This window comes from Xiphias gladius, chromosome 8 (assembly GCF_016859285.1).
Source record: "Xiphias gladius isolate SHS-SW01 ecotype Sanya breed wild chromosome 8, ASM1685928v1, whole genome shotgun sequence".
NCBI classification, from domain to species: domain Eukaryota; kingdom Metazoa; phylum Chordata; class Actinopteri; order Istiophoriformes; family Xiphiidae; genus Xiphias; species Xiphias gladius.
The window spans coordinates 9,152,196-9,296,374 of NC_053407.1; the positions used below are offsets into that span (position 1 = coordinate 9,152,196).

Sequence of the window (144,179 nt, forward strand, 5' to 3'; positions counted from 1 at the left end):
ACCCAGCTCAGTGCTCACTGTGACCACAGCAAATGGTGTGTGCCCCGGAATCACTGGGACATCCCTGAAAAGCCAGTTTCAGGCGAAGGGAGGATATGGAGGTACACACAGGGTGACTAGCAGACACACTAATGAGGTCATTCTCTTCTTTCACACATATTACATAGAGTAGTCTTAATGAATTCCTCCAAACATCACCAAGTCTGTCAGTGGAACCACATCATGCAAAGTGCTGACTGCATGAAGAAATAAGCTTTAAGACGTGTAAGAAGAGAAGAGACAACATGTATAGCTCCATACAGTGTCGGTGGTGAACCATATCCCAAACCACCATCAAGGCCACAAAGTGCAAACGCTGCATTTACTGTATGTCACAGCGAGCCTGTGATTCGGAGAGCGGAAATCATTTGATCATCTGATTATTATGGATCCACAGTTCCTTTCAACAGATCACTTGAAGCGTGTGATATGTGACTCTTCGCCTGTTCACCGATAGGCTCGAATAATCAAAGAGAGGGGCTGGATATAGACATGAGTCACAGACAAGAATGGGAAGGTTGGCTGGTTCTGCTTATGAATGGTCACTTCAGTTTTACGGTATGTACAGAGCGTTTGAGTTATCAACCTCTGAGATTTATTTCATCACCCTAGTACAATGGAAGTGAACTGACATCTTTCTAAAGAAAAAAATAGTCCCCAAGAAAACTGTTGACAGAGTTTTCTGTAGATTTTCCAGAGAAATGGGGACATTGTTTATGCATATAGATGCTGTTGAATTTGTTCATAATCATTTCATATTTTTCATGGATGGAGGCTGAAATATCACAGAAAGCAAAACAAAAACAAAAACAATCTGCATTACTATAAGCTAAGGAAGCCAAGAGTGGCCATGGTTTCAGTGATTTTTTTTCTCACCCGTGATATTTAATAATCACATTAAATATTTAAAAATCTCTGCATTGCAAAGATATTCCATCTCTTAAATTATCTTGCAAAAACAAAAGGTCCACGCTTTCTTGATCTTCATGCCATAGTAATTGAAGTAGGAATATACTATACATACTGTATATATATAGACTTAGATGTAGTTTGAGAACTTTTTTTTGTTCAAAATATGTTGCTATTATGTTGTTGCTCTGTTGTCTATGAAGGATACAGCTGGCCTTCGTCCCAGAGGACATTAATCTTAAATTGTGTTTGCCTGAAGTGGACAGGTTTTTTGTGATGTTTCTCTGACGGTAATATTGATACATATCATTTGATGTAGATGTGGTTAGAGATATAGGAGACAAAACCGTCTTCTTTTCTTACAATTACTCATTCCCTGTGTTTGTGGTTCACTTCTCCTGTTGTTCCCGTCAGATGCCAGTTATTTCTGCCTCGGGCTGAAGTAGACAGCTCATCATGGTGAGTGACAAACGCTGGGGCAGAGCCTTGGCCATCTGAGGGGGAGGAGGGCAAGTCTAAATATACTATATCTCCTTCCTCAAAGTGAAAAGTTGCGAATCACACATTGAGGGGAACTCCACTAGCACACAAACATGGCCTTTAGCCAGCTTGTTTATCATTTATATAATATCCGCAAAAAAATAACAGCCGAGAAAAATGAAAAGAGAAAGTCTGCAGATTAAACAAAAGTAGCAACACATATTAATTTGCATTTTCATCTTTGAAATGGCTGCATGATGGTAATTAGTGTATTCAAGAGTGTTGCAAACCACATAAACGCAAAGAACAAGAACACAGATGTAAAGCCACAAAAGTTACAAATGAGGCAATTACAGTGGTCTGTAGGTTTTACTCTGAGATACTGTATACTTTATGTGTTTGGAAGAAGGTTTGTGAATAAGAATGAAGTGATTACAAATTATGGAAAGTGGATGAAAAATTCAGAAAGCTGGGGAAAGTAGATCACTCATTAAACTCTCTTTACTTTCTTTTTCATTCTTTCTTTCTAAACCCATTGCGTTACAGTATTTCTCTCGTGAACCAGCTAGCTCGCCTGCAGCGTTCCCTCGTTCGGACTCTCACATGACAATTACAGAACAGAACAGTTGGCCTTTTTGGCCTCCCAGAACAGCTCTGCCCATCCATATGCTGAAGCACCGCACAACATCTCTGTACCATTCAACAGTGAACAATGATTGTAGGTTAATTGTAATTTAATATGCCCCCTTCTTATTGTGTGAGAACTATAATTTCAGACAATGAGAGCAAGAGGGGAGTGAGCGAAGGTGGTTAAAGAGAGAAGGGAAAACCTAGAAAGCCAGAGAGAAAAAAAAGCCAGAGATGGAGTGTTTGATGCGACGACAAATAATAGATGAAAATAAAGAGAGAAGAGAAAAACTGATAAAAGGATTGAGTGTGATCTCACCACTGCTGGGCACCTAAGGAATTCAAGTGGATTCAAGTCATGTTTCATCACTCTCTCCTTTTTTCACATATACGCACACACACAGACACACACGCATGCATACACACTTTCTTAGGTCAAACAGTTCTCTGGCTAGCTTTGAACATTGTTTCCTCTGTGGCTTCCAGTGCCTGGGGTCAAGGGGCCACACTTCAAACAGATGAAATTATCGTCACCTGGCTTGTACAGGCTACCATGATGCATAAAAATACACAAGCACATGAAAACACATGTAAAATCTTATCCTTGAACATGGCCAGGCGAGTTGTTTCCCCCTTTTTCCAGCCTTTGTGCTAAGCTAAGCTAACCAGCTACTGGTGGTAGCTACCAAAAGTGGTATTAATCTAATTCTCAGCAAGAAAGTGAATAAGCGTATTTCCCAAAATGTTGAAATATTCTTTTAATTTCGATTTAAATGATGTTTCTACTTAATATGGAAGTCAGGATTTTATGTGGCTTTGTATTTTTATCACAAGTCAAATCACCACTTGTGAATATCTTTTAAAGCGCATTGAATTGTGCTGTACAGTAGCTAAGGAACAGATCTGAGGAATAACCCGCTGGCTCAGGCAGATTCTGTATATAGGCAACACTGGGATCAAATGTTTCCGCTCTCCAGTTTCCTGTCATGGTTTTCTCTCTGCTCCATTAATATGAATCAATTCGGAAACAGGGCTATAGATGCAAGGTATGTTACATTATTGATGGCCCGTTCATGAAGGACCCCATAACATACAGTTCACTCAAACAGGAGCTCACAGGGCTGTGCTGTATACTTTGCAATGATGGTTAATTGTTGTCCAAATTTCTGTGGAAGTAGCAGTTGATCCGACTGATAACTGAGTTTGTGAGAGGCTGTCAGGCCCACATAGAAAGAGCAAAAATGATAAAGTGAAATCTAGCTTCATGTTTTTTCCCACTTCTCTGCTTGTTTCTTCTCGCTTCTCTTACTATTCTGCTTGTGGCTAACATGACTCCCCCTGCTCACTCCACTCCTCACGCTGTGTTCTAGGGTGGGAATTAATTAGTGCTGTGGTTTGAGCTCGGAATGAGAGCGAGGATGGAGAGGGAGCTAGGGACGCAGAGAGGGTTTTGTTGAGTATGTACGCATGTGGATGCATGTGTGTGTTTGTGTGTGTCCTTTTACTGGCAAACACGCACACCTCCACTTATTCGACTCCGGAGGCCAGGTCTGTGTGTTTGCCAAGGAAAATCTGAAACCTACCCCGGGTCAAACACTCACCGACACGATCACTCACACCTTTAATGAATCTTAAATAGTTACTCTGTTAATCTGCTCTTCTTTCTTTGCATTTATTATAGAGAAATGGTTCCACATTTTGGGAAACAAGCTTATCTTGTTGAAAGTTAGATTAGAAGTATAGTACCACTCTCACATCTCACGTCTCTCCACTAGCTTCTGTAACTCAATGCAATCTCTCATTCAGCATTTCTTTTATCGGTCTTTATGCAAAATTGAAGCATGTTCCTGGGGTCTACTCGCCATATTCACAAATGAGCATCCACTACAGTACGTGCTATTATAAGTCGAACCTTTACTCTTAACAAAGTTAAACAACAATCACTTTGTTAAAACAGAAAAAGCTTCCGCACCCATGAAAATTTACAAGCGCGGGTATTTCCGTCATCATGACTCGGTTTCGTCCATATCCATGAAAATCACCAAAGCTCTTTTTAAACCGATTTTCCCAGCCGTGTCTGAACTAAGCGCAACCCATCAGCTCGCTCATGGACCTTTAGCCTGCAAAGGTCTAGGACTTATGGGAGCTGGTATTTGTTACAAGCCACAAAAAACAGAGCTACTAAAAAAAAAAAAAAAATTAATCAAAAAACTATCATCCTCATTAAACATATGAAGTGAACCACATGACATACTGTTGAGAATGCTCTGTCTCAAGGCTGGGTTTTTAATTATTATTGTTGTTAATGTCAGTGGGGTTTCGAAAGAGCTTTTCTCCCTTCTGGAACAGAAGTTCTGGTTTCACTGGGCTCTCTATAAGAAGCTGGAGACAGTAGCTTGTTAGCTAGGATTAGCATAAAGCTTCTGTAAAACGCTGAATTGGACAGAGCCAGGCTAGCTGTGTCTCCCATCTCCAGTCTTTATGCTAAGCTAAACTAACCAGCTGCTGTTTCCAGCTACAGATGTACCATAGTACAGCAGAATCAGACATAAACTGTGATGTTCTTATGACATTTTCTTTTCTCACAGTCTTCTCTAAAGGTATTTTGTCTTCAGTACTTCACCACTTACTGCTACTTTACACACACTGGCTAGCCGGGCCATGTCCCTTGAAAGCACCTTCAGTCCGATAATCATACGCAACACTGAGTCACCCTGCCATGCCTCAGACTGGTTATAATTAGATTTGAAAATAATGAGTGTAACTGAGTATCACCACCTTTATGATGTTGATGATGGTAATAGTGATGCTGGTGTTGTTGGTGTTTCTGATGACTCACTCACTTATTTTGTCTTTGTTGTGTCTTTAGATGATGCAGGCGTCTAACACTATCAAATGAAAACACACAACTAGTGTTAGAGACAGGTTGTTTAGTAACAATAAAATACCTGGTTTCATTTTACTGCATGTCGTTCGAGCAAATGAAAGAGAAAAGGGCAGCAGTGGAGGCACAGACTGATGAGGCCGTCTGAAATAATGACAGTCATTGTTGTCACAGTGAGCCAGATTGCAGGCCAGCTAATCCATTTCAGTTATGACTGAAGCATCAAATGAGTGACAGCTAACCAAAGTGTATGATCAGGCTCACTCTAACCAGCCTAGGGCATATGCTCAGTTGTAGGCCACTGTGCAGTGATGGAGGGATTCAATAAGCCGCAACTGTCTGTGTCCTCACCTCCAATTAGCACATTCCCAACGCCTTCACTCCCTCTCTGTTTCTCCCTCTGTCATAGAGACTGATTGCCTGCGTGCCTCTGGAAGTGGAAGCACAGATACGTTCCCTCACCCTCCAAAAACCCCCAGGGCAGTCAGGGTAAAAAAAAAAAAAAAAAACGACCACTCGACACGCATTATAACATGTTGACATGTTTAGAGGGGACGCTCTGATTAACAACGAGGGCAGCTGACTCTCACACACCAGGCTGCTCAGATTAAACAGGGAAAAGTGCAAACACACACCACTGGCAAGACAAGGCAGCACGAAGCACAGCCACTGGCCAACATGCTCGCACATTAGCATAATGCAACATCTACAGAAAGAGGAATGTTTAAACATGAACATTTCACACCATATGTCCAAAGGAAAAAAAAAAAAAAAGAAAAGAAAAGAAAAGAATAAAATTTCAAACAAATGAGTAAGAAACTATTGCTTACCTTACATGAACTTATACAAGAGTCAGAGATTCAACTACGTTGAGACAGGACAGAAGGGCCAATGCAATTCAGCAACACAATCTATTTTGACTAATAAAACACAAATCTAGTATTGTCCTTGTCCATTGTACTGTGGTACTCTCCCTAGAAGTGGGCGCCCAGCTAAGATGACTCCATGGGCACAACTCAAAATGCTCAGTGAGGTAAAAAAGAACCCCAGGGTAACAGCTTAAGGTTTAAAGGAACCATTGGAGCTGGTTAACATCTCTGTTCATGAGTCTAACATATGCAAATCATAGGGCATGGTGTCCATCGCAGGGCACCACGGTGCCCCATGCATGCCACATGTGCTAAATACAAAAGATTCGACATGTAGGTGTTGAGGATGTGGAGTTTGAGGGAGCTGACAGCTGATGAACAAAAGTAATCTAACGCATTACTTTTGCTGCTGAGTAATTAGTGAAGTTATGTCATTACTTTTTCAATGAGTAATGTGTAATGAGTAACTGATTTCAGTTTTCAAATAACTTGCCCATCACTAATTGTAAAATATGCCACACACTGACAATAAAGTTGCAGAGAGGAGCAGTCACCACAAGGCAAGTAATACTAGCATTAGCAGCTAATGCTACTTCCAGCCATGTGCTCTTTTATTTACAGGTACAAGCAACATTACTGAAAATGCCAAATTCAGACACTGACCCAGGAACGGAGGTAAACAAAACCTACAGTAGTCAGCAGCATTTTAGTGAATAATCCTTCCTACTCAGGATCTGGCCAAAAAATTATCCACTGGATTGCTGCCGAAGCTCACTGTTGTTTGTGGAAAAACCAAAGAAATGAATTGAGTCTTATCGAATCAGCCTTAAGTCATTTCATTGTTACAGATTCATCTCCATCATTTTTTCAACAGATCGTGGACTGTGTATCGCAGTAGGTTTCAAATCCTCTGAGAGGGAGAGATGCACTCGCCTAAAAGACACATTACACATATATACCTAAACACACACTGACAGAGAAAATCGCATGCATAGGAATGTGAAGTTAAGAGCCACAATGTGCTGCCCTGCAGAGTTGTGAAATCAACTAAATCCCTCAAGAGAATCAATACCTATTCAGTTAACTTAATGCTGATGTATAGGTGGCTACAGCTGATCAGCTGGCTAGACTAAGTTCTTTTTTTCCCCGCCTGTGATATTATCACTCTATCAAGAGCTCAGTTTTGATCCTAGGGCACAATAATCTGTATTCTATTACCTGAAATGAGAAAGAGAGGGGGAGAAGCATACCTGAGTGAGAACTTGAGAGTGTAATAAGAGTCAGCACGGATCGTGTTTCTGATTGTCCAGCTAGTGTTTCCTTTTTCTTCTTACAGAAAGGAAACTTCCAGGATCAAATCAGAGGACCTTTGACCAAACCTTCTATTTAGGTACACCTCATCTGAGAACATGGATAGAAAGTCCCACCCAAAAGTAACCTGGATTAAAGGCACTGACAAAAACTTCACTAGTCTCAGATATTTTAGGTGTGGGGTTTTAGAGTTTGAATGGTTTGAGTGCTGCTCTACAGAAATCACATTTATACCACCTTTCTGAATACATAAATGGACTTTCAAACTCCTTTCATGTGATTTGTTATGATGTAAACTGCCTGGAATTTAGCAGTAACACTGTATGTAATGCTGATTTCAGATCTGATGAAAAGGTCAAGAGGTTTTTCTCAGCTTTGTCTTCTTTAGCTGAGAAATCTCTCCAGAATAAGATCATTTATCTCACTTGACAAAGTACAAACATTTCTCTATTTTTTTATATCTCCTATTTTGGGTGATTGCAGTTCTCTTTATTCCTGCCTTTACTCAGCTCCACACTTCTTTAGACTCATATAAAATGCAGCAGCAAAGCTTTCAGCCAGTAGCTGAGACACAAATTGAGTCTTGAGTGTTTTTCCAGTGGTTGCTTGATAGTTTTGGAACAGTCTTCTTAGAAATACCTGGCTTCTGAGAGGGAAAGAGATGGGAAAGGAGGCTATTGATGGGTTGCTTATTTTATTTCCATTTCTTTCTTTAACTGGATTGAAATAAGCCCGTCTGCTCCCCTGTGCAGTTCAGTTACAGATATCAGCTGACGTTTGAAACTGATTCCTTCCATAGAGAATCTAATTTTAATCACTTTAAGTAAATAAGTGATGTGGGCTATGTCCAGAAGAAGAGGGACATAAGGATGTAAAGTTACATCACGAAATAGATACGACTGAGCAAGGATGAAAAGAAGAAATTCAAATTAATGGCAGAGATAGACGCAGTGAGAAGGCTGAGACCACAGTCAGCTTTGCCCACCTGGTAGCCTGCTGCACAGGATTCCCTTTCATGCTGAAGGGATTTTGAAGTCAGTAGGGAGCCTTGTTGATAAGCTGTGAACCTGATTTGAATATGAATTATTTTACCCTGAGCAGCATATACAGCGCTGGCTCATTTGAACTGGACTGGCCCAATGGTAGGTGTGCAGTTCTGAATATTTGTACATTAATAGTACCCATTTGGGTTCTGTAAATCAGCCATCACTCATCAGTTAGGTAACGATTATTTATCAAAATGCTGCTATCATAGCTCCTGCACCCAGGCCAGTTTTATCCAGTTTAACCACGGCAATAACTGACTGACTCTCCAGAATAAAATGCCAATATTGGTTGATTCTGCAAACCGAGGATTTCATGCAATGCCAACATTTGTTATTCCAGCAGTACTTGCATGTGGAGCTGTCGGCTACTAAAGACAGCACAGTCGGGCAGAGATGGCATTTTAAACAATATTCAGCCAATATTGTTTATAGCTCCAGACACTATGTAATTTTTTTGCTTGCCCAAGCCAACGGAGTAGCTAGCTAACTTTTATAGCTAACAGTAGCAAATGTTAGCATGTGTTGATTACATTATTCTATGGCTTCATTAAGCACTGACTGGAAAATACAACATTATGTAACAATAACAGTATGCAGGCAACAGTTAAGAGAACAAGTATGGAAGTATTAGCAAACAAATATACTGATATATAATTATCATTGCTGTTTTATTGGTGCTGACAAATGTCTATAATACCCATCCCAATGGTCGCGATAACATTCATGACTCTATGATTTCCCGGATTTAAGACTTTGTTATTGAAAGGACTGTGTTCAACATTTTTAACATTTGCAAAGTCAACCCAAAATGAAACAAAACGGGGGAATAAAAAGCCCTTTGGAATCGATTTCCAGCTAGTGTGCACAACAGCTGAAAATATTATGTAGATTTTGGAGCTATACACAATATTTCGGGCTTTATTTGTCAAGCTGAATGCCACAATGTCTTTATTTTCAGATGGTTAGACTATCTTTGCTGTGCTTTCTCCGGCTGCCAGTAGCACCTTGCATTTTAGTGCTGAAATAACAAATATAAAAAATTGGTATTGAACAAAATCCTGAGTTTGCAGAATCATCCAATTGCATTTCCATCTCATTGTTCAAGAATTTTCTTTTAGAGAATGGAATAGCACAAAAATGTAGTTACACTCAGGTTTATATTCAGATTCCTTGATCAAACTGAGCTCTGTATTTTGAAATAAATATGTTATTGCTGTGTTTAAATATCAAACTTGAGGCAATGTCGGTCAGTCAGTTGGTCCCTCTCCTGGTCGGTCAACCACTTTGCCCCAGACTGACTCAGACTCTACAACTATTGGATGGATTGCCGGGAATTTTGTACAAAGATGCATGGTCTCCGGAAGATGAATCCTACTGACATTGGTATTCCTCTGATTTTTCCAGTACCACCACCAGCAGGTGAAAGTTTTCACCTATCCTGTGAAAAATCTCAACAGCTGCAAGAAGCATTGGCACAAAATTTTCTACAGACATTCATGATTCTCAGACAATGTATCCTGATGACTTTGATAACAATTGAGGTCAAAATTTTAATTCATCCAATACTGACAACATTCTCGTCAGCCTCAGCTGTATTTTGTGTTCTGTGCTAATTAGCAATGGTACCATGATAATAGCCTATGCTAAACTAAGAAGATGAACATGGTTACAGCATTATACCTGTTAAACATCAACATGTTAGAATTGTCATTGTGAGTGTGTTAGCAGGCCGATGTATAACTTTAACTCAAAGCACTTATGTGCAAAAGTACAGCCTTTGTCTTGTTTCTATTGTCCATGACTTTTCTTTTAAAGCAATGTAAAGATAGCTACAGTAAGTTGGCTGTGGGACATATTGCATGATGCATTGTTTTCACTGTGCTGGAAAAACTGTGTATAATATTATTCAAGTTTATATTATATAAACCATGCCCATAACATAAAGCATGAAAAAGACAGTGGCATTTAAGTTTTCAAGGAAGTACGTTTCGTATATTGTAATGCGTTCAGTTACATTCAATGATGCTCAGGAGCATACAGTCTTGCTGTATGTCCTTCAGAAATGGCCAGGACAGGCTTGCTTTAAATATGGTGGGAAATTACTACAGGCCTCTGTCTAAATTCTGGTAAATTCAACCTTCAAACAAGCATTACAGAGTTTGATTTCCTAGTAATTTCCTCCATAGATATTTGACAGAAAGCTGCCATTTAGTTAAAATTTTGACCAAAGAGCTACCACTTAAAAACAGAAGCTAAAAATAAAAACAAGTCAAGACTACAAGACTGTGTAACATATATGTATACACAATGTTTTTGATATGAGGTAATTAATTGTAGTTCATTTATTCAACATATACATCCAGAGTTACATGCAGAGCAACAAAGATGACCCCTTCCGGTGTCACTTAGTTGACAGGAAAGCCATCTCTGGATACAACTATCATGAGGGAGAAAAATGCAAAAAAGGTATATGGTAGGATTATTGGGGTCAAATGTTAATGTCAGTAGCAGGAATGTTAAAGGTATAAAAGCTATAAAATTATCATTTTGGAAATTTTGACACAGTTAACTAAGATGGTGAACATGGTAACATTAAACTTGCCAAACCTGTTACATGCTAGCCTTATCATTAAGAGCATGTTAGCATGCTGGTGTTAGCATTTAGCTCGACTAGCATGGCTGTAGTCAGGTGATGTTTGGAGCAGCAATCATCCACTGTAAACAGCATTGTAACATTGTTAATATGTCTGTTTATCCATTTCTGGAAAGCCCATTAAACCCAGACCTGCCAGTTACACTGTGTCCTCGAGCTATTTGTCAAGGTCACCGGGGCTAATCTGTGTTAAAAGGTGTGTATGTGTCACTGCTGCTATGAATCCTCATTTGTCCAACCTCATATATATATATGAGTATGCATGTTTTTGCTTTTGCAGTTTTTGCCTGGGAGCATAGAGACTAGTCTCATGTAAAACAAGGGATTTGTTTATGCCTTCAGATTTTTGGTCTGCGATGACAGTTTCAGGCAAAGCAGAGCAGCATGTGGATGTTTAATTCATATGGAAAGAAAACAACAATATTATCTTAGGATCATATGAACCGTGTTGTCACTGACACTAATTGAAAGAGACCTGATGTAGATGCTCTCTTCCTCTATCAACGTGGTGTTTCCTCAGTGGTGTGCGGTGACTTTTACAAATAGGCAAACAGAGCGGAAGACTGTTGAAGTAATTTTCTAATGTACAAGTACAGTTTCCACACACATCTGTGAATGTGTATAATAACGCGTGCAATATCGTAACTGATCTCAGAACGATGGAAGCTGAGTCAAGGGCAGCTCGACAAGCACACTTGTGGCTATAGCTAGTCCCCCATCAAAGATCCCAGGATTATCCACAATGCGCATACGCGACTGACCAAAACATTCTGCTCCCCCCTCTGCTTGACAAGCCCCAGCCTTTGTCAACGGGACGCGTCCAAGCCTACAAAAATGACAGAAATGATAGATGCAACGGCTGGTAGTTAACCTAGCTTCCAGAGACTATAGCCTACTACAGCCACAAGAGGACAGTAAATTACAAGATGAATGCAAAGGCAATATCAGATTCGTTACGGGACAGAGTTCGGACTTGTAGGGAGAGATATCGCTTCCACTTTGGTATTGTTCTAATGTCTGTCTTTAGCTTTAACTGGTCAAGCACTGCTTGCCCTGTTTCTCCTGACAGCATGCCACTTTGCTACATCAACCTGTCCTTTCCTTTTAATTCTACTCCTGTATTACCTTGTCTTCTCATCATGTCTTTTCCTTCCCTCTAAAAGATGCCCCCCCCCCCATTGTCAACCTTTCCCTCTCTTTTTCCCATCAAATGGCTTCCCTCATTCTCTTTACCCCCTCCTTTCCATTATCCTGATTCTGTCCCTTTTCGGCTCTTACTCTCACTTTTCTCTCGGCCCCCTCTCCTGTTTTTTTATTTCATCCTGGGCGCTGAGTGTTAATCTGTCTGTTCATATATCTAATGAGAGAGCAATTAATCTGATCAAGACTTGCTAGCACAGAGATCAAACAAATTTCAGAAAGGGGGGGTGTTTGTAAAATCAAAGAGAGAAGAGAGACTGGGAAATCAGAGGAGAGGCAGAAAAGGGAGACACTTTTTTGAGCTTGGAGGGTTGAAATGTTGGACAGGACCATTGGGCGGGACCTTCTGGTGGCCGTCGGTGTGAAAGTTTGTGTTAAAACAGTTTTTAAATAGCTGCGTGACTCATTGCTCCACTCCTGCATGCACATCAGACCACTGCTCATCAGACCCCAGCAAACCGGCTGCTGCGATCTCATCTCAGCCCTCTCTTGCCTGCGAGGGATTAAACTCTTAATCCGCCAGACTGAAGCCTGCCATTAGTACCAACAGGGCTGCAGCTATCTTTTTGTTTTCTGCTGCACGTGTGCATGTGTGTGCTGTGTATTGCACTGTGGTGTGTGTGAGATGGATGGTGAGCAGCTGTAAGTATGTGTTTGTGTGTGTGTGTGTGTGTGTGTGTGTGTGTGTGTGTGTGTGTGTGTGTGTGTGTGTGTGTGTGTGTGTGTGTGTGTGTGTGTGTGTGTGTGTGTGTGTGTGTGTGTGTGTGTGTGTGTGTGTGTGTGAAAGAGAGATTAATAAAAACAATGAAGCAGGGAAACACAGAAGGGACTGAAGGTGGTGCAACACATAAACAAGTTAGCTGGTTTAATGTTGGAGGACTCGGGTGTTCCCCAACTACCACCTGTGCCAAATCCACACCTATCTGTGGGTGTGTGAGTGTTTATTTCTGTCTGTGTGTTAACTGCGTACGTGTGTGGTGAAACATAAGAAAACGACAGACAGCATTAAACAGGCATATTGCATTACTGTCACACAGAGGCAGATTGAAGGGCACCTGAAACGTTGTCTCCTTTGTGAAAAAAAACTGACTGAGAACTAATAGCACAGTGTGTGTGATCGGTCTCATGTTGCATACGCTAATCAGCCCTGGGCATATGCTGCACTATAGGTTAATGAATAGTGATGGAGGGATTCAATAAGCTGAACACCCCAGAGCGCACACACACACACACACATACAGACCCCCTCCTCCCTACCTCTTCAGTTTCCATCTCTACCCTCACTAATGTGTTGTCTGCTCCGTTAGCAGCCATAAGGGCCTGGACAAAGTGTTTGCTTGTTTTAGCAGTTCCCTCAGGCGCATGCAACCTAATGAGCTGCCTTTGAAGGACAAAGTGAGTGTGTGTCAGACCGGCAACACAGAAAAATCTGCGCGTAAAATGTTTGTTTTTTTTCCTGAACTTTCACCTATTGCAAATTTGGTGCCAGCTTTGCAGAGGCTGGCATGATACTGCGTGTGTTGACCTGGAACAGTTGGGGTTTTCAAAATCAGCACTGAACACTGAGGTATATTTACTTACTACACAGCCAGACGTTTGGCCAGCTGTTCAGTGTCACTTTGATATATCACTGCCCTTCCTACTTGGAACAGAGATCTTCTCTTGTATGTGGCTTACAATATTTAGTTTGTTTTTATATCTGTGTCATGGCAAAATGACACAGAAATAAAAACAATTCCACATGGGATTACAAAACATTTAACATAACATGCATCTTCCAGTAATACATATACAAAAACAATGACCTGTAATGAACTGTACACTGAGAAGAATTGCCACAGGCCTAAAGCTGATCCTGTTAAAGAGCAGTTTTTTTCTCCCAGCCCCAAGTAACCGGCTACTTTAAATGTTTCACATAGGAACAGCCAACTCAGTCCTTGTGTATCATCCGTATTCATAAAATAGATTTCTGTTTGTGTCTTTGTGTCACATTCAAAAAAAATCCAGACTGGCATATCACTTAGTTTCAACATTAAGTGGTAAAATCCCAGATCATAGATACAATAAGTGATACTATTCTACTTAATTCTGTTTTCGTTAATGTCATGATTTCAGTATTTTTCCCTCTCTGTTCCTTGGCATTGATGTCAGTGCGTATTATGACAGTGTTATGGTATCAGACCCAAATTGCATGAGTTGCTGTTTCACTGCAGATTTCCAGCCAACCTTTAGTGAAGGTGATTTGGGAGGGAACCACGCCCCCTGTTGCGCGCGAAGCGATCAGGGCAGGAAGCATTGTTGAGAGCATCTCCTCGGTGTCCTTGAATTTCCTATTATCTTTAGGCTAAAGGGGAGATCTCGAGAGGACTCCAAGAGCCGCTCTCCCTCAATAGAGTTTTGTTAAAATGCCTCAGGAGCTTCCATACTCCCGGTCACTATTGCGCCTGTCGTCACCTTTACGCAAACTTGAACTTGGGTACCCGGAGCAACCACGGCTCCCCCCCCACCCCCCGCTCCTCCTCCTCCTCCTCCTCCTGCAGCACCACTAACCGAGCTGTAACGGGACACTTCCAACACACCGAACCTTTCACCCGCTTCCATCCCTGCTATGCTTGAGACTGTCGTAACGCCTTCCGCCGGCTTGGATGATGCGGATGCCGGAGAAGTACCCTGGTTATCATAATTTAAATGTGGCGGCCGGGGATGGTCGGTGACACCCTGATTTGGTGTTGAATGATCGTTATGACTGCGAGGCAACAGAGGGGTACCACACCGAGCAGGTTTGGACGTCTGGAGATGAGTGCGGGGCGCAGGAGGGTAAGCTGCACTTCATAAGTTACACTGATGTTTGCGTGCGTTGTGTTTGCAGCCTCACATTAATCTGAAGTTGTAATGCGCTGTCACAATACCTGAAATGAGAATCGCTTTTATTATTCACTTCGCCAAGACTGCGAGGTACAGTAGGGTATGAAAAATTGCCACAGACTGTGTGAGTGTTTGATTTAGAAGTAGGTGTATCCAGATTTTGAGAGTAAAATAGCTGCCAGTTTTAAAATAATTGTAAGGAGAGGGATGTAAAATGCCCTTAAAACAACATTGGACTTTGATTACGTCCCCACTATTTGTTTTCCTGCAAAATGATCTCAACACATTATCGTTATGAGATCTTAATTAGACGCCCATTTCAACCCAGTTTAATTAAATGTCTAAGTCTGATAAAATTGTTCGTCGGCGCCCTGAGTGTGTGCGCGCTTTTGCAAGTTGGAGAGAGAGAGAGAGAGAGAGAGTTGTCCTATGGTGCATTAAAGCAACTCGATCTATATTAGATGTGGGTCTCTCCACCAGCTCCTGGCAAATGCAGCCACTGTTGACATGCCCATGAATATTATATAAGCTCACTGACTGAGTGCTGGATACAGTATGAGCCCGTCAATGGAAAAGCCACAGAAAAAACTTTGTATCCATATAACAAAAACTAATTTAAAACGTATTGATTTATTGAGTTTTTTAAGTTGTTAAGTTTGATTTAGTTCAATAATACTTTGTATGTTTTTAAAATAAATTTATCCTGCAAAAATGTAAACCTTCACATGTAATTAAACAAGCTGAGTTTACTTCCCACTTCCTCTGATATCCTTCCTCAGCTGTCTGTCATCTGTGACCAGTGGAGAGCCAGGAGGTGCAGTAAAGCCTGATAATACCAGTGTGCTGCTGAAAACGCTTCCTTCAATTAACTTTCCACAGAGAAAAACCAGCCACATCCATAGGGAATTAAGATCGATTAATAAATGGTTTATCATGCTCTCCTCCTCCTGTGAGGTGGAAATGAAACACCAGCATCATGACAGAAGTGATTTATTGGCTCCTCCAGTACAGGATCCTATCCTCCTGGATCTTAATTAGTGATGCATGTTGGTGCGCTCCAGTACTTCAAACTGTCTGTGCTGTCCAGTCACACATTCAATAAGCCCGAAGTTACTGTAGATAAATACAGAGCAGAATAGTGTGAGGACTGTTGATAATATTCTTCTTGCTCTTGTTTGTGTAACTCCCACAAACTCACAGGCCTGTATTGGTCTTACAGGACAGTACGGTGGGCTCAGCATCAAGGTTGTGAGTCAGGGCTAGTCAAAGTGACAGATGAGTGTTGTATTTGCGCAGAGGGGAACGTGTACCGCCATGTTTGTTTAGAAACGGCCAGAAACTTGTGGAATTGCCCCTAAATTGCTGTGGCATGTGTAGAAAAGCTATTATAGCTTTATATTCGCAACAAAAGCTGGCAGGGGGAAATTGCAGGGCAGCCACCCAAACATAAGCCAGCTTTATTGGTAGGAGCTGGACACGACAAGCTACAGGACAGCGTGTCTCAAAGGATGATGCCAGCTGTTTCAAACCAGGCCTTACTCTTTCAGCATTTGCTGCCACACCATTCAATTACAAAACATTCTCACCTACCACCTGTACAGAATAATCTTTATCTGTAAAGATGTATGCTGATCTGTCACTGGTAAAATCTAGATATAAAAACGTAGAATTTTCCCATGTTGTCAGAATTCAACAATTGGCGTTTAATGAAAAATGGGAACCATAGTCTCCTTATAAAACCCATCACAAAGACACCACTAAAACCATTATATAAATGCTGAGATATTTTAAGTTCTGTCAGCATGTTGTGCAACTCACTGACTCAAACTCTGATGTTTGGTCTGTAATAATAAAATGAAAAGCAGTAAAATGTATGTGAAAAAGGTAGAATTATGCAATTATTTATAGTAAGTACATAACGATAAACATTTTTCAGTTTAGATATTTTTGACTAGCAAGAAAGGCACAGGTATATTTAATGGCATTGACAATGGCAAACTGGAATGCAGCCTTTATTAAGGATTTTAATTACACTTGTGCTATTACAGATGTCAGAAAAGTGGACATGGTCTTTTTGATGTCCACCTTCACTTTTTGCTAGCTGCTGATCTTCATGCATGGTGTATGAAGACTGGTAGGAAAAGACAGATGAAATGTAAATGACAAATCAGGTGATAATAGGACCCAGTTCGAAATTAACCACAACTATTTAAGGCTTTGATACACAGAAAACCATTCTGGGCAACTGTAACAACTAACAGTACCAATAAGTTTCAGAGCAATCATATTGCCAAGAAAAACAATTGGACCCTGTGTTTCAGTGTCTGTTGCTAGGATTGCTGACCATTTTCAACAGCCAATAACTCACAATTCACAAACTCACAAAGTATCAATAACACCACAAAACCTGAATGTTCTTTTCTACCGGTGTTCCTTAAATTGTCTAAGACCTTTGCCGAGTAAACCAGCCACTCTGTCGTTAATGGAATTTGATTTGACTGTAAATTCCTCTGCTATCAGTTGAAGTCCTGTACTAAGGACAGTGACTTTCCTTTCATAGCAGCAGAGCTGATGTGTCTGTCTATCTTTTTTCTCACTGAAAGGAAGTTAAAGGTGAGGGTGGAGCCTACTGCACTGCAGTCTCATTGAAGTGTGCTCTCTCTGTCGCTTCTTCAGCCTATTCTGTCTTCACACCATCTGTCTTTTACTTATTCTTTACCCATTCTTGCTCAATCTCCTCAATCTCAGTCCATCCTAGTTCCATTGTGACATTTCTCTCTCTCTCTTTCTCTTTCTCTCTCTCTCTCTGTCTCTCTTTCACTCTCTTTCTGTCTCTCTTTCTCTTTCTCTCTCTGTGTCCATCTCAGTGTCTGCATGATGCCACCATGTCTCTAAGCCCTCCCTAATCCTGCCGCAGCAACACAGAGGAACCCGCTTAGTCCCGGGACGCATCAGTGCTACACATTTGACTCCTTGACTCACCCAGATCATCCTCTGTAGGATTGATCAGTCACTGATCAATCCTAACCCAAACTCTCTATTTGGGCTTTTTCCAGACTCTCACTTCAGACCAGGATTACCCGCTGATCTGATGCCGAATCCTGATACACCAGTTGAATCTAGTGTGAACCTCTGACGGCAATGTCAAAACCCACTCACATTCAGATGTGACAAAAAGGTTTCCTGGCTCTCTTCATTCCTCTCCTTTCTGGGTTTTTGCTCTGTTGGTTGGAAGCCAAAGCCATTGCTCATCTGTCGCTGAGAAAAAACTCCTTGGGTTGAGGGCTGTGAGAGCAAAGAGACTGTTTTTCTCATGGGCAAGTTGTAACGTAAGTCATTGGAGGCTGCAATACAGAAAGGGCTACTGTTTCCTGAGACTGAAAAGTTCAGCGCTGTACACTCTTCCTGTCCTCATCACCTGCTCTAAGTTGCCCAGTCCGGAGCAGCTCGCTTTCCAGATGCTGCCATGCCCATCATCAGCAACGCCAACCATGACTTCAGCAATCTGTCCGTCAGTGATGACAGCAGTCTTGACCGCATCTTCACCGAGATCCCTGAGACTGAGACCATCAAGGTAATGAATAAAGGATATTAAAGTAAAATAAAAGGACAAAGGAATAAAAAAATTATATCAAATCACTGATAAAGTTCTGGAAAATGAATTGTACTCACAAATGTCTCAAATGCAGCTGCTCATGCATTGAAGCTTTTCATTTTCAACTCTCCAGGGTGTGTACTACCAGAGGGCTCAGTTCATCCGTCGGCCAGAAGACCTGGTGTCCATCGACCATGGCCTACTGGCAGTGATCAACGTTGGGGGGAACCGCTACACCTTCCCCTGGAGCACTCTGGAGCAATTCCCCCTCACCCGACTTGGCCGCCTCTGTGGCTGCCGGTCACCTGAGGACATAGCCAGTGTCTGTGATGACTACGACGAAGCTCGCAAGGAGTTCTTCTTCGACCGCTCACCGTCCGCGTTCAGGGTTATCCTCAACTTCCTGGCTGCAGGGAAACTGCGCCTCCTGCGGGAGATGTGCGTCCTCTCCCTCCATGATGAACTGACGTACTGGGGTGTGGAGATGGCATACATGGAGCGCTGTTGCAAGAGGAAGATGTACACGCGTATCGAGGAGGTGCACGAGCAGGAGCGGCGCGAGGAGGAGCGCAGGCAGAGAAACGCCATGCAGCATGTGACGGTGGAGGAAACAAGGTATCGTAAGGTAATGAACTGGCTGAGAGATATGGTGGAGAATCCGCACTCTGGCTTACCGGGGAAGATCTTCGCCTGCATGTCGGTGATCATGGTTGCAGTGACTGTCGTCAGCTTGTGTATCAGCACCATGCCAGACCTCAGAGAGGAAGAGGACAGGGTGAGTGAGCCAGAGTGTGCACACAGTTCTACCCAGCTCGAAGACACATTGATCGTCTAGTAACAGATCTGTTCATAACCTAATATGACAAACTGGATGCTCATTTAGGCATTATCTCCAACTCTAAACTTTGTTTAAATTTATCACCTGTGTCTGTCTACAGTACATCGGAGTTTATGAGTGAGAGAAAAACGAAATGTGCATTCTCTTGTTTTATTCATCTCACATTGAGGCATTGTAATGCTGCAAAAAACTCGAGCTTCAAAATTCTCAAATATAAAAACTCCCTATCGTCACACCCTTTAAAAAATCCCTATGGGATGCTTTTGTGTGTGTGTGATGGCCATGCATGTCCTGTGATCTGTGCCTACCATTGCAGTGTTGGATAATGAAGCCCAAGCTGCTCACTGAGGCCTGTCCAGTATCTGTCAGTAAACACTGGGGAATAATGAAATGGGCTTCCTGTATCTCATACAAAAGACACATGCACGCATGCAAATGTGCACATCAGTAGACACACTTACGGCTGCAGAAATTTGCACATGTAAAAACACACAGATTCGTGCACTGGCAACCACATTCCCACACACACTCTCACATGGTGACATGGGCATACAATAGTACTTAACTCATCCACTGTAACAATATGGCTCTCTGAATTTCGCACACATTTACTCTTGTTTCCTCTGTTGCCTTCTAACTAAAACTTTACTGCAGCATTTCCACTGCTCAGTTATGAATGTTTTTCTGTGACTGAAATTAAATTACATATACATTTTTTCCTGCAGGCAAAGATTTTATCCTTCTCCATGTTTTCAACAAATTTCTCTTTTCTTTTCATCCCATCAGGAAAGGTTTCCCCAAAGTAAGCTTAGATAAGAATTGATATGTATAGGTAGGTCCTGTGTGTGTGCAGAGACTGGCTGCTGCAGGAAAACTCTACGCACCTGTTCAACAGATGCTCCTTGAGAAGTCATCAGCAGCAGCCCCTGTATTGATTTTGATATGAGTAGTCAAGGGATTGAGTGCAGGAGGGTGTGATACTGGAGAATTTAGGGAGGCTGAAGAGATGATATCGAGAGCCCTACCAGGAGGAGTCCAGTAGTCAATGACAGTCATAGGAACACAGATGACAGAGATTGAGTACAGGGTGGGACATCCCAGGGTCTGATTCAGTGTGTGCTTGTAAACCTGCATTTTAAGTGGACCTTTATATAACAGGACACATCATGTAAGAGTACGCCTAGAGGAAAAAAAGCATAGTTGGATTAGACACTGTTGTAGATTTATTTTCTGTACACTGACAGAATTGACAAGGATCACAACAAAAGAATCAGATATACAGCAGGACTGACAAGCAATCAGATATTTAGGCAGCAGAAGCCGACCGTGTACAAGTGTTGCTCAATGTAAAGAGATTGTTTTTCCTGATGTTTAGTATCACTGTTGCATTTCTGATGACAACAGGAAATTGAGCTCTCCTTATTGTAATTCTCTCAGGTAAACACAGTAACAGAGACAGAGACAGCCAAACTCCATGGGAAAAATCAAGCCCATGTCCTCAGGAGTGTACACGTCAGGTAGCCAGGTCACTTCCCCAAACACAACTCTTACACACACACACACACACACACACACACACACACACACACACACACACACACACACAGAGGCCCTTATGACTCTGTATTAATTCGTGGCTCAAGAGTGTTTCAGAAAAAACGCATAGTTTTGTGAAACTTTATGTGTTTGTATGTGTAATGTTTCATCTGACATCTTTACTGCCTTGTGAGGACATTATGGGTTGTAAGGACATTTAGGAGTGTGTGTGTGTGTTCGTCCAAGCCTTTGTTTGCATATTTATGCTCATTCTTGGAAAGAGGATGGCAGCTCTCTGCAAAAGTAAACAAATCCATCTGCTGATTCCATGTTTTTCTCACTGCATGCTCCTGAGTTTCACTATTCTCCCATGTTTGTCCACTGAACTCCACCCTCGGTGTCCGGTCAGCCTGCCCAGGAAGGTGCAGCAGGACTCATGTCATCTTTGATTCACATGGCCCTGCTGTTCGTGCCTGTCTCTGGTCTGCTCCGCTTTGGAGTGTGCCAAAATTCCCTCATCCACTCAACATTCATCCTGCTTTTCTAGCTCCCTCTGTTTGGGTCAGGAGTTTGAGAGGACAGATAAAGTAAGTGGAAGATGGAGGAAGAAGAGGGCAAATAGAAGGGTAGGTCTATCAGAGCGACAGAATGAATTAAAAAAGGATGGGAGTGAAATTGGATGAAAAGAAATGCAAGAGATAAACACTGCTTAATTTTCCCCACCTCCTGCTCCCCTTTGTCTACCTCTATGTAATGTGTTTCTGGTTGTCCTCAGCTGATCCCTTCTATCAAACAATATAGCACTATGAGCTAAATCATTTGGGGATGGCCTTTATCTTACGGCTCAGTTTCATGTCCATCTCTTGCTGTGGGTGTGTATCTATCCACTGTATAAGCACTCTGCTCTCTATGTAAAAACTCTCCATATAATTCCGGCGCCACAATTATTCCTTCAGGTTGTGTACAGCATTCTGACAGGACACACAGACTCCGCTTATGCATTTTAAAAGTTCAGATAGTTCAGGTAGATGAGTGACATATTGATACAAAAAAAGAGAGTCACAACGGTGATGGATTTTTAGACCTAGCTGATAGAAACATTAAACTGTCAGTGGAATTTGTAGGGCTGAAAATTTTCAAGTTAAAGTCAAAGTAGTCTTTCATCATTATGGACAGCATAAATATCTCAAAGTAAAAAAGTCATCATGTGACCATTACATTTATCCACCACACTGTTTCTAATGTGAAATGTTGGCCTAAAAGTTGAGTTTCAGAAGTCAAAGCTTTTTTTAATAAAGATTTGGCTTGGTTCCATACCTCTGAATCTCCGCCTACAGCCCAGATTTGTTCAGTGAATCGAACAGTTCAGATGTCGTTTTCGCTAACAGCTGTTTTCCCAAGCTGGAGAAACAGATGACCGAAGCTTTGTAAATGGGATTAAGAAATTCAGACGTCCACTTCCCACATAACTAGCTAGTTAGGTACTTGGCTATATTTGTGATAAACAGTCACAGGAAAATAGCACCACCTATGTATGAGATTGAAGTTGTAAGTCCAAATACAGAAATAACAGTAAAAATTATAAAAAATAACAACTAAGCAACAATTAAAAAGTAATTTACTGTAGAAAGTATCTTAGCATGGCATCAGTAACCAAAAGGAGTTGAAAAAAAAGATGTGTGCAAGTATCTGCTGCTAGGATGAGAATGACCTTGCGTTCACTAATCTATAACTAAACCAAACTATTCCCTTTTTGGTCATGGTCCTTAGCTTACTCCTCCTGTGGTGGAATGCATGTATGTTTTCTTTCCTTTTTTCATCAAGATAACATTATAAGACATGGCAATGCCAGACTATTTCCATTTTATTCGAAGAAGCTTGCTCAGGTGGCCTCCATATTCATTAGTTCATCAGATGAATTTCTACTGTGACCACTGTCCCAACCCTGCAGTGGCTCCAGTAATTTCCCTGAATCAAATTTCCCTGCAGGACAGCAACAGTGTTTAGATTAGAAAGAAGAATTCGTATGCAGCTTTTAACTCTCTCTGGAGCAGGTCTCAGCAAACATTGATAAACCTGCTTGAGTTTACGTCTTGTTGCCGTTCAAATGTCAAATATCCACCAAAGATACTGACTTTCCTTCCACATAGTTCTGAGTAGAACTTTGCAGCAAAGCAGCAACTTTCTCTGAATTGATTTTCATTCATTTACCAAATATACATCCAAGTGTTTTACTCTCAGCGAGTGTTGCTCGGATTCATGTCTTTTAATATTCTTGTCTGGTGACGGAGTATTTTCAGACAGCCTCATCAGATTTGCTCTCCTTTTCCTAACTCAGTCGTATTCTGGCCTGGGGAGTAATTGAAGCGGCCGTTTTATGTCCTTAATGCCATAAATTGGAGTTGGATTTGCTGTTCAATAATTACTTCCCAGGTCATCAATCACAAGTAACAGGAGAGAGGGGAGCAGAGAAAGTGACAGAGAGGGAGTGAGAGAGACAGCAGAATAGAAGACTGCAATGACTTAAGCTTCAGACTGTGAGTTTTGACACGTTTTTCTGTTTGACTGTCCACTTATTCTCAAGCAGCTCCTACTTGTCAATAATCTCATTGACCTGCAGAACCTGTCTGGGCAAGTGAATATAGAGGGTGTGTGTGATTTCTCGTTCTATTAAGAGAAAAAAAAAAGAGACATAGAGACATAGACAGAGCCAGAAGGAGATGATGTGTCTTGTGACTTCTTTACATATTAGAGGGAGGAAATATGGGAGTGTGGGTTGAGGTGAAGGACTAGAAGATAACAAGAAAACAGAGAAAGAGAGGAGGATGTAAACCTAAACCAGCCATGAAGCCTCCTTTCTCTCCTTCCTCTTTATCTATATTTCCTCACAGATATATACATGTAATTTATATATGTATACACACACACACACACACACACACACACACACACACACACAGACACACACACACACACACACACACACACACACACACACACACAGACACGCAGTGGGGTCCAAAAGAAGGTCCCATTCAAGTGAATGGGAAAGTGGTACCCTCAGGGCTGTAGTCAACCAAAGAAAGTCTTGGTCGACTGAAATCATACCTATTCTTCAACCAATCGTTTGGTCACAGGGGGAAAAAAATCTGCACGTTATCTCTAGATTAATTCAATCACCCACAGTGCGCTGAGTGCACTATACCTGGTAGCTTAATGAGCCTAAATGAATTATAAATAAACATAAAAAGCTAGTATTTGCAATATATTAATCAATTTAACCTAATTATCTTATACGGAAATGACTCACACTCAGACTCAGCCAACAAGCGTGCACCTGCCCATATTCATATGACTTCCAAAAAAAGAACTATATCGACGTTTGATCCCAGCACACCAATTACTTCTTTGACATTGTATCAATTACTTTGGAGCCAACTATGACTAAATGATCAGTAAATGCTCATTAAATAACGTTAAATAATTTAGACCTAGCAGTCTCGATTAGGTTGGGCAAGTTCAAAGTTGTGAAAACAGGGTTGTTTTCAAATCACAACAAGAAAATCTCACTTTATTTTTTCTATCTTTAATCTCTCTCGTGGGTTTATATGCGTATATGTGTGTGGGTGCACGAGCGTTTGTGTGTGTGTGTGTGTGTGTGTGTGTGTGTGTGTGTGTGTGTGTGTGTGTGTGTGTGTGTGTGTGTGTACATATATATGTATGTATGTATATATTCTGATTTGAATAAATGAATAAATGCAAAATGTTCTTTCTTACTCAAGAGAACAAAAGTTGGTCCAAATCTGTGATCTTCACAAGCTGCAAAAACTGCGATAACAATCTTTGTTGTGGTCACAAAATCATCTTCTCATGATCACTGGAAACAAGGGTTTTTTTATGTCTGTATCATGTCCAGCTCTACTGAGAATAATTTGGAAAAGATCAAAGTGTTGGCTGTGATATAATCTCAGAAGAATTCCTGGTTATAGGTCTTGCTTCTGAAATATGCAGAATTAGATTATGTGAATCAACAAAGCCACTTGCCAAAATTATTGTCTCTGAGAGGGAGTTGCGATGTGGTATCCAAAATGTTTGACTGTCCGGACTTGGAAGCATGAATGATTTTCCCCTTCCGCTAAAGCAGCACAACCAACAGCATGATCTGTAAAAAAAATAAAATAAAAAAATAATAATATAATTGAAGGCCTTCGCAGCATATAATTTTGTTTAAGATAATTCACTACAACACCTGAGATGTGAAACACCTACTGTAACAGGAGATCTAAAGCAATAACAGTGTGTCTTTAAATGACTAAGTTTGTGTGTGTGAACTCCTTTGCTTTCTATACACTGAGCCAGTTCGACTGAGTCGTCCAAGCCTTGACGATAAAGCAACATCATCAATCATGAGCCTCGTTTGAGTGTGTAACAACAGGGACACAAAATTAAAAATGCATTCTTCATGTACCTCATTTTATCTTCCCCTTCTTCATAATTTCAGCCTCCATTAAATGAACATGAAGGGAGCATAAATAGGTGTTGGTGTCTACAAACCTTTTTTTTAGCTCAGCAGGGTGAGACTGAGGCTGGCAGTCAGTCAGGGTGATTATAAGTCAAGGAAAGTAAATAAGAGTTTAAGCAGGCTGGTGACTGGAGAGAGAGAGAATAAGGGAGAGGAAGGAGGAAGCAGAAAAAAAAATAGATGCAGAGACGAAAAGAGGGGTGGTAAACCCAGTGGGGTATTTATAATGTCTCACAACACACACACTCAAATACAGAGTCAGAGGACGTCACAGTAGCTATAGATAACCTTCTTAGAACTGAAATAATGCGGAATAGGTCATTCAGGATGATAAAGAAAAATAGAAAAGCTGTGTGTGTGCACGCATGTGTGTGTGTGTGTGTGTGTGTGTGTGTGTGTGTGTGTGTGTGTGTGTGTGTGTGTGTGTGGGCGCCCACAACTTTAAAATTCTGCTCATGTCTTGCTATAGCAAGTTTCCATTTACAACTGGATAGCAGAAATAATGTGTTTCTCAATCTTAGACACCCTCAAACCACAAGAGGATCTGTAAATATTTGATTGAACTACTGTATATGCTAATTACCAGACTCTGGTAAAGTATTGACAATGCATGTGTGTGAATGTACATGCACTAATAATTACCATGCATAAGTCTTTCCTATGTGTTTATGTCTGCCGGCACGTATGTGCTGTTTTTGACCATATCAGTGAAGAGCAGATTCCATGCCTATTACGGCCTATCTGTTTATGAGCTGTATTCCGTCTGTCTAATGTGCTGCATGACTGCCAAGTGGGATTATGGGAGAGCACAACAAAGTATGAGATGTTTATCCTGTCCATACCAGGACAGGATTGCATAGCATAGTCAAGTAAAGCACAATGCAGAGGAGTAGTGTTTGTTAGATCTGAATGTGTTAGCCTTGGAGATGTTTAGGGCTGTTAGTTGGAGACAATGGGTGGGGGGGCTTTGGTAGTTTTTGACATTTCTAAGCTGTAAATCGACCTTGCTTATATTGCATTGGCCATTTGTAATTGTTTTAAAAATGACTTTATGGTTATTTAACAGTTGAATGGCATAGTGAAATTAACATCAAGCAGCCGTTATAGTTCTGCAGTACTGCAAAAGAAGAACAATAAGATGGGGGACTTCCTCCCAAATAAGATGTACCAGAGCAAAACAAATGGTGTGTGTGTCAAAAAGAGCAGTCATAAATTTCAACAACTATCAAAGTAGTACATACCAGTGGGAAATTTAAGAAAGGTTGTTTATACCTTTGTAAATATAACCTGGTTTCCTTATTCACCAGATGATGCCAAACCCCCGAATGCACCATAAAACAGTTGACTGATGTGCACTGGTCTGTAGGAAAGGATACATCATTTATGTCCTCCAAATTTTGGGCAAAAGAAGGCTCCATTTCTTGGTGTCTTTGGGGGAGCCTTTGGATGGGGACAAGCTTGTTGACACATTGCAGTGTACAATATTTGGTCTTGAAATGCAGACATTAAAAAAGGGATTTAGTTGGGACACATAGAAAACAATCCAAGTTCAGTATACAGTGTCTCTGGACACTGCTTGCTTCTTAAGGGCAGATGGGCTGATAAAAAAAAAGAATGTTAAAAATCAGTCTGAGGGTGAACTATTTTCCCATTTATTTTGTCTCGTTTTGCCCAAATACAAGAGCACAGTAAACACATTCAAACATTTTAAACCCAGTTTAATGCCTCAGTGATCACATTTCATATACCCTTAGTGTTATTCAGGTTTAAGGTGACTTCCCCTAACAAAGAGGTATCTCTTCTTGTAAACACTAATCTGATTGAGACAGCAAAAAGAAAAGAAAGGAAATAACAGACAACCCACCCACAGCTCAGTGATATGACACATTATCACAATTCAACAGGGCTATAGTAAACAAAGAAAATCTTGGTAGACTGAAATGGTACCTACTCTTCAACCAAATGTTTCGTCGCAGGGAAAAAACTATCTGCATGTTATCCATAGATTAATTTAATCTGCCACAGTGCACTGTGCACTCTACCTGGTAGCCTTATTAGCGTAAATGTTATATAAATAAACATTAAAAGCTAGTTTTTGCAGCATATTAATTCATTTTAACCTTATTTTTTAATATTGAAATTATAAAAACACTAGGAGCCAACAAGCGTGCAGCCAAACAACAACTTCTTTGACATAGTTTCAATTAGTTTGGAGCCGACACTGAGTAAACATTCATAAATGGTAAAACAAGCAACGCAGTAAATAATGGATTAATCCTGGGAGGCTATTGATGTAGTGCTTTTCTCCTTATGAAAGTAACAATGGGGATTGTCCAACCGATGAGAATTTGGTCGGACAAGAGCGTATCGACCAACCAGTCGACCGGGAGACAGCGGCCCTACATTTCAGCTGCTGGCTATAGGTAGTTGGACTCAAAATGCAGACACAAACAAAGCAGGTATGAGTAGATTGTTGACTTGGCAGAATGCGTTTGAACCAGAAACTTACTGCACAAAAACAGTTCTCTATATACATTATATGCTTAGACACTAATTGGTGATAAGAAGCAACTGTGAAGGGAGTATTTGGGAGAGGAGAGCACACTGAGGACACCTGCTGGACAGGTGAGGAATGACAGAGGCAGGGAAACATCAACGAAAGAGAAAAAACTGAGGGCAGGGTAGGGTGGAGAGTAAAAACAGCTTTGGCCATGACACATACAACACACAAAATACACACAATGCAAACACAAAGCAAACACACCACCAGCTCTACTCCTGAGGTTACATGCACAGCAGTTTCCCTCTCTGGTTACTGCAGCACATCAGAATCCTATTCTCCTGGCAACTGTCACAAAATCAAATTCATGCCCCTCACACTGCTGCTCCGTCCAGTTACAACTGAAGTCAAACACACCCTTTGCACTGTGCCTTTTCATTCCTACACACAGCTAGCAGCAAACCTTGCTCAACCCGCAGCAGATGTGTGTGTTTTATTCTTTTTTTATTATTTTAATTCCTGATGTGCTTATTAAGGCAAGAAATTGATGAGGCATTTTCAACATCTTGTTCTAGTAAAAGTAGATGGATCCTTTGCTCTGTATGTTTTTCGGCATTTGTGTTTGTGTACTCGAGTACATTGCTGCTGCACCTATAACATCTCGAAGTTGATGAAACACTAAACACTTGACAATATTGGATAAGAAACTAACATAACAACACTGAATTGCTTTACAGCATTTTGAAGAGAAAACTGGAGGCTTCATTTGAATTGTAAAGAAAGTGTGTATAGCTTGTGTGAGCGTGTGTATGGGGGTCCTTGCACGAAATCAATTTTCCAAAACCTTTTTTGAGGGTTTTTTAAAACAATGCAAACCCACTTTCATCCTCTATTTGATGAGACAATCCTGGAACAAAGATCCTAACAAACTGGAAAGCAAAGCCCTCATTTGCTGTTTATGTGTGTCTCACTCTGACTCTGCTCGGTGTGTGTGCAGCATCCTGACAGACGGAGAATAGAGACTTAGGTGTGTGAAGGGATCCATATGCCTCAAATGTCACCTCATCTTTTCCTCATTAGCTGATCTGGTAATCCTTCTCTCCTCCACCACTCCACAACGCTTAGCCGGCCCCTCTCGTTTCATCTACTCTCTTTCTCTCCTCTCTTCTATCTGTTTTTCTCACCTTCCCTGTTTCATTTTTCTCAATTAAGATGTGTGCGGGTAAACATACTGTTGGTCTTTGTCAGTGATGGGTCGCTAAGTGGCCTGTACAGCAGCCTCATATGGAGACAAAACTGTTCGGCTCTTCTTTCACACCAATGTCTGTGTTATGGTGAGCAGCGTATGGAGTTTCATTTGAGCCAGTGGACAGTGTGTCTTTGGAAACTGGGTGACTGTAGCTCTTTAATCATAATACGTATCAAGGGTTCTTGAAAATTAATGGGTGCAAACATAACTCACTACAAGCCTTACCCTTGTGCATTTGTGCGTACATGCTGCTATCAGGTTACAGGAGAACAGCCTAATGATACATGGAGGTGTCACATAGTACAAGCCCTTTAATAATCCATGACTAGTGAACACAGTACTTGATGTGCAGTTTTTCAGGTTAAGGCCAGTGGTGTGGCATTCAACCCCACCCCCTAATTCTTTCTCTGTGTCTTTCTGTCTCTGCCGCCTTAAACATCCATCACTTTTGTCCTCCTTTCAATTCTTCTTCTATGGAGAAGCTTTAAAAGTGAGCGCATGGTCAGCACAGCATCATAGAGAAACAGTGTTCAGTGGTGCAAAGTATGCTCAAGGTCTGTTGAAAGGTAAATGTGATTGATGGGCTAAATTTTTTCTTTTGTTCCCCTTTCTGCCCAAAACTAAAACCGGTTGGCTTGCAGAATCATAATGAGCCTTTTTTTTTTACCTGATTTGGAGATGGGCCCCAAGAGAAAGATATAGAAGAGAGATATGAAGAGACAGCTGTGGAGTTAAGGACATACTGTGAAAAAGGTATAGAATGAAATTCAAAGTTAACACACAACACCAGGGAGCACTCCTAAGAATGATAACCAAATCTTACACAGTGCACTCGTTCATCATCTTGCAATGGTTAGAAAAGCACACATCCACATGTCTATATCGCTCATGGAAAAGTATGGCAATTGCAAATAGGAGGAGTTGTTATCACCAACTGAAGACATTCAAAATGTGGAGCTTTATCTGATCCACAAGTAGAAAAAAAAACACATTCATAATTTAGTGCTATAGAAGCTTTCTCTTGTCCAACAATAAAGAGACACATTTACACTTCAAACCCGTGGTACACAGAGTGACCTTGCTGTTGCAGCATCTAGCAGCTGTCTCCCTGCACAGTGATGGGTCACTGGCAGAGGGTCGACAGGAGGCTGTCAACAAGAATGCAAAACTCATCTGGTGCTGACAAAACAGCACAATGCAGCCAGTGGTAGGATGACCCTTGGATGATAATGACTTTTAACCAAACTGTGTTTACCTTCACTCCAAATTAAGAATTACAGGGAAACATACTGTGTTGCTCTACCGTCATGAAGAGGAAGGAGCACGTGTGTGAGTTCTCTGCATCATGACTTATTCATATTTAACTGCCACATTAGTGAAAGAAAGTTGGGTGTGTTTGCAAGAGAGAAATATATTATAACGCAATGATTTAATCTCTCTGACCATCTACCCAGCCATTAATGCAAACACTGACATCAATGTAACACACCAAATATCATCATGACTATGCAACAAATGCCAGTTTAATCAGAGTGAGGACTGAAAACACTTCAACTATACTGCAGAGGCAGTGCCAAACATTTGCTTGTCAATATAAGAATCCTTCAGTACAGACCACAATATTTGCCATTTTACTTTTATATTCATTAATAAAACATATTTACGTCTTTTCTTCTAAAACCAGTATCAGTATACCCTTTGTCCCACATTGCACTTAGCCTCTTGTCTTTTTTCTCCTCCCAAGAATACAAATGTCAAAGGTCAGATAAAGATTTGTGAATTCAGTCATTCTCATTTCCACTTTAAAATACCTCAAGTCCTCTATTCCCCACTGCTTTCAGTGCGGTTAAATGTAAGTAATCAATCTAAAACTTCAGCTTCAGTGAATATATTTTCGACATGTTTTCCATCCAAGATATTTGCACTTTGGATACTGACGAGCTAAGAAAATACTCACATTACATAGACAGATCGAATTTCAGGAGTTTTCGTGACACGGCACACGGCATCACACTTCAGAGTTGTGAGTACAAAATATAGAAACCAACATAGCAGGTGTGACTAGATACAGTAGTTTACTTGGAAAATGAGTGGGTCCAAAGTTTAGAGCAGGAGGGCAGAACAGGTTATAAGAGGCAGGAACCAGTTTTATCAAGTTAAGGCCCGGTCACACCAGAGAAGGACAGCTAAGTTTACCCAAGTGTCCTTGCAAAATAGGTGGTGCTAGACACTTGGTGATGTGGTGACTACTCGCAGGGGTACTACCTGCTGAGCTGACTGCTAACACACTAGCTAGCCAGCAACATGCTAGCACTAGTCAGTCACATTAGCTAACAATTAAGGCACTGTAGCCAGCTTGGCCATTAGTTAATTTAACATACTTGTCTGCAATCATAACTATAGCCCATACCTCATTTGTAGAGCAGTTTATGTTGCAACAGAGGAGTGTTGAATAAATATGGATTGTGCAACACTTCATCAAATTTCTTACCTAGCCCTAACATTTAGTCTTCTTAAATTGCTTCAACTGAAAGTGAAATAAACTAAACCTAAGAGCATGAGTTAAGTCACATATAGTCAGCTTTTGCTTAGCAGTGAGATGCTTTAAGGGGATTTCAGACAAATCAAGAAAAATCATATTACAATGTGTATGTAATATTTTCTATTTGCAACAGGCCAGTGCATGAGGTCTACTAAACCAAAGTAAGGCTATCCAGATTTTGATGAAAAACCTAAACCTATTGTGAAGAATTTTCAAGCGTCACCCCCCCCATTCTGTAAACTTTACTTTTCTGTATGTATGAAAAGATGCACAATAAAAGCACTTTAAACAAATAGCAGGATGTGATCTGATGCTTATTCAGAACTATTTGCCAACCATTTTAAAAATCTGACACAGGTATGAGACATTTTTGTCTTGTGTGTGTGTGTGTGTGTGTGTGTGTGTGTGTGTGTGTGTGTGTGTGTGTGTGTGTGTGTGTGTGTGTGTGTGTGTGTGTGTGTGTATGGTCCTATATCTTTCCTTCACTGAATATGTTTATAGACAGCCTTATAGTTAGTTTTATAGTTTGGTCTTGCGGTTCCTTCTACAGAAAGACTTGTACTTCCGGTTTTTTTGTTTGTTTAGATGTTTGTTTTTTAGTAGAGTGAACACTTTCCTTTCTGTAACAACTGAATATTTTTTTTTCTAGAAATTCAAGTTAACAAACAACGTTTGGAAAATCATAATGGAAGGATGCCCTAGGATGACTTGCACCCTTGCTGCGGTCTTTGTCTTCATTTGACATTGAGATGCGTTAATAAGGACAATAATGTGAAACCCCATGTGTAACAGCTGCTGGGGTGAACAGTGTCTGTCTTGAAATGAGCTGTCACTGATATTAGTTCCAAGGAGAGTGACACAGAGGAGATAAGGTCAGGGAGATAATGGGTATTGTGGGAGTTATTGTGTGTGCAACAGTGTGTATCTGTGTGTGTTTGATAGAGAGCCAGATGTAGGAAGCTTCTAGCTGGACCAAATGGCCTATCGTGCAGAGGTTGAGAACGGTGTCAAAAAGCCCTGATGAGAGAGCGGTGAGGAGTAAATGACAGGTAAAGAGTGCAAATGAGAGACATGACGTGAGATGTAGAGAGAAAGTGTCTGAAAGATTGATATAGGACAAACAGACGACCAAAAAAGCAGGACTGGACATCAGACAGAGAAAACATAAGGAATGCAGGCAAGATTAAGGAGTAGGAGAGGTGTAAAAATTTAAATTAAGTTAAAGATTGAAGTGGTAATTCTTAAGGAGAGACGCTTCAAGACACTATGAAATATGTCTTCTCTTTTTGTAAATGTCCTCTGCTTGAGAAACAAATATCCCCCAGTCAGTCCTTCAGACCTCTGGAGAAATGGTGGTTTGTTCGGATTAAGCCATTGTTGTTCCACTTTTTCTGTGTGGGCCGCTGCACTGACAATTGCGACACTGCTGCTCTGGACCTACATGCAATAGTCTAAGTTTAATTTTATTTACAAGTGTTCATTTTGGAATAAGTATGCTATAATCAGCTCCAGATATTTGAATTAAGTTTGAATTGGTTTTCATTAGTTAAGCATTTTGTAGTCCCTTATGTAAAGCAGCACAAAACATTTCTATAATTTAGAAAGCCATTCAGTGCAATTAGGATGATGGAAAAGCTGAAAAGAAGCACAGAAAAAAAATTCTTATGGATTTGATTTAAAGCATACTTAGGGTGGAAAACACAGCACTATTAAACCTTCATTGATCTCTTATATTACCAGAAAGCATTTTTGCTGCTTAAAGTTATAAAAAGGCACTGTAAATATTTTCTGCCAAAATTTAGCCACATTAGTAACATGCCACTTTGTATAGTTACTGTTAACAAATAACAAGTGGCAACCCACTGGTGTACCAGTCATTACAAACTCAAACGTTGCTCAAACTCACAGAACTGTAATTTAAATACTAGTAGAAATCTCATACTTTCCATGAACACCAAATATGTCAGACTGAATATTTAGGAAATTTTCATAAAATGATGCAAAACACACATCTAGAATATTTCCATTGGATGGATTGTTACAGTCATAGAAAACATGGAACTTTGAGTTTAAATATTTCACACTTCATTCTAAACATCATGTAGCCTCAATTAGGCGTTAGAACAAGCTGATACAAGCTTCTTCCAGCTCATTGTTTTGGTTTTACAAGCCTCAACTTTACTGTTTTGTGTTCACTCTCACCGCTTTCATGAACTTTGTTTCAAGATGCAGCAGCAAGTTGCTTTCAGCAAAAAAAAAAAAAAATCTGATTAACCCGCAGTATGCTTCCTTACACAGAATGGCAGACAGACAAAGTTAGCAGCTACCTGGTTACTGAAGGAAATGTTTAGCTGCTAAAAAAACAGACATTTCCCTCAGGAGGAGGTGTACAGCAATATTATAAAAAGACACTGAAAATTGGATAAACATTTATCTGGTGGTCAGACCAATACTCCAAATGAATGTTACAGTTGCTCAGTGTCTGTGTAAATGAGTTACTGTTTGCTAGCAAGTTCATCATATCACTTTTATAATCATGATATAACAGCTGTTTTACAGCTCGTACAACTTAAAAGGGAACTCATACTCTATATAGTTTGTTCATAGGTTTTAGGCATTACTACTGCATATGTAAAGAAAATTTTATAAAGTTTTGTGTGGCTCTAGAGGGAGCTTTGTGTAGTCTGATAAATTGCCTCAAGTGATGTCATTTGAGTCAGTGTCAGTTGGGGCTGAAGACTTCAAGTTTAGAAATAAAAAAATAAAAAATTGGGGTGTGGAGTTAGCAAGAGGAAGTGAGCTCACCAGGCCTATTCATCTCTGCTTGAGGCAAGTGACTCAAGGCTTCATTAGCTGCCACTAGCATAACACACCCCAATGTCCAAGCAAAGGGTTGGCAGCCAAAGTGCATTGTGGGTAATGTAGTTGCTGTAGTTGTTGTAGTTTCTGACAAGGAGGAAAATAATAATAAATTGGTGGAGTACTCTTCTATCACAGTTTGAAGGGGGGAGGCAGGCATGAGGGGAAACTGTTTGTTAATGGGATAAAATGATACAAACCGTCATGGCTACTGCAGTTTTAATAAAAGCAAATGCAGAATATATAACAACAAATAAAAACCAGGACTTCTACTGTAACTTAGCACAATGTAACAACAAAGCAAGTGGTTTCAGAATGAATGCATGAAGGGACATTTTCTGACGTCGAAACATCACTACTAACTTGATAATGGCGCTGCTTATACAACAACACTACAAATTATGCAGATACGTGTCACTGTAGGAATGAAGTGAAAGGCTAAGAGTCACAGTGGGGATGAGAATCAGTGAGAAAGGACACGAGTGATATATGACATGGAAAAGAATGGCACATGTGTGTGAAGGATGCATCATGCATAGAGAAACAGTGGATGGACTTGCTTTTCTCTTAGAGGAACACTGAATGAATGAAGGAGTGTGAGGGGCAAATACAAAATGAAGGATGAGAGGGAGGGAGTCCAGAGACGGTGACGGAGGAGGGAAAAGGATGAGTGATGGGAAGGTGGAGACAGAGGCAGGATGAGAAAGGAGAGGGTATCAGAGAGAGGAAAAGAAGGATGAGAGGGAAGGAAAATAGATACAGAGTGTGAGCAGAGAGATAAATGTTGAGAGTGAACAATGAAAAAAGGGGAGAAAATGCTGAGAAGCTAATGATAGAAGAGATTCAGAGAACACACAAATAAAGTCTACCTCAATAATGAATACAGTATAATGTCATGTGGTTTCATATTCAGCATTATCATTTTTTTTTTTTTTTTTTTTAAATTCTGGAATTCTGTTGCAGTTGCAAGGTAGAAAAATGCAAATCACCCAAGAAAAAAGACCTAAGAACACTCTTGATCTGCCTGAGAAACATGCCCTCAGTACGGAAATGTAGATGTATTGTCTGTTTCACAGTATTTTGCTGAAGGGACATTTTGAGGCCTTGAGGCTGTTTATCACTCACCAGCATCTTTGTCAGTGGCTGCAGCCAGAAAATCCAAAGATGGACAACAAGGTGTTGCGAGAAGAGGATGTCCTACCAAGAAAAATGACAGTATCAGTTGTTTCCCCAAGGCCCAATAATGAAATATCTTTACCTTCAAGTGACAAAGGCCTCCAATGGCTCCTATGACTCTTCTCCAGCAGGGCCACGGGAGGAAGTAGAGTGATATTGTAAAGCCACAAAGTCTAAAGAAAGAAGGAGGTTGGGGTGGATGTATGTGTTGACAAAATGTTTGACTTTGACTGGCAAGATCACTGCTAGCCATTTTTTTACCGACATTCTGTATCAGCACTCAAGGTTGGGTTCTTTTACCCATGGCTGTGATTTTTCGTTAAGCTTAGCTAAGTATTTATTAGTTTAACCATGACAATTTCATTGTCATGGGCATCAGATCATAAAGAGCTTATATGTGTTGTTGTGAGGGCTGTAACAAACAACTTAAGCCACTTTCACATATGAGCTCCGGACAGTGTCCAGAGAATCAGGTCCAGAGTCCAGAGTTGCCCTTTCACACATGCAACACACAACCGGACACTGTCCATGGGAGACGCATTCTCACCTACTGGAAATAGGTGTAGGAGGCAGGATAGAAACGTCAACACGCCCACTCGCTCACTGTGAATTTTCTGGTCAGTGACATGCTCTATTCACACATCTGCTCAATCGGACATACACAGATAATGTACTAGGGAGCTGGCAGGGTAAAGACTGTTTAATGTCCAGTTCAACTCAGTCTGACATTTGCGTTTTCAAATACAGCTCCTCTAGCTAATGTCTAGAAGAGTTCAGTGCTGCAGTGTGAAAGCAGATATACTTTGTCTTTTAATTTGGACAAGTTGTTGGGCCTGAGTGTCCCTGAAGCAGGACAAAGAAGTGGCCACCGCCATGGCTAAGTATGATACTGTAGGCTAAATCTGGGCAGACACTGGGGGTTTTTATCAATCTTGTACTTTTTATTAACTCACACTACACGTTTTAATTGGCCGCTGTGTATGACCGAAACCTGTGACTTTTATGCTCATGCTGTTTGGATCAATTATTGGCCACAACATAGCTACTCACCTGAACATAAGCATGGAACCAATTTAATTAACATTTATTTAATAACAATACTGACAGCTGCTTCGTCAAAAACACTGACAAGAAGAGGGAAAGGCAGCATTTGTTTGTATAATAATTAACTATAACAGGAAAGTCATAAAAATAAAATACGGAGCTGCAGATGACTTTCAATTCTTCAGTTTTAACTGCATCACAGCACTCTCAGTCAAGACGACGTGTAAAAGATTGTTGTTCTTTCAGGCAATAAATGCACCATCATGACCACCCTAAAACTACACATCATCCCTCTTTCGGACGTTGGAATTTCAGGGACTCCGTCTGACAGTTTTTGTAACTCTTTTGCCAGATGTTCAGAGGCGAGAGTGCAGAATTTTCTCAGAATCTCTCTCAAGCTTTTTTTAATTCTTTACACAACTACTTCTGTCACTTATTTTATGTACAACCCAGTTCAGCGCCATCAATGCCATCAATTCAGCAGAGAGTCTCAAGAAGTGTGCCCTGCTGTCCCCATTTGGACGATTCATCGCATCTTGTCCCTTTTAATTAAGGCAGGTTCTTCGCCCTGCCTTTGAGTCTGGTCACTTGGAACAGCTATAAATGCCTTTGCCTTTAGATATGGACCTTGTACTAACTGGTTTGTTTCAACTATACCCTTGCCTTAAGAGACCTGTTGACTTGGGAAAACACTTTCTTAAATGATAATGAATAAAAATTTAATAATTATTGAATATACATAATCAATCATTTCCAGTATGCCATGCATTAGATATGTTTAATTATCTACTGAGACTCTAACTTGTGGAAATTATTTCCAGAGAAGTTGGGTATTTCAATACTGAATTGAACAACTTGAGTTTTTTGAGCTGGCATCGACTTTTTAAGGAAATGTATTCATTGCCTTTTTTCACTGGTGGCTGCTGCTTGATAAACCAGTGGATTTACAGCATATATCTTTTTTTTTTTTTCTTATGTATGAAAAAATGCTTAATAGTAGATTAAGTGCTTATATTAGACTTTTCTGGAGTGGGATTTGGAAGTGTGAGGAAGTTGAATAAAGGCTTTTTTTTTTTTTAAAGTGTGACAGTGAGAGCTTTGTGATGGCATGGGACAAAGCCTTGAAGAAAACGGTCAGTTAACAGCAGGGTTTTCGGCTCCAAAATCTCCTCTGTATTATCACATGGGTTTTTTTTTTATCATTGCATTACTCTTCCTTCATACTGTAGTTAGAGGGCATACATGCCTGATTGCTTGCTGTCACCGCTCCCACTGAGTGTCATATTAATCTTTGAAACCTGCCCTAATGAAATAATTGATTGATTGTGTCACTGTATTGTCTGTCAGTGCTGCTGCATTAGCTTTAGCATACTGAGTGAGAGTAGGTCATGATTTATTAATGATTAGCAAGGGTTGTTATTTGACCTCAGGATTTTTTTCTTCCATCTCCCAATGCTTTCTTCCCCATCCATCTTGCTTTCTGTCAAACCCTTGCTCCTTTCATCCTCAATTTCTCTGTCTCTCCACTCCTCCAACTCCCCGCCTTTCCTCTCTACCTCAGGGTGAATGTTCCTCTAAGTGCTACAACATGTTCATCATAGAGACGGTGTGTGTCGCCTGGTTCTCTCTGGAGTTCATCCTGCGGTTCATTCAGGCCCGCAGCAAGCTGGACTTCCTCCGTGGGCCACTCAACATCATCGACGCCATGGCCATCCTTCCCTACTACGTCTCCCTGGTGGTGACAGAGGAGGATCCATCCCAGGAGCATGAAAGGCCAGGAGGAGGAAAGGGCTACTTGGACAAGCTGGGCCTGGTGTTGAGGATCCTGCGGGCGCTGAGGATTCTCTACGTGATGCGGCTGGCTCGCCACTCTCTCGGCCTGCAGACACTCGGGCTAACCGTAAGGCGCAGCACCCGGGAGTTCGGTCTCCTTCTGCTCTTCCTCTGCGTGGCCGTCACCCTCTTTTCCCCACTTGTCCACTTGGCTGAGAGCGAGCTCACAGGTGCCCATGACTTCAGCAGCATCCCTGCCTCCTACTGGTGGGCCATTATCTCCATGACAACCGTAGGCTACGGCGACATGGTACCGAGGTCCATTCCAGGACAGGTTGTAGCCCTGAGCAGCATCCTAAGTGGGATCCTCATCATGGCCTTCCCTGCTACCTCCATCTTCCACATGTTCTCTCGCTCCTACCAAGAGCTCAAGATGGAGCATGACCGATTGTTCAAAGAAGAGTGCGCAGCTGCTGCCGCTGCTGCTGCCACCGGGGAGCTGCAGGAGGCAGGAGGTGAAGGAGGGGGAGGGAACTCAGCTCCGCCTGGACTGGGATTACGTCTAGATAAGGATAGTGTGCACTCACTGGAGTCTCTAGCCCTGCTAGGGAAAGGGGGCGAAGCTGCAGGAAATAATAATCACAGCCTTCCAGCAGCAGCTTTCTGAACAGTGCTCACACTGATTGACTCAAAACAAAACTTCCAAGAACATATGAGTCCTTTAATCTCCGTCTTGCATACTGTACTGAAGTACTGTAAATTACTATTGCTCTAAAGGCCTCACTCCGCACCTGGTTGTGAAGCATCTGTGTTGCATTGGATAAAAAGGGATTAAACAACAACAACAACAGCGTTTCCTTTGCTCTGCAGTCTGATGATAAGGAGTATAAGTGTTCACACTATTGACGGCACAGAACCTCTAAGACTTAAAACCCTTTAAATTGGACTGTCCAGTCTGCCAGACCAGAAATCCTCTGCAGCAATATTAGTGACCGGCTGCTTCCATAAACATGCAATATTCAGTCCAAAGTTGCTTTTCCTTTCACTGTGAAAATACTTATAAGCCCAACTACAACTGTTAGTTTTATTCATATTACTTTTTAATATGTTGCCTACAGTATGACCTGAAAATGTGTTTCATACTGTATATTCTACTTTTCTGCCATGAATTCAAAGAAGTGCTCCTCTCTGATTTTATTTTTGAGAAGCTTGAAGCCATGTTCTGAGAAGAAATATAAACAAACTGACAGTTTTGACTCATACAAGATGTATATCCATCTCTCTCTCATGTACGTCCATATGCTTGGACTCAAAGAGGTGACAGTTTCTCCATTCTCTACCTTGAACTCCAGGTAAGCTGAGTAAAGATATTGCAGAGGTTATGATCCAAACAGTTTTTTTTAATCAGCTGATGAGGAAATGAAAGGATGGAGAGAAAGATATCTTATTTGAGGGGGTGTGAGTCAGAGAAAATGAGCGCTAACAGCCATGAAATGTACTTTGCAATGCTCCAAATAAAAGCTCTCCTGGTAATCCGAGAGAAATCCATTTTCTGGGCTGTAGTTTTTTGGTTTGTTCTGGGCATGACAGTCTAATCTCTTTGGCCAGAATGCAGAGACCTGCCGCTGAACATTTCTGAGAGAAGAAGAAACAGAAACAGCTGTCTGAGCCAGACACACACAGATAAGTATTCTGTGAACAGCAATTCTGTGGCAGTCCCCTTCTTACATCACCTCCTTGTTTTTATGTGCACAATTACACCACTCTGGAAGGATGCCACATCTCTACAAATCTTTGGTTTGTAGACGGGGAGCTCCGTAATGTAGTCCAACTAAAGAAGCTCTGCTTAAAGTTACATATTCAGGTCTGGGGTAAACCTATCCTCTCATCGGCTGTCAAATCCTGGGGTTGCCTTCAAAACGGGTGGAATCTTCCTTCTTTTTCTGAAAAGAGTGGTCCAAGAAGAATGTGGAGGCACACAGGGACATGCCAGATGTGGATGTAATCTAGATTAAAGTTGGGATTAAAACAGGAAAACCGGTCACTGCCTGAGACTTGACTTCATCCAGTTCTGTTAAATTTGATTTTGCTGGGGGTTTGTTTCCCAGAATCCCAGAGATTCAAGTGCAATCACTTTTGGTTTGCTGTGGTATCTATTGCCCATATGGCATCCCATTTCACTGGCTATAGCCCTAGTGGGATTTAGAAATTGTAGAATACAGTGGAATTTGTAATTGGAGCTCCTGCAGTAACATATGGTCCAGAGTATATCAGTGTGATTGAGGCAATCCAGGTTCACATGATGAGATATACTTGATTACACCGACTAAGACTATTACCCATCCGTTTACTCATTAGCTTAATAGACACTGATATCATAAGCAAAAGCATATGCATAATAAAGTATTTCACAGGAGTGATTATAACTCACATAGATCATAATTCTAATGCTGATGTAACAGTATCTTAACTCCACCCCAAAACACCACTTATTCATCATTCAATGAAATGGCACAAAGAATAACATCTGACAAGGTGTTTTTATGACTTTTTAAAGGGCATTTGCTTGTCAAATGTCATAAAGACTAGTTTGACAATTTGGTAAATGTCTTGCATCGAGTTACATGAGAAGATTGATATCACTCTCAAACCTGTATATAAATATGAAGCTAGAGCAAGGAAGATCTGAAAAAAGAATGTTTGAGAGAAGTGTTTTAAATGTTCTGAGAAATGTTCCCTATTACAGGGAAATTTGAACACTTTAGAATTTAGGACTATTAAAGCATTAGTACAGCATTTTGGGAAATATGCTTATTCACTTTTATGCCAAGAATTAGAGGAGAGACTTGATACCACTGTCATGTCTGTCCCTTAGGTATGGAGCTGAACATAGCAGGCTATTATCTTGACTCAGCTATTTTAGCTTAATCTAAAAATTGAAAGAAAGAGGAAACATAGCCTGGCACTGTCTACCATGATCACATTAAATCACATTTGTTTAATTTGTGCACAAAGAAAAATGTAAAAATGATAGCCTGTGCTTTTACCATGAGTTACCTCACCAACAGTGGCCGGGCGGAGCTGTTTACCCCTGCTTCCAGTCTTTACAATAAGCCAAGCTAAACTAAACTAATAGCCTTCTGGCTCTAGCTCCATACCTATTTAACAGATAAGGAGGGTGGTATCAATCTTCTCCAACTCTAATTCAGCAAAATGCACAAAAGCACAAAAATGTTGAACTATTTCTTTCAGAGTGATATAATTAAAAGGATTATTCTGGGAAATATGTTTTATTTTTTTTTTTGCTTTTTTTGCAGAGTAAGATAAGAGGATTGATACCACTTTCATGTCTGTCCAGTAAAAATGAAGCTAGAGCCGGGTAGCTTAGCTAAGCGAGCTAAGCGAGCTACCAGCTATGCCAAGGATGTATTATAAAGTCAAAATTATTTTGTTCTTTTCTGATTTATTGTAATTCTTTTTAAGAAGACAAGTTGTCAGAAGTTTCTGTTTCACACTACTGTCACCTATCCTGCTGTGAATCGGTGAGTGTAATGTAAACTCAATTTCCTAGCACATATCTGACGTTTCCCTCATCTCGAAAAGGTTAACAGCATCCAACAAGCACCTCCTAATATGTGACACTCAAACTACAGACAGCATATGACCAAACTACCAAAATGGAAATAGCTTCCAATATTTTTACCAGGCATCGTAACTGCTCAAGTTGCCAGTGCCATTTCAGCGACAAACCTCTTTCCAAATTTTAATGATTACTCATTACAATCTAAGTCACAGGGTGGATGATAACTTTAACAACATAATTGTTTCCACACAAACCTCTTGTTATATGTATGCTTTATAAGTGACTCACATTATTTCTTTTAATAGTCTATTTTCGAACTGCAGCCACTGGAGATAAATTCAGATGAGTGTTTTGAAGGCACTTGCTCAGTCTTTGATATCTCTTTCAGAACAAATGGGGATGATATTATGAGGCTATTAAGCCACTTCACAGTCATTAATTGGGAAAAACTGTGCAACTGTTTCCTTGATTACAAAAACACTAAAAGACCACCAAGAAGAGCCGGTAATTGTTTTTGCACTTTTAAATAAATTTAAGATCAATTTTATTTGTTTTAGTGAAGATTAAGAGCATATATACAACAGATTAAGCTTTTACACACATATCCAAACTCACCATTTCTTTTTGATTCTCCTCTCTGTCTTTTTGTACACGCACACACACACACACACACACACACACACACACACACACACACACACACACACACACACACACACACACACACACCTACACATGTGGAGGTAAAGCAAAGGTTGTTTCTTGGGATGTCATTGAGATGGATCATCTGTCTAGGTCCTCTTTCAGCCTTCTCTTATGATCTTGCCTGCAGGCTTATCAAATTTGTGTCTCAATTCAGGGGCCGCATCCCTCGATAGATGCGTCCCCATCGAAATGAGATGGTCTGGTCTATGGAAGATTTCCTGTTTATCCTCGGCCGCTGTTTTATTTGCAGAGTCTGCCATATTCTCTTTTTGAAAAGTGATTCATCACCGGATGCGCAATGAATCTTGGGCCAGGTTCGGCCTGCGAAGGATCCACCCTTTGGATCCTTCAGTGCCCAGGGAAACAAAGGACGCGTTTCTCTGCCACATTTTTAAGGGGCCTTCAAAAATGGACAGCCTTGTTGATGCAATTGGTCTTCAAATGAAGCCGCCTCAGCCCCTCAATTAAAACACAGCTCAGGTATGTGATAAGCCTGAAGACATCTACACTCTGCAGAAAAACAGATTGCACAGCTCTTATAGTTTCACTCCATGACCAGAATAAGGCTCCCTTCCTTGTGGTATCAGCACAGTTTTTCTTCTTGCTTGCTCCCTATCTTTCTTTTTATTTTATTCCCTGATCGTGCCCCTCTCCCTGCTTCTCTTGGTCTTTATCTCTTTTCTTGCAAATCAAACCCTTAACTTTATTTACACGACTGCACATCTGAAACAGTATTATCAAACTATTATTCAGAAAGTCAAACACCACCATACAACAGCACTACAGATAATAAATTTAGACGTTTCTAATTTATTCCAAAAGTTAAAACATGTAAACAAATCCCTAAAAAAGTTTGTAAAGGCATTTCAACTCGTTCTCTCTCCCTCTCACTCTCTCTCTCTCTTCCACATGCATGCAGACTAATGCTCTCTCTCACACACCTACCCACATTGGAGACTGAGGTTTTAGTGGGAGTTTTTGTTGCTCATTGAGAGTCTAGAGGTTGAAAGGGTCATTGCATGCATTCATTGTTCCCATAATGTGGGCGTTGGGAAGCCCTGTGAGACTGTAACTGTGATTAAGAAGGCTGCACAAATAAACTTAACTTGCAAATGTGTGTCTCTTACTGCTGGTAAAGTAAGGATGCAGGTGCTGAGGCCTGGCATGATAGAATGTGAGGTGTTTTTTGATGGAGACTCAGCAAACACACCAGATGGATCGTCTGTCATGTGTGTCATCCGCCTCCCTCTTATCACTGTGATGTAAAAGAAACCTGGCAAACATCTATTACAATTGGAAAAGGGGGGAGGGAAAGACAAGGAAAACTAAGGTTGATGGTATTCTCAAATTATCATTTTCTCTTATGCTCCACACCTCTCTGGTTTCACTCGTGACTGCAGGTTAAATTTTCCAGCTTGGGAAAAAGAGAAACTCAGTGACTCAGTTCTGTGGTCTAATTTTATAAAAATTATTTTATCATAAATTAAATTGCCAACTTTGAGGATTCCTGGGGCTACAGAAAGACTGAGGAATATGTGAGTCAGAGACATACTGACTCACATACTGTAGCACGTGTTTTAACGTAAATAATCAGCAATATTAAAACAGAGGGTCTGAGGGAAATATCTGAAATGTTCTGTCAAATCTTTAGAGAGAAATGTAAGAATGACAAGTTGTGGTTTCATTGATGGGGCGGCTGTGGCTCAGGAGGTAAAGCGGGTCATCCACTAACCGGAAGGTCAGGCAAGATACTGAACCCCAAATTGCCTCCGATGTAACATCAGTGTGAGAATGAGTGTATGTATAGAGAGCGCTGTATGAATGTGTGTGTGTGTGAATGTGTGAATCTGGCAGTAGTGTAAAGCGCTTTGAGTGGTCAATAAGACTAGAAAAGCGCTATATAAGTGCAGTCCATTTTTTAGCAAATAGCAGCCAGGCACAGCTGTCTTCCCCTGCTTCCAGACTTTACACTAAGCTAATCGACTCTAGCTCCGTACATACTTAAGATAAAAAAGATATCACATGTTAATTAGTGAGCTTAAGAGGTGCTGGTTGGAAGAGTTTATTACCGTTGGGCACAGCCAGGCTAGCTGTACCCCCCATTTCCTGTTTTTTTTGCTACGTTAAGCTATAGGGTTTAGCTTAATATTTACCTTTTTTTCTCTGTATATTTGTCTCCAACAACCCAAACCCCCGAAAGATATGAGAAGCAGCTGGAAGGAAGGAAGGCTATTTAAAATTCATAGCCAGCTTTACTTTCATCCTATATTTATAGACTGATGATGGCTCAGCATCTACTGTTAAGTGCCGTAGGGTCGTCTGAGCGGTGGGGTTTTTTGCAAGAATTGCTGTAATTTTAATAGTGAAGCCAGTACTTGACTTTCTGTGATCTTCAATCATGAATTGATGAAGGTTTAAGAAAGGGGAGTGAGGGAGAGTGTTTGCGGGGGACAGGTGAAGATGGCCACTTGTTTTTGGCCCTTGTGCAGCCATGAAATAAAGAGCAGTTTAAAAATGTGCTTATTTCATATTGAAACATCAAATAGTAATGTTTCTTCATCACAGCTGCTTTCACAATGACCCAGTTGTGGTAGGTCCCCTTTGTTTGGCATAACTTTATGATTAGTTTTATTAGAAGTTATTTTTTTGCATGTAATGAGGGAATGTTGTTAATAAAACTGTGAGAAAAATGTTAATACTGAACATATTAGTTACATGTTCGTAGACAATATTATCTGTTTTTGTTTTTGTTTTTGTTTTTGTAGTCACTACAATATTCAACTGTGGTGACTCCAGAATTATTAAACTTTTTTATGGCTATGTTTAGGAACTCACAGCACTTGGTTAAGGTTAGAGAAAGATCATGGTCTGGTTTAATGAGGAAAAATGTAACTGACTTCAGACACAACGTATCTACAATTAAAATTGCATTACATGAAAATTAAATCGAGAAGCAATTCTATCAAAAAGGTAGAACTGACTGGCAGGTAGAACACTGACTTTCCCATTCAATGAAAATGGGAGATTATGCTCTCACTGTACTCTGTCCTGTTATGTCCTGCGCTGAAGTTCAAACTGGGAAATGCCACAATATCGCCCTTTTTCTCCTCTGTTGTAAGAAAAGCCTTTTTGAATTCTTTGTAATGAGATATGATCAGTCTTTGCTCCCCACTGTTTGCATCAAGGTGGATATACACCACAAGATTTCTGATACGATGTGGATCCAATTAAACCGCACAGACTAAGATTATCAGGGGATGGAAGCCCCTATAGATTCCATATTCCACCATGTATATCGAGAGCACATGCTCACACAGCAAATGTAGAATTTAATCAGCTGAACAAGTCTTCAAGGAGTCCCGGAGTGTCTTCTCCCCGTAATTTAAAGGAAGGAAATAGAAAAGTGAAGAAAATCTATGGTGGAATCTGCCAACACTGCCTCACTGTAGGGACACTAGAACCAGAATAATATAAAATGTGTATGTTGGTGAAAATGGAAAGAAAGGTTGTATTGCTCTCTGATCTGACATGTTACAGTTGGTTTTGCAGGGTGCAGAGGGGAAATCATAAGAAGTGTAGAGTTTTGATATAAAACTTCTTGAAAACAGACCGCCTGTTTCATCGACAGAACAAAGGAGAGACAGAGAAACAGTGAGGGGTAAGATATCAGAGAGCGAAAGGAGGAGAACACTAAAGTCGGAAATATATTTACATTTTAATAAGCGTTTTGTAACCTTTGCTTGTGTGTTTGACAATATCATGTTGCCTAATTCTGAAACAGTTACAACGATGCTGTTCGTGTCACTCCAGAATAAAATGGACATTGTCCTGTGGTCACCTTTCCCATCATCTGGTGAACTGGAGAGGAAAACTGGTCCAAAATAATTTCTTTCTGGTAGATTTGTAGCCCTGGTGTGTGCCTCTTATATACTGCACTGTTAGGTGACAGAAAAAAAGCTACTGTTTTCCTCAGATGAACGTTAAACTTCGTAATTTAACAGTTAATGAGAAATTTAACCTGTTTGTCAAGGTGTGTATTTGTTCCTTGGCCAAAAGGAACAAATACACAAAACAAAAATGCATAAAACAAATGCTTTTGGTGTCTGTAAATGAGAAAAAAAATTGAAGTGTTCTTTACGGAGTTTAAACTTTGCAGCGACATCACACAATTCTGAATGAAGAAATCCATCACAGCAGACACAAAGATACCAATTTCTACACTGATAGACACCAAGAGTCTCAAAATTGCCCTATTATTCTGCCTTTGTTATCACTTTTCCTTGTCTCACTGTCTTCATGTATTGAATGCAAAAATTTTAGAGAAATCTTTTGGAGTAGTTGTTGAAAGGCTCTCTGAAATAGTAGCTCAGTTAGTAGAAGTAAAGTTCAGCACTTAAATCACAAAGTAACCCCTGAGATGCTCTAAATATCACTGATGAAAAATACCTTACAGTGTCAACAACTCTGGCGGTTGTTTTTTTCTTCACCATTGATAAGATAAAGATATTGCAGTATCTAAAAGGCTTTATCATTTGAAGATACATATGGCTCTATTCTGAGTAATTATTACTCTATTACTCTAATTACTCTCTAACTGAGTAATTATGATTATGCAGTTAACATGACTTTTTTAACCATACCAGAAGAATGGCTCTAAGGATGGCAATTTCAGTCCAGACTGAAATACCTCAGCAAATGCTGGATGAATTGCCATGAACTTCTGTACAGACATTCATTATCTCTAGAGGATTAATGCTAATAACAATGATTATTCTAATGTATATCTTTAAACTGTCAAAACTTGTCAAAACTTATACAATGAAATATCTCAAAATGCACTGGAAGAATTGGTACTACATTATGTACCGACATTAATGGTCAAAAGACTTTGATTAATCTCATTGGTTTAGTTGATGTGTCTTGACACCTTCTGGAGGGATTCCAATGAAATTTGGTGCAGCTATTCAGAGTGCCCCAAGAATGTATATTTTGGCGATCCCGATTTATCCTGTAGCACCAGCAGCAGGTAAAAATTTTCATTATTTTTTTCAAAATTTTCTTATTTCTAAATCTACCAGATTGTTTGCCACAACACTGGTACAGATATACAGTTAGGTCCATAAGTATTGGAACAGTGACACAATTTTCGTAATTTTGCCTCTGTGCATCACCACAATGGATTTGAAATGAAGCCATCAAGATGTGATTGAAGTGTAGAATTTCAGCTTTAATTCAAGGGGTTAAACAAAAATATCACATTAACCGTTTAGTAAGTACAGCCATTTTTATACATAGTCCCTCATTTTCAGAGGCTTAAAAGTAATTGGACAATTGACAGCTGATAAGTTTCATAGCCAGGTGTGGCCTTTTCTTGCATTATTTTATGATTAATTAAGCAGATAGAAGGTTTGGAATTAATTCCAAGTGATGACTTTGCATTTGGTAGCTGGTCTTGGGAACTCTCAATACGCGGTCAGAAGAGGTGTTGATGCAAATGAAGGAGGCCATCATAGGCTGAAAAACAAAACTAACATATCAGACAGTTAGCAGAAACTTTAGGAGTGGCCAAAACAACAATGCGGTACATTCTGAAAAAGAAGGAATGCACTGGCGAGCTCATCAACACCAAAAGGCTTGGAAGACCACAGAAGATAACTAAAGTGGCTGATCACAGAATTCGTTCCTTGGTGAAGAATAACCACTGCAGAACATCTAGCCAGGTCAAGAACACTCTACAATAAAGAGACGCTCTCATGAATGAAAATACAGAGGGTTTACCACAAGGTGTAAACCACAGGTAACACTCAAGAACAGAAAGGCCAGATTAGACTTTGCCAGAAAACAGGGCTATACTATCTGCTTAGATTCAGCCAAATGCTGCATAACTGGTAGGACAGTGCTTCACAGTACAGATGGACAATGGTCCAAAACATTCTGCAAAAGCAACGCAAGAGCATCTCAAGGGAAAAAAATTTAACATTCTTCAATGGCCAAGTCAGTCACCTGACCTCAACCAAGTTGAGCATGCTTTTCACTTACTAAATACAAAACTGAGGGCAGAAAGACCCACAAACATGGAGCAACTGAAGGCAGCTTCAGTAAAGGCCTGTCAAAGCATCTCAAGGGAGGAAACTCAGCATTTGTTGATGTCTATGGGTTCCAGACTTCAGGCTGTCTTTGACTGCAAAGGATTTTCAAGTATTAAAAATTATCCTTATATTTACAATTATGTTAGTTTGTCTAAATACTTTTGAGCCTCTGAAAATGAGAGACTGTTTAAAAATGGCTTTAATTCCTAAACAGCTAATGCAATATTTTTGTTAAACCCCTTGAATTAAAGCTGAAAGTCTACACTTCAGTCTATTTAATTTAACCAATACTTTGCTTTATTACCAAAAACCCGCAAAATAATGGCATACAGCTGTACTTCGTGTTTATTGTCAATTAGCAAATGTTAGCATGCTTACTAACTAAACAAAGATCAAGAAAATGGTAAATATTACCTGCTAGCATTGTCATTTTGAACAGTTGCAATACTAGCATTAGCATTTAAATCAAATTGCCTAAGTACAGCCCCACAGAGCTACTAGCATGACTCTAGACCCCTAGTCTTGTTATTTTGTGATGTTTGCCAGATTTAAATGTGATTAAGTTTGTTTCATTTGAAAAGTTGACCTCAGTTACAATCACCTACTTTATAAACGTGGTATATGTAAGTTTTTCTATTGCTAAACAGACAATGTTAACGTTAACAGCTTTTTAGTTACCAGTCTAGAAGAAACGTAGCACCGGAGTTCAGCACCAAACTTCATTCCTTTAATCGCCAAGAGCTGTCTTCAGCTGTGGAAAGCGACGGCAATGTTAACTATAGTTTTGCTTCTGTTTCTATCACTTCTTATCTTCTACTGAATTTAGCATGCTAACCAGCTAGCCCAGGCCCATCCCGTCTCGTAATACCACTTTGCCATAGTGAGTCATTGTAGCGTCCAGTCTGCCCTCAGTCTAACATGAGAGGGTGAAGAAGAACAGAGAACATATTCTAACCTCTTGTCTTAAATGCAACAACGGACGAAGTTCTTGGTAAGTAAACAGTTGTTAATGCTAACACTGGCTATGTAGAGATAGAACAAACGTACATATAGTACCTTTAAGTAAGAATAAACAAATGAACAAGCTTGTGATGCAATTCATGAGATGGTACAGTAACACTGATGAAATTATAATCCATAGTATCAAATGTTATGTGATTAAATGCACTTTAGGTAATCCCTGAAATGGACAATGCCCAAATACATCAAAAGTCATATTTTGACATGTTAATATATTTTTCTAAACAGTCAATAAAAACAGATCTACTCTCTGTATCATGATGTTTCTGTGAACCCTACACTCAGAATTTCCCCCCTCTCTACTGTCTCTCCCTCCTGTGCACCCTTTTTCTTTCTTTCACGTCCTTTTAATGCGTAATTCTTTGAATACTGCTCATCCTTACTCTTAGCAAATTGAGGAGCACTATACAATTAAATAAACATGTGTGTTATTCAGACAAAGATAAGTGACATAGCTACTTTGCTATCAAGCTGTTTACTTTAGGAAGGAATACCAGCATCTGTTCTATCAAGACTGAAGTGAAACTGGTCAGATGCAGCATATCTGCTGATGAAAAAAAGAGAACCCTCAACATAAATTTACACCAGATCATTTTTCAACATTATCTTTGTTCAACCTTTCAGGAAGAAGGGTGGGGGATGCCACCTAACTCAAGGGGGCTATTCCCGTATGAAATCTTAATTTTCAAAAATGCTCCAACAGCAGCTGATCCTACTCATTAAGTCCCAGCCCCCCCCCCCCCCCCCCCCACCTCTTCTATCTACTTGTAAACACCTTTGCATTTCCTGAAAGCAGCCCTCTGACTCAACACCTCTTTCACCTGGAGACCAGAGCTCGACAGGTGAGAAAAATAATTTACACATTCATATTCTGTGTGAGATGTGCATACTGTATGTTTTACACTATTTTTCCCTGCACAGAGAACACAAGTGTCCATAATTGTGTGTTAAATCTGCTTTCATTTCAAATGAATGCTTTTGGGAATGGAGAGGCTGGAATGGTTTCACCAGTGCTTCTTTTGTTTGCTGTGGTGTTATGGTGACTGGAAATAGGAATGTGTCTCAATTTGGCAGCCTTTGATATGGAACCAATACTGTGTCTGTCAGTGTGCAGTATAAGAAGGGCACCAGACATCCAGCAATATTAGCAGTTGTAGATGAGTTTAATCACTGCTGATATAGATGAATGAGTGCAGGACATCTTTACTGGTAATGCAGTATTTTCAAATGCTTTTATATCGCACGTAAAACCCATTCCATGGTGTTTATTTTGCTCCTGAGCTATTATCTTGTTGGAGATACACGTCAGAGTTTAAGAGGTGTTGCTTTCTCACCCTCACCTGTAAAGATTTGTGTAGCAGCCCACACATTTGTGGAAACATTACTGATAAAAAGTTATCGTTTCAGCTGGTGTTAGAATAGGTTTTGCATGCCCGGTGGATGACCCCGTGTGCAGTCGGCTAGTTGGCTGCTTCCTTTCAGCATTAACAACGCCGCCATCTGGGTAAGCCCACACACACCCGTGCTTTCTGGAGTGAACCACAGAGAGGTGAGCAAAGGATGAAGCACTGAAGCAGGGGTGGAGGGCAGGAGCAAGTATGCAGGGATGGAAAGGAAGGGGTAGGGGCCAGATATATAAAAAGAGATAAAATATTGATTAAGAAATCAAAATAGTGGAGAAATATGGAAGTTATGAGATTGTTCAACCTGCTTTTCTCAACATAAAGCTGATTCATATGGGATTCCACAAAACCAAAGTTGACCCATTTTATCTCCAAGTGGTTCAATTTCTTCTAAGACTGAACATTTAATTCCTGTGGACAATTAGATTTAGGAGGAATAAAATGTGTTTATTACAGGAGACACTGCCATGTTTTCTTTGTATCACTCTTACAAAAGTAACTTGGGGAAAAGAGAATGAGGCATTAGCGAAGCACTTGTTCCTGCATCCACTTGGGAGCAGTACGACCTGAACCATGGATTAATGTTTATCCCAATCAAAAAGTTCAAATCTATTTGCCCTTGGGGTTGAACCAAGTGTTGGCTGAGTTTCCATGTGTCTGCAGAACTTCTGGCAAGTCTATCAGCTTCCCTCCGGAGAAAGACTGCTCCTCTCCCCTCTGCTCTCCTCTCTCCTCTTCATGCACACTCAGCTTAAAACAAAACCGACTGCCAAACATTCTTGGGGGGAAAAGTGCGGAGATAGATGAAAGGATATTGGCAAGCTATAGGGGTGTGAAGATGTGGAGCATGTGCTGCAGTGTGTGTAGATTGGTGTGGGTGAGTATGCATACATGATTTGGTTTTTAAGCAGGGTTGAATCTTAAATGATCACTGACTAAGCCGTTTTTTGGGGAAAACAGAGTGGGGAAGGTGCCGAGGGCCAATTTAGCAGAACCTGGTTAGCCTAAAAACCAGCTCAGAAAAACACCTTTAAACTTTCCTCAGCCCAGGAACCAGCTGTGCAGAATTTACACCCTCACACTTATTCTAATTAAATCATCAGAGACCAATCAAGCTCTGTAAGCTTGCATTTACTGGATGAATATGTATTATGGCTTCAGAATCACATTTCGTCACATTTCATACTGTTTCTGATACAAGTCATTGTATACCCATTAGCAACCTGAAGAAAGAAACAAAAACAACAAAATGACTGATTCAAATCCTAAATGAGGTGCGTGTATTTGTGTATGTGTATGTTTGTGTGTGCGTGTGTGTGTGTGTGTGTGTGTGTGTGTGTGTGTGTGTGTGTGTGTGTGTGTGTGTGTGTGTGTGTGGCAAGCCAACAGCAGGAACGGAAGAGACGAGATCTGAGATAAGACTTGTCTTTTATAACAGACAAACACAGAGAGATTGGTTGTAACAAACAATGATTTTCTAGTTTTAAGGCTGCACCACCAATAAGGGAGCAGGAATGAGAGGCAGCCTGCAAGCTAGCTAGTCGATGCCAGTGGACTCCCTCCCTGAATGATTACCAAGTGATTGTTCTTTCACTTTGACCTTGGCTCATCACACAATCAAGTGTCACACACACTGTTGCTGTACTTGTAACACAGTCAGCACTTAATGACTAAGAATATACAGCAATGCTAGCTGCTCTGTGAGGCCTTACTTAGGCACAGTGATTCTTTGAGCTAAATTCTAATGTCAGCATGCTAATATACTCAAAATGACAATTTGTGTTAACCATTGCAGTTTAGCATGTTAGTATGCTAACATTTTCTAATTAGCATTAAACACAAAATACATTGGTCATAAAAAAATGCAAGGGACATATTTCACGCAAAGCCGAAAATTGTCAACATCTTGGTGGTGCAAGAGAAAAAGTCAAGGTATCTTCAAAGTCATTAGGGATCATCCTCTGGAAACCATGAATGTCATTGGAAACTTTGACCCGCTGATGGCACAAAACAAAAAGTTATCCAATGTCTGTAATTTAATGGCAATCCATACAACAGCTGGAGATATTTCAGCCACATCAGCACCACTAGCATGGCTACAAAACAAGCAGTTTACACAGAAGAGGTATGCAACTAAAAACCAATTGAAGAAGAATTGATGAAGCTGGCTGTCAACTAACTCATATAGTTTCCTTCAAAGACATCGAGTTAAACTGTATTTTACAGTTACTGCATCACTTATTTGTTGAACTGTTTAAATTTAAAAAAAAAAAGAAGAAAGAAATAAAGAAATAAACAACAACAAGGTTAAGTCAGCAAAGTTTTCACCAAGATCAGGATGCTGAAATTCTCAGAAATTGGTGTTTTTTTCAAAATAATTTTGTCAGTCCTTGGAAAAAAAATCAAGGAATGAAGGCAACACTGCCCATTTGGTTGTGCAATATGAACCCTAATAAAAATTTAATGTTCTTGGTTGAGACCAGCATTATATAGTCTCTTTCTTTTTCACATGCAGCAGGGCTACTATTGACAGCCCTTGTATGCAAAAACATCTGAGACTGTGTATAACAAAAAAGTGTGATGTTATATCATTAGAATTGTTTGCTGACGTTTAGGGGCAGCCTGCACAGACAAGTCCCTGCTGCATCAACAACAAGCCAGGACTAGTGAAGAAGACAAACACGAAGACATCAGAGATGTCCACCTTCCTGTGCCAACAGAGCTACTAACATTCCCCTCTGCACCCACTGTGTCAGGCGTCACAAGCACATATTCATTATTCAGCAGGCGTTCCTCTCCATCTATACCACTGTTCTACCCTTACCAGTCATCTTCATCATAGATTTATAATTTTTCAACCATGCCTGTTAATCTTTAATTTTGTTTAGAACACCCATTGGGGATGTATAATTCAATGTTCTGTGCACCAAAAGCAAGCTTTTTCCATGAAAAAAATACAGAAGATCCTCTGTAAAAAAAAAAAAGGTAGGGTAATTCTTTTCATGACATTATATAAGACAAAAATATCTTAGAGATCTAGCCCCATCTAAATTACTGTCTCAGTTCTAGACAGATGCAGAGAAAGAAGAGTGATTCTTTTATTCCACCCCCCTCTGTCTCTCTAAGCTCTAATACCTAAGCTGAGCTGTGACACAGTGACCTTCACCAGAATACAGAAACCAAATTAAGTTAAAAAATCTCTCAAACTAAAAGAGTGAGTGATCCAACAAAAACATTTAGGGGTATAAAGTTTGAACATATAAAGTCAGCCCAGTTTAAACGTATGCAAATTCATGCTAATGAGTCAGCCCCATGTTGTGATTTAAGTGGTTTAGTGTTGTGCTGAGAGTTCCAGAAGATCTAATGTGATCAATAGACCATAAATAATAATTAGTTCCGCTATTAAAGCAGGACTACGGACTGTGTTTGCTGCTGTCTGCTGACTCAGAAGCCCACTGGAACTTCGCCCAAACACTGAGAACGTTGCTTCTAAAGATGCTTATCCTAGATAATGATTTGGCACACCATAGACCTTGGTACTGTGTCTCTTTAGTGAACTTTAAAGCTCATAAAACAGGCCATCTATACGCTGAATTAATAGTTTGCAAAAGTTTATTGGCAGGCTGTGCCACACAGCCTAGGTAATTTACAATATGCAGCATTTGTCTGAGCTTTTTGTGAAGCCATCGGACTGTAAAAAGTTTTGTCAGATTTCAAATAATATCCATAATTTCCTGTTTGTTAATAAGAAATTCAATGTTAGATAGTAATAGAGTAGATGGATCTAAGCATGCCAGTTCACTACCTTTGAAACAGATTCAAAAGGCTTCCTGTTTCTTCCTGATTAACAACTTGTCCTTACTGAATCACTATTTTGTGAACTTCGAATTGAGAAAAATGAGAAATAAAGTGAACTTTAGAACTGTCTTCATTGGAATAATAAAAATAGTATTTGTGTATGTGTAGTTTTTGAATGTGTTTTGATAGCAGTTATTAATATTTTGATGACCCAGTGAAAAAGCATCATGTCAATGCTTCTTCTGTTTCAAAAAACTCTGCTCAAAGGAAGCATACACGTTCTTGGTTTTACTTTGGTTTGTGACATATTTTGACACATTGATCATCAGAGGATTCATGTTAACTGTCTGTGAGGCTGCAGGAAAGATGTGAGCATGTGAAAGCTTATCACTTATGAAAGGACTAGATGGGTGTCTCGATGTGTTGCCCCATGCAGAACATTGTCTCGGTTGTCTGAGTCTGTAGCTTGATCTCCCCGTGTGGGTGTTTGTCATGTACCAATTTAAATTGTCTGACTTCATTTTTTCTGTTTTCGCAAAAATTGGTTTCAGTTTATAGTGGGACCATAGACTGTATAAAAATGGGTGGGACATTAAAAATGTAATAGTTTCAGTAGTTTCGAAATCCTAATGGCCCTAATGCTGCACTGCTGCACAACAACAGGAATTATTTGAAAATCCTGCATTTCTTAATACAGAAAAAAATCAGTTTGTGAACTAAGTATACCATTGTATCAAACTGTTACAGTTTAGGGGAACATGTTTTTTATTTCTTCCCAAAATCAAAAACATAAGAGCAAATGTGTATGGACTGGACTGAACAGTTTGTCTGCTCTTTCATTCGCCGCAAGTATTAGCATACCAGGCTAACTACCTATTAACGTTAGTGTAGTGTTACTTCCAAGACTTCCAAGTATATCATGAAAACATTTTTTTGCAGTTACAGGTTAAGTAAGAAAAGAGCCCCTTCAATAGTGGGACATCTACTGTTTAGTTTTTAAAGTAAGTTTAACATTAGCAATTCTGTTTTGATTTAGGGAAGGTGACACTCCAGCAAAGCAGGCCAGTCTTTACACGAGATAGGGTTACATTTGTAAAACATATTTAGTCCTTATTCTCAAAGCCTTTTCTCTTGTAATGTTAAAACTGAAACCTACAGTTTGAAAATGAGAACAATAAAGCATAAATGTAATAACAATCCATCCCATTTTGTTTCATAATGAAATAACTGTCCAATCCTAAATGTTCCCTTATCATTCTGTACGGTATGTAATACTGCTCCTTTATGTCCTCTCCATGGATCATCAGCTGGTGAGGATGCTAACTTTTTAGCTGGGACATGTAGCATGTAGAAATTGTGCTTTTATCACACGAGAACTGAAAGCTTGACATGCGTTGCAACAATGACTAAAGAGGGCAGACTATAGTGAACAATCAGTTAGCCTCTTGTTATTAACGGTGGGGTCACAACATTTTCTGTTACAGTTTGAACATTTTTGGTTATTTCACATGAGAAATGTATGGATTTTTGTTTTTGGCCTCGTTCTTTTCTCTGGTTTGAAGAGGGCACGGCTTTGTGGGAAAGAACTGATATCATGTATTTCCATGCTCCACTTACGAGTTTAGGAAGATTTGAATCTAGTTGTGATGGCCGTTATAAGATTGTTTGCTCATGTTGCATGTTGATTAGTTGAGTTTTTGGTTATTAAACTCTTGATAAATATTGAGTGAGGATATTTTTTCAGATCTTTGAATGTAAATATCATAACTTTTTAAGGTTATGGAGAAATATATTTGATTTGAAGCCATGTTTTCAAGGGCTTTAAGTTATTGAAAAAGAAAAATTAAAGTCAACATCTTTCTTAATACAGTTATTTATCTTGCCAGGGATATGTTTCAACATCCATTTAAACTTTTGATCGTATTACCCATAGTATAGTAGATGTTAATTTCCTCACTGTCATTGTCAGTTTCTAAATATACTGAGAAAGGGAATTGACGATGTCACATTCCAGATAAGATTATATTCCTGGTCCGATCTGCTCTTTGTCTTCTGCTCTTGACTCTGAACCACATGCACACACAAGCGCACAGAACAGTTGATGAAACTTTGCCCTGCATGTGTCTTTGTGTTCACACTGTCAACATACTGAGGAATCCATAGAAAAGAGGTTACAAAGGTCTGTCCAGGTTAGTAGCTCGTTTGCACGTGTTACGCATAACACATCACCCTAAGATTTCACATAACAAGGTACATGTCATGCTTTTTAAACATCTGTTGTCTTTTCATTCTCTGTCTTTTTCTTTTCTCTGTTACTTATTGTCAGTATTTGACCCTTGCACCCTGTAATGTGGAAAGTACTTTCTCTAAAAGTGCCTGTTAGACATGTTGCCTTTGCCATGTGAGGGACACCACTATTGCATGTGACACGGAAAGAGTGCCAAAGCCGTTGCTTAATGCAAGCAGTCACACCAAGCCTGATGAGCTCCCCTGGCCAGGAGAAACACGATGGCTTCAGTTTGATCCCGACAGGTATGGCAGAATTATTATTTCATACGTATTATTAGGTTTGTACAGTCTTTGAATTGTATTGTGAATTTTGTTGTGATTCTTGCTGACTTGTATTGCAAGCTTTCGGGATCATGATCCAGATTTCGGTCCAGACCTCTTTCAGTCCAATCACACAGAAGGTGGGTAATCTCCATAATTAAAATGCTTGACAATCCTTTGAAAACAGGTTCTCATGCAGTCTACGAATCTCCATAATTATTATGTGTTTAATGGGTTTTTCATCTGAAAAAAGGAATTAAGCTAAATCCTGTCATGCATATTAAATCTTATCTGCTTGCAGTGACTGTGGTTCAAAGAGATGACAAATAGCCTACAATGGAAAATTGTTACTTTTTATTTCTTTCTCTAGACAAGTGTAAGCACTGGTTTCTGTCAAAGAGATCCATGAATGGCTTTTTGTCATTTGTGTATTGTTATGATAAAAGAGAAAAGTCCCTCCTCAAACTGTTGGAAACACACTATTTTCTAAATTATCAATGTATGCTCTAGCATAAAGATTTACTTTCATTTTAAAGAACAGCCTTAGTCCAAAAGTACACAAAAATAAGTGATGCAGAAAGTATTTAGATCCTTTACTTAAAAATAGCTGTACTGCACCATAAAAATACTCCCTAACAAGTAAAAGCCCTGCATTGAATATGTAACTTAAAGTAAAAGTTAAGTTAAAGTAAAAGCATGCAAGTGTTATTAGCAAAATTTTGTTGTCAAATACAGTGAAGTTCATAAGTATTTGGACAGTTTTTGACACAATTTTTGTAATTTCGTCTCTGTACACCACCACAACAGAATTGAAATGAAGCCATCAAGATGTGATTAAAGTGTAGACTTTCAGCTTTAATTCGGGGGGGGGGGGGATTAACAAAAATATTGCATTGACCATTTAGGAATTACAGCCATTTTTATACAGTCCCTCATTTTAAGATGGTCAAAAGTAATTGGACAATTGACTGATGATCAGTTTCATGGCCAGTTGTGACCTGTTCCCTCATTATTCCATGACAAATTAAGCACATAAAAGGTCTGGAGTTGATTCCAAGTATTGACTTTGAATTTGGTAGCTCTCAATATGCGAAATGAAGGAAGCCATCATTAGGCTGAAGCACAAAACAAACCTATCAGACAGATGGCAGAAACTCAAATCAACAATTTGGTACATTCTTAAAAAGAAGGAATGCACTGGTGAGCTCAGTAACACCAAAAGGCCTGAATTCGTTCCTTGCAGAATTCTTTCCTTGGTGAAGAATAACCCCTTCACAACATCTAGCCAGGTCAAGAACAATCTCACGGAGGCAGGCATATCATTATCAAAGTTTACAATCCAAAGACGCCTTCATGAATGTAAATACCACTGGTAACACTCAAGAACAGAAAGGCCAAGTTACATTTTGTCACATCTAACAAAAGCCTGCCCAGTTCTGTAACAAGATTCTTTGAACAGATGAAACAAAGATTAACTTGTATCAGAATGATGGGAAGAAAAAACGGTGCTTCAAAGTACAGATGGATGGAATCTTGAAGGCTTTGTTTCAAATCCATTGTGGTAGTGTACCAAGGCAAAATTACAAAAATTGTATCACTGTCCAAATACTTATGTACCTAACTGTAAATGTAGGGAAGTAGAAGTAAAAACTTGCATAAAATGGGAATACTTAAGTACCTCAAATTTGTACTTCAGTACAGTATTTGAGTAAATGTAATATGTTTTTTTGAATTTAATAAGCAAAGTGAACCCCCTCTGTTTATTATGAAAAAAAATCAATTTCTTTGCAAATTTTGGTGATTGCTGTACAAAAGATAAAAAATAACATGTTTCTCCCTAGACATTTGAGTGTAGCAGAACCCAAGGCAGATTAACATGGACTCTCCGCTGAAGGTTCAGAATGGGAGGGTAGCTGTGGCACCGACAGCAGCCCCCGATGGTGGCTACGCCTGGTTCATCTCACTCTCCTGCTTCTTAGTCTTTGGTCTGACCTTTGGGGTCGTTAAGGCCTTTGGTGTATTCTATGTTGAGGTACACCAATACTTTGAAAGTACAGCAACAGAAACATCATGGATCACCTCTATTGCTATAGCTACCATTCACATAGTAGGTAATTATGACCTTTTTTAATTATAAGTACATAAATCTTTAAAAAAAAAAAAAAATTTTAAATTTTTTATAATTTATAATTTTTTTATACAGTGTATATACATGTACTGTGTATACAGTGGTACGACATCAGTACATGTTTCATAGCCCTCAATTTCAACACTGTTCCCTATTTTCAGACCCATATCTTTCAATATCCCTCCACTCTTTTTGACCGGGATGTCAAATCCTTCAGATGACTCAGCACAAACTCAGATAACTTCAGGTTCTGACCACCAGGTGGCTCTCTCTCCTACATCTTAAAAAAAACGCTAAACGCCAGGTCCTGTCTTGTGTTGAATGAATTGGACCACCTTAATAACACAAACAAACTAGAAAAATACTATAAGATTGCTTTTTGATCTCCGTTATTCTAATGGTGTGGGTAAAATAAATTATCATCCGCCGGAAAAGTAGATCTACTCAGACAGTAAGTGACACTAGGATTAATTTTAAAACTCTTAAAGCTCTTAAGTCTTATGTGGTTTAACTTATTGTATATCTTCAAACGGAATATTGATCAAACCTATATATCATATTATATTTCAAGAGAACATCTTCATTTACGCATGTTAAAAATCCCTCTGCAGCTCCTGTAGCGTCTGCTCTGAGTGCTCGCTACAGCCATCGTTCTGTAGTGATAATGGGTGGACTGATTTGCAGCTTAGGAGTCGTGATTGGGGCTTTTGCCCGTAACCTGATTGAACTCTACCTAACAGTGGGGTTCCTAAATGGTAAGTGGTTAGATGCAGATGTTTAAACATACAAAACAAGCCTGAAAACATACACACAAAATATGATATTCACTGGTGTCCTCCCTGCAGGTTTTGGGTATGGGTTAACCTGGACCCCGACAGTGACCTTGCTGGGTTTGTACTTTGAGAAGAGGCGACCGGTGGCTAACGCCTTGGCCAGCACTGGAGAGTGCATCATTACCTTTGTCCTCACACCCCTGTTTCAGCTGTTGATTGACAGTTACTCCTGGAGGGCTGCTTTGCTGATCCTGGGTGGTCTGCAGCTTAACCTGTGTGTGTGCGGAATGTTGCTGAGGCCCCTAAAAGCCACCAGGGATGTGACTTATGTCAGTGAGGTCAAAGCAGTAGAGCAAGGCTTTTCGCTGGAAATGCTCACAAAAGAGGACTCAGAGCAGTGCACGCCAAACTGGCAAGAGACAGAGGAGCTGAGAATATCTGAGGGGTCTGATCAGGGGACAGCCAATGTATGTCTTGAATACCCTGAGGAGATACCAACTTCGACTAAAGACTCAAAGAGGGCTGAATTAAAGACCAAACTACTGAGCTACATAGATTATACCCTCATCACTAATGCTCGATTCATGGTCTACTCAATGTTTGGGGTGTTTGCTGCTCTGGGTTTCTTTGCTCCAGCTTTGTTCCTGGTTCCTTATGCTCACAGTAAGGGAATTGAGGAGTACCAGGCGGCTGCGCTCATGTCCATCTCTGCTCTGTTGGACCTGTTTGGAAGGCTGTTCTTTGGCTGGGTGGCAAACCTGAGACTGGTGGAGACGGTGCGTTCAGTTTAAGAAATGTAGTGGAAAGTGGTATCAATCTTCTCTTGTAATCATCTGCAAGAAAGCGAAAAGCTTATTTCCCAAAATGTCAAAGAAAGAGTGTATTGCCTATATATAGAATGTGTACATGTTGGTGTCAAGGCCACATCACTGCATCAGCTGATGCACAGTCGGTTTCCTTTGTCTCTGCTCCCAACAGGTGCAACAGCTGACAGCTACAGTGATTCTGCTGGGTACTGTGTTACTCCTCTGCCCACTGGCCTCCTCATTCTCAGAGCTGGCTGTGTTCAGCGGAGCTTATGGCCTGATGTATGGTGCCACTGTCTCCATCCACATCACTGTGCTGGCTGAGGTTGTGGGCGTCCACAGGTTCGGAAGTTCACTGGGGTTTTTCATGCTGATACGCAGCAGCGGAGGCCTGCTTGGACCGCCCATTGCTGGTGAGTGGGAAAGATGCTTTGATTGTCAACTGCAAGTACACAGTGTACCGACTGTGCTTATCAAAAAGAAATGGATTTCAGCTTAGAGTTGTTGCTGTAATATTCCCTGTGATCCTATCAACCATGCTAACTGGCTGTGATAGTGAGAAATAAACAAGAAGCTGCACAGCGTAGAAAAAAATAGTGTTTCATTTACTGTGTATTAACATTTCTGTTAGCAGAGCTTCAGAAAAAATCCAAATCATTAACTCAAGGTTACAGTGTCATTCTCCTTGTCCCATTCTTCCAACACATTAAATCACACAATGGATGTGCTTATAAACCATTCTGCATTGTAACTCCAGCCCAGTGAGCCTATTCAGTGAAAATTAGATTTTCATACCTTCCTGACATGCAACACCACCCTTCAGTTAATCGTGGATTTTGTCAATGGTCCATCCCACAGGATATGGGGGGTTTACACTCAAAGAGCAACTATGCAGAACTTATAATATGACGTTTCATTGCCAATCACCAGTCGCTTCCCAAAGATTCCCCCACTGATTTTCCATTCTGTTACTTGAGACATTTTTTCCACTCATACACTGTGGTGGGACCACTGTGGTACCATAATGGCTAAACAGAGGAGTAGAAAAAGGCGAAACATCTTGTAAATACCAAATAATATTTTTTTCTGAGACCTTTTTGAAGCTGCAATAACTGTTTTTGTGGCCACTTATTATTACATTGTAAAGTTGATGTGGTGAACCTGCTAGCAAAGTGAACAAAAACATTAAAGTTGCCGGCCAGAAAACCAAAACAATGAACACAATAAATTGCTCTGCTGAGCTCAAGGAAATCTGCAGTGATATTTCTCTGTAGGCTCGTCACGACAAGCGACCATTTTCACATACACACAATCAAATCATCCATAGTTAAAATAAAGACATTGATTATAGCAGCTTTAAATCATGGTAAGCTGAATAAAAAATCCGGCAAACATGCAAAATATTATAGACAGCTTCCTGACATGGTGTTGCATAACCCACATCTTACTATTATAGTATAAAAATCCCTTTTGTCTGCTTTTCATGATGTGCATTTTCACCTTTATGATTAGTAGGAATTAATTAAGGATAATGAATCTTACCTGACGTGTTTGTTGGTGCAAAATATTGTATCCCGCTGCTCCTCCATAATACGTGAAATACTTCTTAGCGTAAATGGTTAAGTTTTGGCAGTGGCTCAAAAGTGTCTCAAATGTATCAGCTACTTTCGCAATCTGTTGGCAGTTATCTTCATTAATATATTCTCTCGTGAAAAATAAAACTGGTCAGCCATTAAAGTAAAATTGCAGTTAAATGCCACTGGTATTCTTAGAAATTGTTTTCCTGTCCTTTCTTTATGCAAACTGACACAAGCTGCGACCCCACCACCCATGGCACTGTCCTACCAACCAGCGAGCATTTGAACCTGGTCACTGAAGTTACAACCTGTTTTCACGCTCTAAACAATAGAAGTAAATACAGCCTGAAAAACACCCAGCTTGACTTTGGCACCCAGTCGCAGCCCCCCATGCCAGAAAGCACGGCCAGCAGCATGGCCCGCAGTAAATCAGCAGTAAACGGGTTTTTTCCATTCTCCAACAGAGTGGAAAAAAATATTCTCTTAATTGTAGTTTGGATCCATTTGATGATATTTGTGGATTTCCGAGAAGGCTGTTAGTGCTGCAAAAGACAGGGAATAAAAACTATTTGATTTTTTGTAGTGTGATGAGCTGTTATTCTTGTGTCGCACACCTTGGACTTTCCTCTTAGAGCTGTATGTACTTTTTATTATTATTATTATTATTAAGTGGAGTCCATTGTCACTGGCCTGATATATCAGCAAAATCTTAGAAAACATAAAAAAATTATTTCCATCCCCCCCCCCAGTCCTTCAACGGCCATTTCTTGTTTCCCTTTTAATATCTCTATTAGTCTCTGTTTAACAAGTTATGGAAAACCATCTAATTTAGATTAAAGTGACACATGTAAATGTTAAAGTTAAGACAATGCTAAAGGCTGACACTGACCTTAAAATAAGTTAAGCGCTAATTGAAGTGAAGTAGATGCAAATGTAGCCTGGGGTGTCCTATTTATAACTTAACATGGTCCTTCTGACACAAAGGCTATTTCTAACTTATTTACTGTACCACTCAGTACTTTGAGCACTTTGAAGAGCAGAGAGTTGATGGATGTTGAGGATGCATCAAAGCGTTCTAATTATGTTTCCTTCGCGGGAGGACAGCACTGGCAGTGCTGCCTTGGGATGAAATGAATCTTCATGCAATCCTCTTATCCTTATCTCTGCATCAGTCTTTTGCCTCATTTACAACTATCTGCTATTAAATGAAGCCAAAACGATAAAGTCATTTTGATATTGATGTCTTTTAGCCAGCATAGATGCAATCCAGTCAGGAATGGAAAATGTGACTGTGTCAAAGCTGCAAATCACTCACACGTGTACTTTTCATTTTAGGGTTCTTCATTGATAGGATGAGTGATTACGGGACAGGTTTCATCATGGCAGGAGTGGCTCTCATTGTCTCTGCCCTGTTCCTGCTCCTCCTTCATCAGTTGAACCGCAGGGGTCAGGGGTCAACCACCACGAATCACGACATGCACACAGACAAGATGGGGCACAGCCTCAGAGCTGAAGGCGAAGAGCCAGGCATGACATGAAATATGGAGAAAAGTTTCTGTTACTGATGGACGTCGAGTTGAATCTCAAAATCACAGTCAAAAAATTGAAAATTTAAAGTAAAGACTGAGGGAGGTTTTTTTTTGGATGGAGAAAGGCAGGGGCAGTGGAGTTCAGAGGCCTAAAAGAATGTCGTGAAGAATCATCTGCAGGATCAACTGGGCCTTCAGAGTCAACGGATGTCTGTCTGTAGGGTATTATGTGGATGGTTTGGAGTCAGCATCTCTGTCTGTCATACAGACCACAGACAGTGTAAGCTGGCAGGAAATGAGGAAATTAATAAATCTCCTAGCCAGATCTGCCCTGTTTATTATCAATGGTCAAATACTGAAGAGGAAAGAAACACAAAAATTATTAGGGTGGGAGGGGTGCTCAGAGTGGGTGAGGGTTTTTTTTTCTTCTGAATGTTACCAATATGATAAGTTCTGCAGGTGCATTTTCAGTCCATGGGCGATTTAAAAACACTTCATTGTTGACCAAACTGCAACCAAGACATTTAGAGCTTTTTTTTATAGATTTCGCACATGAAACCAAATTACCTTATACATAAAACATGAGCTAACTGGTAGTGTAGTAGTCAGTAAGTCTTGTTTCAAAGTTGTTTCATAGTGGCTTGAATATTTGCTTGATGTGGCACGTCATTTGTTTGTTCATTTCGAATTTACGTATTTGGTTAATTTATGGAAATTAATGTTAATTCTTAAGACATTAAATGTTTAAATCAGGGTACTCAAATACTTTATGCTTTTCCTCCTCTAGTTATTTATTATTAAAGGAGTTTAACCAAGAGTTTTACCTGTGGTATAATTTTAAGATATTGGTAGGAAGGTTTTGCAGTTTTTTATTTCTAAGTCAAGTGGAAAAATATTAATAATGTGGTGAAAATCTTGCTTTTTTTCAAAACATAAGATTCAGCCTTTCCTCCCTACCCCAAAAATTTTCGTACAGTTCCTAAAGTGTTCATATTGAACACTGACCTCTGGAATACATTACACAGTACGGCACTGTCACTTTCCTACAATGAAAATTGCAGATACTGTGTTTAATGTCACACAGGTGCAAAATGTGTAAGAAATTTGACAATCAGAGAGCCTCGTGAATTTTTTTAGATTTCTATCAAAATCACAAAAATTCAGAAGCGTGTTTTACATATGTTGTCTTAAAGTCACTCTTTGCTATTGAATGTTTTTATCCTTTATTGCATAAGTGTCATGCATCAATGAACAATGGGTTGCACAGTGAAAATGTGACTATGGCTCCCTCCAGTGAGAAGATAATGATGTTGCATATGCAACCTTCACAGATGCAGGACTGAACTGAACAAGTGCGGATAAATGCAGATATTACACCACAGGTAGGATTAGGGAATGTACAGATATAAATCAAACAACTGAATAATAGTAAGTTGCATCCGTTTTTTTGGTTCAGTTATTAAAACCTAAGCAAAATATATAAATTATGCCCCCTTTAATTTAAAAGCCAATTTTAAACAGCCTCAAAAGTGAACTGAAGTGTTAAATTACATTGCTGAAACAACAAAGTAAGTCCTAAATGGTTCAATGAATTTCTTCCCAAGTTATGTCCCAATGCAGCCTGAAACCAAGTGAGAAAATCTTTTCTTCATTTTCTTGCTCTGCTGCAGAATGTTTGGTATGTGCAACCATCAAGAAAACTAGCTTTTATAACCTCGAACCAACAAGTGGCACCAGATAAACATCTTCAACCTGGTATAATGCAAATATAACAAGTATAAATAAACATATCTTTCTCTATAAATCTGCAATAACAAACTCCAAACCGAGGTTTACGAACAGTGGCCTACACTGAAATGCCCCCGCACCAACAGACACAAGCTACATACACACACACACACACACACACACACACACACATGCACACACACACACGCACACACACACACACACACACACACACACACACACACACACCAAAGGAAAGAGACTGCAGAAAAGAAAACTTACCACAACAAGAGAGCTGGTCACAAAATACCACAAGCCTTTGATCTGCCAGACAGGAACAAAGACATAATCCATGTTTCATAGAAACTCTACATGAAAACCAAACACACACAGTCGCACACACACACAGTATGCAATGGTTGTCTGCCAAGAGAGAGAAGAGGCCACCTATTATCAGGGAAAGGAAGACTGCTGGTTCAAAATTATCAGAGGATTTCCAATCCAGTGATCCTAATATCTAGTGTTACTTGAGCCATGAGGAAGTTTTTATCTTTTAATTGCATATCAGCCTGCCTGAAATCCCTAAACCATTATTTACACACTCTCTGTACTTCACATAAAAGGAATAAGATGTCTGACTGAGCAATAAACAAAAGAAGAAAATGTGGAATTACACACCATTTGCTTTAAGATAAAACATTTTTAATTTATAGAGTTGATAAATGAATAAATATCCTTAAATACTGATTATGATTTGAGCATGGGGTGTTTGTCCTTGAACTTGCAGTATGTATAAAGTTGCGAGGAGTAATACCCAGCCTGTGAAAACAGGCGTATAATATCTTCTGTGGCTCTGGAGGAGAAAAAAAAAGCAGCACTAACGCTGCTTTCTGCCTTGCAAGTTTTTTGCGTGGGCCTGTGACGCTGCACTGAATGCACTGCATGACGGACAGGAGTTACGAAACGTCACTTTCATTGATTGAAAATGAAATGTAGATCAAGCTGAAAGGAGAGAATACTTCAACAGCAACCGTGTGGTATTGATGGCAGAGAGTTCCTATCCCAACTTGGCCAAAGAGAGAGTGATTTGCAATCTGGATTTTGATCAGTAGACTGCAAAGTTGTGGAATCTCGAGATAAAATTTGAACGCAATTCCAGCACTAGCAACCTGGGGGCACAGCTCGAAAATATGCAGCCAAGTAGTTATGGCTTGTTTTGTATTGGTTTGCCCTCTTATGCACATAATGCGCAAAAATCGAGATTCGAATGGTTCCAACCTACATATTTTTTTTAGAAGGAATAATCGCACATCATTTTTGGCCAATCGTGACAGCGCTATTGTGCTGTCATCAGGGTTATGTTGGCTTGGGCTTCAGACTTGCAATTTTTAACAGAAAGCCACAATTGGGCCTTCAGGAGGCAGGGTGGGATTAATGAAAGATGATATTGATTTGAATCATGAGAAATGTAGGTTTCAGCATTTTGGGGGCTTGACAGTCAGAATATCTCCACCTCTGCTTGAGCAATTTTGACTGTTTTTTTTTTTTTAAATGTTCTCTTGTAAGTCCCGCTTATTTTATGAAATTCCAGTGCTAAATTGCTGGACCCCTCCTTTAACAGCGTAGTCTTAACTCAAAGGTTCACGTACTAGCTTTTTTAGAAATGCTGACCAAACATTATTTTGTCACACTAACTGTGATGTTTGTTCTGGTAAAGAAGTGGCAGAGAACTGGTGAGAAGATCCCATGTGCTTTAACTTAACTTCTAGCAACTATGTGGGACAAATTCAGTTTTCACCCAGCCCCCAACCTGCACTGGTGTGTATGCGTGCGTGCGTGTGTGTGTATGTCTGTGGAGCAGCAGGGATATGGGACAGTCTACATTTGACCCAGTCAGTATCAACTCCCATAAAGCAGAAAGCTCAGGAAGAACTTTGAAGTCTTACAAGACTTACTGAAGCGCCTCACGGAGTTCCCATAGAAACAGATGAAATAGTTTTTCAGTTTTTTTTCTTGTTTCTCCATCATTTTTTTTTAAGCCAATCTTGATCCAAGGGGTCATGTTGAGGAATGCTGCACAGCTACCTGAGTTCAAAGTGCGGGACGAGAAAGAGAAGAGGTATTGAAGGAGAAGGAGGACTGAGAGGAAGAAGGGAGAAACAGAAATGGGAGAGTAAGGGAGAGGAGAGGACAGATGATAGCTGCGTGTGAAAGAGGAGAAACCAGATGGGAGAAAGTTGGGAGAGGAAATAACAAAGAGGAAACTTAGGAAACTTAGGAGGAACACAAGAGGGGAGAGGTACAGTAGGCTACAGTAGAAAAAAGGCAAGGAAAATGATAAAAGTTGAGAATAGAAGGAAGAAAGAGAAGGAGATTACAGAAAAGAAGTAATTACTGTATACTCGGGAAACCCTCAGAGTTAGCTGAGTACAGTCGGAGACCGTGCTGGTTAGGGCCGTTAGAGGATAAAGGATAATGATACAGGAATGAAATAGTCATGAAGGGGAAGCAGTTGAGATCGGGCATGGCTCTAACCACCTCGCTGATTAGAAGAGAAGAGAAAGACAAGTTGGTAATGAGAAATGATTAGTGTAGCTACAGGGGGTTTAGCCTAATGAGCATAACTAGCAACCAGACCCACACACTACCTCCAGAATTGCACTTTGAAACAGGTTATTGCTTTGAACACGGAGAGTTCCATGTGCATATGATCTGTTGCTGAGCTGAGCAGATTCTGAAAAATATTTGATTTTTCTTCTGGGTGATTTTCCAGAATATAATTCACAATCAGCTTCATTTGTCTGGAGTCCACAGCCTCCAAAAAACTGCAGGTAAAGAAGCTCCAGGAATGGTTTTATTTTGAAAGAATCCCTGCACAAGTTCAACAAATCATTTCTGTTTACAATACTTTGGCCAAATGAGCCTGAGTTCTGCATACAAACAGACTGATTTTCTGATTTTAAAGTTTCTGGAAAGTAGTGAAGAGACAGCAGACAGATGTTTGGTCTACGTGAACCTCTCTTTGTCTGTCAATCCTTTATTAACCCATCTGTATTTCTTCTGTACTCCAGTTTCGTGCCCCGCCCCCCGCCACGATCTTCATCATCTTCTCCTGTTTTTCCATCAGCCAGTGCCAGCACGCATCTTTAAACAGATGTCCCACATGAACTCATCAAGGCCATTGTGTTGCCATGCCTCACATACACTTAAAAAAGCTTTTCCATTCAAGGGCAAACAGAAGCATACTTCAGCAATCAAAATATGTTTTAGTATAGTATAGATGCATAGTTACATTATCAGATTATATTACCAGTGCAGAAACTTTTCCATCTCTTTGTTGATGTGTCTGGTTAATAGTCTAATAAAGTAGAGCGGATGGCACCAGTTCTACTCTCCTTGTCTCTTTATAGTCAAAGCTGCAACACAGTCGTGTTATTTTATGCATCCATATTGTACGTGTGTTTGTGTGTTTTCTTTCATTACATCGCTCAAACTGTAGAAACGAGACAAACGCATATTTTATTACTGACTAAAACAACCATTAAGTCAGAGATTTATCTGCCCTCTTCAGCTGCTTGAGGTTTACATTCCCTGAGGCATTAAAACCAAATGCTGGGATGCAGTTAATAGTAGCTCAACTTTTTAAATGTGAGACAGTAAAACAGAGCAAAGGGAATTTTTATTGCTGTATACAACACATCAAAAGGAGAAAATTAGTTTTGAATGAACCGCTATGAACTGGCGATGTGACTCCTTCCTCACTTGGCATAACAGTGCAGGATGCAATCACATTAGAGTATAGAGATATAGTTCTAGAGGTAAATCCTACAGGCATAATTTAGGATTGTATTCTGTGCGTAAGTATTTAAGTGTATTATTGTACTGCATACATGCTGAGAGGTTACAACCCATAAGTGCCATTTTTCCCCCTCTCCAAATCTAGCAGCCTAGTTCATACCAACCATTCGCACCTAACCCCTGACCCTTCAGGCTGACCTCTGACCCCGGCTGACAGCCCTGATTTGGAATGAATGGCTTTGACAGGCTTCCGCTTCAGGCTTCTGCACACTGACAGCCCACCAGAGTAGCATGCTAATAAACATTAAAGTGACAATAAAGTGATGAATGACCTGTTCACCTCGTCAGCTTGTTTTTAGCCACGCTAGCAGTGCGTCTCTATGGAGGGCACTGGTGGTCTGCCTGTCGGTCCCCCACTTCGGTATGGACTAAAATATTTCAACAACTATGGGATACCTTGTCAACAAATTAGTTTCAAACATTCATGTTCCCATCGGGATGAATTGAAATGGCACCATCATCAGGTAAAAAATTAATTTGTCCAATAGTTTGGTTTATGACTAAATACCCATAAAACTGATCACATTCCCATCAGCCTCAGCTGCACTTTGTTTTCGTGCAAATTAGCAAATGTTCGCATGTCCACCCCAATCGGGATTTCCATTGAGAAGCTTAAGGAAGCGCCTGTGCACTGCTCTTTAGCAGGGGAGGGGAAATTAAGTAGACATACATTTGCCAAACCAACCATTTAGTCCTTTCTTTTCTAAAAACAGGAAAACACTTCTGAATCACTTCTGCTAAAGTATAAATCTCACCTTAGTATCGTCTGTTAAAGTTTGTCTTTCGAACAAGGCAAAGAGGATAGTCTCGATAACGGACTCGGACAAGCTACAAATAGGTAAGATTTTATTTTTATATATTGATTTCTTTTTAGTGTTTTCAAACAGTATTTTTTACCTGCCATCTCACTGAACTAAGATGGTGAACGTGGTAAACAGTATATCTGTTAAAAATCATATTGCATATTAGCATTGGCGTTGTTAGCATGTTAGCATGCTAGCATTATCATTTAGCTCCGCTCTGCCTATGTGCAGCCTCATAGAGCCACTAGCATGACTGTGGTCTTGGGGGTTTGTTGCTACTTCCCCCTAAAAAAAACCCTTCTCCTGTGACAAAATACTTTCTGTGCCAGTGTCTAAAATTTATTCAATAGCAGAAGTTCACATTTCTGACAGAAATGTGGTGAATTATATACACAAGAAATTTGTGCAGTATATATATATCACACCTTTTAAATGTTTTAGGTACACAAACACAAAGACCACATACTATCAACATCAACAAATGTGTATAAAGAGCTCAGATATTAAATCCAGATGCACAGGCTGAACTTCATTATGCATTGCATTATATGCTAGGTATTCCCACTTGGCTTGTATAAAGTCGTACTTACTGTGCTCGTATAATCGTCACATGTGGAAGAGGGGTTGCCCTGACCGCTGAGCCAGATCCATCTCTGGATCGCTACCAACTATTACACCATGAGTCAGACTGGAATTAATCTTGACCATCAGAGAGTAAACATGTGATATGAAACCCCCTGAGACCCGCAGACACTCCACCCTGCAGACACAGCTACAGTGCATCTTTGCCTCCAGAGACCGCCTCGCAGATGAAAGGAATTTCTGTCGTTTGAGTGGAGAACAGGATTTCTGGATTCACACTTTCCTCTCATTCATAACTGTACAAATGGATGCTGTGTCCAGACTGAATGCCATGTCCTGTATAGCCTTGGGAGTAGTTATGTGAATCCTTTTGCACTTATGGAGTTACAGAACATGTGTGTATATGCACTTAAATTCTTGTATCAGTAGGCTGGGATGTGTGAATGTTTCATCCTTTATTCTCTTCATACAGTTGTTGACTTTATTTAATATTCATGTATATTGTACATTCCAGATTCAGAAAGGAGGCAGGATATGAATAATGTATGTGAGAACATGTCTGGAAATATTAGCACACTGTCTGCTACTGGAAACTGTGCAGCTGCAGTTTTTTCCCCATTAAGAACTGAAGATTGTCCAGGGTGTGGTATAGATTTAGAAAACTATGACAAGATAATACAAAATACATGTTGCTCAATACTGATGTTATTCCTGTGAATTCCTTTCCACTCCACCATACCAGGCATGTCTAAAATCTCACATATATTTCTGCCCCTTTAGCAAATATTCTTGGTTCAGCAGATGGTTTAAATTGATATTGAAATATTTGTTTTCTCATGAGGCATCATAGTGTATCTTCACTGGAGTCAGGTCATTTCTAAATATCAAAAGTATGTTGATTATGGAAGACATTCCTTAGGGCACAGTGAAATGCCATATATAGGACTAGTTGGTGTTTCAAATATAGGTAGATAAATGTTCTGCTTTCATCTGATGCCCTGGTAATGGCACACTGAGAAGCCACAACATTAAAAACAGGTACCGGTTTAAATGTTGAGGCTGAATGGTGTGTGTGTGTGTGTGTGTGTGTGTGTGTGTGTGTGTGTGTGTGTGTGTGTGTGTGTGTATGTATATACACACACACACACACACACACACACACACACCAATCACCAATAGGTATATACCAATCAACATATGTGTATATATATATATATATATATATATATATACATATGCTGATTGGTGTAGTATCTCAAAATATGATCACATTGTCTATATGTTCAGGATTAAGAAATATGAATAAGAAATTAGCAATAAGAAATCCAAAGTGCACCACCAGTTTTTGTATAGTTTTAAAATCATTTGGTGTCCAGTCATAGCTTAGCAAAGGGTTACTGCACTGCAGGTCTGTCCAGCTTTCTTCATGGTACATAGGTACAGGGAAATTTTAAAGGGTGGTGTCTTTTTTAAAGCCTTTCCAAAAGCAAAAATGCAAGAGCAAAACCTTAAGGAATGGATTGAAGGGTGCATTTTTCTCTGCTGTAACATAAGCTACTAACATTACCATGTATGGATAACTAGTTTATTACATACACTAGTAACCTAGCCAAATTACTTCCAAGACCAAGGAGCATTTCATATACTTTATTTTGTAAGGTCACAAGTTATGTTGATAAAAGCCATTTTATGATAGCACAGTTTTTCCCACTATGTGACTGCAGGTCCTTGAAATGCTATTATATCAGAGTGTAGGGTATCATTAGAGTTGAATATTAGATAACATGAGATTTGTGGATCTTTACGCTCAGGAACCCCAACAAAACTCATTATACTAGACACATTGGTTAGTCCTGATCCTCAATGCCTTTTTTTTTCTCTCACTTTAAATTGTGTCAGCATTAAACATTGAAGGGTCAGCCGGAGAAGATATTTTAAACCAACAAATGAAGCAACATGAGCTGCAGCTGATAAAATCTGCTACCCGCAGTTGTAGACGGTCGCCACGCTAGAAACATTTGTCTATATCTGTCAAAATTATTGAGGATTTTGAGTGGTTAATTTAACACTGTTATCAGTGTAAACTGCATTATGTGCAGATGCTTGACAGGCGCAGCACCAGTAGGGGAAATGGTCAATTCCAAAATATTTAATGTACCTCTGCATTATAATAATGATGCTACCAAATTGTCAGCAATGGACTTCAATCTCTCTGTCTTTCTCACACAGTCATTCGTCCAGTCTCTTCTTCTGCCCTCTTCCATTATCTCTATATGTCCCCCCTTTTTACTCTCTCTTTTTTTTCTCACTCTTTCTCTTTACTTTGTCTTTTGTGTAAGTGAAGCCGGGGCCTCCCAGTGACATAAGCCCTGCTCCTGTAAAACTAATAATGACTGAGATTTGTGCGGGCTTAGCATTCTTTCTCCCTTTCAGTGCAAGACACTGAGAATGGAGAGAGGGGAGGGGAAGGGAAGGAGAGAAAGGTTTGGTGGTAAGGTGGGGGGTGAGACAGGGGGAGATGTCCTAGTTTGAGAGGGAGCAACTTGGGAGATACATGAAAAAGGAAGAGAAGATGGAGAGAGAGACAGAGAGGCCCCTTTCCCTGAAACACACCACATGCTTTCATTCTTTATGGGTCAATGCCACTGAAATCCCATTGCATCCTCTCCAAACATATTAAACAGACAGAGGAGTGTACACACATGGACACATACACATTTATCCTCATTCAGGTGTGTTATTCCCAGTATTATCCCAAGTTTTCCTAGCCACACTGTCTTATGAATCATGCACATCCTGTCCCCAAGAAAAATCAGGAATGTAAACACGGATGTTGGACGGTCAATAGTTACACCACATACATGCTCGAACTGAAGGCTTGCAGTCAACAACTATTTTCAAACCCCACACTTAGCAAAGCCATTTATTTTCTCTCCTGCAATACCACACACAAGCAAAACATGCGAAGCAAAACCACAGAATACAAAATATGCCCCAAGCATGCATTGACTCAGGTCTGTCAAATTCACATAAAGATCACCAGATGTGCTATGAGATGCAACAAGGGGGCAAGGGGGAGGTCTCACACACGCTACCCTCTCTAATGCTCTCCCCTCCCTCCTTTCAACTCCCTTCCTCTCTCCCAGAGACATGTGCGCACACTGTGCCAGCAGACAGTTTCAGCTTTCAACAACTGATGCACAGACAGCTGTTTTTCCCTTCCCCTCCTTTTTGCTCCCCTAACTATTCTCCTTTTTTCGCTTCTTCCCTACACTGCGTCCATTCATCCCCTCTGTACTTTCCCCTTCCTTCCCTCTTACTTTATCATTCTGCCCTGCACTTTTCTTCAGGCAGATATAAAGGCAGGTCCCACTGAAGGGAGAGGGCTTGTGTAATCTCTGGCTGCACATGAGCACCGGAGAGTTATTGCTTCAGCTCGAAAGGCACCGCAACAGAGGAGTTGGAAAGAACTAGAGGACAAACTCTGGGATAAGCAGAAGGAAGAAGAAGGAATACTTCTAAGACAGGAAGAGAGGTGAAGGAGGGAGACACAGAGAGAGTTTGGAGTTGGGGTGCAGGACACAGACCATGCCGGGCTCTGTGGTGCTGCTGCTGCTGCTGTCCCTGTTGGTCCTGTCCACAGGAAGTGATGCCAGACGAATCAGGAAAAGAGGACTCAACCATAAGGTGGGGCTGCTAACCTCACCTTTGACTTCTGTATATATGCACATACGACTGTGTGGCTTCTTCTCTGTCTCTTTCTTATGGCTGTTTTCGGAAAAGCCTCCAAGGTGAAAGCTCACAGCGTTACGGTACAAAACCAGCTCTGTTACAGAGAGCTTCTATCACACTGTGAGAGCAGTTTTGTGGCTGAGGTGAGAGGTGGTCAAGTTAACCTGAGACCTGAAGTGCCATAATCCAGTGAGGAAAAGAACAGTGGCGTAAATTAACAATGAACATTCACTCAAGTTCTTAGAAGAATAGTTCAACATATGGGGAAATACGATAATTTCTTGCTGGGAGTTAGATGAGAAGATTGATACCACTTTTAAAGTTGTCTGGTAAATATAAGGCTTTAGCCAACAGCTAAAATTAGCTTAGCATAAAGACTGGAAAGAATGGTAGCATGGCTCTGTCTGCAGGTAATAAAATCCACATACCACAACATCTAAAACTCACTAATATTCATGTTATAGCTTGTCTGTTTAATCTGTAAAAAAACAAATCGTAAGAACAAGTTGCCGTTTTTTGGGAGTGCCAAATTATTTCTTGCCCAGGAGCAGTGACAGAAAATAATTAATAATAATAATTTATAGTCAGATATAACATATTCGTTTTTACACTAAAAAACGGTTGACTGTTTTCCCTATTTCCAGCCATTAGGCTAAGCTAACTGGCTGCTAGCTGTAGCCTTATATTAACTTTTCAGATATGTATATTTAAGTGTGAATTTGAGGAACTTGTACTTTACTTGAGCTCATCCACTTTATGCTACTTTTCCTTACCTCCACTTATCTATATCATAGGGAAATGTCAGATTTTCCATGTATTTGACATCTATAGTTATTAGTTAGTTTGCAGATCAAGATTTTACAAACAAAACATATGCATTGTTATAGACAGGTGTAGACAAGTGCAACATAACACTGCCAATGACACTTTAATACAATAATATAATAATGTAGCAGGGAGTACTTTTGATATCTTTGTACATTTTGCTGGTAATGCTTTTGAATGCAGGAATTTCTATATTGCTTGTAGATGATCTGAACATTTTTTTCACCACTGGTAAGGAAACAGTTTGGAAGCAGACACGCTTTGATTTTGAGGCATGAAAAATCTACATGGACAGGAGAAGTTTTTCAGTTTTGATGAGGAGCTGAAAGTGGAGTGTGCAACAGGTTGGAATAAGTCGCTGATTTTCAGATTTCCATATGAGTAATTGAAGAGCACACTGGATGTACAACCTTTCTCAGTGTGTGTGTGTGTGTGTGTGTGTGTCTGTGTGTGTGTGTGTGTGTGTGTTTGTAGTGGATTATTAGGGCAGGAACTGAACTTGCAGACCGGGCCCCTGCTTGTTAACTCAGATCAGTGTAGCTGATTGATCATCTCTAACGAGGGCTCACTCTAGCGTGCTGCCTTCTCTTTCTTTTTCCTTCTCTTGCTCTCTTTCCTCCTCTGTGCAACCTCTCGTGCTTCAATGTTCTCACTTTCTCACTGGTTTATGCCCTCATTGGCCCTTCTCTCTTTCCTTCTCAGCCTTTGTCTCTTTTCCCCTCTCTCATATGAAGTAGTTACCCTTTCACCCTCTCTCTGGCCTGCTTTCTTTTCCCCCTCAACCATGTGCCTCTCTCAGTATACCACCCCCCGTTTTCCCTCTTTCAAATCTTTCCTCGTCTCCTCCTGCTCTCAGGATGGGCCAAAAGCACCGTCTTGCTGGACTCTGCTTCAAAGCTGCTGTAATTGGAACATGCTGCAACGGCTGTGCAGATGGAGTTTGTCTCTTTCTCTCTGAACCTTTTCATCTCTGCATCTTACCATCTTTCATTTTTGAACCACCTCCCCCACACGCACATATACACACACCCTTCAGCCTCATTCATAACACCAGGGTTATGCAGAAAGACAAATTACAGTCACTGAGTATTTGATGTAGGCACTGCAATATTGAATAGTGTGTCTTGAAAGGAAAATTGTTAAAAATTTGTAACAAACCCAAGGCCACCAGTGTGCTCACTACCTGTCCTGCATTCATGGTCCTTTATTTGTTCTTCGAATACAGGAGATTTCACCAGATTTATTTATCTGAATACACATTGAATTCCAATTAGTCAAAATTTGTGGACAAGGCCAATAAGCAGGTACATTTATCGACATAATAAAGAAAATGGGGAATTTCCCAAATGTTTGATTAGAAACTGTGTGGATCTGTTACCTTAAAGAACCTGCTGATGTTGAGGTCCCAAAAAGCTCAACTTAATTACACAGAAAATATGAAAGGTAAGTGACTTTTTTCATTTTAATTTTCATTCATTTATTTTGTTTGGCATGCTTGATAACACATTACAAAATGCAAACAGTAACAAATGACAGCAATCCCTAGCTAAACTGGTCAATATGTTAAGGATTTCTTAAACCAGAATATAATGTGAACGCTACAAATACACAACATGCACAGTGTAAATAGAGAGTCAATGTCTGCTCTTGACCTATGTAATTTTTGTCATAATGCATGCAATAGAATACAAGCAGATTTCCAATTTATTGGATTTACACAACACTAGTAATGCCAAATCTGTTTTTGTATCTTTTTCAGAAAGGCATAAATGCTATCTAAGAAACTCACAGAACAGATGTTGAGCAGTTTCAAATAAATTTGTATTTTAATTAGATAATCAATATATTTGTAAAGTATTCAAGTAAATTAGTATTAATTCTTTTCTACTTTTAAGTTCTTCTTGTTATTATTATTTTATCATTATTATTCCTACCTCTTTTAGGAATACGCATAATGTGAGCACAATATAAACAAGGGAGCAAATTCCCCAACAAATTTGGCTTTGACAATCTGATAATCTAGTCTTATTAATCACAAGTATTATTTTTTAAATAAAATGTTTAATCACAGTACTCAATATAGATTGGAAATGTATTATCAAAATGTAAGCAGCCACTGTTGCATGCTTTATGAAATCTACACTTTCACATAAACTGAGTTTTCTTTGCCTTCATATCTTACTGTTTTTGAGGCTTGGCCTCAACTTCCTTTATCTGACTTTTGTGTAAGGTTCTTACCAGAAAGGGGTCTGTTTGACGTCTGGGTCAGCTGGCCTTACTCACTAGGTGGCTTGGGAATCAGGGCCATGTCCACCGTCTCTTATCTAGACCTCCCCCTGCCAAGGTTCAGAGGTCACCAGTAGCACTTTCCCCATATCCTCTTTCTATTTGACAGAGAAAATGCCTGTCAAATAATACATAACATATCATACGGGTGGAAAAGTAAGAATTAGGCATCAGAGAAAAACTTACAATCAAGTTTGATGGATAGACAAGAAAAAAGGTTTTAGATGAACGCCTCAAGCACCTGTGTCCCAAACTTTATAAATTTGTAAAGTTCAACCCTCTTTACAAATTATTGCTTGTGATTAAAAAATTCCAGATTCACGTGAAACACACACACACACACAGACACACACACACACACACACACACACACACACACACACACACACACACACACACACACACACACACGTTTATTCCACTATCCCCATGGGGACACTATTATTGACATAATGCATTCCCTATCCCCCTACGCTAACCTCAGTCACCACGACTAAATTCCTTACCTCAACCCTTACCTCACCCCGACCTTAAACTAATTGTAATCTGAACCCTTTAAACCAAGCCTTAACCCTCCGATAACAGTCTCAACCCGTGGGGATCTCAATTCTTGTCCCCACGGTGACACAAGTCACCATGGTTTAGTGTGCATTCAGGTTAAATTCCTCAGCAGGATATAAGAACAAGTAGACAAACACGCACGCAGACACACTTAGAGACTGGATGATTTAGTCTCCTATAGCCATAACTAGCTCAGGCACCTGCCAGGGCATGTCAGTGTGCACTAACAGTGTCTGAGGCTACTATCGTAAATCTTTACAATTTCATTTATTTAATGTGATGTGAACTGTTCTGACAGCACCTGGTATTGAGACAGGGGCCCTGCAGATGCTCAGAAACACATATACTTCCTGTCCTTGGTCTGGCTGCCTGTTTGACTTGGCCCCGGGCTACAACATGAAACGAAACAGATCCACAGACTGCGTTAAGGCTGAGGGAAATTTGCAGCTTTTAAGGAAATTACATTTTGTAAAGATAAGATTAGTTTACCAATAGTTTTAGTTTACTAATGCTTTCAAATAAGAGATGAGCAAGAGATCCATGTCATTTATTGAACTGAAGGGGATTAAAAGCGACAGTTTGATTGCAATGATTGAGAATCAGAATATATTCAATGTAACTGAATTACACAGCCTGCATTTCACTGATGACCGCAAGGAATATATTTTAGTTCACTGGCAAATAGGGTGGCCTTTAGGGTGAAGACTTGACAGATCCTGGGTATGCATGATAAATGCAATACAGTCTTGGCAAGTATTTGATGTGTAAAGGTCTGGTCATACCAGCATTTAAAACCATGAAATTTTGGGGTGATTTCAATCAATTTTCCACTTAGCTGACTATAAACTCATGAATATATGTCATTGAAGCAAGCAATCTTGGCAGTGCTGACCTTTGAGGGGATGGAGAGCTGGATAGAATCTGTGCTATCGGAACTACTGTGATTCACCAGCGCTAATCCCATCGGTTTGCAAGTTAACAGTTAGCTTGCCAGCTTCAGTACATGAGTACTCAGTACTCATCGGTCGAACCTAACCCATTTCCGAACTCGGCCTTCATTTTGATCTCAACTACGCACCTGTACAGTTTTGGGACTGTATCTTGCACAGTTGTGACGCTATGGCAGTGACAAAATCTGTCCACAGACAGTACACAGAAACTACTCAAAACTGCCTCTGTGGTAGTTGCCAATACAGTAGGTGTATCAGGGACCACATTTTGCCATGATAACACACACACACACACACACACACACACACACACACACACAGACTCACAGGGTGAAAACAATACCAGCCCCGCTGTTGCAGCTGGTAATTAATATTAATATCACATACCACAGGCAGCGTGGTGGTGCAGTGGTCAGCACTGTATCCTCACAGCACGAAGGTTCTGGGTTCAAAATCTGCCAGCTGGCTAGAGTCTTTCTGTGTGGAGTTTGCATGTTCTTCCCTCCAGGTACTCCGACCTCCTCCCACAGTCCAAAGATATGCAAGTTAGGTAAATTGGCGACTCTGAATGTGAGTGTGAATGCTTGTTTGTCTCTATGTGTCAGCCCTGTTGCTGCCTTCAAACGGAACTTGTGAGCTTTTGGTTACAACATGTACATTGTATGCTTGGCATTCAAGGGGTTAAGTGTGAGAACAGCTCTGCTAGGCAACAGCAACATGGACGTCAAAGACTACTCATAGCAGGCAGGTAACACAATGAATTATAAATTCACATGCATAATGAAGGAAGGAAAAGATGAGGCATATCAACATTTTCCTCAGAGATATCATTAAATTACAAAGAAAACTATATGACTAAATATACAATCTATTAACTTACCATCGATGGGGGCATTCATATGGACTGTTCTCGTGAACACGGTAAACATGACCCCATTTGAAGGCAGCATGTGAGTTATTGGCGACCTCTCCAGGGTGTACTTCACCTCTCACCCAATGTCAGTTGGGATTGGCTCCAACTTTACTTCCAATCATAAATATGCATTTCTCACAAACTTCACCATACTGTACATTACATGTGTCTTAGCTCATAGATACAAAATGTGTTTCTGGTTTCTAAAATATTTTTCAAATAAATCACTTCACTTTGATAAACAAACAGCCTGAGTCCATTAATCTTTGTTTTTGGTGAAGCATGGTACCAAGTCTCAGTTCAGAGTTCAGCAGCATTACATGTAGAAAACCATTAAAATAACATCACATAATAAATAATGTCACAGTGCTCTTACATAGATAGAGAAACCTGCAACCAGTCGTTTTGTGAAATGGTGTGTGCGGCTGTAAGCAGGACTAATCCCAGTCAGATGATGTGAGCCTGCTGGTCAGCAGCACATTACCGAATTTACACTGGAGCAGTTTTCCGTCAAGTACCACAGGTACACAAACACAAACCAAAAAGACAAAGTAATTGTCATATAAACTTCTGCTTCAATTTTTTTTCATACAGAGCCTCTAATGTTCAAGAAGTTCCCTTTATTTGGCAGCAGAGAGATTTTCAGTATATTAACAGAATTACAGTACATGAGTTAAGAGGGACCTCTATCATGGCCATCTTTGCATTCACAGTTGCTCTTCCTCTATCCTGTTGTGTAAACCACACCTCATATGGGTTCACTCTGTTTGTCTGCATTTCAAGGCTAGACATCACCTCTCTGTCAGTATGTCTAGATTTCAGGGATTGCCTTTCCCAGGTGTGCATTTACCTGTTTGTCTGTCAGAATGTCTTCACGTCAGTCAATGAAACTCTCATCTCCAACTGACTTACAGGCTTTCTGTTTGCCTCGCAGCTTAGCCTGCTATGTCTCTTGTCTGCCTGCACATCTGTCTGTTTTTCTGCTGGTATAGAGAAAGGAAATGAGTCCCGACAATTCAAAAGCTAACCAGATGTATGCTTTGAGCTACTTCATTTAGTGACATGGGAGATCTGCAGCATTTGAGCTGACACTCATATGAAAGAATAAAGTTTTGCCTTGTTTACGCATTTATGTGCAAAACCTTGACCCTTGCAGTACTATATGGGCATTTGCCTGAGATTGGGTGTGTTTGTGTGTATGTCTGTGTGCATGTATCCTTGCATAAAGGAAGCATAAAATTTCAGTATCTTTCTGAGATCTCTGCGTGGAACCATGAATGGCCTGATCTCAGCACAGTTATGGAGCCAGACAGAGTCTCCAGCGGCCTCTCCCCAAAAACTCCCCATAAACCACAGAGCAAGATAACTAAAGAGAGAGACAAACAAAGACAGACTGAAAGAGAAAAAGAGCTGTAAGATCAATCATTATATAGCCACCATCATGCCACTGCTTTTCAACACCAAAGAGAGAGGAAGAAAGGGAGAGAAAAAAAATCAAGGAGAAAGAAACAACAGGGAGGAAGAGAGATAGTGACAGAGTTGCAGACAGAGACAGAGAGGGGTAAAACATGCCCACAGATAGACATGAATATCACACACGGGCCTGCTGGAAGATTCTCTACAGGAGGGCAGCACTGCAGACAGGAGAGTAAATAAACAATATGAAACATCAGAGAGATGTGTGCAGGATTATGTGAGAGAGCTCGGATTGTAGAGAAGGCCCTTCTGGTTTACAAAACACATGAAGAAAGAAAGACACGAGTCAAACCCTGAGAGAGAAGCAGTCACATTAACAGCTGAATGGCAGATATGTAGGCAAACGAACAATAAAAAAAAGTATGTTGGAAGTAGCATCTGTATTATTGACAAAGCTTGAAGATCAATACAGTGAACACACACCGAAGCATCAATGGCTTTAGCAATGTATGGCATTCATGTGTACAAGCAAGCTCACACTTTACACATGCAAACACACACGCTCACATAAACAGGAAGGGCACATTTGACCTTTTGTAGGAGACATTTGCAGGAGACTTTGGGAACAGATCGGATATAAGACAAGAGCAGACGGCAGTACTCATTATGTCATTATCCAATCACAGCAGACTTTGTAGTCCTCACTTATAGATCTAATAGTACCAGGAAACACTGTGAACCACTGTGGCTCTGCCCTTCTCACTTACCTCTAGAACTATAGTCAATGGTATGTGGGAGCATATACAAGCAGAAGTAACCATATGTAATATAGTTAGGTGGCTCACATGATACCTGGACAAATTGATAGTAGTGCAATGATAAATTTGTTAAGAGTTTTTTAAGACAAAACAGCCATACGAGACCTTGATTCTTTCGGCAACTTGGGGTCTGCACAACAAGCTATAAACACAACACTGATATTATTATCACTGTATAAAGTGGATACAGCAGGCTTATCAGCAAAAAGTGGCTTATTGATCTTACACTAGAGAAGATTACTGCTCAGTACACACACACTAGCCAGAAAAAAAAGGTATTCATTTCCACATAATTTCCACAACAACCTCTGCTCCACTTTTTCACTTAGAGCCTCTGATGTTCCAGACATTCCTTTTATTTGGCAGCAAAGAGATTCTCTACGCTGTATCATCTCGAACAACATAGAGGAAATTCATACCAAATCCAGTCTGAGTATTTGAGACCATGGGCATGTTTGTATCTATCAAGTTTAAAAATTCTCTCAAAATTGTCATATTGTTTCATCAACCAGACACAGAGCACCATTAGCATTCATCTTGAGTCATGTTTCTTTCCACCTGATGACTGTGAGTTCAATATTCACTCTCCTTTTTGCTCCGTTTGGGTCTCTACCTCACCAGCTAGTCGCTGACTTTGTCTGTCTGACATTTGGTGCTGAGCAGGTAGCATACCATGAGCTTTTCCACTGAAAACAGCTGCCGGCTGCATCTGGAAACCATTCTGATGAGAGCTAAAAAAGTTGCACGTCTTAAAACAATGAGCTGAAAGACACTAAAAAGCTCCAAAGAGCTGAGGGGAACTGCAGAGTTAGATAACATCTTCTGTGGGACTGTCACTACGATTGACATCTTTTACATTACACATAACCATGTCATCTATTGTTAATATAAAATAATGACTGAGCAGCTTTAACTAGGGAAAATCTAATCAAAAATAAGGAAACAAAGCTAAGAATCCAGGGTTTCAATGCCAACTTTCAAAACAATACAGTTTTTAGTTCTCATGGCTACAGACACATTTCAGAAATTACCCAAAAAGTATAGAAATTTGTTAACCAGCCCTACAAGGGATGTACAATGATAACAATAATCACTCTTAACAAAAATACTGACCCCAAACTCTCATCTCAAAACTTTCCTTACTTACAGTAATATACAGATGTCAGAGTCACTTTTACAAGCTCTGACTGTAAGAGCCACACATTGTTCCCTCCATCCCTCCATGGTGTGAATGCACCCTCCCTCCCACCCCCAAATAACCATCCACCCACTAAGCTTGCAGCTGCCAGAACGAATTAATGTGTGTTTAAAGTGAACACACATACAGTGTGTGTGATACCACCGTCAGCGCCAAACATTTGCTTTCATTTTTCCGGCTGGTTTGTAAGAACGTTCTGTGAGCCTGCCAAATAAACAGCACAGTTTTAATGATCGTGTGCAACCCACAAGCTGATTATCTAATTACTAATCTAGTGTACAAAAAACATCCATCTCTCTCTCTCTCTCTCTCTCTCTCTCTCTCTCTCTCTGGAACACCCTGACATGCCAAATTAATGTCTGAAACTGGAGAGTCAGGGAAATTCACTCACACGACTGAAAGACATAAAATCAGAAAAAATCAAACTTTGTGTTCGTGCCTGTTTGTTAATAACACATTGTGTGTTCTCAGCCTTATGACTAACAGCTCGGCAGATATACAATTTCAGTTACAACCATAATGACTGGATAACAAAGGCCTTATGGTCATTAAACCAGGCCAGAAAATGACGAGAAACATTTGTCCTTCACTGGTGGGAAAAGAAATTGAACTTCACTAAAGTACATGTCACCAGGTGAGGAATGAACCTCAAGGCATACCTGATTAGATAACATCCTGTGCAGTATGAATTCAAAGAGTTCAAAGTTAACCACAGAGCACTCCTGGAATGGCCTATAATTAAAATATCCTCAAATTGTTCCTCTTGTTATGTACCTCTGCTGTAGAAATGATGTTAGACGAGACAATAAACAGCACAGTATAGCTAATTTCATATCAGTAAGTAGAAATAAGTGGAATGAATTGGAAAATTGATCACATTGGAAAGCAAATAAGATGTAAGAGAAAATATGAGAGCTGATGTTTAGCGGAGAGCAGTTGTGCTTCTTGCTGCAATATTTCCCAGGTCTACACAGCCCAGAACAATGAATGGCTGCTTGTACTGTGCCACAAAATTTTGATATTTGATACTGGCTATGTGAGCCACTACTAACCGACAAATACTGTCCTGGAAATGTCCAAACCAATGAGTTAGAATCAATAAAGAGCATCACTTTCCTAAAAAAATGTAATACCAAAGTTGCCAAGTGGCTGTGATACAGATCTCATAAGCATGCAAGGACAGATCTTCTCAACAACGGTGGAAAAGTGTGTGCATTGCTGTGTGTGTACGTGCATGTGTGCACGTAGGCCTACTCTTTATGTTGCCAAAGCTGCTGAAGTGTGTGAAGTGTTTCTTTGCTTGGCTCAGGGTAATGTGGCCTACTTTCTCCCTCTCAGACTCACTAAGGAAGTGTTTGTTCCCACAGTGAATCACCTTCCCAATCCAGGTCAAGATGTTAGCAGGCAGGCATGCATACTAAAACCAAACAGTTAGTGTCTTTGCTACAGTTCTGCTGTGCTAAAAAGTGATCACCCAGGTCTATTGCTGCCCTCTGATGGTTAAAAGGTGCAATCTCAAACACTGTGTGAACATACAGTGAAGTGTCTTTCTGTTTGGGACCAAATGAGAAGTTGAATTTCTCATCAAGTGGCCCTCACAAATATTTATCTATATTTCATGATGTTTAACAAAACACAAATCTCTCTATTTTGCATACTGTATGTGCAGCCACATGACATCACTTAGTCATAAAGCACAGTCCTAACTGCTCCTAAAATTAGATTGTAACTATAACATGACGGGGCCTGTAGCAGCTTTTTGACCCAGAACCTGATATTGTTTAGAGTCAGGGTAAAACCACCTCCACATACTCATTCATGCCGTGGACATTTGTCTCTTTCTGGGTTTCTCAGGACTATGAGTACCCCAACCACCCCCAGTCCACACAGCACCAGAAGAATGACCGGTGTCCGCCCCCACCCCAGATGCTGCCAGAGCGAGCCTGCGAGGTGCCGGGCTGCCGCTCAGACTCAGAGTGTGAGCGCCATAAGCGCTGCTGCTACAACGGCTGCATCTACGCCTGCCTGGAGTCTGTTCAGCCACCACCAGGTCAGCAGAGGCAGCAGACAGATGGTTACACACAGAGCAGTGTTTGTATGTTAAAGGTCAGTCAGTCAGTCATAACCCTGGTCTCCTTTGATTGGTAACGCTCTACATTTTACAACTTTAAAAAAAAAAAAAAGGGGGAATATGAGGTCTGTAGTAGTAGCTAGTAGAGTAAGTCTGAACCACTTCTGTGTCAGCGGTTGTTGCAGTGATATGGGGATCCTAAAATGCTTTGCACAGATAGAATCGGGAGCCTTAGAGCTTTGAAAAAATGTATAATTTGTCAAGGCTGTGTGAGGATTGAGACCAGTACAGACCAAGAGCCACCTATAGTAGCGCAACCAACGCAAAAGCATCCCACAGGTTGGACACTTTTAAAAAGGTTAAATTAGTTTGGACAAGAAAATTGGTTTTGACTTGTACTTTTTTTGAAAGTGATAGCCACTTTGCTGCAGCATTCTCAGGAAATTTTGATATTTGGTATTTTAATAGTTCAGAAAACAGGTTCATTTAAGGTTCTTCAGAACAATATGCATAATAGTTTGGTTTGTTTGTGTGTGTGTGTGTGTGTGTGTGTGTGTGTGTGTGTGTGTGTGTGTGTGTGTGTGTGTGTGTGTGTGTGTGTGTGTGTTCTGAACAGTGCTGGACTGGCTGGTGCAGCCCAAGCCTCGGTGGTTGGGGGGTAATGGCTGGCTGCTAGATGGACCCGAGGAGGTTCTGCAAGGTGAGTGCAGACACCTGACCAGTCACTGCGGTCAGAGAAAACACTTGTAACTCCTGATACATAGCTTGCGTGACTTCGAAAACTCTCACCTAAATGATTCTCAATGCTCACACAGCAGCTGCATCTTAGTCTCTTCACAGAGTGCGCTCTCACAAATCCTTCAAATGCAGCCCTTTACTTCATGTACCCTAACCCTAACCCTAACCCATGTTACCCTCCAACAAACAAACAAAAAAAACCAACAAATAACCAAAAAACCACAAATGACCCTGGTGTTCTTTATGTTTGTGATTTCTTCTAATGCACGATATGTTTTCTGCCCACAAGCTGAGGCCTGCAGTACAACTGAGGATGGAGACGAGCCTCTCCACTGTCCCACAGGCTACGAGTGCCACATCATCAACCCAGGAAATCCTGCCGCTGGCATCCCTAACCGGGGACAGTGCATCAAGCAGCGTGGGAACTCTGGTAAGGCTAGGGAACTTCTGGTAACTCAAACAACTGAGTGATTAGCCATGTGACCGTGATATGGCTTTGAATCCAGTTCTTTAACACACATCATCTCTTGTCTTAATTTCATTTTTAAAACTTCCTTTCCTATGTATCTGATCTAATGGAACTATTCTCCAAAGTTTGTGCTCTTATGAAGCACCAAGGGGCGGGGACAGGATGCTGGGCTGTGCCCACAGCTGTCTTGAGTCTGGCCTGGTATCTCTTGGCAAATATAATGCAGCCAAGTGCCAAGTTTCGTTACTTAATAGATCTAAAAATATACTACATATTGGAGTTACTTGGCAACTCAGTAGACCGCCCCAAGATGCACTAATTATTTGTGGCTGAAGCTGTTTGCAGAAATATGAGCCCAATGATTTAATGAAGAGAAAATAATGCATCTCTTTATTGCCATTTAATCAAGAATTCAAAGTACAATGTGTAGGATATAGATATCAGATGTCATCATTTTCTTTTGTTTTTATAATCGTTTTGGTCATTGTATTTACAGATGGACGTGGTCTGAGGCACAAATACTTTAAGGACTACAAGGACTACTTGGGTAAGTGAGGTAACGTGAACAACTTAAAAACCTTTACTGTCACCGAGTCGGAAATAACACCAATCTCCCTGATATGATGATGTTATTTTTGTCGTTGTTGTTGATGTTGTTTCTACTGACAGGTACCAGTTCTAACAATGCAGTAGGCTATGAAAAACATCATCACAAGCACCTAGGATGAAGTATGTTTTCAGCCACTTTGAACTTCTCATATCATATTCAAAAACAAAATACCTCTTGTATCTTTATCTCCCTTTAGACAAAACCTTTTCTTTCTCTTTTTAATATCTACTCTCAGATCAACCATGACCTCAGCCTCAGCTACGACCATAACACAACCTCAGACATCAGCCCAGTCCTGTTCGATCTGCTCTCATCACACCTGAACCAGGATCAGATCTCACATTTTTTACTACACCTACAGCTGCTACCTCCTCTTTGCAAAGCCCCGTTTTTTGCGGCCTCTCCTCAGTCACAACGTTCTTTGGGAGACATGTCTGATGCACCTACAGTACACAGCCAAAGAAATAAGTGCTTTTTTGTCTCTCTGTCTGATATCTGTGAAAGGAAGGAGCCGAGGGTGTTGATGGTGAAGCAGAGGAAGAGAGAGCAGGGTTGCACCAAAGCTGTTTTATCAAAAATCTCAAAGGAAATAAGGAAACCTTGCCATTTTATCATTTCTTTACAACGCTCTCCCTCAGTACCACTCATTCTTATTCTCACACACGGACTCTTAACTGAAGGCTGAGAACATCAAGACCATATGGTCCTGTTACTCCTTCTATAAAGGGCGCTACTCGAATTTCCTCCAATTTGGAAGGTTTTATAGACAAATAGGAGATACAACCAGCTGTACTGTTTGCATCTTTGAATGAAATCCAAATGTGAATTAAAATTTTATGTAATTATAAGAATAAATGCCATATGAGTGTGTGGATGGTGTCAATTTTGAAGGATCTGGAAAAGCTGTGGGTTGGTTTCAGCCTACAGACAGTGGCCGTGACATCACTGCTTTGAAAAACTAAAGTAAAATAAGATAAGATAGTTCCTTCGAAAGAACCGGCTGAGCCAAGTTTACATTTAAACAGATACTCCACCTGTGAAGGCGGAGACCTTGAACAGCTTTTAAAAGCCACCTTTAAATAAGCCTACAGATGGCAAGTGTTTGATCCTGAAAAGATAGATTTAAATAATTTACTGAAATAAATTTAGTGAAAAGATGCTTTTAAAGAAGAGAGTCGTGTAACGAATACCTATCAGAGCAGTTTTATGAAATGCTTGCATGATTGTGCAAGGGTTTAATATTTTTTGTGTGTGCATGTGTTTGCATGTGTGTGAGTCATCTGCTGACAAATTTAGCTTATCAGACAAACAAAATAACTCAGTGTGCCTATTAAATTATCACACTATCACATCCCCATGTTGCTGTTGAAACATAAAAATATAAAGGGCTTTTGCGCAGAGCAGATATTTAAAACTGGTCAAAAGATCTTCTGTGTTAATTCTCAAACTTAATCTCGCTTTCAATCAACTGTTCAACTTAAGTTGTCTCTGTTTATCAATTCAAATGGTGCTCACTTTCATTGCTGCCTATAATAACAGAAGAATAAGCTGGTCATATAATAAGCTGAAGGTGCAAAACAAAAGCTGTAACCATTCTCTGTATGCAGAACTAAAGTGATGTCTGAATGTTGCTAACTGACTGGTGCTGTAATGCTGCCTTGTTTATTCTGAATAAACCACATTGTTGAAAGTGGTCTGAGTTTTGTGATGTATTTCTGTTGCACATAAATCTTAGGCTTCAGGACTATGACATTATGACATTGTAATGACTGCACCACAGTGACTGATGTTATCCTGCTTTGTTATTATTGTTTAGCAGCAGATTTGGTTGAAGCAAAAATGAGCTGAATACCTAGATACGGCCTAGACACCTCAGGCAGTCTTTCTGGAAGTTTCAGGATATTTCCAGAAAAATTAATGCTCAGAAATTAGCACAAAAGGGAAAATGTGTAAGATTAACAGTTCTTACTGCTTTTTGTGTACCATGTAATGAGCAAAAACAAAGATATCATCACATATCACATGATTATCATTTTCATGATCCATCTGCCTCACTCGTAGAGGTATAAAAATAGATATGTGTAATTAGCCTAAATTACAACATCCTGGCATTAGGAATCAGAAATAAACTTCATACACTACGGATAAAAGCAGTTTTCTTTTCAGAAAAGCAGATGTTTGTTGTTATAAATTGTTGCATTTGATTATTTGGAGCTGCTGCTTTCCTATATTACATGAGTGACTACATGTCAAACCTGTGCGTCTCTTCAGTGATCCAGCATGTTCAGGACCCTGATAACGCCCCCTAATGGGCAAGGAGAGACATTTCACATCAGATATAGTTGAAACTTGACCAGTCATTAGACATATATCAATATACAACAGTAAAACCCAAGGAATAGGCAGTAAGTTAATGAATGTTGTTCTTGAATGGTTTAGGCTTTGATAACTAAATTTATACTACTGATACTACAGTTTGTTCCACTTTAACAACACAATGTGCCACTATTCCCCGAATAATAACACAAGAAGTTTACTTGAGTCTGATGTTAATCTTCAGTAGGTTATTTATGAAGGAACATACTTGACCTTTGTATGTCTCAGGTTCGGTTTCTACAGTGACAGCTTGCAGTTGACCGATTCCTCATTTACAGAAGATAATCGAGCCAGACAGTGCCTGTGTCTCTGTCCTGGGAGACAGGTGTGTGCTTTGAGTGCAGTGGTACAACCTGAGTCATCAGGGGAGCTCTCTTTGGACTTTTGGGAAATAACGCAGGGTTTTAGTTCACAATCCAGAGAAAAAAATCCCTCATAAAAGATTCATGCTGTATTCATTACAGTTGTATGACTGAGGGCTTTCCCGTCTGATATTCAGTTTTTTACCCCCAAATTATAGGCAGACTGACAGAACTAATACATAATTAAAAAAAAAAACCATCATATATATAAATACCATATTCCCTCACATAAATTCAATCGACACAGCAACATTTGACAAACCCATCCCACCCAATTTCTCCCATTATCTTACTTTTATCTCCTGGTACTTTCAAATTTCCAAATAAACACTGACTTTTCCTATTTACATATATTAACTTTTTTTTTTTTTTTTTTTTTTTTTTTTAATAGAACAAATTGAATCTTTTTTTTTAAACATTTGGGTCTGGACGTTTTCATTCCATGGCATAAAATTAATTTTTCCACAGTGAGAGGATGGTTTTACTACAATGTTACCTACAGCAGGTGGTGAATGTATAACCCCAGTGGGCGCCTGTCTCTCCCCCTTGTCTCGCGCTCTCTCCATCTGCTCTCTCTCGTGCGCACCCGCGCTTTAAAACTGCGCCAGAAAAGAAAAAAAAAAGAAAAAAAAGAGGGAGAGAGAGAATCAAATTGTCAGTGAGTACTTAGTGTTGGGAGTACAGCAGCCACTGTGTTTCGGATAAGTCGGCGGTGGTAACGCTCCGCGCGGCACGCAGGCTGTCAACAGAAGCCTAGAAAGTAACCGCCGGGCATGACCGCTTCATCACCGCCACCTTGCTGGTTTATTTCACCATGAGTGCGCCGAACAAGTCATCAGAGAAAAGGTTAGTGCGTTATTAACCTGCTAGTTTGTGAACAGAAATTCACATTTTCCTTTGTTTATTTCTGTTACATTCCATGTTTGCGCGGACTCTTTCAGAATGACAAGTCGGTACAACAGAATGTCCCCATTGTAGTCTATTTGAAAAGTTAGCCAAATTCCTGTAGCCTCATACGTCTATTACATGTCAAAGTATGTTTTTTTTTTTAATTTTCGTCAGGTACCATTTAGAAAAGTACTGTAACATGGGGTAGCTTTACACATTTATTGAATGAGATACTGAACCCAGGTCATCCCCAGAAACGGTGTGACAGACTTGACACCTTTCTAAAACAGACTGGATGTGTTTAATATTAGAAAAACGTGCCCAGGAGGTGTCAGTGTAGTTTATGCAAAGAGCTGCTCCGTTGGAAAAGGCTCTCGGTCGTACAGCTGTGCCTGTCTCTAAGAGAAAATAGCTCATAAATGCATGTCATCTAAACATTGTGTCCTTGATACGCTTGTCTCCTGTCAAGGTCAAGGACAACAAGGACAGCAGTTTCTTTGTACAAGAGTTTTATTTATGAACCCCTTAGCTAGTTGATAGTTTCTGTGAATGTGCAGTATGCCTTATGTGCAGTTATATTAAACTAATATTTTTGCTATGGACAGGAATGGCTCCAAAAATAAGCTGGATAAACTATTAAAGGAGAGAAAAGGCACCTTTCCACTTCTGATCAAGGTAGGGAGACAACCAGTCATTCCTGATAAATGTGTAATATTTGTTAGTATTGAAATAGTTTACTGAGTATTTGATTGGCTTTTTTTGTTGTCAGCGTGACCACTTTAGTATATTACTGTAAGTTATAGTGGTAGCATTTTTTTGTGGGGTGACAATAGGCCTCCCAGCAACTCTACACCCTGTGTTGACGTGCAGGCCATTAAATAAATGTTATCCAGGCAATTGTGTGCACTCAGCAGAATTGATTTATTAGGGAACATACTCTGCCTTGTGATGTTCTTGGCCTGCGCCACCGAACCATCTGAGACAGGTGCCCTTTCCCCATCTGCAAATGTTGGGAGAGCAAAACTACCCAACACTGAGTGAGGCCAAATATTGCATCTGTATCATTTGCTATGACGCCACCTTGTTTAACCCCATCCCCTCTTCCTGGAAGGTACCACAGCTTTCAGGTCTGCCCTACAAAGACATGATCAGGTAGCAGTGGACTGACCCCCCCCCCCCTTCCTGCATGTAGGGATTAGAGTGTTTCAAAGCCCCTAGGACCTCCCTCACTGAGCTCCTATAGGACACTTTCCTACTTACGGTTTATTAGACTTTTAATACATTTTGGAGCTCTTTGCCATCAGAGCAGACAAACCAGTGGAGCAGGAACGACTAAAACCCCTTGATGTGACACATTGTACAGGACACTGCTGGTTGTTTCACTCTAAAGCTACCTGAGCTCAGGGTTTATGTTGTGTGTGTGTGTGTGTGTGTGTGTGTGTGTGTGTGTGTGTGTGTGTGTGTGTGTGTGTGTGTGTGTGATTGTGTGTGTGTGTGTGTGTGTGTGTGTGTGTGTGTGTGTGTGTGTGTGTGTGTGAGAGAGAGAGAGAGGAAGGAGGGAGGGGTATTTTAATGACTTACAGATGGGTTACCACAATAATATGGGTCAATGTCATGAAAATATAGACTCCAAACCAAGCTCATACATTGTTGTGCTGTCTTATATGTACAGCATTGCATGCTGCAGGGTTTGTTGGCCAAATTCTTCAATGCTAATCCTATCGTGCCTGTTTTATTTGCTTTGATCTCAGCATTTTTAAAAAGGCCCCTCAGTTAAACATTCTCATTAAATAGCAAGGGCACTGCCAGCCGTTTATTAAGGCAAAAGATACTCAAGATAAGAGTGCTAAAAATCTTTGAACATCAGTGAGAAATTGGAAGCAGTGTCTGAGGCATCATTTGAAGCTAATCGGGTTTATGCTGTGACTGGACTCCAATCTCAGGGTGTCAGTTAAAAATCTTTCTCTCTTTTTCTAAGTTAGGGTTACAATAGAGAGCATTTGCGTCATTGCAAAATACAGGCTCAAGCAGCTGCTCTCAGCAGATGCCGCGCACCCCTTCAAGATGTGAAATGCCCTGACACTGTAGCTGGTCATGTCTTTTCATGTTTGTAGCTTTTACACAATATGACTCACTACTGAAGTCCACCTTTGGCATTTATGCCTTTTTTATATCAGAAAGTGCTGTCAGATTAATCTTGAAGTTTGGTACCAAAATATTAGTGCTGTGGGAGATCTGTAGCACTGATGTATTGGAGCTTTAATCTCTCTGTTTGGTGATTTAGGTTTATTCTAACTACAGGGTTCTTGAAAGTTTTTCACTTGTATCATACTAGCAGGAAACAGGCATGCAACTTGGGTTATGATTATTTTGATTATCAATTATTTTCTCCATTAATATACCCATAGTTTGGTTTGTAAAATGTCAGAAAATAGTGGAAAACATCTATTACAGTTTTCCAGAACCCAAGGTGACATTTTCAACAGTCCAAGACCCTAAGATATTCAATTTACAATGTTATAAAACAGATAAAAACAGCAAACCATCTCACTTGAGAAGCTGGAACCAGAAAATGGTTGGTGTTTTTGCTTAAAAAAAATGACTTAAACAATTAATTGATCTAAATTGATATCAGAATAATTGGAGAATGATTTTCTGTTGATCACCTAATCTATTAATCAAGCTCTACTTGCAACCATATATAAAAACACTGTCACTACACTCTATTAGATCATGACCTCGAATATCTTTGTGCACTTCATGACCTGCTTTAGAGTATTGTTTATCAGAGCAGACCCATACACCTGGCCCAGGTTTTACCCCCACACATTGTGGAATAGGGTGTGTGCCTCCCCATTATTCTGATGAACCTTGCCCCTGATAGGGTTTCACATCACAGCTTTGTCCCTCGTTGACACCGGACCCCCTGGATTAAAGCCGGTCATTAAAAGGGAGAACTCACCTCTGCGGAATTACAGGTTGATATCAGTGTCACTGAGCAGAGGGTTCGCACTGCCGCTTTACTTTGCATCTGTGGCTAAGTATAAAATATATTATAACCAAAACAAGCTTACTTGCAGTCATTTCTAATCACCTCTCTACTTATTTCTACTTATGTACACGTGTGTGCTTGAGACTGTGCTGTCATGTGTGCAGTTTATGTTGTCCATGTTTATGCATGCTTGCAAGCATTGATATGTGCCAACAGAAAGGCCTCTGGCTTGTTGTTAGGGCCGTCACATGGCCCATGCTTCTCAACATGTGAATCTCCATGTTCTGTTAGCACCATAATAGACCCAGGTATAGCAGCATCCTCGGTGCTGTGGATGACTGTTATCCTTCCCACTGGTCCACACAGGACTGTGAAAGTCTGGGCAGCGTTTGGCCATATATTTCCAAGAATGATCCCATAATGTGTCACAGCTGCACATTCCCATGCTGTTGTGGTGCTTCTCCAGAGAGGACAGCTGGACTGAGACTCTGCCCGAGTCTGATAAACATTAATTGCATTTACAAAGAATGCTGGGTAAACAGCCACCCAGGGAGTTTTGTTAATGAGTGCCTGGCTTGGTTGCATGAAGTGTCTGTTTTCCTTTAACAGCGAGTCATGCAATACAGAGCTGCTAAACAGGATATGGCAACGTCCTCCCCCGTCGCACGCTCACCTTCCATCCCCATAGGCTCAGGAGTATTGTTGTGTAATAATGTGTGAGGTCTTATCTAAAATATTGTTATATAAGAGGATCCGGTTGTTGTTATCTTGTTAGGCTCCCTGATTCCTTTATGATAGCTTAGCATAGTTGAGGACCCCTTTTATTCATGGAGACCATTAATAATATTATCTCAACTATTTCTACAAACTCAAGTACTACCACCACTAATACTGACAACAATAATTAGATAAATAAATTAGCTCTTTAACCTATCTACGGCTTTGGTGTTTTAGATTAATATGGTTTAGAAAAGAGGCAGATCAAACAATTTGCCAATTGTCAGTCAATAGTATAGATCAATCAAATAAGCAGTTAAATTCAATATTTTCTGTGACTGCGCAAAATTACCTTATGTAATCACACTTCCATATTTTAGTCTCCACAGACAGAAATTTAATATATGAAGAAAGGTTTAAACATTTAATCTTACTTCCACCACAGCTTAAATAAATAAAAATGTAAAAGTAAAATACACAAAGTCAGCAAACTTTTACAGTTTATCTTCTGTTTTTTTGTTTTGTTGTTTTACTGCAAAGCACTGTAAATGTGTTTAGGAAAGTGCTTTGTAAACAAAATTTCTTCTCATTATCATTATTATTATTATTATCATTAACTCCCTTTCTCTTCCACTCACAAAGACTAGATAATTATGTTAGATACTTGTGATCACAGTAATCAGGATTAACCTATAAAGTCATGCCTGTGTTGGTCTCACTGGCTGGAGTGTGTCAGTGTATACCTGTTACATCTGTTGAATGAGAAAGGCCTGAATGCAAGTTCTGTAGATTACACCTGAGCCTCGGCTAATAAAGACTTTTGGAATCTAAGACTCCTTTACAGACTATCTGACTACTTTGTTTTGATGACACTGTGTGGAGCAGTATAGCTTCTTGTATTTTGCACCCAAAGACAACAAGTTGTCCACATCTGCCACATGTGTCATCAGATTAAATCCTGCAATTTGTGCTAATTGTTGCAATTTGAAGGCAATGTGTTGTCTGTGTCAGTCTAGCTTGGACATGGGGTCTTTTGTTCCAAGGTGGTGACAAAAGCAGATCAACTTGCAAAGGTTGCTGTGGAAGGTGACAGGGAAGTTAGTACTTATGGGGTCAAAAGAAGGGCTGACAATGCTCATCTTACCTGGGTGACAAAGCTGCCCATCACCCCTGTGGGACCAAGGAGACAGGCAAAAAGTTTGAGAGGCCAGGGTGTTGGGCTACAGGCAGTTATGGAAGAGATTTAAGGAAAGTAAAAAGAGAGGAGACGAATTCTAGGAAAGTTATAAATGGAAAATGAAATGTGGTGACTTTTGCTGTGTTGCCTAGAGGTTTTGGTCCATTGGGGACATCATTGGAGCCATGTGAGGACAATGTGTGCAAAGCCATCATCACTTACTCATGCCTGGCTGCCTGAGCGTGTCGTCTCCATCCTCAGGTTCTAAGACTTGGCAGGGCAGAGTCTGGGGCATTCGGGTCAACACCCACACTTCACATGATAGGGGCTAGAGCCTACAGTGTTGTAAGCGTATTTACCATGGAAACCTATGACACACACATTTTGATGATGGAGATAAACTCACAAAAGCACACACGCATAAAACCTGTGCAAATTTTACGCCACACCTGCCTCAGATGTCTCACAAGTGAGTCAGTTATTTCATCTGATAAGCTTTAGTGAAATAACAGCATCGTTCTGTTGGGCGAGCAGAGTCAGACAGGGGGCCCTGGGTCGGGTCTCATTCCAGGGATGGATGGAAAGCAGCAGATCTTAGATGAAAGAATGATTAATGAGGTAAGACTTCCAATGCTGTACTGATTGCTAAACAAAGTATAGGCTATGGTGTCTTATTAAACCAAAAAATAGAGTTTGTATTGGGAGCCATTGTAGAAGCTTTCTACCTGTTGTTTAGTATACTGAGTAATTTCTTAGATATTTTCTCTTGGGATTTGAACTGGACAGAGCAAGTATGTAAAACTGGGATGAAAACAAATGGTGTATTACTGAACATTATCAGGACAACAGTGAACTTCTCATGGTATTACAAAGCAAAATCTACTGTGTGTCTACTTGTTTAATATTTTCATGCTTATGTTTGTAAGACATTCATTGTTAGACATTGAGGGAAAATGAAAATACAAATTTCATTTCTTCTTATACCAAATGGTTAGATTCCTGTGTTTGTTTACCAAATTCTAATACAAAAGACTATTAGAAAGTAAGGACGTATGAGAACAGCCATTCTATCTGCCATCACCATAAGAGCATTTTCTAACTTTCATGCCAGGGACATATACACAGAAAGCAGTCTTACTGTCTTGAAAAGAAAAGGTTTATAGAGGATGGCTTTGCAGAAATGCAGTCAAGACAGAAGCAGTAACTGCAGTATCATTCCAATTTTTCTAGCTCACGTTCATGATCATTGATTGGTTGTTTGATGGCTGCTTCTCTTTACTGTATGGCTAAAATGCAAAGGAGTAAGAGATCGGTGGCTAGATGGTGAAAAAGAAAACTGAGGGAATAGGGTTTCCTGAGTATTGACTGATTTCACCACAGCGCTGTAACAATGGCTGTGTGGAAGAGGTTCGTTTTTGGTGCATGGCAAGAAAATGAGACACCTCTGTCATTAATTTGTAGGATTCCCTCTAATTAGCTGTTGGTTGTCTGACACCAACTTGTTTAGGTACTGGGACACTAGATTAGTTAGAAAGGGAGAAATAGTGTTTTGTCTGTACTTTAGATTAGCCTCAAAAGTTGGGGTTAATTTTTCAGACTCACAGGTGGGGAAATGGGAAAAGGCTATTGTTTTTAATACCACCATGGTCCAGTATAAGTGACCTGTGGCCCAATTCTGGCAATTTTTCTGACAGTCTGGGTCTCAGTCTGATATAAAAGACAGACAGGAAGCTCTCATGTGTCTGATTGTGGTTATTACAGTACATAAAATAATGAGTAATGTTTTAAAGAGCATGAGAGGTTTGCAGTATGTGTACTCTGTATTTAGGTGGTTTTGACGGTTGACACAAATATGAACTAGTAGGTCAACCTGCAACTCAACCCAACCACACAAACACTCACATGCAAATATACAGAATTGGTTATTAATTCTGGAAAGAATTATATAATCTATAGCACTGTGGATGGATGTCCTCCGTAAAAAGTACCAACATAAGAACATAACAAATAAATGAAAGACTGGTTAATGATTCGATGTTATCGTTCATGGATTTTCAGCAGAATCATATCATGATGATATGATCAAACAGTACTGTATCATGTTATTTTCCTGCAAATTTCTGTCATCCAAGATAGTGATTCCATTACCAGCGGTAATAAAAAACTAACAAATTAATTATTGAAGTTTTGTTTTGCACATGAGGAGTTTGTTTACTTATAATTTAAAACAGTGGAATAATGTATTGCTTCGATTATTAAGTACTGTGATGCGTGATATTATGTTAAGGTGATAATTCCATGATTTTATAATGGCATTTTGTTAATTGATCTTAAAAGTATATCTATAGCTCAGCCTCTTGTGACACCAAGCCATATATTATTAAATATTTAAAAATTATACAGCCTTGTACTTTGCTTATGTCTATTCTGTTTTATCTTATTCTCATCTGGTGGTTGTAATGTAATACTATATAATACTTTAGCCACCTAGTAACAGAGATACCTACAGTATATTTGAGTTTATATATCTATGTATGGATATATTTTTTTTTTTTACCAACCCTTTTTTGTAAAATATATGTTTGAAAAGCAATAAAATGTAAATTACCTAATATTTGATTTTAGCAACTTACATTTTCAATTATTTGTATGTTTTTTCTATGGTGAGTTTATTGTGTTTGTTGTTTTTTTTGTTTTTGTACATATTGTATTGTTTTGTATATTTTGTATTATATATATTTTCGTGTGTGTCTGTTTGTGTTCGTACATATACATATGTATATATATATATATGTAGGAAACATACATTACAAATAATGTGACTGATTCATTAACCCATTTAAACCGTGACCCATGACAGTGCTTTGCTACAATCAAAAACTGGCTTGTGTTATTGAGGTTAGACACAAGCTGAATGAAGGCCTGTTTTTTGTCTCACCTCCTTCACCCACGTGGAGAGAGCCTGTCCACATGGCTAATGAGATTTGGCTTGGCCTGAGCCCCGCTTAATTTTCAGCTGTGTCCACAACCACAATCAGACACACAGGAACAGATTTATGTGAACAAAGAAACGCACACTAATCACTCAGTCCTTTTGATGGAGAATAAGAATAAACAGGCTAACATTCAGAATTTGGCTTGATTGAAATTACTTTACATTCGTTAAAGTAGTTTTTAGCTGAGTCAGTTGCCTCGGAGCAAATGTCAAGCCCTTGTGGGATTGAAACTCCCTAGACTTCAGGTCAGAACTCTATAGCAAAGGTTTCAGTTTTGGATTTCTAAAGAATATTCGTTTTCACAGTTGGTTAAACAGACAGAGAACTAACCTAAATTAAGACTTTTTGTCATTTGTGAATAAAGGGAAGTTTTCCTTTAAGTCCTGGTCCTTTGAGTTTCCACTCATAGATAGCTGGATGACACTCTGTTAATCCACACCTGTTTGCCAACCAATTTGTATGGCCAAGCACCATTAACATCTCATATGTAAGTCAAAATTGAGCCTGTAATCCCCTGAGTGACTGCGAGTGTGTCTAGGTATATGCGCTTGTGTCAACTTGTGAACCTGACCCATATCTTACGTGGTGAAATGCTGCCAATGAGAGGCCCTGCAGTGCGTCTAAAAGTGCAGATGCTGCAGTCCACCAGCCATCCAGGTCAAACTACTCACACTCCTCTCTGCCAAATGGCAGGAGACACTGATACTGTCTGTTTTGGCTGGCAGTTCATCTCGCTTCATTTTACCTCATCTGGCGCCTCGCAGCGATTAGCCAAGGGCCCAATAGAATGTAAGACACCAGGTTATAGTCCTCTAAGAGGCCATTTGACCCTACTTTACCAGAGTCTCATCTGGCCTGGTGTAGCCTGCCCAACAACCTGCTGTTCACTCTATCCAGATCTGGCCTGATGGTTCAAAGGCATGGGAAAGGTGTAGCCCTGGGAGGCCAACAGCCTGTCAAATTTCTCGGTTATAATTTGGTGTAGAGCCATGAATTAAATATTGTAAATTAAAAGCCTCAAGACGAGCAGGACGAGATACAGCAGCTACCTCTCTGTGTCATATAAGAGTCAAGACTGGCTGGTAGATCAGTAATGAAATACTGTACCCTGGTGGTTCATGCTACAGAAATAGCAACATTTTTCCTGTCACCTAAACAAGTTGATTTACAGAATTTATTTTTGGAAGAGGAGTGGAACTTGAGTGAGCAAAGACACTTGTGCTCACTTAGAGGAAATGTCCTTTATTATGAAAACAACATTTAAAATGAAATGTTGCATTGTAAACTATGTAATAACCTGAGGTTAAATAGAGAGTTGGTATTTTATCATCATTTGGACAACTGTAGTAAATTATTTAATAATCAATAATGAATAAAGAGGTACAGAGGTAATTACAACACTTTGGTCCCTCATAACTACCTGCAGTATAATGCTCATAGTCAGCCTCTGTGTCCTGTCCTGCTGTGGACTCTGCAGTTCCCTGCTGCCCTGCTGCTGTGTGCAGCAGGCAGAAAGACAGGGGCAGCCTGGGTGAGGTAGGACAAGCTTTCACCCACGCACTTTTTGGAAACAAGCCTGTAGCATCCCGCAGGGATGGGGGGGCAGAGAGTATGACAGCCCCACTGGCTTTGTCTCCAGGGTACAGTGGCAAGTGAGAACACAGAGGAAAGTTGCATGTGTCTGCTGAACCACATGGAAGGCCCATTAGAGTTGTACTTCCTCCTCGTCTGACTTCCCCAGCCCCATGAAGAGCCCACCTGGGAGGATGATGGGATCTGGATCTACAGTACCTCTCTATCTCTCCATGTCTCTCTAGTCCCATAACCCCACCCCATCACCCCGTCTCCCAACCTGCACTCCCAGAGGCCTCTTTTACAGGAAGCTAAGTGCCAGGCCCCTGCTGCTGTGTCTCCAGCTCAGGTTTGTCCCAGGTTGAGTCCCATCCATACGTCACTGGTAGCAGCAAAGACAGAGAACACTCCCTCACCGGTTACAGCTACAGCACAAAGCAACAGCATCCTCTCACTGTCTGTCTGCAGCCTGCCTCTCTGTTCTGTCTGCATCCCGGAGCAGAGAAAAATAGTTTGGAGGAACCTGAAAGGGAAGAAAACACAGGGGCACCGAGGTCTAATACAACCGGGATGTAACCTTGTATGAAAAAATTATGCAGCGAAGCCAAGTGCACTAAAGAAGAAGATGGTGGAAAGTCAACGTAATGATAACTGAAATTCTGCGAAGTTTGAAGATTTATATTTCGTCAAATGGAGTCAAGGAGCAACACTTATAGTTTCTAGACTTAAAGCAGCAGGAAATGCAGGCCTGGCATCATCATCATCCTTCAATTTGCTTCTGATGGTGTCTATCTGATCTCTGACCTGCTGAGTAACTACCTCCCCTCTGTCTGGAAATGGTGTCTAGAGGCTGAGGTGAGCTTCAGGGTATGGTTGTAGCAGCATGGGGGAGATGTGCTATGTGGGAAGACAGGACCTCACCTGCCTGCTGTGGTTGTAGCCTCCTCCAGGCCTGCTGCTGGGGCAGGAACAGGAGAGTTCAACCTGAGGTATGTTTAGAGGCAGTAGAGGCAAGATAGGAAGAAATGATTTGTTTCCATTTTCCCATCCACCCACACCCAAGTCCTATTCACATGCCCAGACTCTCCCTCTTTTTTAATTTTTATTTCCTGTTCCGAGCATTTAAGTCGCTATTTTTAGAATTGCTCACTGGTAGCACAATCCTTGTTTTGTCTTATGTCATGAATACATAAGCTGTCATGCCTTGTTTCATTAATTTGTGGTTGTCATGGTGATATACTGTATTTGCATTGTTTTGCTCCAGCTGCTTCTCTTGCTTTGTCACCTGGGTGACAAAATGCACACAGCATAATGACTCTCCCAGGGGACTGCTACTTGTAGTTTGATTATATGTAACAGTTTGTGAATTTTAGAGCCAGAGCATGACTTGTGCTTTTTGCTTTCTCTGCATGTTTCAGTATTAAGGAAACAGTCAGACATTTTGGGACATACGCTTTTGCTTTCTTGTCAAGAGTTAGATGAGATGATTGATACCAGTCTTATATGTATTTGTTTAATATAAAGCTACAGCCAGCCGCTAGTTAGCCTATCTTAGCTTATCATAAAGAAACAGCTAGCCTAGCTCTCTTTAAAGTTAAAACAAATCTGATTAGTCTTGTCATCACCATGTGTTTGCCAGGAAATTACTGATTCGAGGCAAGAAAAAAACGCCCCCTGAAACCACAACCTGATGTTTTTACAATTCTGGTTTTGTATGGATTAAACAAACAAGCTATACCTTACTAATCAGTGAGCTTTAGAGGTGCTGGTAGGCGGATTTTGTTATCGTTGGACAGAGCCAGGCTAGCTGTTTCCCCGTTTCCAGTCTTGATGCTAAGCTAAGATAACCAGCTGTAAGCAGTATAAATTCATATTTAGCATACAGATATGAGAGTGGTGTCAATCTACTTATTTAACTCTCAGCAAAAAAGCAAATAAGTGTATTTTCCAGAAGTGCTGAACTATTCTTTTTTACTAAATATTTCTGTGGTTCTATGATAGTTTGGTTAATCAGATTCACTGTCATATTCACTTTTTTCCACTCATGCTGCAGTGTGGAGTTAAAATTTGATGCAAAATAATGTGTGATTGTGTCACGTAAGCATTGTACGGACAATATGCAGCCTGGTCTGTTCTGCTGCACTGTAATCCGGGTTGTATAAAATGAATGCCTCCTACTACAATCCTTGTCATTATTAATCAGGCCAGATTTAAAGGAGCCTCCCACTTCTGAGAAGTCTGAGTGTCCCCTCTCTCCCTCCCGCTGTCCCCGTTTCCTCATTCTCCTGAAGAACCACTCCACCAGCAGGGGCCAAACATACTCTGTGGCCCAGCACAAATCCTGAAATCGTGCGTTAGTTCTTGCATGCTGGTTAACTGCACCTTACACACCTCTGATGAAGCTCCAGTGATTTAATTTAATGTGTTCATTGTATGGTTAACTCCTGAAATACAACAACAGCTCAGGGAATAAAGAAATAGTTTCATTGAGAGTAATAATGAGGGCAGGAGCAGCTTCCTGGATAGTTGCTCCTCCTGTTCCCAAGGCTGAGGCTGATTACTGAAGTGGCCACTGCAGTTGCATAACTGCTGTCATCTAATCATATTCATCTCCTGTACTTGTTCTGGGCTCCTCATCACATGGAGCAACTGAGTGGTTTCCCCCCTTCAGTGCGGATTAGTCATTGGAAAACAAACACTCTTCTTAAATTTGCATCATGGTAGCAACACTATGTTAATACTGTAATGTCTGGTCTCTTGTTACAGTGAAGGATAAGATGTGATTTCACGTAGCAGTGTATTAAGGGGAAAACCTTGTAACTCTTTTGTCATGCTCAAACTTAAGTTTTAGGATATTTACTGCTCTCATCTCTCAATAAAGTCCTTTCAAAATCTGTGGGATGACTAAAAAATGTATAGCAGTCAACCTAAAAATAAGGCAGTTTTCTTTAATTGTTTCTGACAATATAACAGTTTAGAAATCACCTGGCAGAGATCATAGCACAAGCTTTTCTCCTTTCCCTTTTTTATCACTCTTCTATCTTTAGTAAATGTTGGTTCTGTGTTGGCCCTGTTACATAGTCGTGCTGTTATTTTGGAGAGGACTCCTACAGAAGATATTTAGATCTCAAGAGACAATCATTTTAATATTTCCATCCCTCTTTAACACAAAATATAAGCATAAGTGTTGTAGAAGCATTCTATTCTCCATCTTTTGAAAGGTTTGAGACCCCCTGGCCCATACAGTAGATGACCAAAGTGAATATAGCTGGTAAGTAACTCTATTAGAGAAAGGAAAACATATCGAAAAGCTGCCATTTTGTGTAAGTATTGGACATTTGAGTGGTCATATATTCTGTTTTTCTTGGATATAGGCTACTGCAGTTGTGAGAGAGCGGAAACTCTTGAATTAGGTGACTCTTCGCTGAAAACAAGCGAAACTGTCGTATTCCTTTCACTTGGCTGAAGAAAGATGAGATTTCCTGAGACTGCTTGAAAGCCCTTTGGCCGTCTGAGAGCGAGCAGTTTAAATATCATTTACTATATAATAAGAGGCCTCGAGCAGTGTGGCCACTCCGTGTGTGCGTCGGTGTAACTCCTCTCTGTACATGGTCGGTGGTGGAGAGCGCATCAGGCACACCGCGCGGTGTAGGTGGATGACAGCAAACGGATAAAAAACAAATCTATATCGGGACAGCCCCAGCTGTCTGCGGCGGAAACCTGAACAGGTGGCTCCTCCAGTGTCTTAGCAGAGCGCGTCAAGGCGCAGAGACCCCCAACAGCTTGTCTCTCACGCTAATCTCTCCTCTGACGACAGCGCATTTATCTGTGCGCGTAAAACCAGCAGCACGGCAGGTGTGGATCGGTGGATCTGACCAGTCGTCGGGATTTTACTCATCGGTGTTGATTCGGCGTCCATCACGCAGTTGGACTTGTGGAAAGCGTCTTGGTTTCGAGGCTGGATTGACAGAGTTGGATACAATGCCTCTTTCTTGGATTTTATAATCTCTCCTCTGTTTTTGGATTGTCAAGCAGCTGTAAAAACTTTGGCATTGATAAAACAGCATGTTGCCAGAAATAAACAACAAGGTGAGGCAGTTTGGTTAGTGAGCTGGTTGGGTGATTGGTTGGAAAATATATTGTGGTTAACCGTAGTGTGACTGTGGTACTGGATTTGTATTTATAGTGCATTTATTTGCATATTATGTATCAGAGTGATGGTTTTCTTAAAATGACTGGGTTAATCTGGTTATTTTATCAATGAGAGAGTTTTTATGTTGTTATAACCACACTTTATCTCCCATCATATCACGTTAATTTTCCTGTATAGCTTCAGAACTTACATATTTCCATATTTGCTTTAAGTTTTTCATGGAATAAGAGATACTTTGGCCTGATACAGGGCTTCATTCCAAGCCAATTCCATTTCCAGAGAAACCTTCCACAGGTATCCTATTACAGTGATGCACTAAAGCAAAAGTCTCTCATATACTGTGCATTCTCTGTTTATCCTCATTGATTCATGCCCAGAATGTGAAGTCATTCTCACTTCGGAAATATTTCCATTTTTCCTCCACAAGTTATCCCACATGAATGCCTATTTTGTAGTCCACCCCCTTTCTCCTGACCGCATGCCAAGTTATGATGAAAAATCTGATCCATTTCTATTTCCGTCAGTGTTTATCCTACTTATTTCAGTGTTTGTTGTGCTGACAGATTCTGCAAGTCTATATGCGTTCTGGTGTATTTTTCACACCTTACATGGAAAGTAATATAAATTTAACCCTTGCTGTTTTGGGATCTTAAAAGAATTTCATCTTTTGACTGTTTTTATTGACATTAGTGGGAAAAGCCGGAATGTTTGCTTTGGCAATCGCTAACAACTAACACATACTTTGATCACATGGATTGATTACTGGTTATGGCGACTTTGCATGCATCCTTCCCTGTGGTCACAATTGATGCTAACAGGAAAGACCTTGTTGTATACAATGTAAGTGACAGGGCAATGTGATTATACATTGAAAAACGACTGTGCATGTCTGAGAGCTGATAGTGTCAGCGAGCACAGTTTTACAGTTTGTTGATGTTTACCCTCAGTTACTCCTGGTTTTATTGCTTTGCTGACCCTCTGACCAACTGACCCTAGAGGGAGGACCTGAATTAGCCAAAGCTGCTCTCACACACCTGCTGGTGATGATCCTCTACCTCCAGCAAAGACCCCCTTTCACACAGATCGGGAGTCGGCATTGCTCTTGACTTTTGTTCACGTATCTTTTCTTCAAATTATTTATTTATGTAATTATATCAAACTCATTGGCACATTTAGAACAGATGCCCTGTTTCAGGTGTTCTGAGCATAGATGGACTGTATTTATGTGTACGCAGGAAAGACAATATATATACTATCAGACAATTAAATTATATCCGACTCTCTGTTTGAAGTATTATGTCATTCACTTTCTTGTGCAACAAGGCACGAATACAGACACCAATATAATTTAACACCTTCTGTGTTGAATCTCATCTTGTACTGCTTTAAATGTGTTCATTCACTTACTCATTATTACCCTAACACGTGACACACCTGATCACATCTCTATCACGTGTTCAGCTATTTCTTTATATAGTTTAGATACTGACACTCATTCATCCACAGTGGAATAAAAGGTCACGGTCACTATTTTTCTTTGGCAACTGGGTACATAATATGATGTCACTGGGTTTCCACTTGCTCGGTGCTCATTAGCCAGGCTTACAGCAGATCTTTACAGGTGATGTTTTAGAAGCCAACCTTCCACAGTGACCTACATGGCTCCTGCTGGTCACTCATGTGCTCCTGAGATTGTAACATGACTACATTATTGTATCGTACCCTTGTCTGGCTGCGTGTGGTTTCATGTCTTACTGAAAGATTATAACAACTTGAATGTGAAGAGCAAAGCTAGGGAGTGTTTGCAGGATGTGTTAAATTTCATACAGTGACCAGTACATCTCAGAAGTTCATAAAACAGAGGTAAGAAGTCAGTTCAGTGTCTCACCCTGATCTGCTGAGCTGTCTGAGATGGGTGCGTTCATTTCTTTCTCCCTCTTGATCATAAAGCCGTGACACTGACCTGTTGCTTTTGCTTCACAATCACTGTTAAAGCTTAAGCTTATGGTTGGGATGCTGTTTCCTATCCAGCACCTGTGGACAAGGCCCCACTCAGCCTGTCTCACCCCTTCCCTCCCTCTCTACCACCCAGACTGGCAGTGAGTTTAGCATGGATCCCCATATGGAGCTAAGCTTTATTTTACCCATATGGTGTCACCCAACACAGTTGCACACTCACCCACCGATTAATAAGGCACACGTAAGCTGGCTTGGTGTTGGAGATAAGCGTACAGAATCATCCCAAATGCATGATCAACTGATCAACTCTGCGGTTGTGTTTTTTTATTGCTTCCCTTTAAAACTGTCAGGTAAGTTTCTCTCAAGTGGGCACAGGACTGGAGGCAAGTGTACATCCACTGCCAGGCACATGGACATGCACATTGGCACACACCTGCACAAACCAGCAGGTACACAGGGAATACTGGATAAAGAGAGGATCATTGTTGCTGGGTTTTTGCAGAGGCAATCTATTTTAGGATCATAGTGCATTATTTTTGCTAGTCTAGCTGTGACCTTGCTAAGCTGCCCACAGTCTGTGTGTTTCTGAAGAGACTGGAGAATACAGCCTGCATGAACACAGGAAGCAGTTTCATTGTTAATTAACATGACTGCTTTAATCTGTCTGTTTTGGTGTAAAACGATTCCTGAGTCTGACTTTGGAATTAATGTCGTTACGCATTGTGTTGTATAAAAAGTAAAAACCATAGGGGGGGAGAAATATGGTTAGACATTGCTTTTACTTCCAGCATGTAGTAAATAAAAGGGAGCACTTTCCCCCTTTTTGTAGCATATTTTATGACTCACTCTCATTCCTCCAACAGACATCACGACCGGAGGCCTTCCCTCACCCTCACAGACTCCCAGCGGAAGGAAGCCGGCTTGGAACAAACCGACCCTGCTCACAGGTCAGGTTACTCCTGAGAACAGCATGGATGTGACTGTACACTACTGTCTGCACATAAGTGGTAATGTGGTGTAACACATCACAGATTTCCGATGATACGAGAGCATCTTATTTAAACAGCATGCCTCCCAATTATGTACAGGCACGTAACTGTGTTTACTTCCTTTGCCTGTTGTGGCAGGTGCTTGCAGCTATATTTAGCCCTATCTCTATGCGTCATAACCAAGTTGGCAGATCCTGCAGCAGCTCTTAACACGTGAGAAATAACACAACTATATACTGTATAGATAAGAAAGCTTTTTTTCCTGAAAGGCTGTTAATAATTAATATGAAAGAATTTTAATGTTACTAATGCAGTATCCTACATTGCTAAAGGCTATACAATAGCATGCCTGATGGAAGGCCAGCTCTAGTTTGAATTTTTCTACCTAAAATCTGTGGAATATCTGATCAAGATTTGAAAACCTGTCTTAAATATACTTTACAATGCCCCTCTTGACACAGATGCAGATACACTTCTGTAGGATGTCATTTTCCTAGACAACTTTGCCTAGGACAGAGGGCTAATTTTGCCCATCATTGCCAGCGCTGAGCCTTGCAAGGCTGTGACACATGTAATCATGCTCCCAGAGCAAGCAGGATGGCAGCCAGAGAGAAGCAGGTTGCTGCTCTTCTCCTCCCCTACAGAGCCACCACAGACAGACTCTGTCAGGGTGCATCCTCATGGGGCTTTGTCCCCATTTCAGTCTTACCCTGATTAGTAATTCCAGCCACTACCTGCTGGGGGTCCTGGTCATCTGAGCCTCCACGTACGGAGTGCATGTGAAAGGGATGTAGATTGCAAGCTGAGAACACAATCCAAAACTGTCGAGGTGCAGCTGGATGCAAAGACATATTTATGAAAAAATGAAAGGGGCTGTGACAAGGTTGTAGCTACAGCTTAAAAGTAGTAATGCATTTAGACTTCACACTTGCTGACCTACTCTGTTTAGTTGCTTTTGTTGTATGTTTTCAACTGGATGTGCTGTTCAATATTTGCTATTCTGTTCTATATCTTAAAAGCCCTCCAGCAGTGGAAGTTGGGCAATTTCTTTGTTGATTTGCAGAAATAATCTCCCTGGTTTGGTGCTACTGATATTCACATGACTGTAAATCTGACTGAAAGATCTTGTTTTCTCCACAGGCTGCCCCTACTTTATATTGTTTCTGTTAAATGTTTTAATTTTACTTTATGTAGTGAAGTTTCTAATATGTATTTCTTTATTGAAGGCAATAAAATTAAAACAATCCCCCTGATTTACAGAAGTTTGGCCCTGGTGTAGGGACTTTGCCTCAGCTTGAGCCACCGGTGGTTCAGGTGGTGGTCAGCAATGCCAAAAACCAGCACCAGCAGTCGGACAACATCCTGCCCCAAATTGCCAACAAAGGGGGACAAAACAACTTTCAGACTCACTCGGTGAGCAACACTAGCCGTCTGTAATGTCATACAGCAGCAGCTCGTTTGCATTACAGTGTTTTGTGATGTTACTGATGTAAGGAAAAAGATCAGTGTTTCTCCAAAGTAGCTTCTTTACAGTATGAAGGTCACACTGTAGTTACATTAGCTTTTTTTTCCCCCTCAAATTACAAATGGATTCTATTTTCCCTACATGTGTTTTTTGGACAGGATGAGTGGCCGAAGCCCAGCCAGCAGTTCACCATGCGGTTTGGTGCAGCAATTGATAAAGTGTCAGTCACTCGCAACAGCAAGACGTTCAGCAACAAGCTGGAGAAAGAGAAGACATGTGAGGGACAGAGATTACCCATGTCACCCATAGGTATGTTATTAAGGATTAGAATAAAATACAAAAGAATTAGAAAGCCACAGAGACGTTATTTCACATTTTGAGTCTCTTGGGGTGTTTCAACACAAACGTAACTAAGTAACTATTTTGATTCTACTGATGCAGAAAATAGCATGTTGGCACTGAAGCCAGTTGTTCACAATCCTCTGCTCTTGGCAGAGGTGTAATCAATATGACAGACTCATACTGTCCTCCTCCTCTTACCTACTGTTGCAGAGGCACTGACGAACTTCCAGGAGCGGCTGACAGAATTTGAACAGGAGGAAATCATGGACTACACAGAGATCTGGTTCCTGGGTCTGGGCTCTCAGAAGATTGTGGGTTCCCAAGGAGCACCGCAGAACTCTGGATATGATGATGAGCATGGCAGCTACATCAGGGTAATGTGTTAGATGGAGCAGGATGGGATAGGTTTAAGCTTGTTAAATCTCATTTAAGCTATTTTACCCTATCGCTGACCGTTTTAGACCAGTACCTTCCAGGCACCCACTGGTTTTAGTCCTGAGTATTGTATGAAATCAGCTTGCAGACTACAAACAAGACTAGGTCAAAACCTAGTATATGGCTGGACCGCGTGTGGTCAATGTGCGAAATTGAGGACGTAGTTCTCTATAATCACATATACAGTAATTTAGCTGTTCTCATCTACATGTTATTCTGTTTCTGTTGTCATACAATGGAACAAGTATGAAATAATGACTAAAACACGGCCCATTGAGACTACATGTTAACCAGCAGTCACTTCTAAGCCATTTCCAAGTTGCTGAACTTTACTGCTAAAATCCTGATTTTATAACCACAATGTCGTCTGACAAAATCACCATACATATAAGTTAAAGACAACAGCTGTGCTGTGATTTTGGCTATATTTACTTGTAAAATGATCACTCAGAGAACGTTAGAAGGTCATTCACGTCTACGTAGCTGCCCTGTGGTCAATTGAATGAGACGTATAGACAGGTGTGCCTATGGAGTAAGGTGACCAGATATCTAAAATGAAAATCATAGACATTTCCATTTTTGTATATCATTAAAATATATCATTAAAATATCCAATTTTTTTAATCTATAAAATAAAATCTACAATATTTTGATGTATTTCTGAATTGTACTGTCAGAAAATCATACAGTAGCCTACCATGGTGACTGAAGCTATAGTAAACTATGGAACAATCAATAAAGAAAATTGTCTTTAATTACAAATAGTACCCTATTAGATAAAATACTTTAGTTAACAGATTGCCATTGCTTGCCTCATCTTTGTATTTTGTATTGTGTAGAATAATAATTTTGCAGGCTCTGTAGTCGTTTCTTTTCCTTTCCTCCTCCATCTCCTTCAGTCTTCTTCCTACCCAGTCTTCCTCCTCTCATTCCTCTCCACTCTCCCTGCGGGGATTAAAGCAAAAACAAAAAAAATCTTCTTAATATTTTTTTTTCCTTGACACTTGCTAGTGTCTGGTTGAGTTTCACTCGGCAGTTTTCTCTAAAACTAGGCATGCAAGTATTTAGTAGTAGAGGAAGAGTGATATGAAGTGGCTATAGCGAGCAGCCAGCCCCCTCTATTGGCCAAAACAAGCACGACGCTAGATGTCTGCTCCGCTGCCCCGTCTTTCTTTCCGGTCTGTTTTTAATTCATTCGTATAAACACAGGGACATTTCTGGGGACAGCTCCAGCTGGGGACAGGCCACCAAAAACGGGATCTGTCCCCGGAAGATGGGGATGTCTGATCACCCTACTGCAGAGGTAAAGCCCAACATTAGATTTGTTGCTAAAGGGGTCTGAAAAGTCAGTAAAACCAGTAAAAAAGGCACTAGGTTGGCAACACTGCCTGTAAACAACCCCTGATGACGTAATAGATACTGTTCGCGCCCATTCATTTCGAAAGAGCAATGGCCAATGGGGAAACCCCACCGATCAGCCAGCTGACCAGTGGTGTAAGTTTATCACTCAGTCACATGGCATTCGGCTGATCAGTGTTGTAACTTCATCATTCAGTCAGTCAGTTAGCGACAGAAATTCGTGTTTATAGTGCTGGCCCCGCCAAAATGTGGGTAATCCATTACAGTGAACACTTTGTTTATTTTTCGTCAAAATTATGTTATTGCTGTGTGGCTAAGCAGTTACGAGAAGGGATTGTTAAGAAAATTCCTCTTTGTTACTTTTGCTTTCAAGTAACTATTCTGTGCTGCCAAAAAACAAAGCATAAACACCATACATGTTAGCATCTTGCACTACAGAAGTTTACTGTTTTGTAGTTAGGTCCCAAGTCTTAGATGTTAATTTTCCCACAAGGACAAAACAAAGGCTATGTAATGTTCACTGCATTGAATTATGCACTGTTATCTCTAGCAAATCTGAAAGAAAATAGGTTTTCATACAGGGCTAACAAGAACTGAAACTAATTGCTGCCAGGAAAGGAAGAATTGAGTCTAAAAACTAATGGTATAGTTCAGCAGCGATGTCAAGTTTTTAGTTGGGCCCTTTTTGTGTCAGCCCCATTAAAAAGCACATTAACATACATTAAATTGTGTACAGACATGAAAGTGAAATAATTTTAAAGTAAGAAAATAGAAGATAGAAGAATTGGAAATGTGAAGACACCATGTTATGTATCATTTCACTCTCTCATACACACAAATGTGAAGACCTCCGAGATGCCTAAACTGAACTGAACATGACCAGGTGTCTTCATATGACCTTAATCCATCAGCTGTAGATATGACCCTGTCGTTCTGTTGGGCTGGCTTCATTGTTGAATACTGTATACAATATACTGCACAACAGGCTTAACTGTCTTGTATAAATCGGGGGACTGACATCGGGGCAGTTGTGTGTTAGTTAATATGCAATGAATGAGCTGTTTAAGGCTGAGTGACTGACCATTGTTTAGACTCTTACATCTCTACTGAGGTTCATCTCACTGTCATAGCTTTGAGTGACAGTTACAGCAAAGCCATAGTATACTTAGTACTGTCGCTGGTATGTGCACAGCAGAGTGCAGGTAATCATTCTGTGTATCTTAAGACTGTGGTGTCAGTGAGTACATAACATGTACAATCATTACCAGTGGCTATTATAGATTAAAATTGAGTTAATTACATTGTTTTGATGTGTCCATATGAGTTAATTTTGCTGTTTGTGATAGAAGTTATTTTAGTAGAAGTATACAATACATGAAAGTGAATTCTGCTTAAATATTCACTGTGCTCTGTCCCTTGTTCTTCCAGGTGCTGCATGACCACATTGCCTACAGGTTTGAAGTGCTTGAAGTGATTGGGAAAGGCTCCTTTGGGCAGGTCCTAAAATGTCTGGACCACAAAAACAATGAACTCGTAGCAATTAAGATGATACGTAATAAGAAAAGGTAAGCTGGACTCTTTCAAACATATTTTATTTACTTGATCAAACCTTTTCTGGAAAAAGTTTTTCTGGATCATTCAAACTGTTAATCTAGGATATTTAAAAAACAGTCTGTATTACTATGTTAAGCATTCAAGGAGTCAACTTTTGGCATTCATTTGAGATCTGATACCCGGTTGTAAGGTTTTTTCCCACATGCCTGCTTCATGATCATTTTACATTTTAGGAGTCTGCCGAATCATTGAGATCCTGATTTAGCGTGACATAAGTCGGCACCTCTGGGTGTTACCTTATCTGTCCGTCCTTGCTGAGGATCACGGTGGCAGCAACTGCCTTAGTCCTGTAGGTTAGATACAGGAGGAACCATTGGGTCTTACCGCCACTTCAATAATGCAGAAAACAAAATGGGTGCAAACTGCCACAGCACTGCCTCAGGAGATCTGTGCACCGTGTCAGATAGCTATCTTAGATCTAATTTTTCCTGAAGGAGGGTTGTGAATGGTTGACATATAGAAATATCAAGGGATTTTAGGGATTTTTGTGCTGGGATAAACCTCCCTGTCAGAGAAAATTGACAGCAAACATGTTCATATATTAAAAGTTTCCAAAGAGTCCAAATGTTAGAGTACATGCCGCTTGTCAACATTTTGGCATGTCAGAATTTGACACTCAGAACATGGGTACAGTCATATATTAATTCTGACCCAGCTATACCTGGAAAATCCAGCAATAAATCCTGTTTACATCACCATCAGGTAATAATGGTGAATTTCAGTATCTAACAACTCTGCAAATTTGCTTGTAGGTTTCATCACCAAGCCCTAGTAGAGCTGAAGATCCTGGATGTAATAAAGCGGAAAGACAAAGACAACCTCCACAACGTCATCCACATGAAAGAGTACTTTTATTTCCGAAATCACCTTTGCATCTCCTTTGAGCTCCTCGGGTTAGTCACCGGCATTAAGCATGCAAGCAAGCAGACCTGCATGTTCAGAATATTGCATTACAGGACACTACAAAGACAAGACTGAATAATTGATCCGTGAATCAAACTTATTCAACGTTAGCCACCTTTCCCCAGGTACAACATCAGGGTCTGATCACTGATGACCGTCTCTAGTCATTATTTCTACCTCTACATGACTGCAGTCAATCACGCGTTAAGTGATTACCTGTGTACCTTAAGCCATCTGCGTTTCAGCGTGGATCGCCACTGATATCTATTTGAGGGGAGATAGTTTTGTGTATCACTCTGGCTGAATGACCTTTAGAGGACGTCCTGGACTGCCACCTTGTCTAACATTACTGTCACCGAATCCTTTAGTTAAGGCCTTGATTATGGCCCTATCTCTTACCCCTTCTTGCTTCATGGTGTGGTGACTGCTGTTACACAGTCTAAAGAAGTTTATGCTTATCACAGATGGCAAGAAATAGCGGGAGGACACACTGCGTGTCTCTGTCCCATTCTGAATGTGAGCACAATCAAAGATTATTTCCAATTAAGTGCTTGACAGACAGTGGATGTTTTATTGTGGTTGATTTAAAGTGTAAAGTGACATCAAACTTAGCAGCCTTCTTTTTTAAGAGCTTTTATTTAAGGAAAATGAAGACGTACTTTAGGTGCTGCATCTTGTTTCAAAGGAATCTTTACTGAACTGACTTACTATGTATAGAAGATGTACTGTATATAGGTAGAAAAAGAAAAAAATGCAAAAATCCAATCTATCCTTTTTAAAGAAATACAACATGGTAATAGTTTATGTTTCAACAGCATTCTGAACTAACCATGAATCACATTTTGTTTCTTTCCACAGGGTGAACTTGTATGAGCTCATCAAAAAAAACAACTTCCAGGGCTTCAGTCTTGCTCTCATCCGTCGGTTTGCCCATGCTCTTCTCAGGTGCCTGCAGATGCTGCACAGAGAGAAGATAATCCACTGTGACCTCAAACCGGTACTGACCTCTATTGCACCTGTAATGCCTGAACCTATATTTGGAATATAGATTATTGGACATGATTTAAAATATAGTGAAGTCAAAACCTGATGTGGACCACACTTTCTCATAGACTCAATGTACTGCTGTTGATAATTGTACTGCAAAAGATTCCCCAGAACAATAGTGTGAATTTTGCTCCATCTTGTGGAGCATTGTAATATTGCACCGTTACCAAAATAAAAGCAATGGTGTTTGAATGTTTCTGGTTTTGCTTCTGAACAGGAGAACATCCTTCTGTCTCAGAGAGGGCCAGGGAACATCAAGGTGGTGGACTTTGGGTCAAGCTGTTATGAACAACAAAGGGGTAAGAGCCTATAACTAATTTGAGAGAATATGTAACAATCATTTTTACCATGTTGGTTTATTCAAAGAAATGGTCAAGACTGGTCCACTAAACATAAATCTAATACACGAACTTATACACCTTATTATCTCTTTGTCTCTTTTTCCCTCTACTTCCACCTCCATTAGTATACACCTATATCCAGAGCCGTTTCTACCGCTCCCCGGAGGTGATCCTGGGTCACCCCTACAGTATGGCCATTGACATGTGGAGTCTGGGCTGCATCTTAGCTGAGCTCTACACAGGCTATCCTCTCTTCCCAGGAGAGAGTGAAGTGGAGCAGATAGCTTGCATAATGGAGGTATGACAAGGATATAACTATGTCCATATTTATCGCACTTGTTTTTCAAGTTAAACAAAAATAAATACAAACTTTTGCAATATGGTTGACGAGTTGCTTCAGTATTATTAAGGTATCCTGGTATTATAACTTACAGGTTCTGGGAATGCCTCCAAATGATTTTGTTCAGTCAGCATCAAGGAGGAGGTTGTTCTTTGGTGAGAATTTTTTTCTTTACCTAGATCTTTTTTTAGATGTCTTATTTCTGTGGATATATTTTTTAATCTTTATACAGCATACAATGTAGATTATACAGCAAGCCAGAATGTGGGATTAGTAGATGAGAAAATGAATGGACATCTTGGTAGGTTACTGCTTTGCAGAAAGTGTGAGATAACTCTGTGGGAACAAGAAGACAAACTGTACTGTGTTTTGTGTGCAGATTCCAAAGGAAACCCAAGGAACATCACTAACAGCAAGGGGAAGAAGCGGAGACCCAACTCCAAGGAGCTGTCAACTGTTTTGAAAACTAATGATGCTTTATTCTTAGACTTCATCAAACGCTGCCTCACGTATGTCACCTTTGCACTTCTGCTAGACTGATTACAATAATAAGTTTCTCTCTTGTTCGTCTTACATTCTGAAATGACTGCATAATAATATTTTAATGGTACTGCATTAATGGTCAAATAACAAGCTGCAGTTAAATTATTTTTCTCTGCTCTTCAGTTGGGATCCAACCAAGCGTATGACTCCTGATGAGGGGTTACAGCATGATTGGATCCTGGAGGGAAATTTCAACAAAGTCCGTCCAAGAACCAGACCTACAGTGAAGAAGGTCTCAGACAGTTCGACCAACACAGACAGACAAACTACTAGCAAGCCTGGTAAGAGTACAGTCCATTTCCTCATCCACACCATATACTTAGAATAATAACTGCATTTACATAACATTTTGAGGTAAAAGTAAAAAATTATGCTTATAAAAATAAAGACTAGCTTAACCTTAATAAAATCTATTCAGTTCAGTCTGAATGGTACATGTTTTCCCTTGTACATATTTTGATTAGCATTTCATAATAAGTACTTCACATTTATGGGGATTCAAATAATACAACCTGAATAACACTGGAAACATAACAATATACAGTCTTGGTTGAAATTAGCGGCACCCCTGAATTTTCAGTACAAAATTTAGAATATCTTCAGAAATAAATGCAAATTGACCAATTTAGTGTAATCAGAATATTTAATAAAATGTCCAAAGTTACTGAACAACAACAACCAAAAAAATACTTTCATACACCAAAAAAAATACAGATATAAAATCTATGCTTGAGACAATTATTGGCACCCTTTTGATGAATTGAAATTAGTTCATATTGGTTTTACTGCATCAAAAGGGGCTGACTGTTTCCAGTATCTTTTTCACAATGGCAAAGACAAAAGAGCTGTCTGAGAGCATCAGAAATGCTGTTATTAAAAAACATAACACTTCAAAATTAACTTCTCAATTATAACTATGCAATTGCGTTGTAGCCTACGAGGCGATTGCCGAAGAACGCTGATGCAGATGGAGCTTCAGGGCTGACCTAGAGCAATCTGAAATGATGGTTTCAGCCCATACCATATGCCGCACACTAAACCAAGTACAACTCCATGGATGAAGGCCAAGGAGGAGACCACTATTGAAAGAAAGGCACAAAAATATAAGACTAATGTTTGCAAATGTTTGCTCTTTAAAACTGCAGTGCATCAGTTTCTTTATAGGTGACAAAATGAAGCCCAAAAGAATCAGAATCACCTACCTACAGTAAAACATAGTGGAGATTCTATCATGCTGCAGGGCTGCTTTGCTGCCTCTGGTACTGGACGCATTGACTGTATCAAAGGAATGATGAAATCAGAAGATTACCAAGGCATTTTAGAGCAAAATGTGTTACCTGGTGTCAGAAAACTAGGTTTGAAGCAAAGATCTTGGGTCTGTCAGCAGGACAAAAACCCAAAAAACATATCCAGCAGCACAAAAGGATGGTTGAAAAGGAAAAGATGGATTTTTACACTGGCCAACAGTGAGTCCTGACCTAAATCCCATTGAAAAACTTTGGAGAAAGCTGAAATCTGCCATTGTAAAAGGGACACCTGCAAACTTAAAAGCACTTGAATGCATAGCAATGGAAGAGTGGCAGAAACTAGCAGCAGACAGGTGTAAAAGGCTTCTAGATGGTTTCAAGAAACTTTTAGAGGCTATCATTGTTGCCAAAGGTTCTGCAACTAAATAGTATTGAAGGGTACCAATAATTATGTCTGGGGTACATTTTGTGTTTGTATTATTTCACTATTATGGATTTTTTTTTTAATTTTCTTTTGTTCAGTAACCTCCAACATTTTATTATTAATTGTGATTATAAAAAAATGGTCAATGTGCACTTTTTTCTAAAGATTTCTAAATTTTGTACTTAAAATTCAGGGGTGAATTTCAATCAGGACTGACTGTCATCCCTTAAATCAGTTTTTACATCTCTACCCTCCCCGCCTCCGAAAAAAAAGTACAACACAAATACAGTTATTACAATACAGACAAACTCAAACTCAATGTTTAAATACATAAAAAAACACCTCAACACCAACAACCCCACACCTTAACTGGAAACAGTCACATACTCCTGTCATTCCACATCGCTGTGCTAATAAAATATAAAATAAATAAATAAAAATGTTACTTCCTTGTCCTTCCGTATGCATGTATATGCATATACATAAACATGTTAGAGTGACAACAGGCAAATCATAAATCTTGGCTTCGACATTATTTCACACTTCATACATAATGCTGTGCATTCACTGTGACACCTGGATCTGATAACACTCTGATGTCAAATTAATGTAGTATATGAATGATCCTGTATTGTACTTCACGAGACATATTTAAACAACTTGTGCTTTTAGTATTCATTCATATTAATTTCCAGTCATCTTGCACTCCCAATGTCCACTTCCCATGAACACCTATTTGCAGTAGCCAAAGATTTCTCCCAGTTGACAATTTCATATTAAAAATGATGCGGTAATTTTTTATTGAGTGAAACAGATTTAATTAATAATTATTCTGGAGGACCAATTTTCAGTCTGACTTTACAGTCGGGGACTGAGCTGAATGAGTACATGTTGCACACATAACTTTGATTATTAGGATACCCATTAGCTGATGCCATAGCTGCAGACATACCTACAGAGTTCTTTTTTACTCACCTCAAGCTGACGTTTAATTTCCTTTGTTACCACGGTACAGCAGAGAAGGTCAGCTCAGAAAGCAACACTAACGACAAGCTGAAGAGGGAGAGCTCCGAAACTGGAACAAAGATGGCCCCTGCCGAGCGCTTGCGGCCCATTGGGGCTTCAGCAGAGGAGGAGGTGTGTGAGAGCGATACCAAACAGCAAGGAGGTGGAGAAAGGCCTGTTCACATCATCATCAGGCCTCAAGAGGAAGTGGGCGCAGAGAGGAAAGACAGTCAGGAATCGTCTCAGTGTTTGCCCCCTGTCATCTAACAGTCCAAGGGGAACCTGCTACATTCATGACAAGTGATAACTAGGAACTCTCAGTCTCAGTGTCTCACTTCCCACCTGCTACAAACATGTTGCTGCTGTATCTACATGACTTCACAAAACAACGTATTAGAGAAGTCAGAGCCAGAGAATAGTCTGGGTTTCTGAGTTTCAGTTGGAAAGCAGCTCAAGTGGATGTTTTCTCCATCCCTTCTGCTTTCAGGTAGGAGAGAAATCATTTCCCACATGCCATGAACAAAATATTGATGTGTGGAGGGGATACACTGATCATCAGCAAAGAGGGCCACCTTCTATTTATTTGTTTTAGGTATGCAGTCATAGTGTATTATTTTTATTCTGTGAAACTTTAGTTTGTATGACAGTGCCGTCAATCAACCAGTTGTACTTTTTTTTTATATAAATGAATTAAGATGGTGTTGCAGGCAGGAATTCTCTTTAAACATGTCACAGTGGAGACATCAAGCCGTCTGCCACATAGGAATACACTCATTCAGGAATACACTCATTCACAGTAAGGCAAAAACTTTTTGCTGTCACTGTCTCCTGTACTATTTATTGAACCCAATCTTTGCTGTGCATTGACATCTTCGATAAACAGGATGAACTTTTTACTTCTCTCAGTTTCCATGTGAAAAAACAACATAGCTGACTTTTAAAAAAGTTCATAGGTAGAAAAATCAATCAAATCCTCGTTTTTGCTTTTTTTCTCTCTTCTCTTAGACATTTTCGACTCATTTTTTTCTCAAGATTTGAAGAATTGTGTGCAAAAAAGGCTGAGCCAAAAAATGTGCGTTTTTTAAAATATGATGTTAACAAGGTAATAACTGTCATGTACTTTGTAATTATAGAATGCAGTTGATGACCTAATGATTATTAATTGTTTTGCTTATTTATTATGAAATTTGTTTGATCCTGTTTCATAATTGTTTAACAAGTTAATTCAACAATCATAAAATATGTATTTGTAATAGAATTTATTGTATATATTTCTGCCGTAATTTCCTATGTATGTGTAATACAGAACATATTTTAAGAAAATATTTCAGATATCTGTTGAGGGTTTAGACAAGGTTTTACTTGTTGTGTTGTTATGGTATGAAAACATTTTGTCTTGTGTTATTCATAATATTTTTTATATTAGAAACAAAAAGACAATCCTATTATTGATAGTTTGTGCCTTGCAGTATTAGAAATCTTGCACTTTATTATTTTGTGTGGATTAGAAACCGTTCGATTCTTACCTGTCAAACAAACAAGAGTTCAGACTACCTTGCCAGGACCCCTTTTACTTGACAAAATGATGTCTCAGCTCATGTTACAGAACCTATTGAAACACCTGTTTCATTATTTACCATCTTTTTACAAATGATTTATGACTATAGTCGCCAACAGAGATCCAGCTTAAATTGAAAATAGACCTGTGCCCTTGCGATCTATTAGCTAAGCAACCAGAGGTTCAGATAGGATGGATTGTAGCTGAAAAAGTCAAGAAGTTATTTTTATGTCTTTTATCATGAAATAAAAAGTTGTTTCAAAGAACATGGGTTTTTATATTTCATCATTTTTATCCTCATAGTTGTGTTTATGTGTTTGTGATTCAATCTGAAAACAAATTAGGCCTCTTTGGCACATTGTTAAAATCTAAATTAGACCACAGACTTGTATATTGTATAAACTTGGGGTGTACGTGGTCTGGATTGTGCCAGTATTCAATTAGCAAAATAAATAAAAAATAAAACTAAAAACCCAATTGCAGGTTAATGAATGAAATTAGCATTTACACGAGGCATTAAAAAATCAAAGAGATGACTAATGTTGATGACTAAATGTTAATCATTTGTCGTGGACTGTCTAATAACCATGATGATGACAATCGTGAAATCACAGTGAAATAGCAGAAGAGTGTGGATTGGATCCGAAAATATAGTTTAGCAAAGTGGAAAATTGGTAGCAAGAATCATTTAAAATTGATAAATTGTATAAATAGGTATTGAAGTATAAATATCATATACATTTCAAAAATATATTGTTTAATGATTAACTTCTCTCTGAATATTTTGAAAAGCACTCTATACATAAAATGTATTCATAAAAAGAATTATCTTGAAAAACGTGCAACGTACATTCTAGACTAATTTCGAAATTAAAGTCCATATTTATCTATCTATTGGCGTCCTCCAGTAACAGCATCAAAACAGACACTGTGGCCGGCAACACTGCTAACAAAGCCTGCCATGTCAAGTCACTACATTATATTTTGATACATCCATATATCTACGCAATGGAAAAAATAGCTATTCTATTAAAATAAAACAATGCCCTACCAGACCTTCCATACAGTGCAGATTTAAAAGTCTCATTTTGCATTTTGTATCCACGTGGAGACTTACCTTGGACAGTTTCATATGTTTCGAAAAACGCCTTTAAACTCCGTGGTTTGTACTTTACGTTGTGTGCGCGTCACTCCGCTCTTACGACCACCGCGTTCGTGAACACCTCGTTGACGCACACCCTTTGTGGCCCACACGGTACGCCGTAGTCGGAAAGATGGCGACCGTAGCGCTGGTTAGCCGTCCTGCGAGTGTCCTTCCAAAGATTTCAAGTGAGTAACGTCAAAACAGTTGTCAGTCTACACGCTTATGGTTGTCTTAGAGTATAATATAGCAGATTTTTACAAGTGTGCCGTCCCAGCACAAGCTCACATTAAGACAGGACACACGGGTTTAGTGACCTTGCTAACCGGCTCGGCTAATCACCTGCTAGCAAGTGCTTCAGCTAGCTAGTAGCTCACATTTGGACCTTCAAAATATTTTAGTGAAATTAATAAACGTGCTATCCGAATGCCTGCATCAGTTTGCGGTGTAATAATTGAAGGAACCGTTATTCAGTTCGGCTGCGCTTTGAACATTATCCTCTCCAGTGGGCTACCGCGACGTGACGTCTGTTACAATCGAAACACCTTATTTTTACAAATATGAATTAACGCTGCCATAGGTTGTTACTCTGCGAGTGTTATAATAGTTTACATATCTGACTGATCGGTTGTGTTACAGTGACGAGCGTCGGTAGTAACTGTGATGTTGACAATAATATGCGTCCGCACAGTGACACTGAGTTAGCGGTTGTTGACTCACATCTGCGGATATTGTTTCATATTTCAGTCTTGATCCACTCGCACAGTTTATGGCTCCTGTAAAGAATCGTATTGTTTGTAAGGAAGCATTGAGCTTTATAAGATGCCTTCTTGCTCATATATTGATGATATTCATCTCACCGAACGCTTTATTAGGAACATAATAAAGTGTTCATTCTGAAATGTTTTTCTGCTCACCACACTTGTAAAGAGTGGTTATCTGAGTTAGCTCGGCTTTCTGTCAGCTCCAACCAGTTTGGCCATTCTCCTCATTCAACTCTCTCATCAGCAGGGCGTTTCCGTCTGCAGAACTGCCGCTCACTGGATGTTTTTTGTTTTTTGCACCATTCTGAGTAAAAACTCTAGAAACTGTTGCGTGTGAAAATCCCAGGAGATCAGCAGTTTCAGAAATACTCAAACCAACCTGTCTGGCACCAACAATCATGCCATAGTCAAAATAACTGATATCATATTTTTCCCCATTCTGATGTTTGTTGTGAACATTAACGGAAGCTCCTGACCTGTATCTGCATGATTTTATGCGTTAAACTCCTGCCACATGTTGGCTGGATACTTGAATAATTGCATGAATAAGCAGGTGTAATAAAGTGTTATAATAGTGTAATCTGTCCTAATAAAGTGCTCAGTGAGAGCGGACTACCACAACAGTACAATGCTCAGTGTCACATTGTCAATATTAATAATGCAGTTCCAGACAGGTTTTGATTAAACTTTATGGTCATTGTGAGGGCTGTAGTTTGTGCTGATGTTGAGTTGTATTTTATGAATTGAGAGGTATTTCTAGAATTTGTCCACCCTATTTATATCAACAAGAGTAACTTACAAAAGGTATTAGAAACACTTTTCAGTATAATGCTGCACAGTTAAAGAGTTTTGTGAAAAACTGAACATTATAACACGTATGAAAGTATATTGCAGGGCTGTTGTATTAGACTTGCATTAATTTTAGTTTGGTGTACCTCAAAATTTGGCAACTGAATGTTTCCTACCTTTTGATGCTGACCAAATTCTGCCTGTGTTCCTCTCCTTTCAACAGGCAGCTGTTCCCCTGCTGTTTTGTCAGCTGCCTCCGTCTCCACAGCCCAGCAGAGGAAGCTGCACCATGCCCTCATCCCAAAAGGGAAAGGAGGGCGCTCCTCTTCCAGCGGAATAGCGGCCACGGTGTTCGGTGCCACGGGTTTCCTGGGTCGATATGTTGTTAATAGGCTAGGTGAGTTCAAAAATATAGCATAAATACGTAAACTATACGCACGCTAATACTGACTTTATATTCAGAAAACTGAGTTCAGTAAAGATGATTTGAGTTCCATTTCTGCAGTTTATTTATATGTTAGAGTTATGTTGTTTGATCTGTTGACTAAATAGAAGTGATTAATCTGGTAGGGACAATATATGAATCAATTTCTGTTCTGTTAACTTGTCCAGAGGTAACCTTGGCTAAATTTAATATCATAATGAATTATTGCTATGAATTGCCAAGTAAGCTGTTTAAAAAAAAAAAAAAAAAACAATTCCTTTTTAAATTGAGGCTGCATAGATGCAATTGTATGTGTTTCTTTACTGATGATTCGCAGGTCGGATTGGCTCTCAGATTATAATCCCTCACCGCTGTGATCAGTATGACATCATGTACTTCAAACCCATGGGTGATCTTGGCCAAATCATTTTCATGGTAAGATGCATGCCACACAGACACAGGCGTCTTGCAGAAATATTGCAACCCTCATGAATGGTGGAGTCTTAATTCTGCAAGTACTTAAGAGTCTTACATGAAATGCAAAAATGTATTGTCTCTATTCTGTCTTGTTGCAGGAGTGGGATGCCAGAAACAAAGACTCCATCAGACGGGCTTTGGAGCACTCTAATGTGGTCATCAACCTGGTGGGCAGAGAGTGGGAGACGAGGTAAACTGCGAAAATGTCTTAAAGCTTCTGATTTCTGTTGTATTATGTTTTTCACATGTAGTAGAATTTTAATCCTCTCCCACTATGGTACATGGCGTATCACTATGTTGTCATGGTCACAAATAATCATAGTAACTTGAAATATTTATTATTAAATTCCGAAACATAGATTTTATTTTTATATTAGGTGACAAGCGTTACCCGCAGTAGTCATTTGAATGCTTGGACACTCACTAAGGCATCCAGTCCCATAGGCTTAGGGACCTTAGGTATAAGGTGAATGTTGGAGTACTTTGCTGAAGTGGAATGTAAATTGGAAGTAAACATTCACACACAAGCATTTTCCCTCTTTTTGTGTAAAGGAACTATCGCTTTGAGGATGTCTTCGTTTCCATCCCTCAGCAGATTGCCAAAGCAGCCAGAGAGGCTGGCATCACAAAGTTCGTCCACATGTCTCACCTTAATGCTGACATACGCAGCCCATCCAAGTACCTGAGGAACAAGGTAGTGGGCTGTTTCTCTACATACTGCACATCTCTCCCACCATCAAATGAGCGCATCTATGTGTCTGTTGTAGTGAATTTCCATGTCAAAGCCAGTGCTGGCTACGTTAATGTGTAGAGAAGGTTAATATGTTTAATTGTAGGTGATCATTGTGTGTTATGTTCCTTTACCATAGGCCGTAGGAGAGACCTCAGTGAGAGACGAGTTTCCTGACGCTATCATCATGAAGCCCTCTGAGATCTTTGGGAGGGAGGACAGATTCTTCAACTATTACGCAAGTAAGAAGCTGTTTGTGTGTGTGAATGAGACTTTGATACATAATATAATGTGTGAGAATGTTGTGTGTCCCCTTTCAGTGATTGATTGTGGTTTGGTTGCTGTCCATTTGGTGGCCTGTCTTGGATGCTTCAGCTTCAGTTGTGCTGCATATTAAGTTCAATGTCGTCTCTTCATCAACTTCTACAGGCACAAGCAAAACTATTGCTAAATTTCTTTTGACCACTTCAGTGTTCCACAGAGTTGAAAATGTCCCCTTTTTGTGCTAACAGTTCGCCCGCTAGTCAATGAAAATTTCATGGCTTCCATCCTCTTTCAGACATGCGCTGGTTCGGCAATGCTATTCCACTTATTGCCATGGGGAAGAAGACGGTGAAGCAGCCTGTTCATGTAAGTGTGTTGGCATTTGATGACAGGAATCTTGACCTCAAGTAGCAAATACAGTGCCAACATTTTTTGGCTACATACCTGAATAAAATCCTGTTACTAATCCTGAAATTTAACTGCTTATGTCAAATTCACATTTCAGTTTTGTGATATCATTCAGATTCCACTGGTTATAAGCACTCTCACAGCCATTACTGTCAAATCACAATATACTTTAAAACAAAGTGACATGTGGTTTCCAGTATTGATATTTTAAAGCAGTTTCTCATATAACCTGTTTTCACAGTCTTAAGTAAATGAGACACCCCCCACAAAATCACTCACCTCACTGCACCCACAGAAATCAGTGTAATGAAGCCAACCTAACTCATTCCTCATCTCATTCCTCCCTCAGGTGGTGGATGTGGCCAAGGCTATCCTCAATGCTGTCCGAGATCCTGATGCAAATGGCAAGACCTATGCACTAGTTGGGTAGGTGGCCAGCTCTCAAATAACTATGTTTGAAAACTTGTGCCTTCAGGTTCAGCAGATACTTTTATTTGGGCACAAATAAAATGTATGGCACAAATTGTGACACATTACCATAATCTGTACTGAATTAGATATTGTACTTTATTGAAACATTCATGGTTGCAATTTACATGTCATCTTCCAAAAGGAAGATGACATGTAAATTGCACAGTACTTGACTAGCAGTCAATGAAATTTATACCCACTAGAAAAGCTTAAAAAGGCATGGCGAGGGCTTGAAAGGCTTTGAACGGTGCAATAAAAAGGCACCCAAGGATGGACAGAATCCATCCATCAATTTTCTGCCGCTTATCCAAGGTCGGGTCGCAATGGCAGCACATTAAGCAAGGGAGCCCAGATGTCCCTTTTCCCAGCAATGACAACAATGACATATGGTAAACACAGGTAGAGCTAAATTCAGTCAGAAATCAAGCAGGAAGGTGCTTTGAGTGATCAAAATGATGCATTTTACTGAATGCAGATCTATCTTGTTTTCAAGCAGTGCTTCTCTAGGGTGGGGTGACTCTAGAGTTACTTTTTCACATAGCTGGTCTGTTTGTTTGAATGTCAAATAGCCCTCACAAATGATTTATGTGTATGAAAAGCTTTTGTAAGCATGTTGATCCATGGTTATCGTGTCGTGACTTTGAATCACTTGTGAGCACAGGTTTATATGGTGAGGACTTTCCTTAATAGACTGTTTTTGTATTTTCTTTTGTTGTTGCCTAGCCCCAATCGTTACCTCCTTCATGACCTGGTCGAGTACATCTACGCTGTGGCACACAGACCTTTTGTGCCCTACCCCCTGCCCCGCCCACTCTATCAGTAAGTTCATTATACATGTTCATAAAAAATTACACTGAAATTTCATTATCTTTATAACTGACTCAAGCATCCAGCCACATTGAAGACATGCTGCATAACAAAACTCGACTTTCGCCAAAGCCACTGTCAGAAAACATACACCAGACTTAAGAGGAAAAAATTTAAATTCAAAGCAAATTATCCTGATCTGCCCCAAAACTTAACGGGTTCTACCCTGGCCAATGCCCCATCCCTCCACGACGTTTGGTGCTAGTCGGTTATGTACTTTTTTGCGTAATCCTGCTGGCAAATAAACAAACAAACCAGTAGACACGGGTGAAAACCTACCTGCCTCATTGGCAGAGGTAACAAAGAAGATGGTTGAAGAATGCAAAGTATCCAGCCATGTTTGCTACAGTACACAGTGGTTTCTAGCAGATCCTGTTTCACATTGTGCAGAGATGTTTAACATGTGGCCCCATGTTTGAGGTGTGCATGTGCTGATTGAACACGTTAGGCATAAATTGCACAAATCCACTCAGCTAAATATTCCCCCACAGAGACACCAGTACTCAAACACTCTACAGGGGTCTCTAGGGTACAATTGTTGCTGCACACTCACGTGATAGCTTCTGTTTTTGCTTTTCAGCCTTGCTGCTCAGTTTTTTGCAATGAACCCTTTTGAGCCCTGGACAACCCCAGACAAAGTTGACAGGGTAAGAAAACCAAGATTTTGGAATTGTGCCACCAACTGTGGAGCCTCTGCTGCCAGCACTATTTTTTTTTATTAGTCAAAAAAAGTACAGCTCATATTTCTGTGTTGCAATTTTATTTTCCAGTTTCACACAACAGACATGAAATACCCAGGACTTCCTGGTTTGGAGGACCTTGGTATCACTCCTTCCACTGTAGAACAAAAGGCAATTGAGATTCTGCGTCGCCACCGCCGATTCCGTTACCTGGAAGCTGACCTGGATGAGACAAAGCCAGCCAAGACTGTCAACTATTAAACTAACCGATGACAAATTTCACCATCGCTACGGCAGCCAGAGGACATCAGTACCTCTGCTTCGTTCTTTTGTCTGTAACTGTGTTCTGTACATAATTTAAAAAAAAATAAATAAAAAATCCTTGAAGGGTTTCCTTGTTTTGACTGTTTTTCGTGTCTCACATTGTCATTAGATATGTTACAATTACAGTGCCTCTAAAGAGTATTCATCCGTTTTTCATGTTCACCCCACTGGGGTTTGTTTTACTACTTAATAGGCTTTGTAAGCAGTAAATACTCAAGTGCACTTTGAAACCTCCATTATATTGTTTGCATGATAACAGATGAGTCCATCTCCCCACCCTCAAATCAGTAAGATACTATCATATTTAGCTATTGTGCGTTTTCTCTGTTTGCTCCTATGTTAACCTCATTAAATTGTATCAATTTTAAAGCACTCAAGGTGTTAAACAACAGTAAATGAAAGTAAAAATGAAATAGTCACCGAAGGTGCTTTTGGTAGGGATTGTTATCTTTAAGATAAGGCCTGCTTTACTGAACAACTTGAGCTGTAAAGTCTGTGGAAAGAAGCATTGCTGGCAGGGCACAGAGCACAGAATGATATTGATGGGATCCTTCATGAGAAACCACAATGAAGACATACATGCGAATAGCTGGAATAACTGGAGTTTTTTCACTTTTAATATACATCATCATCTACTTGATCATGAGCTGGAGAGCAGGCAAGTCTTTTCCAGAGGGAGTTGCAGATCAAGACGTTGTGTGGAGGAAACTGGACCAAATTGAACAGACTCTAAACAAGTTGGGTGAGTACCAATTCAGAAGCAACCTCAAAAAGACTTAGAGACCAAGTGTAGAATTTTAACTGTGGATTAGGAATTAAATTAACCTTATTTGTCGAGGATACGATGTTCGTGGGTAACTAACACGTAATTTAACAGGAAGAAACGTCTTTTCATTGATTACTACTGCACAAGCAAGAGTCCAAGTTTGCACATTTCACAAAGTGCTGAATGAGAACAGGACTGCAGTTTACATATTATATCATTTATCAACTTCTGACACATTTGATCCTTCTCATTATTATTAATACACCCCCCCCACACACACACACACACACACACACAATTAAGCAGTTACTAAATGTGTTGAGATTCTTTATTTTAGTAAAAGGAACACAACCACAATATGAAAAATCACTATGGCAAGTTGAAGTCCTGCATTCAAAACATCTAGTTATACTGGTCATTACAGACATTAATGGACACCTTCCAGCCAATCAGAATCAAGAATTCCCAGTGTGTATAGTATAAACTCTTGGTGTGTTCAAACTGAATGCAAAAATTTAAAAGACACATACAAGTAACATCACACTGGGCCAATTGAAGCAAAGATGTGTCTGTCTTTGCTCTGCATGAGCTTCTACAAGGGAAGAAGTGCAGAAACTGAAGGTAAACAAAAAGAACTGCAGTTCTTGGTTAACCTTTGCGATCAGTCTGAGACTGAACTATCACACAAACGCAGCACAGATACACTCTACACATACAATATCATATGTACATTGCTAGCTAGCCACCATAGATGTCTATACAGTTGGGACATTGTGTAATATTCTAAGATTCAGCAGTCAAACTGGAGTTAAAAACACAAGATGAAAATTTGCTTCACATTCAAACAGACCTTGAGAATGTAGACCTGTAATGTACAAAGAGAGGAAACTAGGTGGCAGGAGGCTATATACTACATTTGATTTGACTGAGTAAAAAGTATTAGAGAACAACATGCAGCATGGATGAGCTTACAAATCCTTTTAGCTGTTTCCAGACAGATTTATACTTTTACTAAGATGCTGTCAGTAAAACTGGACAGTACTGTTTATAATTTCCATTTCCAATCTTCTGTCTTTTATGAATACAACCACCTTAAGCAAAGTTAATGGAAGTATCTGGTCAAAAGAGCTCCATCAATGAACATATTCCAAATGTGGACCAAAAAAAAGGGAATATTGTGGTGCCAAAGTTATATCCAGACTCCTTCCTGTTTGCCAAGTGGGGCGATGGCCTGTCAGAAGACGAACAGAAAGAGGCTGAGGCTCTGTTTAAGATGTATGGATACAATGTCTTCCTGAGTAACCAGTTGCCACTTGACAGGGAGCTTCTGGATACAAGAGACAGCAGGTAACTTTTGTTCATGTGGGGTCCTAATATTTTGAGGGAGGTTTGAGTACTTTGTGTCTTTCAAAAGAAAAATCGAGACCAAAAATAATAAAATGCTTGAGAACTGACTAAGTGGAACATTAATCAGATTTTTTACATCTGTCACTATGTCACAAACCATTTAGATGTCTGACAAAGAATTATCCCAAAGACCTGCCAAACATCAGTGTGGTACTAATCTACGTTAATGAGGCTCTTTCTGTCCTTAAGAGGGCAATACGAAGTATCATCACCCACACTCCAAAGCACCTGCTCAGGGAAATCATTCTGGTGGATGACTATAGCACTTACAGTAGGTTTGACAGTGCACTTGTCATATCGCATGATGATGTTGTGATCAAAAGTCTGTATCCTGATGTACATCAACCATGGCACTTATGGTATCAGTCTCATCAACCCTACTTGAAGGAAATTACATTAGTAAAGTTCTCACTATAGATTTGACTGTGGACTACATTTTCAGATGACCTTGGAAAACCATTACAAGACTATATAGATCAGATTCACAATGAGAGGCCTAGACTCATAAAGAAAGTGCAGCATCAGCGACAAATGGGCTTGTCCCAGTCACGGATGACAGGTTGGGAGCATGCCACAGCTGATGTTGTGGCCATATTGGATGCCCATATTGAAGCCAAAGAGGGATGGTAAGAACATGTTTCAATTTTAGGGGTAAACTCCCTCAGTGTCTTAAATTCCTGTTAAAATCCTACACAAAAGATCGATTTCGCCTCCTATTCTTTTGTACTATTTTACTTTGGTGTCCTTTGCAGGGCAGAGCCTTTGCTGGCCAGGATCAAAGCTGACAGGGCACTGGTAGTGTCCCCTGTGTTCGATAAGGTCCATTTTGATGACCTACACGTGGAAAGATACCAATCATCTTCACATGGCTTTGACTGGGCTTTGTGGTGCATGTACGAGTCCTTTAGCCCAGAGTGGTCAAAGATTGAGGATGAATCGCAGCCTGTGAAGTATGTGGAACAAGCAATATTGTATTTAACCGGATTACAATGAGCAGGATGATTATGTTAGACCCTCAACTAGAACAATTGCACCAATGAACAAAGACTGTGCCTGTTAGAAATCTTATGTCTAAACTAAATGATTCCTCATACAAGCAATAAATCCGTGTGCATGTCATTTATTAGGGAAATGCCTCTGTAAGATTTCTTTGTGTAGTGTCAAACCAACTTCATGTAGAGCAAAAAATTGCAACATGTAACACTGCAACCACATTTTTAGGAGTCCCTCTGTTATGGGAATCTTCGCAGCAGACAGAGGCTTCCTTGGAGAAATCGGTGGGCTTGATGGTGGAATGACAGTTTATGGTGGAGAAAATGTCGAACTTGGGATTCGTGTGAGTATCCACACTGGTTAAGTAATAAGAATTGCCACAATTAAATAATTTAAGGTTGTAGATTTGTATAATCACTAATGACCATCTGATGTGTATCTTGACTGCTCAGGTGTGGCTGTGTGGAGGAAGCATAGAGGTTGTGCCTTGCTCCAGGATAGCTCACATTGAGAGGGCACATAAACCGTATGCACTGGATCTCAACCCTGCCATGAGGAGAAACGCCTTGAGGGTTGCAGATATCTGGTTGGATGATTACAAGAAGAATGTGCTGGTAGCCTGGAACCTTCCTCTTAAGGTGGCCACAAGGGTTCATGTTCCTGGAGTTTATATGGAATAGTATTTTATATAGTAGCTAACTTAATTAATCATATACAACATTAATGAAATGCTGGTGAAAGCTGGCATCCATAAGTACACTGTATCATTGTCTGGTTGGCTTTACACTATAATGACACACTGACAAGCTGTTGAGAAATGTTCAGCTTTTTCAGTCACACCTTACCTGCTTGATCCTGCTTAGTCAGTAAGTCTGTCTGTAAGCCCAGGACTGTCATGCTTTGCTAACTGGTATTTTTCCCATTCACCACTTTTACAAATGAGATGTATTGTTTCGATGGATAGAAATTTTTACCAAACTTTGGCATTGTTCAGTCACCTTCTGACATGACTTATGACACACAGGATCATGGAATAGATATTGGCAATGTGTCTAAAAGGAAGAAGCTCAGAGAGAAGCTCCAATGTAAACCTTTCAAGTGGTACCTGGACAACGTTTATCCAAGTCTTGAAACATGGGATAACCTCTTGGGGTATGGTGCGGTAAGGGCCAATTTCAGTCATTATTTGCCAATGTAACAGTTAATCTTATATGTGAACAGTACATTAGTGAACCTGAAATATTTACACTGTGAATTCAAGATCAGAATTCTGGTGTTCAAAGGCCTACTGTATTTATTGCAAATTATCCTCACTTAAGATACTAAAAGCAGCAATTAAATGTGCTGTGGTAAAACTTTAAAAATGTAGCCATGCTAAAGTTGTGATTGAACATTGCTTTTCAAAAGATATAAAAGACACATAAATTAGTATTTACATTGTAGACTTTCAATCACACTGACCTGTACAGCTGCAGAACACCCTTGTTAAGCAGTACTGTGTGGACCGGGGAGCCGTTCCAGGAAACATCCCCATCTTGTATGAGTGCCACTTTGAAAAGCCACAGGTAATCTAAGAAGACAGATAGATAAAAGCTGATACAGAAATGATAATATCAAATCATGACTTATCCTTCTCACCAGCAATGCTACTACAACGCAGACAGTGAAATCATCATTGGGGGGATTAAATCTCACAAATATAACCATAACCACTGCCTGGTTGATCCAGGCTCTGGCAGCACCCCCATCCTGCAGGACTGTCAACTGGCAAAGCTACACCAACTACACATGCACTGGGACTTCACACAAGTAAGACCTTAGCTGGCAGCAGTCATGGTAGTATTTTTTTCAGACCCCTGTACAGTGACTTTTTGAACAATCCCGTACAATGTCATTTCAGATGATACCAATAGAAGGCACCAATGTCAGAAATCGGTGCTCTAAAATATTGTTTTAGAGGTACTTATACAACCATCTCAAAAATTCTCTCCATTGATCACACATTTGCAGGGCCAAGCGATCAGAAACAAAGCAACAGAGAGATGTCTCGAGATCGCCCCGGGCGAAAGCTCTTACTATGAGCTCATCATTCAGCGGTGCAGTGGACAGAGTTGGAGGATTGAGCATCTCATCACAAGTTTTTAGTTCAGTGCTTAATCTAAATGTAAAATGTATTAAAGTAAGATATGTCAAACTGGATCTCATTTTCCTTCTTTGCTTTACTGATTAATACAAAATTAAAATCTAAACTGCCATGCATCCAGGGTGTCTCTGATATAAAGTATTTTTTTAGCACTGCAATTCCAAATGGCCACAACAGACAGCAAACAGTCCAGGTTGAATCATACATTGGCAGAGAATGTGCAAAACTGTGACCCTGTGCAGGGTAAGTGGCTATAGCAACAGAATGGACATTTGTCATCAAATTTGCCAAATGCAAATCGAGACTGACAGTGCACCGAGCCTCAACCATTTTCCACTAGTGTTTAGTCATATGTAATATGTTCTGTTTTCTGTTGCCATCATCATGTCAGAATGTCTACATAGATTATAGGTGTCAGCCTTTAAAGATTTCCCCTTAATGCTATACTGTTTGCTTCATGATGTTTCATGTCTCATGTGATGCAAGCCACCTCACCTAAGATTAGCAGCACACAGTGAACAACAACCCAGACTTTCTTGATTTGGGAAACCCAGATGCAACACCCACCCTGTGTGGAATCCATTAATTGTCCACCTGCGAACAGCTTCATTGTACAAACTGTCTGTTCCAAATTTACACTAGCTACAGCATTTAACTGCTTCTTCTGGATTAAAGGAACATACTGCTCCTTTGACAGACTGTTATGTTTGTTGGGGCAACAAAAACAGGCGTATTTTGATCACTTTATTCACTGTATGTTTTTAGGTGTGCCAGTTAAGTCTGCCCCACACTACAGCAAAGCTCTGCCACTGCTGCACCTATGGGTAACGGAGTGTAGTTTAATAATGGGATAAGTCACACTTCATTTGACATTTACAGAATGTCTGCTGTGAGAGAGATCTATTATTCAACACTTTTTCCAAAGATAGCCTTTGTTAGTAATGGATTTTGAGCTTATAAATAGTTGTTGATTCCTTTATAACTGAGACTATAGCCTTCGTTTAATATGAACAAGCTTATGTGAGAAGTAAATGGTTGTCTGACCAGATCGATTCACTTCCTGGTCGTACATCAACAAGAGGACCGCATTAAACCTCCAACGAAAATCTGGCTTATTTGGTATATTTATTGGTTTGCATTGTCAAACGTATCATGATTGATCATGGGATATGATACGATGACTCACTGTAAATCTATCTTACACTGCTGGGAGTGACAACTATCATTTATTTCCTTTTCAGTTTGTTTCTAAAAGTGATGCTGTATTCAGCATTGCTATCAAAGCAATCATATTAAAGTGCAAATGAGAGGCCCAGATAAATGAGATAATATAATACAAACAGGGCAAAAATGCAATGTCAAACACACACAAACACACACACACACACACACACACACACACACACACACACACACACACACACACACACACACACACATATTCACGACTATAGACAATTTAAAGTCTTTAGTTCACATGACCATGAGGAAAGCGGACCACCCCGAAGAACCCACACAAACATGAGGACTTAGCCTAACCCAGGAACATCTTGCTGTGGGGGAAACATCAGTCTTAAAAATTACTGAACATTAACTGACTAATACTAACAGGTTGTGAAGGGTTAGTTTTATATATTATGTTACTATGAGACTAAAAGAAAGCAGCTTATGGTGCTTATTAAACTCAGGTGCTTGTAGTGAACATAGGTGTTATTCTGTAAAGAATGCACCCAAAGATATATGGTTGTCTATATGTGAAAAACAACCCCTTATATGGAAACGGCATGACAATTTGAAAAACCTTCCTTGGGTGCTGTGTAGTGTCTTGTCTTTTTCTACAGATAAGTCGATAAATAGGGAGAATCAGTCATGTCCAGAGTGAAATGTCCGTACGAGGGAGGCACATACCTGAGGAGTGAAGGAGGTCTCAGCCAATAAGAAGATGGCCACGCCGACAATGTTATTTACTTTGTGTAAACTTAATATCTGCTGGACCCGGGAGAGAATAGTCACTCAGACTTCGTGAACTGATGTGAATGCTGTATGCTTGTCAGGGATGCACAGTCTGGTCCAGAGCTCTGTGAGCAACCTCAATCTTTAAGACTGCTGTATTTTAATAAATAGATGTGAATCTAACTTTTTGCTTCCTGCATACTTCACTAAACGAATGCGCGAGTCCTGATGTTTTGAAGGATGGACTCAACAGTTGCATGATTTTAAAAACGTTATTGGTTTATTGTAACAAGTTATGAAAATTTGAAATGTAGAGTTTCCCCACTGTTTACGCTTCTGACAAACGACTTTTAAATTGGAGCATTTTTCCATTGTGGTATTGATTCTCTCCATTGTTTATATCTAGTACTAAAAAAAAATTGTGGCATTTTTGGAATAGGAGATGAAAACGCTGTCCTGTTTAAAAAGCAGCAAATGCATGCTCAGAGTTGTGCTGTGTTTTCAAAACTCTAACAACAGCACAAATAATAACACAATAAAATAATAATGCTAATACATTCACTGGTTAACCTTGCATGTTTTTTTAAATCAGGCAAAAGATTTTCATCCACACCACAAGCGCGGCATTCACCCCGGGCTGACATTTTGGATTCAATCGCCACCGTAAGTGTTGTCATGTCGACGCAGTGAGACGTGGCAAGGTGGGATGTCATGGGGGCATGGAGAAGTTCGTGGCCTCAGGGCCAGAAAATTTAGAGTCTCCACTTCACCCGACCCGAACGCCTTAGGACTGTGGATGTATTAAGCTCCTAGGGCGCCCCCGTACAGACCCCAGCCTGTGCTGTCAGGATGGAAACCAGGGCGTCTTCGCCGTGCTCTCCACTGACCGACACACACGACTCAACAAAATATGTAACATGGGTCTAGTCGTATTTCGACATTTTAATGCTGAAAGGTGATACCTGTGACATTCGACCACGCATTTACCGTGTAACATACTGTGTTCTTTATGTCACCAGAAATAAAAATAAAAAAAGAGGAAAGAAAAAAAAAAATCAACATAGTTTAGACTTGGCTTTCCTTCGAGACGAGGACTCCGATACATCACAAAGGATTCGCAAAAAGCTACTCATTAATGGAAATAAAAGACTTCCGCGTGTCTCTATGTTTTCGCACTTTCTCTCGAAGTTTTGTTTTTGTTTTGTTGTTTTGTGCTTGGCATGGCCGCATCAGTGTCTAGTAAGACCTTGTTACATTATCCGCGGACTGCGGCCGTTTTTTGTTTGCCCCCCCCGGAGGCGGGTGTACTTAGCAGGTGACATCCTGACGTTGGCACTAATCACAGACACCTGAGTATCGGTTGGACGGTCTCACCCCAAAAGGTTGATCCTTTATGTCAAGTCCCCAGAGAGATCGCTGTGTGCACGTATCGTCTGCAGATTTATTCTCTCGCTTTGGCTCAGCTGAGTGGTCACCATGAGAGCGCTGTGGTTAAAGCGGCCGGTCCTCTTCCTAATGGGGACCGGGCTCCTCTTCTACGTGGGCATGTCTCTGAAGGGAGCATACGAACATACAGCGTGGACCGACACAGAGTTGGAAACACCGCGAATGATCAGGAGTTTTTCTGACCTGGAGGCAAGCATCGGCAAGCTCTGTGAGTCGAGTCAAGGTTCAGTCTGTCTCCGGGGGTGAAGGTATAGGCTGCCGAGATTTCGTTTTGAGTTGAAGTTCTTCACTATAGGGGAGATGGAAAGAAAATGGGGTTAAATTTGAAAGAACTTCATTGTGATACGGTTAGAGAGGTAAGCGGAAAGTGACTGAACGTCAGTTCACATCACGGGTTCCTCAAATGTATAATGCTTATATCATCTGCATGTTTGAAGACAAAGTGACAACAAATTAAAAGAATATTACTAGAAATGTCACCAATTTATTCATTTAGAGACAGAAAAATGCTTGGTCATGAAGGCTCCCTGATGTGCTGTAGTAATATTTGGCTTCTAATTGAACTTTATCTCATGAAGTTTGCTGTCTGTTAATGACATTTCTGAGTTATTAAATGAAACATTTGTAATGAAGTCTCTGTACATGAGTATATATTATATATATATATACACACACACACACACACATACACACAGCTCTGGAAAAAAAATGAGACCACTGCAAAATTCAGTTTCTCTGATTTTACTATTTAGAGGTATGTGTGTATGAACATTTGTTTTATTCTATAAACTACTGACATTTCTCCCAAATAAAAATATTGTCCTTTTAGAGCATTTATTTGCAGAAAATGACAAATGCTCAAAACAAGATGCAGTGTTTTCAGACTTCAAATAATGCAAAGAAAACAAGTTCATGTTCATTTTTAAAAAACACAATACTAATGTTTTAACTAAAGGAAGAGTTCAGAAATCAAGATTTGGTGGAATAACCCTGATTTTCAATCACAGCTTTCATGCGTCTTGGCATGCTCTCCACCACTCTTTCACGTTGCTGTTGGGTGACTTTATGCCACTCCTAGTGCAAAAATTCAAGCAGCTCAGCTTTGTTTGATGGCTTGTGACCATCCATCTTCCTCTTGATCACATCCTGAGGCTTTCAATGGGGTCCAGGTCTGGAGATTGGGCTGGCCATGACAAGGTCTCGATCTGGTGGTCCTTCATCCACAACTTGATTGACCTAGATGTGAGGCATGGAGCATTGTCCTGCTGGAAAACCCAATCCTCAGAGTTGGGGAACATTTTCAGAGCAGAATGAAGCAAGTTTTCTTCCAGGATAACCTTGTATGTGGCTTGATTCATACGTCCATCGCAGAGACGCATCTGCCCGATTCCAGCCTTGCTGAAGCCCCCCCAGATCATCACCGATCCTCCACCAAATTTCATAGTGGGTGCGTTACACTGTGGCTTGTAGGCCTTTCCAGGTCTCCGTCTAACCATTAGACGATCAGGTGTTGGGCAAAGCTGAAAATTGGACTCAGAGAAGATGACCTTACCTCCAGTCCTCTATGGTCCAATCCTTATGGTCTTTTGAAAACCTCGGCCTGGCTCTTCTTTGCTTCTCATTGATGAAGGGCTTTTTTTCTAGCTTTACACGACTTGAGCCCTGCCCCTAGGAGCCTGTTTCGAACCGTTCTCACCGTGCACTTCACCACAGCTGCCATTTGCCATTCTTTTTGTAGGTCACTTGATTACATCTTACGGTTGCTGAGTGAATGAGTTGACGGTCAACCCGGTCAATGCAGAGTCGTTTTTGCCCTCTGTAGCTTTGTTGTCCCCAATGTCTGCTGCTTGACCTTGTATCTTATGAATGGCCATCTTAGAAATTTTAAGGATGAAAGCAACCTGACGCCCACTGTATCTCTCTGCCAGTAAAGCCAGAATTTAACCCTTCTTTTCCTCACTCAAAACTTATCTTCTCGCATGTTCAATAGTTATTTTTTGATTCCAATTACTTTTACAATACTACTACCACTGTTTTTGCCATCCAGCTGGTCCTATTGCAAGAGGATAGTGATGACCAAAGCAGGGGTCTTTATACTTTTCCTCATTAAATAAGATTTGGTTCAGGTGATCACCTAATCAGTACCTCATTAAGTAGAATGAGGTGTGCTTGCGTTGGAATTCAACAGACACTGGAATGGAATGGCTGTCATACATGTAGAGATGCTGATTTCAGAAACATTTGCAGTAGTCTCTTAATTTTTTCCAGAGCTGTGTGTGTGCGCGTGTCCTCCCAATCCCATTGCAAAAATGATCAAATTTAGCTCTGATGGCCGTACTTCAAAAATTCATAACTAAAAAAGTATTTGGAGTAGAGCTATAGGATTTTCAAAGGTCCTCTGAATTTAATCATTCTGCATAAAGTGATCTTTCCTCTGGCTCATTTTGCTCTCTCTCTGCCATCCTTGATCTCTCAAATCTGTCAAGACAATGTACTCCGAGCTTTTGAGCAAAAGCAGGATGTCATGCAGAAAATGCTTGAAGATGACAGACAGAGAAAAGCTGCAGAGGTTCAACAGCAGCCACCAGTCCAGAAGCACCCAGAGCAGAAAGAGCAACCTGAAGCAAAGATCCAGGAACAAAAGGAGGCACCCAAAGCAGAAAAGTCCAATAAATTGTACCCCAACTCTGCCCTGTTCAAGGAGTGGGGTGAGAATCTGTCTGAGGATGACCAAAGTGAGGCACAGCGTCTGTTTGAGAAGTATGGATACAACGTTTTTCTCAGCGATCGCCTTCCTCTAGATCGAGATCTTCCAGATACCAGGGATCCAAGGTACAACTGTCATGGTTATTTTCTATAATGTCAGACCTGTCATTACACCTCATAACTAAAGAAAGGTGAAAGAAATCCTTTCCTGTATAGACAGTTTTTGATTATATCCTTCAACTATGTCTTCACATGGGTTGTTGGTAAAGCATTTACATAACTTTCTAAAGCAAAAGACAGTTGTTTTAATTAAAATAATTCTGTTTGCATAGGTGTGCGAAAAAGAGTTATCCAAAAGACCTGCCAAGTCTCGGCGTGGTGCTGATCTACCTGAATGAAGCCCTGTCTATCATAAAAAGAGCCCTGCGCAGCATCATCGACCGAACACCTAAAATCCTGCTTAAGGAGATAATAATGGTGGATGACCATAGCTCTAATGGTTGGTTGGTTACAAAAGGATCATATAATGCAAACACACCTGGGATAAACAAATGCTCATGTAGTATAAAATACACAGATTATTGCGAGGCAGGGCAGGCTGATAAAATGTGTGTTTCATTGTGCAGAAGCCAGCGACACTCACATTCCCGCATCCAATTTCTGTTCATATGTCTAACTATGTAAACAAATAGTCACATTACGATGGCATTTTAAAAGAGATTATAACAATGTTAAATTCATATTTCAAATTGATTAAGGACACTCTGTGTGAGATGGCTCTGCGTTAATTAATCTCAAACCTGTAACTGGTGGTGGAGGATTGCAACATACTAAATGGTGTTCCTTTTTTGTTTGGTCCACCTAAACATGCATGCATGGCTGAATAAAACATTAGAAATATCTTTCAGTATAATGCACTCAGAACATGACCACTAAATACAACTTCAGATCAGAGAGTTACAACATAAACTCAACTTTAAAAATTTCACGAACGTAATTTATTACAGGGCTATTGTGCTGAAATACATACTATACTTTGTAAACATGTGAGGCATGTCGGGGATCAGAACCGTGGCTCTTTCTAAGAGTTCAGCATATTTTGCATCTGCTCTGCATTCTGATAAATCATTGTAGAAAGCAGTATTGCAGTCTTGTCTAAAATTGCAACAGTAAACACTATCTGTCAAACCTGTTCTCCCTTAATCTCAAAATGCACATGCCTACATTGCCTACATCAGAGAACCTGAAGGGGGACCTCGACATGTACGTGAAGTCACTTGAGCAAGAGAACCCAACTCTTCGTTTTACTAGAGTGAAGCACAGTGAGCAGCGAGGGCTCGCTTACGCCAGAGCCTCTGGGTGGAGAGCTGCTACTGCTGATGTGGTGGCCATCCTGGATGCACACATTGAAGTCCACGAGATGTGGTAAGAATACTGCTAAAATACTGTACATTCTTTATTTTAAATTTTGTATTGAGATTTGCTTAAAACATTCAAGCTTACCACCAGCACTGACAATAATACAATGATTAGTGTATGTACACAGTTCTTAAATTTAACACTTTAAAAACCGACTCCAGTGGGATGATGACAAAGATAGCATGACACCTTTTAGCCTTTGTGTAACCATGATAGTTTTACTGAGAGTAACACCCCGTTTACACTCATAGTTACTCACATTTGTAACTCCCCAGTATGACCACTGTCTGATCCCAGTACAACCCCAGTATGATCTACTGGCCACTGATCCGCTCCCCTTGGTGCAGTCGTGGCTTACGGCACTTGCACAAGGGCATTGCAGTGGTGGTAATAAGGGAGAGGCGAGTGCCACACAGGCAACCATTTACTCAGACTTGTTTGTAAAGTAGCAAAGAAGTGTAATAATGTGGCAAGCTGATTTTGAAATTGGCTCATTTGGCATTTGACATTTGACATTAGCTACATCTCTGCATCAGTATTAAACATTTTTCAGTCTCAAGCTACCCGATGGAGGCCATGAGCCAAAACATGTTGCTCTGACAATAAAGATGTACTTTATACTACAGGTGTGCGGTCAATTAAATGAGACGCATAGAAAGGTGTGCCTATGGAGGGAAAGCCCGACCTCATGCTCAAGGGGCAATACTTGCGACTCCCTTCTACAGAGAGTAGCTAAGGTTTGTCCAAAAGGTCACTAGATTTGTCTCTAGGTGCTTTTGTGTAGGAAAGTCTCTAAATGGGTGTGACAAGTCAAAAAAATCCAAGTTGCTAAATTGGCAGCACTGCCTGTAAACACCCAGATGACATAAGAGAAACTATTTGTGCCAATGCCTTTTCAAAGAGAAATGAATAATGAGGCAACTCCAACACTCAGGCAGATGATCAGCGTTGTAACATCAGCACTCAGTCAGTCAGTCACGCACATTCATGTGTGTAAGGCTTGGCCAGTTAAGCCAAAAAGCATAATCTCGCAGGGTTAGAGGTAATAAACGAGTGGCTGGCCATGGTCCATAAACCTTGCTACCACCGCTACCATTCATTCAAATCACAGTCATTATACAAAGCGACACAAATATTTAACCCTCAGTCTCACTGGTAATTCTGCAAAAGACAGTGACACATTGTGAATGACACATAATAACCCCACTGTGTGGAGCTTTAAAATAAGGAAATTTGTCTCTCTTCCCTTCTCCCACATGTAGGGCTGAACCCCTGCTGACACAGATTAAAGCTGACCGAACAGTGGTGGTGTCCCCTGTGTTTGATAGAGTCAACTTTGATGACCTCAAGGTTATTCAGTACCTTCCAGCAGCACACGCCTTCGACTGGGCTTTGTGGTGCATGTATGAGAGCTTTATGCCAGAGTATTACAAGCTCAATGACAGCTCGCTGCCTGGGAAGTAAGTTGAAGAGAGATCAATTAGTCTTGTTCCGATTTACATGTGTCAAACAAATATTACACCATGGTCTTATTAATTGCACCATGGATAGTGAGCCATTCTTGATGGTCCAACAGTTTCAGTTTTAAGGTACTAGTGGTGTATAATATAAAAGATGTTTTTAAATGACCGATTAGTAAGGGTTTTCGTCTTTCTCTTCAGGAGTCCATCTGTCATGGGAATCCTAGTTGCTGATAGGAAGTTTCTTGGGGAAATTGGACTCCTCGATGAAGGAATGAAAGTGTATGGTGGAGAAAATGTAGAGCTGGGAATTCGTGTAAGTAATCCTCACCTATCTAATGCCAAATCCTATACCTGATGACACAATGCCACATTGCAGCAAAAGAGAGTAAAGCTGTTGACACATAGGATAAAACGGTTGCTGCTGTAATCATTCTCCAGGTTTCAAAAATCCCTTCTTGTATTGTTATAAACAGCTGTGAAGTGTTTGCCATCTGACAAGCGTTGAAACCCATGGATTACTCAAATGGACCCGTCTGGATTTTGTTGTATCTTGTCTTGGGTGCCTGAATCAACAAGTCACCTAATGCATTCACTGTAAAACATCCACAACATATGGCACATACATCTTCCAACATCATCGTGGATAGAGTTGTACCACTGAACAGTAGGCCTATTGTCACCATAGAAATAGTACTCATTGAGAAGTAAAATCACTCAAAAAACAAGGTGTTCAGTAGTGAGTTACCGTATTAGTAACTCTAACAAGCATGTCAGTTCAGTCACATAACTGACCAGTGTTGTCTTATCAGCTTCTGTCTCTTTCCCCCTCTCTCCCCCTCTTTAATGTACATGCTTTATGATCCAATGACACCTAATTCAAAGCACAGTGCTGTTCACCACACACTGTTGAGTACCACTTGGATATTTACACAATGAGAAAGAGAGGGAGAGATTGTAAACATCTAAGTACCTCTTAGTAACTCTTAACTTTTGTTTTAGTCATGCTTAGACTTGCAGAGTCACTGTTGGTGACTCATGAACGATTACATTTTATTGAATAGTATAAAGTTAAAAGTGTGTTTTTTTTGGTTTTTTTTGCTCAAATAGGTGTGGACATGTGGAGGCAGTATTGAAGTAGTTCCGTGCTCCAAGATTGCCCACATTGAGAGGTACCACAAGCCCTACCTGCCAGACCTGAGCCCAGCCATGAAGAGAAACGCCCTGAGGGTAGCAGAAATCTGGATGGATGAATACAAACATAACATCAACTTGGCTTGGAACTTGCCATTTAAGGTATTTCAAAATGTAGTCAAGGACAAAAAGAGCAAATGAAGCCTTCTTTATGGTATGCTGCATGCTTTTTAATACTCGATGAAAGATGAATATTCAAAAGTTCACAATTTTCTTAGAAGGATTTATCTAGTTATGAGTAAAGTGAATGTCTTTTAGCCCTTAAACTAAGGGGAAGTCAGTTTTCTGCAGTTAAAATGTCACAAACAAATCATGCCAAATTCTTTGCCTCTGCAGAATCACGGAATTGACATTGGGGATATCTCTGAGAGGCAAAAGCTCAGAGAAAGGTTGAACTGTAAGCCTTTCAAATGGTACCTGGAAAATGTATATCCCAAGTTGGATCCCTGGGACAACCTACTTGCCTACGGAGGAGTAAGTTCAGTTTTATCCAGTGTTTAGTAAATGACAGTA

General features: G+C 40.1%; 7 protein-coding genes and 1 long non-coding RNA gene across 13 annotated transcripts in view; 7 read left to right on the top strand and 1 right to left on the bottom strand.

The window, feature by feature from the left end:
* The first annotated feature begins 14,809 nt into the window (after positions 1–14,809).
* Positions 14,810–40,005, top strand: kcng4a (potassium voltage-gated channel, subfamily G, member 4a). Its single transcript, XM_040133351.1, has 4 exons — positions 14,810–14,835; positions 17,940–18,457; positions 18,612–19,253; positions 38,306–40,005. Exons 2-4 carry the CDS (start codon positions 18,350–18,352, stop codon positions 39,182–39,184), a joined length of 1,629 nt encoding a protein of 542 aa, XP_039989285.1. The 5' UTR covers positions 14,810–14,835; positions 17,940–18,349; the 3' UTR covers positions 39,185–40,005.
* A 17,585-nt stretch (positions 40,006–57,590) lies between these two features.
* si:dkey-246g23.4 (uncharacterized protein LOC559426 homolog) lies at positions 57,591–65,659 on the top strand. 5 transcript variants are annotated; one of them, XR_005707890.1, is made up of 8 exons: positions 57,604–57,647; positions 57,747–57,805; positions 59,507–59,776; positions 60,405–60,548; positions 60,639–61,342; positions 61,545–61,785; positions 64,285–64,540; positions 64,598–65,659. XR_005707890.1 is itself a non-coding variant. In XM_040132183.1 (7 exons), exons 3-7 carry the CDS (start codon positions 59,542–59,544, stop codon positions 64,485–64,487), a joined length of 1,527 nt encoding a protein of 508 aa, XP_039988117.1. In that variant the 5' UTR covers positions 57,604–57,647; positions 57,747–57,805; positions 59,507–59,541; the 3' UTR covers positions 64,488–65,659. The 5 variants fall into 5 exon arrangements, 4 of the variants coding, with proteins under 4 accessions (XP_039988118.1, XP_039988117.1, XP_039988119.1 ...); XM_040132183.1 differs by having other exon boundaries at positions 64,285–65,659; XM_040132184.1 differs by lacking the exon at positions 57,747–57,805 and having other exon boundaries at positions 57,591–57,647; positions 64,285–65,659.
* Positions 65,660–74,637: 8,978 nt separating this feature from the next.
* On the top strand, positions 74,638–89,698 carry wfdc1 (WAP four-disulfide core domain 1). 2 transcript variants are annotated; one of them, XR_005707971.1, is made up of 7 exons: positions 74,638–75,136; positions 86,003–86,198; positions 86,836–86,919; positions 87,247–87,387; positions 87,923–87,982; positions 88,096–88,155; positions 88,272–89,698. XR_005707971.1 is itself a non-coding variant. In XM_040133372.1 (7 exons), the coding sequence occupies exons 1-6, from the start codon at positions 75,038–75,040 to the stop codon at positions 88,152–88,154; spliced, it is 630 nt and encodes a 209-aa protein (XP_039989306.1). In that variant the 5' UTR covers positions 74,638–75,037; the 3' UTR covers position 88,155; positions 88,272–89,698. The 2 variants fall into 2 exon arrangements, 1 of the variants encoding a protein (XP_039989306.1); XM_040133372.1 differs by having other exon boundaries at positions 87,923–87,973.
* Positions 89,699–91,588: 1,890 nt separating this feature from the next.
* On the top strand, positions 91,589–119,549 carry dyrk4 (dual-specificity tyrosine-(Y)-phosphorylation regulated kinase 4). Its single transcript, XM_040132609.1, has 15 exons — positions 91,589–91,620; positions 92,268–92,337; positions 108,092–108,175; positions 109,478–109,630; positions 109,841–109,991; positions 110,235–110,398; positions 113,247–113,383; positions 114,185–114,325; positions 115,194–115,332; positions 115,600–115,681; positions 115,849–116,021; positions 116,158–116,218; positions 116,443–116,572; positions 116,730–116,887; positions 119,293–119,549. Exons 1-15 carry the CDS (start codon positions 91,589–91,591, stop codon positions 119,547–119,549), a joined length of 1,932 nt encoding a protein of 643 aa, XP_039988543.1.
* LOC120793031 lies at positions 117,357–119,385 on the bottom strand. The gene is made up of 3 exons (XR_005707926.1): positions 119,253–119,385; positions 117,809–117,881; positions 117,357–117,685 (listed from the first exon to the last, which is right to left on the bottom strand). It is a non-coding gene; the product is annotated as an uncharacterized LOC120793031 (long non-coding RNA).
* Positions 119,550–122,035: 2,486 nt separating the features above from the next.
* Positions 122,036–128,247, top strand: ndufa9a (NADH:ubiquinone oxidoreductase subunit A9a). The gene is made up of 11 exons (XM_040132610.1): positions 122,036–122,169; positions 123,758–123,931; positions 124,296–124,393; positions 124,534–124,625; positions 124,988–125,129; positions 125,305–125,407; positions 125,725–125,795; positions 126,187–126,263; positions 127,032–127,127; positions 127,756–127,822; positions 127,946–128,247. The coding sequence occupies exons 1-11, from the start codon at positions 122,115–122,117 to the stop codon at positions 128,114–128,116; spliced, it is 1,146 nt and encodes a 381-aa protein (XP_039988544.1). The 5' UTR covers positions 122,036–122,114; the 3' UTR covers positions 128,117–128,247.
* A 1,803-nt stretch (positions 128,248–130,050) lies between these two features.
* LOC120792848 (probable polypeptide N-acetylgalactosaminyltransferase 8) lies at positions 130,051–133,490 on the top strand. Its single transcript, XM_040132228.1, has 10 exons — positions 130,051–130,292; positions 130,457–130,623; positions 130,795–130,978; positions 131,105–131,302; positions 131,574–131,688; positions 131,798–131,983; positions 132,370–132,507; positions 132,815–132,910; positions 132,987–133,154; positions 133,356–133,490. Exons 1-10 carry the CDS (start codon positions 130,051–130,053, stop codon positions 133,488–133,490), a joined length of 1,629 nt encoding a protein of 542 aa, XP_039988162.1.
* Positions 133,491–136,766: 3,276 nt separating this feature from the next.
* The window catches only part of LOC120793028 (probable polypeptide N-acetylgalactosaminyltransferase 8), an 8,581-nt gene continuing 1,168 nt past the window's right edge, over positions 136,767–144,179 (top strand). The window contains exons 1-8 of the mRNA XM_040132608.1: positions 136,767–137,095; positions 139,374–139,719; positions 139,926–140,092; positions 140,832–141,018; positions 142,275–142,472; positions 142,674–142,788; positions 143,583–143,768; positions 144,003–144,140. Of these exons, the coding sequence (XP_039988542.1) occupies positions 136,918–137,095; positions 139,374–139,719; positions 139,926–140,092; positions 140,832–141,018; positions 142,275–142,472; positions 142,674–142,788; positions 143,583–143,768; positions 144,003–144,140 (1,515 nt within the window). The 5' untranslated portion in view covers positions 136,767–136,917. The remainder of the gene's footprint in view (positions 137,096–139,373; positions 139,720–139,925; positions 140,093–140,831; positions 141,019–142,274; positions 142,473–142,673; positions 142,789–143,582; positions 143,769–144,002; positions 144,141–144,179) is intronic.

Coding starts and splice junctions, on each gene's coding strand:
- LOC120792848 (XM_040132228.1), top strand. CDS start 130,051: ATGGAAGTATCTGGTCAAAAGAGCTCCATCAATGAACATATTCCAAAT. Junction 130,293..130,456: donor CTGGATACAAGAGACAGCAG/GTAACTTTTGTT, acceptor CAAACCATTTAG/ATGTCTGACAAAGAATTATC. Junction 131,689..131,797: donor ATGTCGAACTTGGGATTCGT/GTGAGTATCCAC, acceptor TTGACTGCTCAG/GTGTGGCTGTGTGGAGGAAG.
- ndufa9a (XM_040132610.1), top strand. CDS start 122,115: ATGGCGACCGTAGCGCTGGTTAGCCGTCCTGCGAGTGTCCTTCCAAAG. Junction 123,932..124,295: donor ATATGTTGTTAATAGGCTAG/GTGAGTTCAAAA, acceptor GATGATTCGCAG/GTCGGATTGGCTCTCAGATT. Junction 127,128..127,755: donor CTGCCCCGCCCACTCTATCA/GTAAGTTCATTA, acceptor TTTGCTTTTCAG/CCTTGCTGCTCAGTTTTTTG.
- dyrk4 (XM_040132609.1), top strand. CDS start 91,589: ATGAGTGCGCCGAACAAGTCATCAGAGAAAAG. Junction 116,022..116,157: donor AGATAGCTTGCATAATGGAG/GTATGACAAGGA, acceptor TATAACTTACAG/GTTCTGGGAATGCCTCCAAA. Junction 116,573..116,729: donor TTCATCAAACGCTGCCTCAC/GTATGTCACCTT, acceptor TCTGCTCTTCAG/TTGGGATCCAACCAAGCGTA.
- kcng4a (XM_040133351.1), top strand. CDS start 18,350: ATGCCCATCATCAGCAACGCCAACCATGACTTCAGCAATCTGTCCGTC. Junction 18,458..18,611: donor CTGAGACTGAGACCATCAAG/GTAATGAATAAA, acceptor TCAACTCTCCAG/GGTGTGTACTACCAGAGGGC. Junction 19,254..38,305: donor TCAGAGAGGAAGAGGACAGG/GTGAGTGAGCCA, acceptor TCTCTACCTCAG/GGTGAATGTTCCTCTAAGTG.
- wfdc1 (XM_040133372.1), top strand. CDS start 75,038: ATGCCGGGCTCTGTGGTGCTGCTGCTGCTGCTGTCCCTGTTGGTCCTG. Junction 86,920..87,246: donor ACCCGAGGAGGTTCTGCAAG/GTGAGTGCAGAC, acceptor TCTGCCCACAAG/CTGAGGCCTGCAGTACAACT. Junction 87,388..87,922: donor CAAGCAGCGTGGGAACTCTG/GTAAGGCTAGGG, acceptor TTGTATTTACAG/ATGGACGTGGTCTGAGGCAC.
- si:dkey-246g23.4 (XM_040132184.1), top strand. CDS start 59,542: ATGGACTCTCCGCTGAAGGTTCAGAATGGGAGGGTAGCTGTGGCACCG. Junction 60,549..60,638: donor AACAGTGGGGTTCCTAAATG/GTAAGTGGTTAG, acceptor TCCTCCCTGCAG/GTTTTGGGTATGGGTTAACC. Junction 61,343..61,544: donor ACCTGAGACTGGTGGAGACG/GTGCGTTCAGTT, acceptor TGCTCCCAACAG/GTGCAACAGCTGACAGCTAC.